Source organism: Strix aluco, chromosome 17 (assembly GCF_031877795.1).
Source record: "Strix aluco isolate bStrAlu1 chromosome 17, bStrAlu1.hap1, whole genome shotgun sequence".
NCBI lineage: Eukaryota > Metazoa > Chordata > Aves > Strigiformes > Strigidae > Strix > Strix aluco.
Window position 1 is genome coordinate 16,019,467 of NC_133947.1, and position 142,548 is coordinate 16,162,014.

The 142,548-nt window shown below is 44.2% G+C and overlaps 6 protein-coding genes across 15 annotated transcripts in view; 1 reads left to right on the forward strand and 5 right to left on the reverse strand.

The window, feature by feature from the left end:
- Positions 1–5,599, reverse strand: part of EIF6 (eukaryotic translation initiation factor 6) — a 6,141-nt gene extending 542 nt beyond the window's left edge. The window contains exons 1-6 of the mRNA XM_074843385.1: positions 5,409–5,599; positions 5,240–5,325; positions 4,198–4,373; positions 2,744–2,920; positions 1,941–2,122; positions 1–701 (exon numbers count right to left, since the gene is read on the reverse strand). The exon at positions 1–701 is cut by the window's left edge and continues 542 nt beyond it. Of these exons, the coding sequence (XP_074699486.1) occupies positions 692–701; positions 1,941–2,122; positions 2,744–2,920; positions 4,198–4,373; positions 5,240–5,325; positions 5,409–5,515 (738 nt within the window). The 5' untranslated portion in view covers positions 5,516–5,599 and the 3' untranslated portion in view covers positions 1–691. The remainder of the gene's footprint in view (positions 702–1,940; positions 2,123–2,743; positions 2,921–4,197; positions 4,374–5,239; positions 5,326–5,408) is intronic.
- Positions 5,600–7,766: 2,167 nt separating this feature from the next.
- FAM83C (family with sequence similarity 83 member C) lies at positions 7,767–33,923 on the reverse strand. Its single transcript, XM_074843395.1, has 4 exons — positions 33,239–33,923; positions 25,898–26,065; positions 21,345–21,469; positions 7,767–8,849 (listed from the first exon to the last, which is right to left on the reverse strand). The coding sequence occupies exons 1-4, from the start codon at positions 33,791–33,793 to the stop codon at positions 7,907–7,909; spliced, it is 1,791 nt and encodes a 596-aa protein (XP_074699496.1). The 5' UTR covers positions 33,794–33,923; the 3' UTR covers positions 7,767–7,906.
- A 7,866-nt stretch (positions 33,924–41,789) lies between these two features.
- UQCC1 (ubiquinol-cytochrome c reductase complex assembly factor 1) lies at positions 41,790–92,194 on the reverse strand. The gene is made up of 10 exons (XM_074842977.1): positions 92,123–92,194; positions 88,495–88,599; positions 86,790–86,894; positions 82,290–82,397; positions 79,370–79,442; positions 73,246–73,303; positions 66,691–66,799; positions 47,249–47,326; positions 45,706–45,819; positions 41,790–42,984 (listed from the first exon to the last, which is right to left on the reverse strand). Exons 1-10 carry the CDS (start codon positions 92,144–92,146, stop codon positions 42,850–42,852), a joined length of 909 nt encoding a protein of 302 aa, XP_074699078.1. The 5' UTR covers positions 92,147–92,194; the 3' UTR covers positions 41,790–42,849.
- A 19,272-nt stretch (positions 92,195–111,466) lies between these two features.
- GDF5 (growth differentiation factor 5) lies at positions 111,467–115,257 on the reverse strand. The gene is made up of 2 exons (XM_074842732.1): positions 114,624–115,257; positions 111,467–113,024 (listed from the first exon to the last, which is right to left on the reverse strand). Exons 1-2 carry the CDS (start codon positions 115,255–115,257, stop codon positions 112,156–112,158), a joined length of 1,503 nt encoding a protein of 500 aa, XP_074698833.1. The 3' UTR covers positions 111,467–112,155.
- Positions 115,258–119,905: 4,648 nt separating this feature from the next.
- Positions 119,906–142,548, forward strand: part of CEP250 (centrosomal protein 250) — a 41,937-nt gene continuing 19,294 nt past the window's right edge. For 6 of the 10 annotated variants that reach the window (XR_012625488.1, XR_012625489.1, XR_012625490.1 and 3 more), the window contains exons 1-18: positions 125,919–126,035; positions 127,110–127,166; positions 127,873–127,955; positions 128,523–128,688; positions 129,404–129,510; positions 130,536–130,763; positions 131,337–131,433; positions 131,875–131,973; positions 132,960–133,121; positions 133,426–133,604; positions 134,054–134,236; positions 135,146–135,290; positions 135,575–135,721; positions 135,902–136,132; positions 138,338–138,531; positions 140,740–140,867; positions 141,062–141,231; positions 142,096–142,275. Coding sequence is in view for 7 of the 10 variants with exons in the window: in XM_074842724.1 (XP_074698825.1) it covers positions 125,919–126,035; positions 127,110–127,166; positions 127,873–127,955; positions 128,523–128,688; positions 129,404–129,510; positions 130,536–130,763; positions 131,337–131,433; positions 131,875–131,973; positions 132,960–133,121; positions 133,426–133,604; positions 134,054–134,236; positions 135,146–135,290; positions 135,575–135,721; positions 135,902–136,132; positions 138,338–138,531; positions 140,740–140,867; positions 141,062–141,231; positions 142,096–142,275 (2,673 nt within the window). In the remaining 3 variants the exon portion in view is untranslated. Of the gene's footprint in view, positions 120,312–125,918; positions 126,036–127,109; positions 127,167–127,242; positions 127,290–127,872; positions 127,956–128,522; positions 128,689–129,403; positions 129,511–130,535; positions 130,764–131,336; positions 131,434–131,874; positions 131,974–132,959; positions 133,122–133,425; positions 133,605–134,053; positions 134,237–135,145; positions 135,291–135,574; positions 135,722–135,901; positions 136,133–138,337; positions 138,532–140,739; positions 140,868–141,061; positions 141,232–142,095; positions 142,276–142,548 lie in introns of those variants that run through there. The other 4 variants (XM_074842727.1, XM_074842728.1, XM_074842729.1 and 1 more) reach the window with 4 other exon arrangements.
- Positions 120,485–124,546, reverse strand: LOC141931440 (uncharacterized). The gene is made up of 5 exons (XM_074843571.1): positions 124,466–124,546; positions 122,245–124,383; positions 121,980–122,091; positions 120,817–120,889; positions 120,485–120,539 (listed from the first exon to the last, which is right to left on the reverse strand). The coding sequence occupies exons 1-5, from the start codon at positions 124,544–124,546 to the stop codon at positions 120,485–120,487; spliced, it is 2,460 nt and encodes an 819-aa protein (XP_074699672.1).

Here is a 142,548-nt window from a genome sequence, read left to right on the forward strand (position 1 = left end):
TTCTAAGCTCTCTCTTGCAGATGCCTCAGAAGCAGCACAAATACCACTGTTCCAGAGGCAGTCACACAATGTTGCTGTTAGAAGCCCCTGGACTGACTTTGAGAAACTCCAATTTTAATCAGAGAGAATTGCTTCAGAATCATGGGCCCTGTGGGAACAGCTGCAAGTCAGGGCCAGAGAGCAGGTGATGACTTCTGAATTATTTTGTGGCAAGTAAACTACTATATTTTTGGTATTGGACATACAAGGGGCTCTCAAGTCTTCCTGAAACACCACTCTTTAACAAGAGTGTGGAAAGGGCAGTGCCAAACAGACTGCTGTGCAGCAGAACACCAATGCATTATTTAAGGCAAAATAATCTCTAGTCATTAATATTCAAGAGCCAGAAGAGTAAATACTGTGAACTAATTTGAGGGGCTCAGTCACCATCACAAAACAAGAAAGCACAGCCGAAAAAACAGAAAATGTCAGCAAAGGGATAGAGAGCATTCCTTATTTGTAACTTGGGTATGTTATTTGTCAGTTTTTGTAATAGTACTTAGTTTACAAAACACAGAAAGTTGGTTTTGTAGCCTCTTCCTTGGGGCAGGCCTGCAGAAACAACATCAGAAGGTCTAGATGTCTGTAATCCAAAGTGCAGCTTGACACTTCACTCCTTAGGAGCTTTCTGGAAAGTAGGAACCAACACTGCTCATGTCAAGCTAAAAAGACAAAACAGAAAGGAGATTTAGCAGACGAGTGCCAGAGAGTGCAGAAGGTATTTCAAAACACCAGTACTGTCAGTTCTCAACCACCAATTACAAAGGCCCAGTAGAAATTTCCCTTCCTAGAATATACATGTCTATGAAAAGAGGGAAGCAGACCCGACAGCTGCCAACAGCCAGTCACGAGAACACACTTGTCAAGCTGGCAAAGGCAAAATGTACACTCAGCCTGGCCTGGGTAGTTATCAAAAGCTCAGAGCAAGTTTAATTATGGCTCTGTTACGCTCAGAGGCATCAAGCCTTTACACAGGAACTGAAAAAAGGCAGCAAAGAACTGTCTCAAAGGGTTCTTCATTCCAGAAATTGTTTCTCCCATGCCATAAACCATTCCCATACGAATGAGATAACTGAGAAGTCAGCCACTAAGTTACAATGGCCTAGGTAGCTCAACACACCCCTAGCACTGCAGCAACGATGCTGAGAGTTGTAATCAGATGAAAGCCCAAATGAAGTTTGCATAGGACGTTCATCTACGTGTATGCCTAAACCTTGTAAAGAAATGGGCATACATTAATGAATGGGGAAGGTCCTACATCACTGCCACTCCAGGCAGAGAACAAGAAAACCTGCCTCCCATTAAAAGTCAATTAGGACAAAGCCTTTGACAAAAAGGCTTAAAAAAAAAAAAAAAATAAAATAAGGCAGCAGCCTTAAATTAAAAAGATTTAAGGCAGCAGCTGACAAGCTCCAAAGTCTTTTTGGCTCCAGAAATGGTTGTAGCAGGCATTTGGAATAATAATTTTATGGGTTACAACAATCAAAATCCAAGATGTCAAGCAAAGTCATTGGCATTTTAACTTTTAAAACAAGATTTGTTTAAAAAAATCTATTCATGTCATAGCTAAGCACTGACCAGCTAGGGAAAAGAAGTATCTGAAAGCTGAAATGGATACTATTTCTCACAAAAAGTATTATAACAGCAACAAAACCCCTTACACTTTCCATACAGGACTAAGCAGGCTCATCGTCTACAAGGAAACAAACCCTTCTGCAACGAAGTAATCGCTGTCAGTAACCCAGCGAAAGGAAAGAGGAAGTAAAAAAAAAAAAAAACAAACAAAAAACCCACACCTAAAAATTTAAGAAAAAGATAAATCAACTGTGAAAACAGCTACTTTTATAGTAAAATCTTGCCTGGTTTGATCCTGACTGTACACAGACCTGGATCCTCCTTACCTGTCAATCAAGGAATCCCTCATGTTGGTAGCAATGGTACTTGGCTGAGCTTCGTTCAGCCTGAAGATGCTCTCGATGACGGAGAGCTCCGTGCTGGTTGTGTCCAGCCCACAGAAGGCACACCAGTCATTTACAACCATTCCTGCTGCAATCACCTCGCTGCCACGATTCACCGTTCCAGCCTAGCAAAAACAAAGTGGGAAGAGTTAACAGGGCACGCTGACAGCAACACATTTTGTTACGCATCCTTACTACAAGTCTTTAGTGGAGGGCCTCAACTCAACACTCCTGAAAAGATTAGAGCTTCTGCCATCAACAAAGGTGTAAAGACTTCAGATGAAAAGATAAAAAGGACAGACTTCAATCTCTGGAGAGAAAAGTGTGTGACACTCAGTGAAATGAAATCTAACAAGTAGGAAGCATAAAGGCACAGCAATTGTGAAATTCACAAATCCAATTAGGCAGGCACAGGATTTTATTACTTAATTTTTTTAAACACTGCCTTTGGCCAAATGACAGACAATTCACATTCTGTATGAATCAATCAGTACAACTTGTGTAGTCGCAGCAGAGCAATGTTTTAGAATCGAACTAGAAGCGCTAAGCAGCTTATTCAGACTCAGAAAAGACAGGGAAAATGTCTCATAAGATTTGTGCCATTCAAGGCTTCTCCTCATCTCCCACTTGGAACAGCTCTGCAGAAAAAACAGTGTCTAGGAGCCCACGAGATGCAGAAACATTAAAACTGAGAACTGGGTTGGAAAGGAGCGGCAAGAGAAAACAGAAACCCACAAATGCCTTACCACGAGTGGGACCTGAAGCAACGAAGACAGTTCATCCTGATCATCAATTGAAGTTTTGGGGTGGACAATTCCTCCTTGATTACTAAAAACACAGTAACTTCCTACCAGCACCTGATCTGCTACCGTTTGTCTGAAAACCTCGACCTTCAGTACATCCGCCAGGATCTCTTCCGTCTCCTGCAAACAGAATGAGAGGATGAAGTCCTCAGCAAAATGGTATCATAGAATTTGAAGTCAGGCTATTCCTGCACACAACCATCAGCTGGGATCCTCCCCTTTGAAAGCCTGCCCACGCTTTCACCATCCAGTGCAATCCAATCACTATACAACACTTACTCAACCTCTAGACTCCAGCTGTTCCCAGTTACCTGTGCATACTGAGCTGGGCACTCTGACTGAACACCCCACCCGGCCTTTCCTGAGGAATGCTCTTCCTCCTCCCCCGGAGGATGCTGGCAGTACATCGGCTGGGTCAGTGCCTGCTCCCTAGCACCCCCTGGGAACCCGTCCTCTTGTCCCAGACCACCGGGACAAAACTGCCTTATCCTCTGCAGAACTCTACAAACTTCCTTCCCCACCACGTTTCCACTGTGAATTATTTTGATTTCTCCCTCTCTGTCCATCTTGCCTTACTTCTTACACTATGCAAAACGTAATATGCTGCAAAGACCACTACCTTTCCCCATCTCCCTTTTTTTTTTTCTTTGCACACCAAGTCCCATTTCTTCATCACCTTTAGCACAAACTGAAAGCAAACACTGTAAGGACCTTCACTACCTGTAGCCACACAACACACCTCTCTCTCATACGAAGATATCAGTTCTCAAACATAAAGGAGAAGAAGCTCTGCCCTTATTTTAAAGTTTCATACAAGAATCTTCATTTTTCTTTCACCCCTCTGTAACCATGCACACCACCACCACATCCACGGCCTCTTTCAACTATTACAAATTCCAGCTAGCTCAGCAGTAGCTTGTAACTACTACTGTAGTCCTGACTAAACTCTTCTTTACGCTCTCTTTATTACACACATGCACACTCTCTTTAATTCATTCAATCTAACACATGCAAAGCAAATTGCACCCAACAATATACTTCTGTATTCCACTCCCTCCCTTCTACAAGAGCATTCACTACAGCATGCTGAACAAGAGGGCTCACGCTATATTGGGGCAGGGTCCACACCCACAAATAAAGACAAATACAGGAAAAGAGGCAGATCAACTGAAACCAAGTTAGAAGTCCAAAACCCAATTCTGAGACTTCTCTCTTCAGAAGAAAGGAAACATGAGGCAGCACAGCCTCCTACATGATGTTAGCTCAGCTGTTAGCATAGGTCTTCTGATCCCCATGCTACATACAGCAACCCTCAACAACTACAAACCCAAACTGCAGCTTGGCAATCATTTCACATGCATCCACCGGGAATTCAGAAGTATTATAGAGCCATGTACCCTGTCAAGATCTGGATGAACAAGAGCTACATAGTCATTGCAGGTAGTGACATTGCCCAGCGCCGAGAGACGCTCTTCTACTCGTTGAATTCGTACAGAATCTGGAAGACTATTGCGGATATGTTGAAGCTCCTGGTCTGTTGTACTGCTTGGGACCAACAATCCATGTCTGTTTCCTAAAGTGACATTAAAAAAAAAGATAAAAGACAAAAAAATGTTTCCACAGGGCTTCCTACTTTCCTGATGTTCATATAATAGCTTGAATTGTCCTTGCCCTGTCCACTCCTCCCAGGCCCAGAATTCAGCCCAAGAGAAAGAACGTTATGATTTAAAAATAACACAGCACCACAGGTAAGGGAAAACCAGGATGAAGCACACTTATCTCAGAGCAGAAATGGGTGAATGGCACTATCTTTAATCAATTTTCTTTATCAACAAAACTAAAGGAAGACCAAGGTTCTCAGTGAAACACTTTGACTAGGAATTTTCCCTATAGATGCCAATTACCCCACAAAACACACAGATGCTGCTTGTTTGTGTTATTTTACTGTGGTGAAGCTGTAAGACAGGATGGACAAAAACATTCTTTTCACAGAAACAAAACCCAAGGAAGAAGTTCGTCTGCCTGAATAGGGTCTCACTAGCCTGAGACAGATGAAAGACTTTTCTTTGACTTTCACATTTGTTAATGCCTCCCCCTCCCCAGGCTCTGCCCTCCACTGAACCATTAACCTTAAGAAAAACAGAATTCCTCCCAGTTTACCAGAAAGCCGACTTACACGTGTCTTTAGCCCATCTTCAGACCCCGAGAGGCAAACACTCCTCACTACCCCAGCTCTTTAAGCTTTAGTTTTTCTGCTTTCGTTCCTTCTCTTCACACACTTGAAGCGTTGAAATAAAAACTCTGAGGATGAGGGGTGCTGCCCGTTGGACTCCCCGCCACGGGATGTCACAGCGTGCACCAACCCATCACGGGATCCCTCCCGGGCTCCCCTCACCCCGGGGGTGCGCTCCGGGGGCGAAGGGCCGCCCCGACACCTACCCACACACATTCTGCCGATGATGCGGCAGCCGGCGATGGACGCGTGCACCACCGGGATGGTCCCGAAGAGCTCCCCCTCGAAGACGCTGCAAGGAGAAAGCGCCGTCAGGGCACTGCCGCGGGGCTCGCCGAGCGGCGGGGCCGGGCCGCGCCCTCGGGGCTCCCTCACCTGTAGAAGTTCTCGGAGCCGCCGATGGCCACGAGGCAGTAGGCGTTGGTGAGCTTGGCGAAGCAGCCCAACTCGTTGTTGTTCTCGAAGCTGGCGCGGACAGCCATGACCGGGCCGGGGACAGGCCGCACCGCGGGGCCGGGCCGGGCGGGCAACGGGCGCCGCAGTCTCTGCCCCACGCACGCGGCGCCGCCGCTTCCGCTTCCGGCGGGCGGGACGGGCGGGGCAGAGCGGCCCCGGCCGCGCCTGGGGGGGACAGCGCCCCCACCGCCCGGGAGGGCCGCTCGCCCCCGCCGCCGCCACCGCCGCCTTGAGGGGGCGCGCGGGAGCTGCCCCGGCGCCGGCCCCTCGTGACGGCAGCGCGTCACCGTGTCACCGTGTGCCGGGACCAGCACCGCAGGCTGAGGCCACCCGAGCGCCCGCACAGGCCGCCTGTACCTGAAGATGCCACCATGGGCCCAGGCCAGGCCGGCGCTGCCTGCGAGCACCTGGGGCCTGCAAATTGAGGCCTGTAACAAGTAGTGACAAGAGAAGCGTTCCATTGTACCTTCTGTGGGCATGCTGCATACACAGCTGAAGTCTCAAAGGGGGAAATATTAAGAAATTCGTTTACCAATATTTAACTTAGCGTTTAACTAAGCATGTCCAGCGAAGAGCAACGGAGCTGGTGCAGGGTCTGGAGCACAGGTCTGATGGGGAGCGGCTGAGGGAACTGGGGGGGTTTAGTCTGGAGAAGAGGAGGCTGAGGGGAGACCTCATGGCCCTCTACAACTGCCTGAAAGGAGGGTGCAGAGAGGGGGGATGAGTCTCTTTAACCAAGGAACCAGCGCCAGGACAAGAGGGAATGGCCTCAAGCTGCGCCAGGGCAGGGTCAGACTGGCTCTTAGGAAGGATTTCTTTGCAGAAGGGGCTGTTGGGCGTTGGAATGGGCTGCCCAGGGCAGGGGGGGAGTCCCCATCCCTGGAGGGGTTGAAGAGTTGGGTCGACCCAGCGCTGAGGGATCTGGTGTAGTTGGGATCTGTCAGTGCTGGGTTAACAGTTGGACTGGATGATCTTGGAGGTCCTTTCCAACCGAGATGATTCTGTGATTCTGTATTTAACAAGGCCTGAGTGATTAAAGCCTACAGAGAAGACATCCTAACCTTGAGAATAGACACATCCTGGCAGAAATGCTCAAATAAAGCGGGTAAGAGAGAACAGCCTGGCTGGACAACAGAGCTGGGAAACATCCAAGGAGAAGAAATTGTCCTCAAAAGACTCGTGACCATAAAAGGGAAAAAGGAGTAGGGGGTTAACTCCCCAAATAACCACCGACGACCACCCGAGACCCCCACGCATGTGCAGTGTAGTTTTGCAATGCCAGCGTTATGTAAATGTAGTAGACAGGCAGAAAGGTGGAGACTTCTTGGAAAATGTATGAATATTCGTGTCTTTAAGGTACACAAGGGATGAACTTTTGTTTTAGTGTGTGCACGTTAGGTGGAATGATCCCCCGTGCACCCAGCGCTGCAATAAAGAACGCCTGCTTTCTAAAACTTCAAACTAAGTCTTAGAGGGTTCTTTTGAGACCAAATTTACGGTAACAACGCTGCCGCGGGCCGCCGCCACCTGTGCGCAGACACAATCCACAGCCAGATGCTGCCCACCCACGTGCAGACACACCATCCCTGTTCAGCCTGCGTCCAAGCACCAGCTTTGCGCTGGCACCGTCTGTGTACAACAGCACGCGGCTGTACACCTGTGTGCAGGCACACCGCCCGGGATCCAGCTGCCACCCCAGTGCCTCAGCGTGCCACTCGTGTCCAGGGGCCACCCATGTCCAGGTGCCACGTGTTCAGATATGACCTTCGCGCCGACAGCACCCGCGTGGTGATCCCACCCCTGTGCAGACACCGCTTACGTGCCAATGTCAACCACAGGCAGATGCCAACCAGGTGCCCAGACACGCCACCCGTATCCCCTCCTGGCAGGGCACAGCTCAGCACAGAGGGGCCCTGGCCACGCCCAGGGAGCTCACCTCCCCACGAGGGACCCAACACAGCTCTTTCCAGCAAAACAGCTCCTTTATTTTTAACATTACCCTGCCTTTGACCATTTAATTTTCAGCACATGCACACAGGGAGAGGAATTGCACAGTACAAAGAGAACCTGGGTTCACCCTGAAGACCTCAGCAGCCAGTTTCCAGCTGTAGCCGTGGTTTTGCTGTATGTTCGGGGGGGAATGGTTCCTTCCCAAATGGGTAAAAAGAACATAGAAGTGTGGATTGTGTTTATGTCATTTTCTCTCTCCTGTCATGATCTTGTAATTGAAAATTTGAACAGTACTTGCTAATCTCATCTGAATCAATTATCTGCATATATTAGAAACAGCACAGACACCTTTTAATAGGAACAAGATTAATTTGCCACCCATATTTTGATTTCAAGTCCCAGATATGATGATTGGTGGGGAAAAGCAACCACTTGAAAATAAGACCAAAGGACACTTCGAGGCCCGGTCAGAGTTCAAACCGACTGTGTATATGTTTAGATTTTAACTTGTTGTACTTGGTGATCAGATCCAGCTTACTGTGCCCGAGAGTCATTCTCTTCTCAGCCCCGTATGCGCTGTTCTTTTCCATCAGCATGTCCTCAGGGAGTTTGTCATAGCAAGGAACTACAGGCTTTTTATCTCGTTTTAGCTGGTTGTATGGGGACAGCAGGTCCAATTTTCCTTGTCCAGGACTCCGTCTTTTTTCCATCCCATCAAAAGTGTTGTCATTTTCTGCTGTCGGTTCCCTGGAGGTAGCAGCAGGCCCTATCTGCTTCATGCTTGTCCCATTGCTACTGGCACCCTCAGAAAGGGACTGCAATGTCTGCTCCTGCTGTCTTAGTGGGGAGCAGTGGCTGCTGTTAGCCTTACTGTCCCCTTGATAACTAGGTTTATTGGAGCTCAGGGCAGGGGAAGGCTCTGGCTGCAAGAATGTCCTTGCTGTCATAAGATTTGATTTGTGATACAAGGCTGGGGTGGGTTTATTTGGAGGACTGTTCGCTGAGTCCGGTGGCTCTCCTGGCTGCTTAGGGCAAGTGGGCTTCAGAGATATGTCTTCCTTCCCCTTATTACCAGAATCAGAGCTTGAATCTTGCTTTTCCTGGTGTACGTTGCAGCTGGAGTTTTTCAGAAAGGGAGACACTTTTACGCTTCTGATGCTTAGATTGGAAAGGCTGCTGGAGGGGCTCAAGGTTTCAGCATCGTTCACCTGTGGGGGTTTTAAAAGGGAGTTGGCAGCTGTAGAGGTATTCTGAGAAGAGGAGCTCGGTCCAGGATCTGGCACACAGAAGCTGGTCACTGCTCTGGACTCTGCATACAGGTACCGAAATTCCTTTTCAAACTCCGCAACAATTTGACCACGGAAGTGGGTCACCAGGCTGGTGTGGACTTGGCTGCAAAGCCAGGTGAAACTGCAAAAAAAAGCAAAAAAAAGGCAAAAAAAGCACATGTAACTTTAGTTCACGGAGTGCCAAGACACCTAGCATTGATTTTAACATTTGAGTGATGTATTGCTACCCAATTTATGTCATTAAAACTTTCTCTGAAGTATGCAAGTCTGAGATTACTAGTAGAGATGAACGTACTCATTACATAATTACAGAACAACCCTAAAACGGTCATTTAATTTCAGCTCAGTGACATAGCAAACTGTATGAAGATATAAACAATGAACAAGAAATATCAGCTGGTTTTCTTCAGCCTTATGAAGGATGTAGAGCAGCAATTGGTCCCTGCCTAAAAAGCATAGCAGCATGTTTTCAGGCCTTTTCTTCTCCAGCTTCCTCTTGCCAGCGTGCTCTGCCCACAAGCAAGGAACCATTGTTTCCCGTTCCCTGTTAGGTCCGTGTGATGGAGAGGAGGAGCTCACCCTCTGTGGGCAGGCTTGTCAGTCCCTGCAGGGCAGGTACCGTGGTGTGCGTGGTTCCTATTAAGCAGGCAGGGGCAAGCAGAGCTCCGACTGCCTGGAGATGGTGTGGTTATGGGACAGTGAGAGACGAAGCACGGGGCACTGAAGGGCTCTTTCTGCCCAACTTGTATTGCAGACTTTCTAGCTCAGCATTGGCTAGCACAGTCCACTGCAACCACACCTTCCACAGAGGGCGAGGAGACTGTTTGGGGGCATCTCAAGGCATGCCTGCTCTCCTGCTCTCTTCCCTTGCCTTGGCAGGAGCTACCTTCTCATGTCTTTAACATCTGCAACATGGGATGGACTTGAAGGAGCCGCTTAGACAGACAGGAGGGTGAGGAATGGAGATCTTGGGCACTGCCTTGAGGAGCAGAGGTCTCCAGAGCCCCACAGGAATACCTCAGGACAGGAAGGGTGATGATGTTTTCCATAAGTATTGCTGTGAGATTGCCCAGCCTCTATCTTTTCCTTGCCATCCAGTTAAGAGATGCATGGTGTTAGAAGTTCACAAGTATATTGCTCAGCAAGTCCAGTCCCTGCTTGTGCAGTACTTTGTCTTGAGATCTTTTACGGGAGGATGTTATGTTCCACCTTAAAACAAATTAGGTTTTGCCCCAGCTGGGGAAGAACTTTCACTGATTGCCACTCTGCATATTTTCCTTATCTGTTTAACCCTACCTGTTGTTTGTGTCAAAACTATAACTTAATTAGCTCCCCCCCATATATCTACAGATAGTGGCCACATTTCTCCTCCTAATCTTCATTTTCCTAGATTAAACAGGGAAGCTCCTTTTACAGAGTTGGCTCCCCAGGCTCCTGGTCATCCTAGTCATCAGCTGCTTCTTTTATTCTTCCTATAGTCAATCCACATTAGCAGACTAATTGTGCTAAATAAAAGAGAACCTACAGCTTAGGGCTGTACTAGCAGCTGCTAAAGCAAGATACTGGCTTTTCAAGAGCAGGATGAAATCACAGAAACTACAGGACAGCAATTGTAATGGGAGATTCCAATTATTCTCAAGCAAATGTAATTTCAGGACAAGATACTGGCACTATGCTTTGGGACCTCATCAGTGTTTACTTCACAAGACAGCTCTTTGGGAACTTTTATCAGGAAAAACAGCTCTTGGCTTGTTCCTGAGCAGTATGCAGTTGTTATGGTTCACAATGTTGTTCTGAAGAAAGTAGTATACTTACACTCAGCATACACACGCCCCAAAGAGCAACATCAAATGAAAAGATCAATACTATTCTGCTTAATATCAAACCAGGTAAATTAAGTAAGAATGAAGAAGTAGTAAAAGAATGAAAGACCTTTGCAAGTGGCATGAAGACTGTTCAGAAATACCATATCAGAGGCTCAAAGTAAATGCATACAATTTCACAGAGAGACATGAGAAAGAGAACCAGAAAATAGCTGGGATGGCTAAGGGACAGAAGAGAAGCTATTAAGACCAGAAAGCTCATCTTTCAAAGAGGTTGGGTCACTCATTGCAAAAGGCATAAGAAATAATATTCAGAGCTCTGTGGGGCCAGCACATGGTCCCTGTGTAATAGGAGCGCTCAGATAATTCCTCTGCATCAGTGCTTATTGTACAGGAGCTTGGGATGATCCCTGCCCTGAACCCACCTTTATATAAAGCATAAGGGAGGATCAGTCTCATGTTGAAATCTCTGTAGAAGAGATTAGAAAACATATCAACAAAGCAGATAGTAACAAACTGGCAGGACCAGGTAATGTTAATTCACGAGTGCCAAAGGAATGCAAGGATGAAATAGCTCAACAACTAACCAGGATGTGTTATCTCTCACTTGAAAGTGCCTTGGTTATCAGAAGAGTGGAAGGTAGCTAATATGCTATAATTTTTTTAATGTTCCAGACCATTAATTCTCATAACTGCACAACACAAATTAGTAGAGACTCTTCTAAAGAATACAATTAATGGCCATATAGGTAAATATGATATAATAGGAAAGACAGCTTTTGCAAAGGGAAGTTATCTCTCACAAAGCTGTGAGAGTTCTTTGAAGAAATCCAAGAGTCCAGACAGGAGATTTTGGGTAGCCTGTATCGACACTTTCAGAGGCATCTATCCCAGGGGCACTGCCTGGCTCCCAGGAGTGCTGGTGTTCCCATCCACGTTCCTTACAGCTATTACCCTTCCACACAGGAGTGCTGCATCTGCACTGCACAGTGCTCAGACGTACCCCAACTCAGGACCTACTCCTGAGGACACTCACACATACGCTTGTGTTCACTTCAACTCCTCAAAACCACAAATGTGCTCAGAGGGCTGCGCACCCTCTCCTCTGGAGGGGCAGGCTTGCATCCCTCACACTGCCCACGTTGTCCCAGGAACTGTGAGAGGCCCCTGGGCAGCCGGGTGGAGGATGATGCCTGCCATCCCTTCACCCAGCCTGGCACTGCTGTTGCCAGCAGACCTGGAAACAGGCTGTGTGAATGGTCACGTTTGCCTCCTCGTTCTGGCTAGGAGGTCTCACGTCTCAGACTCTAATGGTCTAGCAGGAACATCACAACAGCTACCCATCAAGGCCTCTAGTAGGAAGTGAACAACAGGTTTTGCTCAGGTTTTCCTTCCTTCCCCAGACTTCCACCTTCTGCCTTCTCGCAGCACCCTCTGACCCCAGTACTGCCTCCTTAGGGAAACGCACGAGAGGTTTCCACAATAGGATGATGTGGCCTTGGCAACCGTGGCTATTCCCATCACTACAAACTGACAAAGGTCCATGAACGGCACGGAGGAAATAGCCAGGAAGTGATCATTCTTGGTCTTTTCTGGTATAAAAATCACAGAATCACCGAATCCTTCGGGTTGGAAAAGCCCCTCGGGATCATCGAGTCCAACCCTCAGCCCGACTCTACAAAGTTCTCCCCTACCCCACATCCCCCCACAGCTCATCCAAACGGCCCTTAAACACCCCCAGGGAGGGGGACTCCACCCCCTCCCTGGGCAGCCTGTTCCATGCAGCACTGAATGAAGTTAACAGGTTACAAATTCCATACAGACAAGAAGAGGGACTTCCTTGCACAACACAACACACAGGCGAGCTGGGCAGCTGCTCACCTCAGGCCACTGCGGACGCTGGAAGCTCACCCAAGTTTCTAAAAGCGGTAGGACTTTCCTGCCATTATTTTTTCCGTAACAAACTGCTGCACGCAGAGATCCCGCACCCAGTTCTGAATCACCCTGGGGCACAAATTCCAGGAGTAGCTGTAGGCTCGGAGCCCTGCCCTGCTTGCAGCCCCCGCGGGGGCAGCCCCTGCAGCTCAGCCTTTGGCCAGGAGATGGAGCCGCAGCACCCCCGCACAGGACTGGCAGTTCTTACACTCGGCTTCTCCGCTTCCCCTATTTCCAACTGAGGAGATACCAATTTGCAGCAGAATGTTTTTTGCTTCTTTCAGTAGTTTCTCTTACTCATTTTTATTGCTTTTCTGTCACTTTGGCTCAAAGCCTTTCTTTTCTTTCCGTATGCCAATACAAACCTCTGTGTACCATTTTTGTCCATTGCTAAATGTAGATATTACTAGACCTTTAACTTCAAGTGACATTTTCTTTGATAAGATGTCAATAATCTGACTTTATTATAGTAAGCTCTTTAAGCTTGCTTCCAATGCACTTGAAATCATTTCCACGCCTCATTTTTCATCTTCATCTTGATTACAAACAGTGCAATGTATTCAGTTAGTTTGGGCATCCCATCTCAGTTCTCTCTTATCTCTTATTCATCCTTACAGCAGCATGCCTTGTCTCTGTCTTCTGGATTCATTTTTTATTTATACACCTGAGGACTTCTTCCTCTCTGCTTTGGTGTGCTCTGCAACATTATATATAACTTTTCTTCTGGCAATGCTCACTTTATTGCTACACTTATCAGCCTGGGGTTTCCTTGCTGATACACTACGCTTTCCATTCCTTATGCATTCACTTTCTGCTTAATTATAATTTCTTTCTTGAGGTAACTGTTCATCGAGTTAGATCTGGAACTTTCTCTTAAAAGCTCTTTCCTCCTCCTTGGGACATGGATACCTGAGAGTATGAGCACTTTTCTTTTAAAGAAATTCCACGCCTCCTCCAGCTTCAAACCCATGTAGCTTTACCTGTCCATTACCAAATACTTATGTAGTTATTTTTTCTTCTGTACTGAGGCCAGGTGCAGAGCTTTTGTAACCCTCTCAACTTTCTTCTCTCATTTTTCAGTTGTGTCAGCTTCAACCCCAAGTCTTGAGTTTCTTTCACTACAATATAGCAATCAATGAGCTCCTTCCTCTCTGTGCCAGTGGCGGGACACATACTGATACTTTGGCCACCTTCCATTTTGAGCTGAGAAATTTAATCTCCTCTAAGGCAACTCAAACAGCCACGTAACACCTTTTCAGGCTGACAATACCACCTCTTCTCTCTAGTCCTAGCCTGGCAAATGTTTACTCTAGTTTTCCTGTTCAAGATCCTGTTTATCTCTAGCCTCATTTGCCCTTAGGCTCATCTGCTGCATTAGTAAATGCCTTGATATCCTTCACTCTGTTAACGTATGTTAAATAAGTGCTCAAAGAAACATACTATTTCTTTTGGTGCCCAGAATAATACTAAATAACTAGATATATCATGATATTTAGGATTTTAGATTATTGCTTTTCCTAGATATCTCCATAAACCCTGTTTTCTCCTTGTCTTCATTTAGAGGAAATATAAAGATGGAAAACACAGGGAAATACTTAATCAGTAAACACATAAGAGTTGAGGGGTCTAAAATAATTTGCCTACAGATGTTTAAGATAAGAGCAGTGAGCCTGGTTCCCATGTTTAGAAAACTCTCCAAAACCACATCTGATTCATAGCAATAGACAGTAATAAATCAGAATGAGTTCAGCTTGCCAAGAGTATTTTGGAAAATAAGAAGGGCTTTTGCAAAACTATCAAGGAAAATGTCAGCATAGAGAACAACAGTATCAACATATGGAGTTCAAGAAGAAAAGGTCAGTTCATATACTGCATGCGTGTAATACTGCATATAGGACTCACAGAAGAGAGAATCTGATGACTAGAGACTAAAAATGGATTTCACGCATAATTTGAGCATGCATTTGAGGAGAAAAGAGTCTCTTCTTACAGCTGAGAATTCAAAGACACTCACTGAATACCTGAATAGTCAAGGATAGAGGAGGACAATACCCCTCTGCAAGAGAGGATGCAGAGAGACTAGACATCTGTCAACACAGAAGGATGTGCTGAAACTCTAAAGGGATCTAGCATCTTGGCTCTGGTGCTATCTACTATCTTCACGAGCAGCCTAAATAACAGAAGACTGTACACTCATTAAATTCACAAATCATATCTAATGGACCAATGGAGAGGACTGCACAGAGTTTGATAAAGGTTCTGAAAAAAATGGATACAATGGATACAGTGGAAAATACTAAAAGAAAATACATTCCAGGCAGTCACAATCAGGTGCACAAATACAGGCTGGAGAATGAGGAGGCAGCAGCTCTTGGGATTAGAGTATGTCTTAAGGAAAACACACATCTGTAGTGTCACAGTGTTGGGAAAAAAAACCCAAACATCCTGGGGGTGTATGAACTATATTCTGGCCTACAAGATGTGTAATCCTTTCACTCGACTTGAATCCTCTGAGGAACAGGAGATGCTGAGTCTGGAAAAAGAGACAACTGACGGTCAGCGTGGTAACTGTCCCCAGGTTGTACAAACCAAGCTATACGGAAGGTGTCCGTGGGAGACAGCCAGCACACAGATGTAGTCCTCAGGCAGGATGACATCAAAGAACGAAGAGTGAGGTGCTCGCTGGGATGAAAGATAGGAGAGACATTTGGAGCACTACAGAGAAGCCACTGGTCAATGTCTGTATAGGTCCCATTAACATAAAAAGAGACAGGAGGAGTCTCAGGGGTAGAATAAAAGCACCTAAGTAGGAAGCTAAAAAAGATCACGATTTTATCGGTAGCCTTATAAAATGCTCCCTCTTTCATGCTTAGACTGGGGCAGAGAAGTAAAAGAGCATTTCAGGACATGGTTATGGAAATTATGTTTGCGGAAACGATGGTAGAATCATAAGAAAATGGAAAATTGTAGGAACATAGTAGCTCTATAAAGAAAGCTGGATTCCATCTTAACCTAAATGAAACCTGGCCGCTGCACAATCTATTGCAGTATAGGGAGGCTTTAAATGAGAATCTGGAGCAAAGCTGTGATGTGTAGAAGGCCACGCAGTTTGAGATTGCCCACTTTACCTTCGGAATAAAAGCAAGAAAACTGTATTCTGATATAAGGGCAGGATGGAAGTCATTGACACTTAGATAAGAAATTAGAATTGATTCTAAACTGTGTTTAGAAAAGTACATGGTGGTGAAAAAACAGATCAGATCGAAAGAAACAGACTGATGTTGTGAAATACCTGAGCTGAAAATGATGACTCTGACACAGGAAGCAGCTCAGAAACTTACTGGGTAGAAGAAAATCAAGGAAGAGTATAACAACAAGGGCAGGAATTATACATAAAGGACACATAGAGGATATATTGCTGGGACAGTGGCACAATACATTAAAAAAAAAAGTCAACTAAGGTAAATGATATATCAACAAATTCCTGTTGGATTAAAATTCCACTCCTAAATAGGAAAAACATTGTATTAGGGCTATACTGTAAACTTTCTGAGCAGAGTGCTGAGGGTAAATATGACATCCCAAGGAAGTGCTGAGAGGCTAAGAATGCAGAAAGAAAAGGAATAAAGGGAGATTCAATTATAGCCACGTTGAATGGAGGCCATTAGTAAGAGAGTTGCAGAAACTGCATTTTAGACACTATAAATGACTGCTTTTTGGAGAAACTAACCAGAAAACCAACAAAAGGAGAAATAACATTACTAGTTCAGAAAGTTTCTTTGGAAAGGCCACTCGGCAAAAAAATAACCATGACGTACCCATATAAAATATTCTTTCAGGACCGAAATAATCCACAACAGTAATAGTTAACTTAAAAGAGACACTGAGGAATGCTATTAAAAAGAAATTTAAAAGAGTAGCCAAAAAGGTTAAATGCTTGAGGCAGCATGAAGATTGTTTAAAGATGCTATATTAGAGTCTCAGAGAAAATATACCTATCAAAATAAAGACATTTTAAAACATCCAAAAAGTCACCATAGTTAAAAGGTGCTTTAAAGGAAAATATTAAAGTAAACAGCCTTCAAAAACTGGAAGTCAGCAATTTTCCAATTATTAACCAGTGAATAACCTATCATTTAAAATTGAACATAGTAGCAGAGGACTGGAAAGTAGTAAATGTGAAGCTTTTAAAGAGCTCCTGGAAAACTCCAAACCAGCCAGTCTTATTTCCATACTGAACAAACTGGTAGAAGCAAATAGAGAGTAAAATGATTAGATGCATAAATAACTATAATCATAATGCTGAAGACTCAGCATATTTTTGTGAAGGAAGCCATGCCTCAAAAGCCTTTTGCAGTTCTTTGAAGGAGGCAGCAAGCACACAGATGCATATGATCTGCTTGATGTTAGATACTTGAATTTTCAAAGCGATTTTGACAGGGTCATTAAGCAAGGACTCTTAGAAAAATTAAGTGATCATGGAGTACAAAGAAAGGTCTTCCCGAGCAGTAACAGTTGATTAAAGATGGGATGCAAATGCTAGCAATAGTTTTAATTTACCCACTGGAATCCCACAAGTTTTGTGCTGGGATTGCTGCTGTGCAACATACTCAGAAAATGGTAGAAACAGTCCATGTCAGAGCTCATGAGAAAATTATGGTGGGTGGTCAAAAGAAAACTGGATAATCAGAAGCTGGAAGAGGATCTTATGGTATGGGGTGAATAAGTGACAAAATGATAGACAAAATTAAACATCAACAAATTCCAACTGTTGCAAAAGCCCTGACGGTCTCTGTATATTGATGAGTTCTCAGATACTAACACTTAGGAAACAGGTCAGGGGTCCCATGGACAGTTCAGAAAAATGATCACTTAGCACTGGTCAAAAAGGAAAACAGCAGACTAGGAACTGCCACGCAGGAAAAGAGGAAAAGACAGAAGTTGCCATTATACTACAATACCAAAGTGGGGGTTATCCTGACCACTTCACGCAGTTCTGGTCAATTCGTCCCACAAAAGACAGACATTCCGATTAAAGGCCTGAAAGTTCTCCTGCACGAGAAATGACTGAAGAGCCGAGGATACTTCAGCTGGAGAGAGATGATTCATATGAGGGATTATAATGGAGGAGGACAAAATCATGGATGCAGTCAAGAAAATTAATAGGAAACTGATTTACTGTGCCCAGGTTATGGGAATTGGGGGGCATCAAATATAATTATCTAGCAGTAGGTCTAACGTAAATACAATGGATCACTTCTTCACACAAAACATAAATTAAACTGCATAACCTATTGCCAGAGGGTATTGTGGAGGCTAACCACGGTGGGAAAAAGTCTCCTATGGCAAACTGAACATAAAGAAGCACATATAACACATAACCCTGGAGGTTCTGAATCCTCTGATCCTTGCACACAAGATTGTTGAACTGTAAAACCTGCCACTGTATCATCCTGTATCTTCCCTGTATCATCCCAAGACACCCCTGGATCCATGCTGAATCGTTGGCTTTACTCAGTAACTATCCTCATCCTTTGAACCTAGCTTTCCCATCTGCAAGGAGAGTAACCTAAATACCTACTATACTAGGTCCAGTACCAGGCTGCAGTATACCCAGTAGCAGACTTCCTGCTTTTCTCCTGTGGAAGTGTTTCTGACCACTGTTGAACAAATTCCACAAGAAGAGACTGTTTCTTTTAGGCCAGAACATCATGTGCTTACTGGGACAGCAGAGAATTAGATATAAGACCCTATTCAACTGAATAATTATCTTCCAGAACTCAAGAAGTTTCAGCTATACAGAGATCTATAGAAAGAGAGCACATCACAGACCCAAATCCCTGTCCCAGATCAGCAGAGGGAGGAAGTGACCCAGAGAACTGAATCCATGTTTTCAGCAATACCCTGACTCTGGGCCACAGGGAAGTAAGATGCTCCTCCAGCTGTGGAGTTCAATCCAGCTGACACATGCTCAATTTTAGTCATTCATAAATGAGTGGTCTCAGTTATCTAATCCCCACCCCCTGCAGTCAGTGGAGATGGATAGATGTTTCCAGTGATTCACTCCATTGTTCCTAGAGACATGTCTTGGGATGCTCAGAATGCTGCCAGACACTGCTCTCCATATTGTTTACATAGAAACTCTACAAAACCAGTTTCAACTGGGTACTTGTATTTTTTACTGCCAGAGTTTGATAAGGTGAGACCTCCACACTTGGAGATGATGAAGTCAGAAGCAGAGGAGAAGGTGCAGCTTGGAGCTACAGCACTGATGAGGACACTGGTAGACTGAGGGTCCAGCACGTGCTGGGTGGGAGACGGAAAAGAGAGAGAAAGGGAGAGGGAGAGGGATGTTCAAGGAGACCTGGTGGAAGGAGAATAAAGTATTGCCAGGGCACCAAATTCACAGAAATATCAGAACAATCTGTCCTGGGGAGCTGTACTGTTTGTGAAGGGTAATATGATGTGCAACAGTGTGAAAATACTGTGGGAAAGATCTGTAGGTGGAAAACTCAGGTCTAAAAATAAAAATACAGTACAAGAACAGTACCCCTGCCCCTCTGATCAGAACAGTGATGGTGATCAGACAATGTTCACTGAGATTACAGAGGCTGCAAAATTAGAACAGGTAGTAATAGTGGGAGAGTTCATCCACTCATATACATACTAGGTTAATGCTTACTGGGATGAGCTGTGGATTTATTGGAAGCAATAAATGATTACTTGCCAGAATTAACTAGTCTAAATTGTTTGACCCACAAGAAAAGATGTTATTCAGGATGTGGTCTGGAATGATGCATAAGACTCAGTTCCAGAGGTAGAAGTGTAAGAGCCCATTTGTAATAATGCTCACAACACAATTTAACCCTGTAGTGGGAGAGAGCAATCTAAATAAATGCAGCATGTGGATATTAAATTTCAAGAAAGGTAACTATGTAAAAATGCAGCAATTAGTCAAAAAGAGCTGAAAAGCAGCTGTCCAAAACACCCAAGATGACTACAGCTTGTAGGTTGTTCAGAAATGCTGTTCTGGCAGTTAAGAAATGGTGGGCCCATTTGAGACCTATGGGTCAGAAGGGGCATTCAGTGATGACAAGACCACAGCAGAGAACCTCAATGAATTTTTTGCACCCATTGCTAATGGTGGTGACACTAGATGTGTTTCACTTCTGTGTTCCAGGGCCACTGCAAAGGCTGCTTTGCTGAGGACTGGGAGGTTTCCAATATGATCCCATCTACAGAGAGGGCTCTGGGCGTAATCTGGAGGCCCACATACCACTGGAGCTGACCCCCACCCTGGGACGTGGCAGACTGTGCTGTGAAGAACAAGATTATTGATGGCACGGCCTCTGGGAAAAAGGTCAACAGGACCAAAGGCAAGCCCTGCCTCACAGACCTGCTGGAGTTTGGTGAGGGAGCCAGTGAGCACAAGGATAAAGGGACCACTCAAACTACATATTTTTAGGTTTTCAAACAGCCTTTGACAAGGTTCTACACCAAAGCCTTTTAAGAAACTAAGTGGCCATGGGCATGGAGAGGTCTTGTTATGGACCAAGAGCTGGTGAAAGCACAGGATGCAAAGGGTAGGGCTTAATGGTCATTTTTCAGCGTGGGTAAGAGTCAGCAGTGAGGCCCCAGAGACTGGGGATGGGACTGGTTTTCATCCTGTTGGTGACCTCAGGCATGGAGGGGCACAGTGAAATCCCCAGGTTTGCAGAGGATCCTCAGTTCCTGCGGGTGGTTGTATACCTCACTGAAGGTGAGGAAATCCAGAAGAACTTCACAGAACTGAGCAAACAGACAAATATGTGGCAGATGAACTTCAGCATACGAAAATGTGGTGTACCCATAGGAAAAAAATTATCTGTATCAGGTCTGTGTGATGTTGAGCCTGGAACAGCTCAGAAAGGAGCTCAGAATCGTCGTCAGCAGTTCTCTGAAATCATCAGCTCAGTGTGCAATGGCAGCTAAAAAATTCAATGAATGTTGGCCACTGTCAGCAAGGGTGATAATCACACAGCATGGAGCATCATTTTGACCCTCTAGAACACCTTGGTGCAGACATGTCTTGGGGGCTGCGTGCAGTTCTGGTCCCTGCATCTCACAAAGGACATAGTGAGGTTACAGAGGGTGCGGAGAAAGATAATTAAAATGACTGAGGGATGAAGCAGCTGCCATATGAGGAGAGACTGAAAAGGCCAAGATCATCACTTTAGATAAGAAAAGGGCAGGGAGGGTGGATAAGATGAAGGCTTGGAAAATAGTGAAAGCAATGACTTAGCTGAATTTAGGACAGCTATTTTACCAATCTGCAGCAGTAGAGCTAGGGGCACTTCATGAAATTAGTAGGAGATTGGTTGAGAACAATGAGTTAGGGCAAAGTCACGGACAATAGGTAAAGAACAGGTACTGAGAATAAGTAGGGTTGTATGCAACGATTGTGCATGCTGGGGGATGGACCATGGACAGAAGTTTGTGCTGCTCTCCCCAAACAGCATCACCTGGAGACAGAATCTAGGCTAGGGGGAGCATCAGCTGACCTGGTAGAACATTTTTTACATTTTTAAGAAATGAAGTGATACTCATAGACAGATGTGTCCAGGAGGTGTCAATGTTGGCGGACAAGCAGTTAATGCTATCTGAAAGCTAAACAGCAAGGTAAGAGCAAGAGGATGGAGTAGAAGGTGGTAAAGCATCAAAATGAAACCTGAGCTTTATAAGAGGAAATGAAGAGGAAAACCAGTGTATCATCATGGAGGAAAAAACAAACAAAAAAAAGAGCTACATTATTCAGTATTTTGGCAATGAATATTTCTGTGTCACTAGTCTTTGTCACAGTAGTTGCTACTTTTTCTTACCTGTATGTACCAGCAAGAACTTGGTCACAATCAATCAGGATAAACTTCTCCAGAACCTGTCCTGCAAATTTCTTGCCTGCTTTGCTGTAGTATGTGTCTCCACTCAAACACCTTACGCGCATGTTCTGAAACCAAAGAAAGCAGAGTTGGTAAGGGGACAAGTATTGAACTAAACTGAAATGTTCCCTTATGCATCCCTGATGGACTCCCTCAAGCAGGATCTCTGCTCCCAGAGGCAGAACGCAGCAAGGCATTATGTATTTCTTGGCTTCTACGTACCAAATATTTTGTCACACAGTATGCTTCTATAAGATAAAAATACCTATTAACAAGTTGCACTTAGGTACAACTACTGGTTTGAAAAAAATTTGAAGAATCCTATGAGCCTACAGATCATTTCTGAAGTATGTACGACTATACAATTTTTTCCAGATTACTGATAATATTCAACTAACCACACTAGCTGATGGCTCTGCATTTAAACTAAATTTTGACCCATAACAAATAGCTGGTTTCTAATCAATTGAATATGCTGTTCTATTTTTATACAGTGACAGGCTTCTTAAAACCAAAATATCGCTCAGGAGAAAAGACTTACAGAAAGGTATATCTATATTTTAAGAATTGCCTTTTATCAGTATATTTTAAAATTATATTAAAATTTTCAGCTGCTGTACTCTAGTGAAACAGACCTGATCCTCACCTGTTTTAAAGACTGCAAAGAACTTCAGCCTGTAAAACCGTACAAAATAGGAAATAAGGCCCTCAGTATTTATCGGGAGCCTTTTTAATAATATGAGGGTTTTGCCCATAATAAAAATTATTTGCACCTCAGTTAAGGAAGCAGAAGAGGACAACAGTCACTGGAAACAGTTACTGGCATGGTCTGTATGATAGATACAGTGCCAAACAAAACATCTCGTTTGCAAATAGACATCCCTAAGGCTGCACCTGTGCTGGCCTGCCAGATCATCCCTTGGTGCCCCTCCAGACCAGCTCCCCGGCCACCAGCAGTGGCTTTAGCACACCAGGAGTTGTCACAAACTGTCACCACCTGCATTTGGCCTGTCAGATCCCTTTGTGGGCAGCTCATACCTGCCTAGCACCAGCCCCACAAAAGATGGAGACCCACGGCAGTTGGCATGGGCTGCACGCGCTGCCGGGGCCGCTTTGCCCCTTGGCAGAGGTGGGTGCTGCCCGTGGCCAGTGGGTGCTCCTGGTGTGGGTGGCAGCCACCCCTCCGCCACGCAGCACGGTTCAGTCTGGTCAGACACAGCAGTTTGTAACAGCCAGTGCTGCAGACAAACGACAAGCACGAGCAGTTGTGATTTGCCTACAGATGCTCTCCGCAGGGTGCAGACCCCTGCCCCTGCCACCCCTGCAGGAGCTGCTCCTGGGCATCGCTGCACCCCCTTCTCCCCCTCCTCCTCCTGGGCAGGTTGAGCACTCGTGGGCTCCCCAGGCCGCCCGTACGCAGCCTGGGACCGGCTCGCCCAGTCTCTGGCCTCACGTGGGGTTCACGGCAGGGAAGTTGTGCCTCGGGGGTGAGGAGCAGGAGGCAGTCACCCTGCGGCGGGTGACTCCACTCCTGACAGTTTTCCTCTTCCGCCAGAGTCCCTGCGGACAGGAGGTGGACTTCCCGGAAACATCTGCTGGGGAGCTCATGGCAGCAGGGCGGGAAAGGCTTGGCTCTCACGTCGCACTGAGGAAGTCTGCCCACCTACCCAAGGAGCACCACTGCCTTCAGGGCTTCAGAACAACAGCAAATCTCCTCCAGCCCGGGGAGCATCTGACCCAAAGGTCTATGTCTACAGTGGGCAATAGCAGCTGGAGAAGAGCAGGAAGAAGGCAATCATTTATGATGCTGCCCCCTAATAGTGCTGCTGACTCTGTTTTCTGCTCAGGGGATTTCCTTGGGGTTTGTCTTAGTGGGAAGCCCCCCTTGACCTCTTCTCCAAGTATTTGTCCAGTCTTCTCTTGAGTTCATGGAAACTTTTAGCAGGGACAGAGCTAAAGCTTCACAGTCTTTGCATTGCAGCTCTCACTTGTTGCCTTCTTGTGCCCAGAACATGTCCTCATCTCTCACCTATGAGAGGGGAGAAACTTCTTCCCCGTAAGGACACTTATGCACTGGAACAAGTTACCTAGAGATGTTGTGCAGTCTCCATGCTTGGAGATTTTCATGACTAGACTAGGTAGGGCCCTCAACAACTATGTCTGACCTCACAGGTGACGCTGCTTTGAGCAGGAGGTTGGCCTTGATGACTTCTTGAGGTCCCTGCTAACTTGCATTAACCCGTGATACTCTGAAATGCCACCGCAAGTTGATGATATAGTGCAAGATACGTTGGATGCTTGGGGAGGTGTTCACCTAATCCTCTTGCCAATCAACACAGGGATTTTTTTCTTCCAGTGCTGAGGTTTTAGTAATACTAGTTCTCACCGGGAGGAGCTTCCTCTCCCTGCCCCCAGGGAAGTTAAAACCACCTCAAGTAAGGGATATCCCATAGATTTGTCACCACGGTATTTCTTCATTCCCTCTATCCTTTCCAAGACTGGGTGAGTTTCTGATATCTGGCTCATTTTTTCCATCCTCTTCTTGGCAATCCAGGCCCTGAATTGTCCAAACAAGATGAGAATCCTGCAGTCTTGCACAAAAGCAAGACTGCCAGGTACCACTCTCATTCAATTTAGACAGTAATTTTAGGTTCAGCAGACAGTCATTTGAAAAAAATCTAACAGTTAAGTCCTCTGCTGTGACCGCTGCCAATGCTCGATGCACCACTACAGGATTTGCTGATGTTCAGCACCAGGATTTGACAGCCCTGGGCTCACACAATGTTCTTAGAAGTAAGGAGCTGGAGGGGCAATTGCCCCAAATTCCCCATTAAGCCCCAAATTGTCAGCAATTATTCCAAACGGAGATTGAGCATCACATCCTGTTGCAACTCAGAGCCAGGAATAAAATATGTACACTCATTCCACTTAGATGTGAATATCAAGCGTGTATGTTAATGTCCTGCTTGAGATGCATCAGCTTTAAGAGGTGCTTCACATTGAGACCTGCCGATGAGTCACTGAATGGGGGAGGCAAGTGTTAATTAGCCATTCAAGTACAAGACATGACGTCAGGCCTAACAAAGAAATGCAGACGTCACCATGGATGTAAACTCATTCTAATTTTAATTAAAAACGATAGCCAGGCTCTTGGATAAGAAGCAAATAAAATAAATTTTGGAGAAATGGAATTTATCTGGATCCACCAGGTGACTTCAGTGATGCAGTTGTTTATGAAAGCAAACACGCTCCAGCATGAAGCAGTTTTCCCTAACGGGTGCTGTCTCAAGAGGAGGCAGGATGAAATGGGTCTGGCTTGCGAGAAGCAAGAAAGGACAGAGCATCACCAACATGGGGGAAGAAGGAAGCCTCTCTAAATTAACCTTTTCGCAGAGAGGTGAAAAACTAGGGGAAATTAAGACATTTGTAACTGCATCTATTATGGATGCTGTAAAACATTATTTTTGCATTTTCCCTAGCCTGTTTTTTAGTTAAGACTGGTTTTGAGGGAACTGGATAACTTCCAAGCATTCCCCACTGAGATGAAGGGAAAACCTATGAAATTAGTGGCTGGAAGAAGATCAGTCCTCCAGGGAATCCAGTAAAGGAGCACAGCCAGGACTGCTGGCCTTGCAGGACTAACAAATGACAACAAAAAACCAACTTCCATTGATAGGTGGTAGCCAGAAAGGCTATATGGGGAGCAGCAAGATTCTGGGATGCAATTCTGAGTCTGCAAGCTCCCAAGAGAGCTTGTCGCACTGACACATTAATTTTTATTCTTTACCTGCTCTGGGCATCACACACCATTGCTGATGGGCACCCCACTGAGTGGCGAATCAGGCTCTTCACAAATCCCTCATGAACCCACAACTGAATTGCAAAGCCTAAAAGCAGATCTTAACATGAGATTTTTAACATGTGGTTTTACATTGAGGCAGCACAGCTAGGAGGAAATGGTGGGTTTTGCATCAGGACATCTGAGGGGACCCACTGCTTCCCTTCCCCACGCAGCTACTGCACTACAGCAGCTCTGGCCAGAACTAAACTGAGCTCAGGGATCTGAATTACGAGCAATTTAAGTATCACAATTCTATGTCCTAGAGCAAGGGCTGAGAGGGGACAAGGAAAGGAGATGATACAGGTCCACATGAACATAAGTTTTCTGGTCTAACTCCGCCTATCTGCACCAGCCCAGCAAAGTGTTCAGTAATGCACTGCATCTTATTGGCCTTGACTTTACACTTCTTGTGTGTAAAACTGAAATGAGGACCACAAAACATCAAGATATGGGCCTAGGAGGCTCCTCCACTTCTTCCCCTGTGCTTCCAGGCAGATCTTGATCTCCCAGATCAAACAGTCATGGTCTCTTAGCCTGGGACAGTGGGAGAAGTGGTAAGTCCTAGGGACCAGGCACATGGAACAGAACAAAAGGTACATGGTTTTTACCAATTCCAAGACTGTTTATCATGTCCAGTGTGTGACTGAAAACTTACTGGGAAGTTGTCCTGAGTAAGAGCCATTTTATTGCACATTTCCACAAAATGCTTCAAGTACTTTTCATCCAGGATCAGGTAAACGGGGACGTGCCGTCTGCTTGAGGCCTCCAGCAGGTCACACAGTATTTCCATGTCTGTAAACAGATCCATCACAATTGCTATCACCTAGCCAGGAGAAAAGAAGGGAGCGGGGGGGGGGAAAACCAAGAGACTGTTGAAATCTCGTGCCCAAGTGGACTGTGCTTTAAACTATGAATTAAGCATTCAAACCTCCTGAGTTACTGTCTGTGGCCACATGAGTGGAGATTGCTTCTGGACCTTTGTATTTAACAGCCCTTACCCCTCCATGGCAGATAAAATCACTTTTAATAACTATGAAGACATTCCCCATCCAGCTACTGTCTCATCTGTCATTTACAGAAAGAAACAGCTGAAAGGGTAATGCATATGCACAAACTCTGAATATCATTGATGAGACAAGTATGTATTGCCTTAAGCAAATTGCCAGAAATATAGTATATAAATGGATGAGCTGAGACTGACCAAAATCATTATTCAATCAGCATGAGTGATTCCATAGATGACTAGCATATTAATATAAAGAAATATCGTTTTTCACAGGAAGGACACACTGCCAGGTAAGGGATAAGGCATCTCAATCGAGTATGTACATGTCCTTGTTCCAAGATTACATCCTAGGGGTGACTAGACAAAATCATAGAATAACGTGTAGGAAGGATCCCTTCCCTTTCCCTGCTGGCAGCACTCCTGCTAACGCAGCCCAGGATGCCAGCGATAGTTATGAAACCTAACAGTAGGAAGAAGGAATAACATTATTTTAAAAAAAAAGAAAAATCAAGAAAATCTATCTCAATAAACTGAAGACTTGCAAGATAAGGTCTCCAAGGGAGGGGTTTTAAAAAGGAAAAGAATTTTAAGGAGAATTGCCAGTTCTTTAAAGAATGAAACTGAAGAAGGCCATGGCAACCCATCGCACTGTAGAAATGGAATTGGAGGCAGCAGACCATCTTGGCTAAAGGAATTCTCCAAAAACTGGGAGGAAAATACAGAAAATGGAAGGTAGGTCATGACAAGTACCTACTACAACTGAGGTGACCCAGAATTAGAAAATTCAAAATACAGTATGACCTGCAACCAGAACAATGGATCAAGGGAAGTCAACCATAAATAGATTAGGATGGAGAAGCTGTTCTACTGTTCCTCACAGAGTGAGGCTGCCAGCAGACAACATCAAGGCAGCCATTATTTGGATCAGGAAGGGACTGCTGGGATCCATCTGCTGGCCATCACCATTAGTGACAGGAATCAGGGGGACATCTTGGAGAAGGAAGGAACAGGCAAGAGAGCACTTGCTGAGCTTGATGATTTGTCAGGCCTGATGCACTTCATTTGAAGATGCTTGCAGATCAATCTAGTGACTTAGACCTTGAACCCTTAACAGTTAACACTGAGAACTCACGGAGGATGGCAACACACTGGGGGACTGAAAAAGGCAAAGTGGTGAAGGATTTACCGACAGCCCAGCTTCATTTCAAAAGCTGAAAAAATAATGGAACTACTGACCAGGTACTTCTGTCTCAGTCTTTACCATATCTTAGCCATAAATAAGTAACTGTTTGGGACTTTTAAGTTCTGTGCATAACTCTGATTTTGAGTTTCTGCACTTAGTAGAGGATGCCCAAATAAAGATGACCCAAAAAGCACTGAGTTTTGGAGTGAAGCTTCAATGGCCTACTTCACCCTTGCTACTCAGTTTTCATGCTCTGTGCTACACCTTGCACATGAGATGCATGACAGAGTTTGCTCTGCTGCTCATCCTGCACCCTGTGAGGAGGCAGGAATCATGTTTTCAAACACCTCCTCTGCCTGTGTTAGAGCAAGGCCATGAATGTAATTCTCCACAGTCCACATCACCCTGCGGAGCAGACCATGTAGGGTGAGCTTTCCTCTGCTGCTTCTGTTCAGCCGCTCCTCTTTAAACAGAGTTAAATGCAGAGGACAGCAGTGAGGTTGACTTTTACATGTGCAGTGGTTCAAGCTTCAAACAGGAACAAGCTGAATCACACAGATCTGACCTGGAATAGCTTCAGAAAAGAGTAGAGGAGCTCCATGGATCACTGTCCTTGGATGTGGGGACAGGCTCATGTCTGCTCCAGACTGACACGCTGGCCCCAGATCACTCACTACCCAGTAACTCTTCTGCTCTGTTTTCATTAATAAACTGCCTCTTTCCAGGCTCATACTCATGGCCTAGGTGCTGCGTGGAGGCCGCTGCCATGGGCAGAGTGGGGCCCCATTGGCCTCCCCATGCTCCCCTGCCCAGTCTTTTGCTTGGCAAGCTGGCTCCTCTCAGTCCCGCTCCGCCCGCAGGGAGAGACCCTCTGCACCAGAGCCATGGCAGAGGAGGGCAGCGATGCCATGAGGTTGTTTCCTGCTGTCTCGGGGATTTATCCCTTTTGCAGATGGACAAAATTTCTTGTCTCTGATTTGTCTCCAAAGGCCATCTCTGTGGTGATGCCTTACACACTGTCATTGGTCCTCAACATCTTGCAGAAGACCCCAGGCCTGGCCCACCAGAGCAGGGTTTGGGGAAGAACCTTCCTGGAGGCTGGTGTGATCCCAGGCATCCACATGGGATGCAAGGCAGCTGTCATCAAGAGCTAAAAATCATTCCTACTGTCCAGGCCAAAACCACATCTCCACCCTCTCACCCTGGCCCTGGGAGATAAGGCTTCAGAGCCTGACACCAAAGGGCACCTTTTTTGTAGCCCTTGTCGGGCTTTGGCAAACTCTCCTCCCCTCCTGAAATGCGCCCATCTGGCACAGACAGCAGAGTCAGCCCTGGAAGAGCTCTGAAAACAGTGAGAAGCATCTTCAACTTCTCAAATTAATGTTGCTGCTGGACTATCAGCATTAGGTACCGCTGAGACCCACCCAAAAAAGCAGGACTTCACCATGTCATTCCACATCAGCCTTCAGCCAAAGACCAAAGGCAATTTAGCCAAATGACTTTGATGGGCCACCCATCCTCTAATGATGAAGCACCAAGAAAAAACTATAGCCCAAACCTTGTGTAAGGCTTCAGGCAAGTCCCTCTCAGCCACACTTGCCTCATGATATCCCAGCTCATCTCAAGTTTAGGTCTGATGCAGGCTTGGCCCTGGAGACAATCTAAACTTGGCTTGGGAAGTCAATATGATGGAGTCAAGAGAGACCGATGCTCCTTCATCCCCAGACCCCACGTGCTCAGAGGCACTGCTTGTGCCTAGTGTGCACGGAAGGTCCACACCATCTCGCTTTTCTCTACCAGTGCTCACAGGCTCTGGCAGAGTCCAGGGCTGTTGCTTGCCCAAAAAGGGCACTGCCAGTCTGCAGCGCCCGCTGTGAGAGGGATGGGGCTGAGCAGGCAGGAGCAGAGCTGCGCAGGGCAGCGTGTGGCACAGAGTCACCCGTGGCACCCCGTGCCCTGGGCTGGATGCAGCTGGCTGCCAGGCAGACCTGCATCTCCTGGCAGCCTCGTGGCAGGGCTCTGGCGTCGGCGCGGGAGCGAGCGCCCCAGGCAGTGGGACACCAGCTTGTGCAACCTGGGTGGAGCCCGGTGTGATAGTCAGACTCATGTTTTCCAAAGCGGGTCTTCGCTTGGCATCAGGAGGTGGAACAGGCTATAGACCGATTCATGGCCTCCTCACAGGCAATGCCTTCACAGGAGGGATTTGGGTAGAGCTTCTCCTGGTGGTGCTGGCAGGCACCCACAGCTGATCTTGGGCAAGAAGCCTGGTAGCCCCATGTGCACTGCAGTCTGCAGAAAGGAGCGTTGCCATGGGGAAAGAGGGGAGGTTGTGCCCTGCCACAGCCTCGTGTGGTGGAGATCCAGGCACCCGTGGTGGGGCAGCTCATTCTAAGCACGGGTGCCACAGGACAACCGTAAGGGCCACTCAGGTCACCATATCCTCTCGGTAAACAAAGCAGACAGCTCTCATAATAACATCAGCTCAACCCCAAAGCCAAGAGGTTTTGGGGGAAGACCCTGGAAGCCTTCCCCTTGAAGCCTCCTAAGGACGTGTTGTCACAAAAGTGAGGTCTAAAGCCTCAAAGATAATTTCCAGCAGCTCTATAAAGCAGTGGAAGTCAGAGACCTAAGTACCGTCTGCAGTTCAGGCTCCCAACAACTCGTGTCTCACATTTAAAAGCCTTGGGCGATTAAGTCAATCTGTCCTTGCAAACTTAAGCAATGTATGTCCAGTGCCTCCAGCCCCTCGGTTTCAGTGGTGGGAGCTGCAAGGCTGGGGCTGGCTCAGAGCATCCCTGTTCCTCACCATGCTGATCACAGCCTCCAAGCCCATGGCACAGCCTTGTCGGATCAGGACATTGTAAAGACACGGCTGCCCCACAGGCTCTAGAAAATTCACACCTTGTCACTGTAGGGTTAAATCATGACATTTCTAAATCCACTTCTGGAAACTCGCAATTCAGCAATTACTGCAGTCATCACTTCGGGAATTACAGCACTTACCAGCACCCCACCGGGGTTGCCATCTGTCTGGTTTCTAACCAGCACAGCTGGTTTTACTGGTATTTGCCAATAGCAGTGTGGTTTTGGTCATTACTGTAGTGTTGCCATTTGAAGAGATACACTGCTTCTCTGCGGGACCATCAGGGACCCTTCTACCATCACACCTAAACGCAGATGCACAGCCAGTGTCAGAGTTGTACAAGAGAGGCAAAAGGAGAAGCATGGACAGTTCAAAATAGATTGGAGCTCATCCAACAAAAATAAAATTGTAATAGTATTATCAAATGAAGGCTAAGGTGTGGCTGCGCTGCATCTTCTTACGTCTGCAAAGAGAAAAGCTCAAATCTGAAAATACATCTTCAAAGACAGCTGGTTAAATACGGCAAAGTAGAAAGACAAACCGCACCAGCAAAAGGTACCAATAAAACAAGTGTCTTTTTTGCTGATTTGTCAGTACAAATATGCTGTTGCAAAATATGTCAGCTGATGTTGTTCTGTATGACTGTACAGGAGAAAACAGCAAACAACATTTCAAGACACACGCCTTCCTGTCTACAGGACCCAGGAAAAGCATTCAGGGATCTCAACATCTTTCCCACATCCCACTAGCACTGTGTCCCCCTTCTATGTTAGCTGTAAGCCCACAGGAGGAAAAACACTCTAAAGGAGGGATATATGACAAGGGCTTAAAGTCTAGTGGAGGCAACATCTGAAATGCAGAAACAGCAGTTGAAAAGCAAAAAAGCAAGTGGTTCTCCACGCCGTTGCTACTGGAACTTCAAGCAAAAGATATTTGTACCTCTGGTTGCTGTTTTGTCATTAAAAGACATACAGGTAACATCCTTTTGGATGGTCTGATGAGCAAAATGACTCAGTAACTACTTAAAGATGCGTAACTGGGGTTGTGAATGAGAACTGCCGTCAATCATAGAGTTAATCATGGGAAGCACTGGTCAGAGCTGCTAACCTAGAAGCCAGTAGAACACCAGTAATAAACCAGCAAGATGGTTGAAAACTCATTCTCACATTTCACACAACAATTAAAAACACTGTGTGAAGATCCCTAGCTTGAACATAAAGGGCTGAAGATTGTCAGTGCTTTTTCAAGCCAAGCAAAAAAAGTAAAAAGCTCAAAAAGTACAATAAAGCACCCACTGCCTGGGCAACCTCCCTGCAGCAATAAAGAAGTTCCTGTGAACTGAGAAAGCAGCAAGATGTTTGTCGTGTGGTTTAAAGGATCATAGTATCATCAGAGATCCGGGACACGTGCTAAGTGACAGGGGACATTTCTTGGTAGTCATTTACTTTGTGCATTCTGCCATGACTGTGTCTGAATCCACATTGCTGAAAAGGACTCAGTAAGTGTCACAGGACTTTTCAGATCATTTAAGATATCATAAATCAGCTGCCTGCAAGGACAAACAAAGCTTTTTGTCACTAACTTCCTGGACAAAACTTCCCGTATTTGCCTACAAAGGTGCAACAGAAGTTCAGGCATTAAGCAATGGCTGCTTACAACTGAGCAGTAGCTTACGTGGCAAAACGGTCTTCTTTTGGACAAAAGAAAAAAAGATCCTCATTTACCTCATATCATGCCCAAGTTTCAATGATACGTGGTTCTTTGATGATGTTATGATGCTGCACAGCAATGTGAGCTGCTGCATGGCCCCAGTTTCATCTGCTGGGGACAACATAACTTTGCTCAACTGTGCAGACAGTGACAGAAAATAACACTTCCGCTCAGACTGCCTTGTCTCTTGTGCTCTTGACACAGCTGAAGTCCAGGCTTAACAATGCTTTACCTCCCTCTTTCTGCACTAGGCAGTAATGAATTTAAGGAGTGACTGTAAAGTTAAATAAAAAACTACTGGAGTGATAAGAGAAATTGTCTAGAAGCTGACTGGTTAAAAGTGAACTTTGCACTAAAAGTTTACTCAATATCACCACACTATTGAAACAGAGTACTATAAAAGAAAATTAGCATAGAACAGATGAAAAGAATCATAAAGAGGACAAAGACAATAAAAGCTGAAAATATGTCTGAGATACAACTGTCCAAGCTGCTGCTTTAGTACACAGTCAGTGGCAAAGTAAAAAGAAACAAGGAGCATAATCTAGTGAGTAAATTCAGGCCAGGATTGTGCTTGGTAGGCAAGTATTGTAGTCATCCAGTTTTTATTACATCCAAGGGTTGGCAATCTCTACCAAGCAAAAACTATGTGACCGGGGCAAAATGGGCTGATTTCACTCATCCTCAAAGAGGCACAGACATCAAGTCTAGAAGATATGATGATGTATTCTAACCTACTTCAATACCACAGGCAGGGATTTTCAGTCCCACAAGTTTACTCAGGTCCCACGTTCTCCCACAGCAACTCACCGGTGGTACCCTCTTGTCCTGCTTAACATGATGTCCAGGGGTTGAGAAAAGCCCTGGCTGTGCAGACTCCCTGGCAGAGGGCAGCAGGGCTGGCCGGTGCACGATTGCCAGCTGAGGAGAGCTGGGCGTTAACGCTGCACGCCCTGCCACTCACTCGCTCCAGGCTTTGGTACTGCGCTCTGCACACCCACAAACACCGACACACAGTGCCTTAAAGGGCACTGCCTGTGTGACATGAAGTCCCAGGCAGAAAGAAATTACAGGAAAGGAAAGGAGCAGGAACAGTTACAGATCTGCTAGAGAAAAAGCAATCATATGCCAGACATCTAGAGAGCAGCAACAGCTGTCCAGTTGTGGGACCAGCCACCAGGACTGAGGTGCTGTGGCACAAGACCCCACTCTAGGGACACAGCTCTATACATACCGTCCGTGCCCGGCTGATCAGAGACCGTAGCAAATCCTTAATGCTGTTAGCTTTGTTTCTTTGGAAAATCACAGTGGCTTGAGTCAGGCCAGACACCGTGAGGAGCGGCATCCCTGGCCACCCCAGCTCCAGCTCTGGAGGGTGCACATCAGACATGAGCGGGAAGTAGGTGCCAGACGTTAGCTCAGAGTTGACGGAGGACCTGTCTCCAGTGTCCGCATCGCCAGGGTCAGCCTCTTTGTCTTTCATTGCATTGGGATCTGGAAAGCTTTGGTTTCTCTGATGGCTCATATATTCCATGTCCAGGGTGGACAGAAAAGGCAGCTCCCGTTCCTCAGTGATGGCGCTCAGGTAGCCGCGTTCCCCCTGCTCAAGAAAGGCGTCTATAGCAAGCCTGGCTGTTTCACTGTGCTGAAGCACCAGTGGCGTGGGCTCCCTCCACCACGGCTTCTTCAGCTGCTCTAGGCGGCTCTTCAGTGGCCCAGACACAGCTTGCTGGCCCCCATAGCTGCGGTGGAACTGGGGTCTCACCTCTACTGCTAGGTAGTTAAACATGACCAGAGCTGTTGATGCTCAGAAGTGCCTCTCCAGCTGGATTAGTCCTCTGCCCGACTCCAGGTCTTCTCTGGCCCTCTTGCACTCCTGAGCCCCTCCCAACAGGTTCCTTCAGGACTCGGCATGAGCTCCACTCCTCTGCTTGGGAGTTAATCACCAGGTACAGCCTCCCATTCTGGGGGAGGAGCTGGCTTTCCCCAGCTCCCTCACTTAGCTTCCTCAGACACACACCTGATACCTGGTGCTTAGAGTATCCCTTTTGCAAGGGGAGGAAGATCAGCTCTTCAAGCTGCTCCTTCCCCTTCCTTTAACTGATTCATGTACTGCCCTCCCCTTCCCTACCGAGAGGTCCCCACCCTTGGCCAAGCAGGCTCTAACCTGTTTTGTCCCTCATTGTGCTCACAGTGGAAATGCAGATGCTGAAACTTGTTCCTGCTTGAAATTTGTTCCAAATCAAACATGCTTCTCAGTGTCAGTTATAATGAAATACAAATATCCCAAGTGGGTAATCAGACTCGGCCAAGAAACTTATTCATCCCTGAATGATAGCTAATGCTCCTCCTTAGCATTTCCTAGGAGCCCTGGCTCTGCTAGGCTGGCACCCAGCAGAGAAGCCAAAACACCATCTTTTTGATATCACAGGATCACAGTGTTTGTACGAAGTACAGCAGGAATCTCAGCACAGCTCATGTCATGAGACTACACGTCATGCTACAAGAGCAATAGCTCATGTGGTCTTTTAGCATCTCACTGGAAATCCTTCAAGAAAGGGACATTCAAATTTAGGAGTCTGGTGCTCTGTGAATGACAATACTGTCCACATGCTGTGTATTTTGGGATTAGTTAACTCCAGTATCCCAAAAGCATCATGGCACTATTTTTTGAGAAACAATACAGGCGGACATTAATATGCGATCTAAAACGCCGTGTTGGGAACACACCACCCAGAACACAATGCAGTACATGAAAAATTGTGCACAGGAGGCACACAGGAGACGCCAGACTGCAACACAGACCTCCCCCACCCCATTCAGCTCCCTTACCCTGGAGCTACTAAACTCTGCGGAGGCTAACCAGAGAATGAAGAACTGGCTGGATAGTTGATCTAATCAGCTAGCCTTTTATCTACAAGTTACAAACCCCCTGTAGATTAAATTCATCCAGCCTAAATTAAGTCGTCTAAAAGCTAAATGTCTCCTCTCTAATAATCACTGAGCTATAGTCAATGGAGAGAGAAAGCCAGGCCTAAGTGTGAAGCAGCACATTCAGACACGAAATTCTGTATCAGCTGGGATGAATCATGTCCCCAAGGGACTGTCACTCTCCATGGGCTACAGCTGGAGTGGGATGATTAGTTTAGATTATCTGTCTAGTCTAGATCCCTGAAGTCAGAATCAACTCTTACCAGGACTGCGCAAACTGCAAGAACAGAAGCAAAGGTACGCTTAATCCAAAAATTTCAGTTGCCTGCCAAAGCTGTGCTGCAATGCAGCAAGCAGGTGTAGAGCTAGCAGCTGTGGACAATAGATATGGGACAAAATTATAAGAAAGCTGCTGGTATAGAAGTGTTACAGGTGTAAATAAGTGTTAAAGCATCTTAAAAAATAACATAAACTTAAAATGTGAGGTGAACAGCCAAACACAATGTAAGGAAGTTTGGGGAAAAAACAAAGGGAAGGAGCAATAACATGATGGGCCTTTTTCTGGAGCTGCTTTGCCAGGGTGGTAAGGTCACCTTGGTGATAACATAAAAAAGGGTAACATCACCCTACTTTTTGCCTTCCTAAAGAGGTGAAAAGAGTGTGAATTTTAAAAAAAGTCATCAAATGCATGTTTTCTGCCAGATAAATAACTGCTGCCGATTCTGTAAAGTAAAGGGATTTCCACTATCTCTGGCTAGTGTTTGGTAACGACCAACTCTCCTCCAGGAATTTCTCATGGACCTCAGCACATGAAAGCACATACCACGTAAAACATCTGCAGCTGAGCTTCTTCAGCTGAGCTGCAGGCTGGCCTTCTTCACTGCTGGTGGGGAGAGGCAGATTTCTAGAGAATCAGTTACCTCAGCCTGCAGCACAGCTGAAACAGGTCAGAAGAAATGCGCCTAGAAAGTGCTTATCTCTCCACTGAGCAGAAGGAGAACTCAGGCTGCCAGTCAGTGACAGAGGTTTACCATGCAGACATCTAAAATTAGATGAGAGGTATTCTGTCCCTGCTGTCTGGCAAAGAGATAAATGTCTATAATTGGCACACCACAGACTGATTGGCCAATGTAGGATGTGGGAATCACATCGGCCAATTTTTGCCAGCTAAAAGCAAGGACCTTATCTGGAAGTGTTGTCTATGCAGCTTCTGCAATCAGCAGAGGAAAAACAAGGGGAGAACTCCCTCTGGCTAAACACACACACACATCAAGTCCTACTTCCAAGTCAGTGTCCCTAGGCAGCTATACCCTGGCTGATACCTGAGCTCAGTCAGGATCCAAGCATTAGGCAATACTTCATTCTTGTGTCCCACTACAGATGTTTTTGGAGCTCACCAAACACAAACACATCGCCTGGGCTTTCCACAAAATGTACCTGCTGCTTCCTCTTCAAGCAAAAATGGAAGGAGCCTGCCAACTTGTTTCATGATAGTACAGTTCTTGGAGAGCATTCACCTCGGAACACAAGAAGCCAGATTTCCTTCTTTCGCCTTCTCTTTTATTTCAGGCTGAAATCCACATCTTCCACCATAAAACATCATGGTGTTCAAACACATTTATCTACAGGCATTTCTGGAAGGTATCCGCATGGCAATGTTCTACTGTGCAGAAATCCCTGGCCAGATGTAAACAACAGGCACAGACTTGAGAAAAGTCCAAATTTTAGTTACTGCACTGAAATCTGTGTCAGCACTGAACTCAACAGACAGAGCAGTGCAAAGTCAAGTCTCCCAGTTGCTTGTCCAAGGTTCCTGACCGTGGCATTGCAGGATCATTTTTCCAAATGCAGCAGCAGCACACAAATTCCTTGTTTCATTTTTTCCATTTGTATGTTAAGACTCTTCCAAATCAGGGGCGAGGCAGCTTTGTACCCACTCAGCTGAAGGAGGGCACTGCACACCAGTTGCCAGCTACAGGCCAAATGATCTAACCACTAGTGACGGCAGGGGAGGCAGACAACCCTACCTCCTCCGCTGGCTCCCTGCTCAGTGCCCAGCACACAGGTTCTTTCCAGTTGTCGCTCCAAGGTCCCTACAACCCACGTGCCATGTAGGGAAGCCAATGTGTGGCCATGGAGTCGCTCTGGTGGCCCTTCAAAGTCCAGCCCTGAGCTGCCCGGGGTGCCAATTCACAGCTGTCATGAGAAGGACCACAGTGTCCCTTCCCTAAGCTGCTGCCCTGTACTGAACACGCGAGAAAGCACTTTCAGACACCTCTTCCTTCTCTCCTTCCAAAGGAAATACATAGAAATAGAACTGGGCATTGTAACATCAGTGGGTTCAGTTACCAGCAGGAAGAGGGTATGAAGGGAAGGATGTGGGACAATGAGCAAATCCTCATACGATGCCTGGCTTTGACAGGATGTGGAGCAGCCCATGAGGCTGGCAGGTGGGATGAGGAATGAACGAGCCCAGCTCACTCTTTTAGTCAGTGACGTAATTGTTAATGAAGGCTTTGAATGTGCAAGACTCCTCGCTTCCTAAATAAGCATGAAGGAGCTCTTACCTCCTGGGAGAGCTGCAGTAGCACAGCAACACCAACAGGATCCAGTCTCAGCAACAAGTTGCAGGGTCCTCCTACATGAACATACCTGCACAAGACAGTAAGAACAGGACAGTAGGTATTTCTGGTTCCTGCACTTGTGCGCAGGAAATTGTTTACACTAGTGTGCCCCAGGTCCCTCCAAGCAGATCTACTGCCACAAGACCTAAACTCCCTGGCTGCTCCCAGCACATCACATCTGGAGCAGACATTGAAATGTAACAGCAGAAGGTGGAATCCTGCTCATGTGAGCTCCTGCTCTGCATTCCCAGTGGAAGGACGAGGCCCAAACATCTGTCCCACAAATGAGCAGAGCAAGCTGTTGAGCAGGTTGAATGACTGTAAGCAAAACAAGTACTCCCTCAACATGTTCAGCAACTTCAGGAAGAACACATGTAGAATGCACAGGACAGCCACAAACACCTGAAGAAGGGCCAGCGGTAAAGAAACCCTCACCAGAGGGGTCTGGGAAGGGTTGTGAGTCTATGGATATGTAATTGCCCCATGACAGTGCAGGAGGCCAGGCTGCCCACAGCACCAGTGGGTGATACTCCCTTTGCAGGCAGAGAAGAGAGGTGGATACTACACAAGCACAGCACAATTGCCTAAGCAGCAGAGCCTACCACTCACTCATGTTGAGCCTCAGGGTCTTTCCTATGTCCTTGCCAACTTTCCCAGGCTCCTGTGTAAGTTTCTGTCCTTTCCTTGACTTCTCAGAGCTTCAAGAAAAGACAGATAGCACTGAGGGCCAGGCTGTGCAGACACAGTATGTCCAAAAGATGGAGATATTGCTCCCTAAGGCATGCCGCAGAGTGGGAGAAGTACCATCACCCAGACTGCTGGAAGAGGTGTTAATCTAGCCTTAGGACACCAAAGGCCCAGTCAAGCCCGATACAGCACTGTTCAGCAGAAAGAACGCGGCACAGGTTTATCACAGTCTCTTGTAGAGAAAAGAGCAAAAAAGTCTTGATCAGCATTTGTTATGCAGGAAGAAAACAGAGATCAGAAAAGCATGGCAAATGTGAAGATGCAGTTGGGGAGGGGAGGGATCTACCAAGAAATTAGCTGCCACCAGCATCATCCAAAAAAACCCCATGTACTACGCTAAGACCACAACCAAGCATCTGCACTGGGGCCTGAGAAACCGTAGAGCTTCACACCAGATGACCACTGTATTTGTGGCACAACTCTATTAGCAGAAGAGTTAGAAAGACACTCGGTAATTCCTGGGTATTAATGTAAACATTTGCGACTCCCAACACTGGTATTTCCATCTTCCTGGAAGAAAGCATGCACAGTACAGTTTTGGAGCTCAAGATGGGCAATGAATTGTTCAGCATACCTGTAGAGGGGATCAACAAACTTCTCCAAAACACTTCTCAAGCAGTACTTCAGCACATCTCTGGGATGCAGACAACCTTTGCTACACACTCAGGATTAAACTGGTCCCACAGAAATGCTACAAGTAGACTGCACCAAGTCAATGTTGGTTTGATTTCTGAAGGAAGACCTCCTTTGGCAGGGTTTTGGAAGTAGGAGAGTGTGGAAAAATATGAGAGTGGATCACAGGGTATGGTACAGCTCTCACTGCTCCTCAAAGTGCTGTCATGCAGCAGCACACATCACAGGGACCACGCTTGCAGAACCCATCACCATCGCCTCCCAGCTGATGCTTTCCCTCCCATGGCCTTGCTATTCTTCATCTACTCTACATTCATCTAATTTAAAGCTCTGGTGGAAAAATTTGCCTTTACTCAGTCTCCAGCTTCTGCTTACCTTATCTCCAAGCCAAAGGCAGGGTAAGTGAGACAGGTCAGTAGTTAAGTCCAACTGCTATATCAGGAGCAGCAATTCTGACCCGGAGGCTTGGTGTGGCAGAAGCATGACTAAAAACTTCACTTTGTGGAAGGCGAGGATAGAGTCAGAAATCTGGGAAGTGGTAACTGCACTTTAACAGGGCTTAGGCACCTGGACAGTACAGGGAATGTGGAGATCACCAAGGATGCCTGTGCTCTTAGCACTTCAGCTGTTTAAAGAAGCAGGAGAAAACTGTTAGATATAAATACCAAAAGGCAGTGTGAACACAGAAGCTGACATGACACAGGAAACATTTAATCACCTAAAATACAGAGTCAGCATCGAAGGGTATCAGATGACTCCTCCCCCACTCCAAAATGTTTCAGAGTATCAGTCTGAAGCAAGAGACTTCCCAAGTTTGACCCTGTGGGCAAAACATGCACCTACTTTCCCACTGGTGCAAAACAGCAGAGAAGGAAGGGAAGACATTGAGCATTGGCCCTTCTTTTCTGCTTACAGAAAGAAGAAAGGCAAGATCTAGCTGAAATGATGAGTGCTTCCTACGGGCTCAGGTCTCTTGATTTGAAGACACCTGGGAAAGTTGGGGGAACAAGTCCTTTGGAATAATAAGCAATGTCCAAATTCCATATATGAGCTAGGAGATCAGGTTGGATGATAAAGTGCTCAACATAGCTCATTCCAGAAGAAATGTGCATACATACATTCACTTAAAATATAGTAAGTGTCCCCAAGCCCATGCTCTGAGACCACTGTCAAAAAACCCAGCAGCATAAACAAAGAACTGTCCATAAGCAAAACACCTTCAGTCATTCCCTCTGCAAAACCTCGAAGATGGGAAAAGATGGGCTTTACAATGTTTGGTGAAAAACCCTGCATTCTGCTGCACTTGAAGCAGTACTGTACATAGGCATCACTTTTAACTGCTAACCATTGCTGCTGCAATGCCTGCAAGGTGCAGATTTTGCTGCTGGAAATGTATTCTCAGGGACTCCAAATACTGGATGTAAAGATGTCTTTATGTAAGATACTGGCTACGGCAGCCACCTCTCAAGAGTAAGAGGGGTCATATTCTACATCCATATCCTGTCTCCAAGTAACTAATGGCTGGGAAGCAACGTCTTCTCTTGTCCTGTGTAGCCTCCAGTGTATTTTTCCTCTCTAACAGATTACCCTTTCAATTCATAGACAGTTTCTGCCTTATTCTCTTAACAGGCAACAAACTTCTGTCCAAAACACACCCTGACTGCTGGCTCAGCTCGGTAACAGCGGGGTGGTTGAAGGCATTTTATGGAACAAGCAGAGAGCCATGATTATAGGTCTTTATTCTCATATTAATAAAAAGTGCAAAAGCAGATGCCAATGACCACAATCTGGCACCAGCATGATTTCTGGAGCCTCCTGCCCATAAACATAGGAAAGGGTTCAATTTTGAACACATGGCTGCCCCATATTCAGAGTACAAAAGGCATTGTCATCTCCGGACTAGTGGTCCCATGAATTCTACTGGCTTCACAGCATCAGCACCACAGACACTACACGATCTCTGACCTGTACGCAGCACCAGGTTGGATGGTGGTGTACTCAGTCCTGTGTTCCCATGGCATGGATAACATGAGTCCAGGTTTAAATTACATAGCAGGAAAGGGGTTAAAGTTTAAATGACTGTTTTGTATATGAATTAATGTATGTAGCTTTGAGCCAAAATATCTACCATTAATTTTTCCACCTATTTCAGGAGCAGTAAGATACACAAAGTAAAGTTTATTTTGGTACTTGGTATACTTCACTCTCATTAAAAATAAATTAATCAGCAAATTCCTACACAGCTCAGCCTTCTTTTATGTAAATACAACCCAGCTGTAATGAATTACAAGGTGTTATTATCTCACACACACTGTATAATACTTCACACATAAGAGGTTTCTCTGCTTAGCTCAGCTTTCAACAAAAGCATCTTAAATAAACTGCAAGCAAGTTGTTTGGTCTGTAATGTTTTCACAGAGAAGGGATACACCTCACACATAGAGGGTTTCTTTACATGACTCATTTTATAACAAGTTAAACTGAGGAAGTTCGCCTTGGAAAAAAAATAACAAAATGCCTTTTTTATACACAGAAGGCTCCCTAAGAGAAGATTAAACAAAAAAAATGCAAGCCAGTGTTTGGGAGCCTATATTCTGCATCCCACTGCTCTTTACACAGAGAAGGGATGTCAAATACTCCTCAAAACACACAACGTGAAAAAAGCAACTTCAGAAGGAAGAATAGTCACAGCCAGGCAGTCACACTTTCACCAGATTAAGGATTAATTTCACAAATTAAGGGTTATCACCTTTGACTTTTGTTTAGTAGTTTTATTAGGAATAAATCCTGATATTATAGGGCTTATTCTTATCAAAAGCGCACATGGCACAGAAAACACACACACATCAGTTTTACCCAGACTGACATTTATTATTGACTAGGATTTTAGACAGGAGAAAAATGAAAACTGTTTTTGTCACTGACCTGGAAATAGCCTGGTGAACCATCCACCTACACAGTACACCTCAGCCTCTGCTTATTTAATCAGTGGAGCTCTTGCTTCTGTAATTACTATGTTGGCGTAATTTGCCTGCACAGCCATATAAAGTTTTCACTGGGGTTGATAGGTCTTATTAAAAAACCGTGGACCACTGCTTTGGGGGATGGAGGATAGCATAGTCCTGTTCCACTAAGAGCCATGGATAGAAACAGAGATGTTCTTTTCATAAATAAATTCTTAGACCACAACTCTAAAAAGAATATGGAAATATCAGCAAGGCAGACTGAAATACCAAGTACTCTGAGGCAGCTTTTAGTGACAGTCCAAACACATTTTTGAGTTTATTCTCATTAAGATGGCTAGAGTCATAGAGGATTACTGGGGACTGCACATTATTCTTTGCATCCTCCTATCCTGTGCAACAGAGCAGAGAGCTCCTAAAAAGGATTTTCACAGAAAACCCTTCAGAATCTGTTAAAGCAATTCTTAACTCCACTAAAGCAAAAATGGACCATTCCATCTTGGTATCAGGCTTTTAAAATACATTAACATCTAATATGCAAAGCTCAGATTTGCATTCACAACCATTCAGTGAGCGAGGAACACCGTTGTGTCTCTATGTAGCAGCTCTCCAAACAAGGCAAAGGACAGAAATGTCTTCTTGAGATAACTCTAAGTCACGGTAAAATATCTGCTTTTCTAAAGACAGAAGGCAGGTCTTTCAATTTGTCAGCAGGGATCACTCAGTGCCATAAAAAGGACAGAGGTTCTCAAACCAACTAGAATTTATTCAGAAGAGTATGGCTGTCCAGTTTGCTACTGAGGCGCCACAGATAGGATACCTCATTAAATATTTTCTTTTCAACAGCAGTTTCCTTCCTGACCTCACAGCCTCACCCCAGTTCAATTTCAGGCTTGCTTCCCCAAGCTGATCTGACAAATTGATAGAAATGTCAGGCGCTGGCACTCTCAGAGTCCTTCGTCATTGTAAACAGGGGAAAGGGGCTTGAGGATGCTGCGGGCGTTGCTCTCCACGAGCGGCCGCCAGCTCACCTCACCCGTCAGCAGTAGGTCCTCCCCGCTCAGCGCGTCCAGGTGCTGCACCTGCAAGGACAGGGCGTTAGTGCAAGGTGTCCCATCACCCGTTCAGGTTCCTCAAGAGCTACGCAAACATGTCACTGTCCAGAAAGCAAGCAGAACGGGGAGATTTTAGCGTACTTTGCCATTTGTGTGAGGTAGACCTAAAAAGATAATTTAGGACTGCTTAAGTGGCATGGAAAGGCCAGGAGATAAGTATCTGCAGATCCACTGGAGGTAACTGCGTAAGGTCTTCTACTGACACCTTAGCTAATGCTTCCTCAGAACGTGTGGCAACAGGACAAAGAAGAGCCACACAAAGCTAACATGAGTCAATTTATCTTCCCAGCAGTTAATTCAGATGACACACTGCTAGTATCATCATCTACATGGAGTGCTCTCATAGAAGTGGTTTCACGTAGACCAAGGCTTTTCACTACGGAAAAAAAGCCTGAGCAGCAGGGAACACCTGAGATTTATAATATAAAAGCACATGAGCTGGAGGGGGTGAATATGGAATGAATGCTCATTTTCACAATGCAAGAAACACTTGGGATCAAATGAAATTTTAAGGTGCAATGTAAGCAAAATAAAAACCTCTTGTCACACAACATCGGGTTAAGTTGCTGCCACAGGACACTGTAATGGTGGGGGGAGGTTGCGGTGGGGGAAGAAAAAAAAGAAAAAAAGTCCATCAAGGGTCAGTAAAAGACAAAACCACCATTTCTGACTCAGGAGGTCTGTGAATGCACATTGCTAGGAGTCTTGACCAGGGAAATAGTACACATGCTTGCCCTGTTTCTATATTCTTCTCTGGCATTCATTGTTAAAAGGCAGGATCAGCAAGAAATTGTGGGAAAGACCTGTACACAATGCTTACTGGAAACAAAAGATAATTGGACAAGGAATTTCTCAACAGGGGAAGGAATACACCAATGACCACGGAGGGTTAGACTGAAGAGCCACCTAAGCACAATATCCTGTTGCTGACAGTCACCATCAGCAGATTTCCCAGGAGGAGTTGCGTACAACGTGTGCATACAATGTTATCTTCCTTGTTTATTTTCCCTCCCTCTCAAAATCTGTTAGCTCAGGGATTTTGAACCCGAAGTGGTTGCTGTGGATTTCATAGCCCTGGACAGACTTCTCTTCCATAAACCTTGCCAGTGGCTTTGAAACCCATGTGCAGTTGTGGCATCCCAAACAACCTGCAGCAATGTTATGTCCCCACAGCCTTCTCTTGCTCACCTTTCATACGCCTTCAAGATTTTCCAGAGCTGTCTCATATTCTTTCTCAGCTGTTTTTCAGGCAGAGGATCCTACTCATTGCTAATAAAGGAGCTGTTTCATGTCACCCTTACCGCTCTTCTCTGAGGCTTCTTCAGTTCAGTTTTTAATCTTTCTTGAGGGTCGGAACCCAAACCATACACATTATTCAAGATCACAAGGGTAGCATGAATTTAAAAAGTGGCACGACAATGCTATTTTATTCTCTGTTTCCTTCCTTAGTAGTTCTAAGCATTTGTTTTACTTTTTTTAAACACCACAGAGTGCTGAGCTGACATTTTGATAATGCAATTATAATCTCAGGGACTCATTTCTGTATGGTAACAGACAGTTTAGAGCTCATCAATGTCTACGTAAAGCAGGACTGTTTTTTGCAAATGCACCACTGTAGAGTTGACTACAGGAATGACCTGTCTTCACAGAAGCTGTGATGATTCTTACCCAACGTGCCACATTTATCTGTGTGATCACTGTTTCCTATTCAACTGCCGATAGATTCTGTCCTATCCTTTGCTTGAATATACAGAAGTGCAACACTTGGCAGCAAATTGTCCCAAATTACATACTTTTTATACGTGTTTGCTCCCTGTCAATCTTCAGTTTTAAACTTTCCTTCAGCCTCACTTATGGTAAGCATCAGCAACCTTACACATTAAATTAAGTCTGTCCCTCCTGATAAGCCCTCTAGCATTCCAAAAGTGTCCTCGGCCCCTTAAAGTTCAGCCCTTTACTTCCCATACCATTTTCTCAGACACACACTGAAATACCATCTCTCCAAATCTCTATCTGGTCCTGAATACAGTATTGGAAACATTACATAAAATGCTCTTGAGGAGGTTCTGGTCTTCAACTCGCTGTCCAACAGCCTATACTCTTCCTCCAGAACCTCTCTCACCCCTCTTCTGTCTTTGGTACCCGCCTGGCGTATATCCTACCAACATTTCCTAGAAACCTGGTTCACAAACCTCCTAAGGGTTGAGAAGACAAACACTACTTAGTATTGTTTCCTCCAGGTAATAACTGAAAGAAACAGAAATAATTCTGGAAAACAAAACCTTTTACTTGTTTCCCACAAAGATCATCAGGAGACTTTCAAGCTCTGTGTGCTATTTCATTATGAAGAGGATCCCAACTCCCCAACATCAACTGTAATTCCACAACAAGTTGCAGCCCACTTCTGACACATTTTGTGAAGCCCCTCCACAGCATAGGTTCAGAAAAAGATGAGCAGGATTGCTTTCAATATTCTGTGAACTTCTCTGCAGCCATTTTTCATCAAACTGCATTAAATATCAGACAGTTTTTATATTTTTGCCTTTTCCCCCCTAAAAATAATCACTGAATATAAAAATCAGTTATATTTATGAGAACTGAGCTACATAGTATGCAAGCAATAAAAATAAATATTTAATATTCTAAACAAGAGAACGAAGAGAATTCACACCATGAGCTGTAGTGTACCTGTTTGCGTACGTATTCTACAAGTAACTCCAAATGTCGAGGGTCCTCACAGTTCTTGTTAAAAAGGTTTCTCCAAAGAGCTGCTGCCAGAACATGATCATCAGACAAGATTCCCTAAAGGAAGTACAGAAGGGATTAAAAATTGCACGTGAAGAGGGTCTGAACACAAGACAACATGTTACTCTACTTGGCAACTGACAATATCAGCTGTCTCAAAGCCCACAGCTGGTATGGACTGTACGTATGAAAAGGCATCAACATCACTCTTTCCCAAAACGGAAGAACAACCCTGGCCTTCATTTACAGAGCAGCCTGTAACAAATATTCTGGCAAGTTAATTTGGAGGAAAAAAAAACGCGTCAGGGTATTCCTAATATAGGAGTCGATAATTACATTTCTACGTTATGAAATATTTACTATAAAAATTCTGGCCTTACAGAGAAGACAGCATCACCTCACAGAACTGTGTGAAGCCCATGACACTTGGAAAAGAAAAATTAAAGGATGTTGAATACAATGTTGCAGAAACATAGTCAGGACTTTGCTATTTTGCTTTGCTTTTCTATTTTTCATTCTAAATGAGAAAGAGAGAACTCCTCCTCATCAAGAACTATCTAGATATTTCCAGTTAAATCTAATATTAAATTTGGCTTATACAAGAATCACATCCACGAGTGCTTTTTGTCTAAATTCTCTCCCACTTTTATTGTCTTTTCAGATTATGTGGTGTTATGACCATAGTCTCATAACTCTTGTCTTCTGCTGACACATTTGCCAAAGGCAAGAGAGATTTTAAAATATTCAGTTAAAAATAAAAAAGGTCAACATTTGTCTTTAATTTAACTAGTCATTTTGTTTCCAAAAAGAGCGTCAACAAAAAGAGAAAAGAAAAGAAGACAGACACAGGCAGACATAGCCTGGCTGTACTTAAAACTAGATTACAGACTTGCATGCGTAACATTGTCCACAACTCTATGAAGTTTACATTTACAAGATATTAATAATGCAAATCACCGTGCAAAAAATACTATCACCATGTGAAAGAGCAACACCCACTAGAGCAAAAAAATAACTACTAAAAGAGATGATGCAATTATATTTTCTTCTTGAAAGTCCTGCAGGCACTTGTGCACAGTGGTGCTTTTGCCTCCCCATATTATTAGATACTTCCTATAAATACCCTCTCACGTAGACTCCCTATAAATAAATACTCTCTTCGCTTTCAAACTATAGCTGAGCACAATGGGATTCAGAGGGACAAAATGATTTATTGATGGTCAAGTAGTGATGGTGAAGTAGTACAAAGAACATCCCTCCTTCCGTGTCTCATGGTTTAAATCAATATTCTGTGTGCTTGCTTTCTTCTTAAAAGCATGTTAATTCAAGGCATAACATGATTGCAATAACTAAGAAGTCTGCTTCCATAATGTAACATTTCTCCAAGGATATGTACGGCAAATGTTTTACCCATCTGGAGTATTCTGTGTTCATGAATTAGATCGTCTACTTGTTCTTGCACATCCTCTGAAAACATCCTTCTTACCTCATCATATCCAAATAGAGCTGCATAGAAATTTTCTACCATAGTTCTTAAATCTTCCTTTAGAACAACAGAATTAATCTGAAAAATAAACCAGAAAACCATCTGTACAGGCTCTGAAAGGAGGTGATGAGAAAATATTATCAGTTTCACTGAGTAGGCAAAGAAGAAACAGTGCCTTGGCCCACACAGCTTAGGATTTGGCTGTAAGAGATGATGTTAATGCAATCAAAGATTTTAGAACAACATGCAATACAGCTCTGTTAATTCTGTACACAAATGGAAGCCAGTGTTACTCAGAATATATGAATGGCAGAAAAATCCTCAGCCAACAGCACAGACATACAGGCATATAAGCAGAGAAAAAATGCAGCTGGGAAAAGAGTGAAGGCAAGGCTGTCCTTTCAGTGGCAGCATAGGCTAAGATAACGAAGACTCCTCTGTATTTTAATTAATAAGTAGGTTTTCCAGATTCATTCATACAGGTCTTTTAGACACTCGGAGGTTTTCAAGGTTTTTTTCTAAAGCATGGACTGTAGAGCTGGATGTGCTATTACAGTAAAAGCACTGCAATGCTAAAGATAGAGGCACCATCCCTACCACTACTCCTTACTTACTTATCAATATTGACCTTCTCCTTCAGGAATCACATGAATTCTGTTTCTACAGCATCTCACTAGAAGCTCAGACTTACTAGTTTTTGACTACAACTAAATTTCTTTCAGAGTTTGTGATGATCCAGCTACCTCCTCCTATGCTGTAAGCGTGACTCAGTCCAAGTTCCACACTGACTGTTAACTAAATGTAACAGTTACTTAAGTATTTGCTGGTTTGGCCTAAGCTACCTGTTGCTTGCAGAACTGACCCCATGTCAGCTTAAGACAGAACCAAAAGAGATCAACTGCTAGATCCAGAGTGATGGCTGAAATACCCTGCATGCATCTCCCTCATACAAAGGGTCTATTCCTTTCGCCTGTACTTTTTACTTCTACCAAACAAAATAATTCAATGACCAGTTCCTCTCCTGAGGGCTAAGCTACACTTCAATTGGTAAAGCTTTTTCTCTGGATTGACTCTCATGAGAGATCTAAGAGATACCAAGCATTTCTTTTCTACAGATCTCACATATGACATAAGTATATATGACAAGGATAATTGTCTTCGTACCCACATACTCGCAGAACACTTAGCTATGAGACTGTATCTTGGAGACAGGTTTTACAAAAAAGAAACTGCCAACAGGAATACAGGGCAGGACATCAGTTCTGCTACAGAATAACCACTGCTGTCTTTGATGTGCAGCTTATCACACTTATGACAGTGTGAACCACATGTCCTAAATACTTTCTTAGTATCCTTAGAAGTATTCACCTTGGCAATTATGCAACAGCTTTTCTAACAAAATATGAATTAGTTTTTGCTACACTAGCAAATCTCCAGTTCAAATATCCTTCCATTAAACCACTATCTTTTTTCATCTGTTGATTTTTATAGAAATGCATACAGTGCAAACACAAGGAAAATTCCTTTTATGTCAGTTACTCATATTTTCCCATTAATATAAACTATTAAAATTCATGCAGATATTTTATAGGCTATCAAGATTTGGAGACTGGTTATTACTGAATGTTTAAAAAAAGAACTAAACATAAGAAATCAGAGGGTTAAATGATGACTGCAACTTCTGTAATGACTTAATTAAATTTTTATTGAGTACATAAACTATGATGTCATTTCTACCCAACCATGCTCAAACTTTCTATGCATGTCAGAGATCGTGGTTTTTCTCAATAGAACATACTTCTAAATAAGCTGCACTTCTACAGCTCTAATAAGGGGGAGCAGGTCTCATGTAACACACTCAATAAATTATCCTTCCATTTTAAACAAACAAATTCCATGAGTTATTATATATTTGCCACGCACTTTTTATGACATAATAAAAATGTTACCTCAAGGATTACTTAACACATACTACAAATGTTACAGCAGGCAACTGCAAGGGGCAAAGAAAACAAATAGTCCCATTACAGAGACAAGTCCTGGACTATACATCCCTAGGGACACAGCTTTCTATACTAAAAACAAAGAGCAGCAGCTTTAAGTTAGCAAGAAATAGATTGATGAGGGAGATAACCAAGTTAAACAAACATGGCAATAAATACATCTTAAAAGACAAACAGTTTAAAATATAAAATATGACTTTGGGGATGGAGCAGTATCTCAGGCAATAAAATTACATTTAAAGCAATATTGCAGTTTCTGAAGAATACAACTGGCATTAGTTAAGTACAAATGTTGCAGGAAGAAAATCCTTCTTTATAAGACAAGAAAAATGAGTAAATCCAAATCAGCGTTTGTTGGAAACGCTTCCTCTTTTTATGCTTGTACATGTTCTTACCACTGGCAAGTTTCATGATCTAGTTGGTCATGATTCTGCTGACTCTTCCACAGTTTGTTATTAAGAAGAAAAACTGCTAGACAATTCCAAGTGAGTAATTGCTAATAACAAGAAAAAAATCAGTAACATCTGGAGCTCTTCTAGGGACTTAGCCCCTTTGCCTTCTTTGGAACAACCCATTGCAGAGCTGTCACCAGAATAAATTTATATACCACCGCCTAAAATGACACACAGAACTATCTTAGTTCAAAACAAGGAATAAACCTTTGGTGCATCTCTCACATTTACAAGACCTTTAAAAAAAAGAAACTTACAGCTAACATACCTTCCTGCTACATGTCACAGCTTCTCATTGAAACACTCCACGATCCCACATTCTGCCTGCAAGACAACTACAGCCTATGACTACTGCATTTTCATTATTATATTGCCATAAGAAACCTCATCTTCAGCCTCAACGAGTTCAATATGCATCATTCAACAGCCAACTGTGAGGCTTACTGCTATATCCAACAATTTACAATATCATGTTAAGGTTTTGTATTCTAACAAAATTTCTAGGAAAGTAAGAGCACACTACTTCATTGTATGTGCTAGACATGTATGAAAATATCTTATGTATGGGCAGTTTTTAAGTGAAAGCTGCTATAGGATTAATCCACATTAATGTCTTTTGTTGGAATGAGAGCATTCTTTTGTAACGGATCTCCTCCTGATCCCCACTCACCATGCTTTGGTTTACACTGCAGAGAAGTCTCAGCATGCACAACCTGGAAAATGTTCTCTCATGCCCTCTACCTGCTAAGAGACATTCAGCCCACGGGATCAGCCTAGAACCAGCACAAGGTAAAGATCATCCCCGTGGAACAGGGATGCTGGATCGTCAACTGTTTCACTCCACAAATGTGCTCCTGTCAGATCACACTACATGCTAGTGTAGACGTAGCTGTGATGTCCATGAGCTACACTATTTGAAAGCACTTTAACAGAAGTTTCTTTCTGTTACGGCTTTTGCCAGCATGTGCTGCACCCTTAAGCTACTTTAACACATGAATCCATCCATAGACTATAAAGCCAGAAGGGACACTTCTAGCTGCACCTTGTACAAGCGCTAGTCATTGAATTTCATGCAGCAATTCCTCTCTTTAGGCCATAAGTTATGGTTGAACTGGTTTTTTTTATGAAGAGATTTCAGCCAGAAGAAATGATTAGATCATAGAACTTGACCCTCTGCATATCACAGACCGTTACATTTCACTGGGTTCCCTCTGTACTAAGCTCTGTAAGTTGTGTTTGGCTAAAGCATATCACCCTCACAGTTGAACATGTGTATCCCATTTCATATTTGAATTTTCTGGCTTAAGTTTCCACCCCCTCATTCTCATTATACCATTCCTGCTAGAATGAAAAGCTTCTTCTATACAATGTATTTGCTCCTGTACCTGTACACAGTAGATGTGTCAGCACAGCCATTGTTTCAAACCAAGCCTAGGCTCTTTAAGGTAATGTTTACACTGACATACTACATCATCAGCGCACTCCTGGAGCAGTCAAAGTTGTAAGAGCAAAGTAGTGCTTTATGTTGATACAGTACAAATTAATCCATCTCTCGAGCAAAACAAGTTACGCAGGTATGAGTTCCCTTTGTTGTTATGAGTGAGCCTGTTCTGGGGACTTCTGTTAGCCACACTGCCATGAACATCAACCGACTCTTATTGACACTTCAATTACTGGAGCATTCAATATCAGCAGAAGTTCCTGAAGGAGGTACAGGACAAATCTTTCATGATAAAAAATGTCACCCCTCAAACATTTAGGCTTTTTTATGCACCTTCTCACAAGTTGCATTAATGCACAGTTTACATTAGTTATAAATAACATATAACCACATATAGTTATATATGGGCTTTTTAAGTGTTTGCTGCCCTTTTAACAAATGCACATGACATTAAATGGGAAAACCTGCATTCAACCCTTTTATTTCCTCCAATAACATGACTAATACTTGTAGGACAGTAATTTCGAAAATGACTGAGACTGTAGCTAGGATCAAAAAGATTAAATTAATAAAACAGATTAAAAATATCTCTGTAGCAAGGGGCCAAAATGCCCAGTTCCTTCAGGCAATCTCACATAGCTGTCAAATGACAAAGACATTGCAGAAATTATTTTTCCAATCTACAGTTTTTGAGTCTTTTATTAACCACTCTGTTACTTTGTCTGCAAACAAGCTTACTGGTTTGTAATTAGCTACAGCTGTGAGTCCCCATATACTTCAGATTATTAACTTTTCTGATAAATTCTCTAACTTTCTAATTAAAAGTAACTAATTTTGTAACGCACCTCAGTAGGTAATTAACTGCAGAGAATAGTCTTTAAAGCTTTCTTCAATGTTCAGTGACAACCTACTTCAATATTCTATTAACCTAGACAAAAGCTGAATGTTAGATTTTATCAGAACCAGTTCCTGCCAAAATCTTCAATCCATAAAAATATTAATGGAAAAAGACTTTTGCCTGCTCTGCTACCTTTACAACAATTGCATAATCATCAATAACACTCCTTAGAGCATTTTTATTTCAAGCAGACATAGAAAAGCAAGTTATACAACATCATCTACGTATTTCAGCAAAAACAGATGGTCATCCCCAGCTGTCTGGTATCAAGAAAACGAGGTACGTTTCTATCTTGTAGTTATTAATTTGGAAACTCTGCCATGGTAACAGTTAAAGATGCAGAGTAGATCACAGTACAACCCTAACTGCATTAAATATACGGGGGCTTATTCCAAGTTCCTTTTTCTCTGTAGTACGTGGCTGGCAGAGCTCACTGACCACCTCTCAAGAGAAAGGATCAGGGGAAAGAAGTCAAATCACTCTGCTCTCTGTCTAGTTAATGCCGAGTCTCTGGAAGGGCGAGCAGTTGTAGAGGGTTTTTCCTGTAATACCTCTTAAAAAACTATTTGCTACAAGACTAAAACTGATCATGAACGTGTTTCTGAACACACCAGAATCAAGAATTTAGTCTGATAAACTGAAAGGAAGTTACATAAGCAAGTTTAAAAGAGGCACTTGGAGAAGACAGTAGTAAAGGTAAATAAATTGCTGAGGTAGACACTTACCATGAGCACTTAGGAGATCCTGTAAAACTCAATCTCATTACTGAGACAAACCTCAGTAACTGTCAGAAAGAGTCATACAGAGAAAACACTGCACTGGATCAGTCCAAGGGTCCACCTAACATGGTATCTTGCCTTCAACAGTAGCCAATACATTGAGAAAAGTAGAAAGACTATATGCTTCCTCCAAGTATTCTCCCAGCCAGTTTCAGCTCTGGACAATTCTCAACCCTTGATATTTGTTTATGTAGTATGTTGGGTTTGTGTGTAGCGGGGTTTTTGTTAGTGGGGGAGGGGGCTCAGATGTAGCTCCTGAGAAGCTTCTTGAAGCTCCCCTGGCTCCAAGTCAGACCCTCCTCTGGCCAAGGCCGGGCCAATTAGCAATTAGCGATGGTGGCTGCACCTCTGTGATAACCTGTTTAAGAAGGGGAACCTGGGAGGAGGAGTTGGAGTTGTGAGGGAAATACCCCTGCAAACACCGAGGTCAGTGGAAGAAAGGAGGAGGGGGGGAGGTTTGCTGGTGCAGAGACCCCCCCCTGCAGCCCCTGGGGAGAGGGCAGGGCCGCCCCCCGCCACCCATGGAGGTCACCGGGGGAGCAGATGCCGACCTGCAGCCCGTGGAGGAGCCCACGCCGGAGCAGGGGGCTGCGGCCGAAGGAGGCCGGGACTCTGAGGGCAGCCCGTGCTGGAGCAGCCCGTTGCTGGGAGCCCTGCAGCCCATGGCAAGGACCCACGCCGGGGCAGTTTGGGAAGAGCTGCGGCCCGTGGGAAGGACTCACATGGGAGAAGTTCATGGAGGACTGTCTCCTGTGAGAGGGACCTCACGCTGGAGCAGGGGGAGAGTGTGGGGAGTCCTGCCCCTGCGGAGGAAGGAGCAGCAGAAATTACGGGTGATGAACTGACCACAACCCCCATCCCTGCCCCCTGCGCTGCTGGAGGGGAGGAGGGAGAGAAATGGGGAGCAAAACTGAGCCCGGGAAGAATGGAGGGGTGGGGGGAAGGTGTTTTTGAGAAGTATTTTCACTGTTCTACTCTGTTTGATTGGTAAATTAAGTGGTGGTGGTGTTCAAATTAAATTGATGTTCTTTTTCTTCTTCCCCAATCAAGTCTGTCTTTTGCCTGTGACCATAATTGGTGAGTCATCCCTTCCTGTCCTTGTCTCCATCCCAGAATCTTTTATTTTCTCCTCCCCATCCCTGAGGGGGAAGGAGTGAGCAAGTGACTTCTGGTGCTCAGTTGCCCTCTGGGCTTAAACCACAACAACAGTGACCTTCAAAAGGTCTATGTCAAGCAACTTGTCCAGTAAACTTTCTGCTTCAGCAAGAAGTACCCTGGTCTACTACCCATGACGAGAACCAGCACCTCCTGGTTTGTTTCTTCTGAAACTGGCTCCTGCTAGTTTCATCTGGTGGCCCAGTTTTTTCACTGGATGAGACAGTAAACATACAATGCTCCATCACCTTCTCCCGGCACTCAGGATTCTGAGTGTCCATCATATTCCATGTGATATGATCTGCCCATAGAAAAACACTTAAGATAACTTAATAAAAGTCAAGAGCAACAAAATCCCTGGGATCATAAAGTACTAAACTAAATGAAACCTATTAGGTGACATTTAACAGGACTGCAGAGCCATGAAAGGTGGCATCCATTTTGAAAAGTACTTCAGCAGAACTAGGTAAGTACAAATTAGTAGAAAATACAATAATAAATTAAAATAACATTCACAGATAATTATAACCAGTAATATTCAGTGCTGATAGAGTAGCGTTAAAACCCACCCCCCCCCAAAATCTATATAACAATGCACACACATTTAACAGCTACAATTCCAGAAATGGATCTTACAAGGGAATTTGTGGAGAAATTGAAAAAAAAAAAATTCAGTTCAAGAAAACAGTAGTGAAGAAAAAGACCAATAAATTTTAGGAATTATCATAAAAGGAATATAGAACAAAAGAGGAACCCTATTCTGCCAAACATCTATAGTGTACCCACATATAAAATGATGCACATGTTCATTACCTTTTCATCTCAGAACAGGCAGAAAAGAAATAGAAAACACACAGAAAAGACCAAGGTGATTAGCCATATGAGGAAACACTAGTTATATTCAGGGAGAAATGAGAAGGAAGATGATGAAGAGGTAAAATCATGAGTGGTATCAAGCAGGTAAACAAGGAATTACTCTTCACTGTTTCTCATAAAAAAGATTTAGAAAAAAAGCTGAATAAATGACCAAATAATACTTTAAAAATAAAATACAAGTACTTTCTCATTCAACACAATTAAGTGGCAGTAGTCATTGCCCCAGGACATTAAAGAGGAAAAAATACGAAAGGGGTAAAGAGGGACTGCACATTCATAGAGGATTTCTGTTAGTAGCTATTAAGTATGATGGTCCCCCTGCAACTCTCATATTACTTGTTAGTGCATGACGAGAGAATATACCAGAAGAAATACTGATATACAGTTCTGTTTCTTGCACTTTTTCCCAAATATCTCTGGTCATTCCTAGAAACAGTACCCTGGATCTTCATCTGATATTAGAAGAATGACTTCTGAGTATGTTCAGTTTTGTTCATTTTTTGCTGATCTTTGCAGATATCGACTGGTATCTCTTCTGTCTGTAATATCTCTTCCTGCCCTGACTTGCAGCAAGACAGCTACAGCTCAGCCACAGCTCATTAGATGATCCTGGATACCAGTCATCAGGCCACTTTGCTGACTTGATAGGAATTTCACCTGAAATATGCTAGTACAATTTTTTCAAAAAATGCTACCTTTACCATAGCTTTTACTAACCTCATGGGAAGAAAAATTTGGGACCAGAACAAGTTTCTATTGCATAGGAACAGCAAGTCACCCATCTCCTCTCCTAAAATACTCTCCATTAAAAAAAGAGTTTATTTCATTTTAAAATGAAGTGATAATTGCTAAAGTACATACAGTTGATAAGCAATTAACAAGCTTAATCCTTGATGCTAACGCCTAGTACTGCTACAACCTTTATCCAGTGATTAAGGCCAGGACAAATGCAAATACTCACTCTTACTATCTCACTTTCAAATTCATTTTTGTAGTGCCTAGCAGACTGGTGTATCTGTATTTGCTCCATCAGACTTCCCACTATTTCCTAGCACAGCCCTGTTCATACATGACCTGTTTGACATTCTCCCATCAGTTCCACATTTGGGTAAAATTCTAATTTGAAGTCACATTGCTTTCACCTTCTACCAATATTCTGCACCTTCTGGTTTCAATCATAAGCTGAGAAAAACCCGATTTCCCCAAGCACTCCTCCTCCCCAGGGCTTCAAACACACGCATGCCACAGAATAGTTAACAGTTAAATATTTTCTTGCCAATATTTTAAGAGTGCAGAAGGTTCCAAATTGCTGGTAAAATAAACAATGCCAGACTGTGAAAACTCCTGCCTGCCATATACTCTGATGTTAACAAGAGTTTCTTTATTACTGTAACCTTTCAGAAGCGAACAAAAATTATTTCTCTACCCTAGTTCTGCCCTCAAGTAAAAGGCAAAGGAGGAAAGCGAACCATGAAAAAGCTGCATGGTAAGATACTGTGAGTTTTCCATCCTACTTCTGTATTTCATTCAGACTTGATGCTGCTGTGAATAAACAAACTTCCAGAAGATCCTAAAAGCGTGGGCAAGGACTTTAAGCAGCCAAAAATTTCCTTACACACTGCTTCTTGAATAACACAGATTAAACCTACATATGGGGCATCTTCCCTCTTGCATAATAAAACAGGAAACAGAAAAGGGCAAATTTAGGATGCTCTCAATGGGACACATTACTTTCAAGCTTCTCAGCACATAGCTCTGTCATCTGGGCTTTAGTCATGGACTTCCATCAATTACATGGTCTCTGCCATTTCCTCACTTTTAAAAAAATGAAGTCTTCAAACAGCATCTACAAATAGAAGGAATTGGTAGCACTTTTAGCACAAACGAGACAAATGACTATATGGTTCAGGTGACACCCCCTAAAACCACTGGTCATTCACAGCCCTGCCAGCCTTCTGCTACCTCCCAAATATATTTGGAGTTATGGAATCCACACCCAAGCCATCTGAAGACCAACTCAGATCAGTGTTGCTCATTTCACATAAACCAAGATTGTACTGACCCCATCTTCCATCCACGATACCAAATACCACTAGCTGAATCTCCCCTTTTATGTGCATTCTTGTAGCCACAAGGCCATCTGACTAACTTGAAAATCAACATGATGTACATTTTGCTAGCAACAAACAGAGATCTCTAAGATCAGATACACTGGCACTTTGGTCAAATCTTTTAACCTTTTGCATAATTTCCTGCCCTTTGAATATGGAAACAACAACATTCAAGTTCTTACAGAAGTGTAGTGATAATTAACTTGTAGAGACACAGCAAGTGCTGTGTATGACCAGAAACAGAAGAGGAAGACAACAACTGAGGACAAAGGAATAGAAAGAATCTATTGAGATTCCTAAACCAGAATGGAAAACAGAACAAGACATCAGTTTGCCTAAATGTGCACAAAAGTGTCATATGCCATTGCTTATACTAAGGTAGTAAAAGAAACCAAAGAAGCTAGCAAGCATGAAAGCAAGCATTGGAATTATTGAATGCATTGCATTTGCACTTCCCAATCATTATCATTTATTCTACTGTGGGAGCTGTTAGCAAAAGCAGTCAAAAATAAGGGCTTTATAAACGGATAAAATGGGCCAGAGAAATCAGAAAATGAAGTAACTGAGTTCTAACAGGAAAATACAAACGTTTGCAACCCACTTACCTAGCCAGGCTACAAGGCACTGTAGTATGTGCATTATAAACATGAAGACAATTCTGTCTGCAGCAGAATTTAAGACTGGCCTTTGAAGGAGTTTGACAATTAAACTGGCACAGAGCTGCATGCAGGGGAAGCTGATTCAGACTGTCAGCACTGGCAGATTGCCCACCAACTCCCCAGTACATACTACAAGCAAAAAAACCCACTAGTGGAGACAGTCAGGACACATAATGTCAGTGAGCCACAAGCCAGAGCTGATCCTTGCAGCAGTTTTCAGAAGACATACGAGCGATGTCTAGGTCAGAGAGAGAGAAAAAGATGAGGCACGAGGATAATAGCAGAGGAAAGCACTGACGATGGCAAATATGCAAAGAGATTTAGGATGGGAAAGGAAGTGTTCAAATAAAGAAATAAAGGAATTGAAGAAGACAGATCTGGAGCTGAAAGAAGCAAAGTCACGAAGACGCTTCAACATGCAAGGGTGGGTTTGAAGCAAGCAGACAAGAGGACAGATCCTGAGCTTCCATTGTGGACCTTTGCAACAGGACGTTGCTGGATGAGCACGTTGAATAAAGGCAGCACGTGGCCACTGACTCAGTGAAGCAGCATGCCAGGGATGGAGAGCAGGCACAGCTGGCACTGATGGTTGTACAAGGATTCACTGAACACGAAGAAACACAAGGGAAGGGAGAGATGTGGTAGTGCCAGTCTGACATACAGAAAGGGGTCCTGCAAGGAAACAGAGACTTAACAAGAGGTAAGAAAAAGTAGAGAGAGAAACTAGTATCTCTGCAAGATAAAAAGTAGGAAGGGAGAAGTGTGTGATGTACTGACAGAAAGGAACTGTAAAAACAGGTGCACACCCTGAAAAGAGAATCAGATACAAGCTCCAATGAATTCAGGCATTAGGGTAACACAAGAACGACCAAGGACAAGGAGGGGAAAAAAAGCACTGAGAATGGGTGTGATTAATTAAGACCTTAAGTAGTTGCTTATGTACTGCAAGTAAATGCCAAAATTAGGCATACCTGAGAACAGTAATACAGTCAGTGTACCATAGAGCAAAGCAATCAGTGGGGAAGTAAACTTTCACTGTACCTGACAAAATGGAAGCGTCAAGCAAGGAAGGCAACTCAGAGTAACAGGACCATGCTCTTCTAACAGGATAGCAGGACCGAGAGAGAACAAGACTAATTACCACAGTTGTACAGATATAAGCTTGATGAAGATGGCATCAGCCTGAATGCATTGGCCGTCACAGAGAAAACAAAGAAAAGAAATTCTCTTGCAAGCTGTGCCTCTTTCTCTCCTGGAAACAATCACTCTAGTCTGTAAAGCTGCACTCATGTTTTGCTCTCAGAAACAAAGAAATAAAACGTCACTAATCTTTCCCCAAAATAAAGGTTAGAGAAGACATCCCAAGTACCAAACAGACCTCACTCGTGCTATCTGTGCCCTATGAAGACAAGTCCAGAATTTGTGTAAAATACAGCACTTCAACCACTCCTTAGTTTAGCCAGAATTAGCATTTGGAAGCATTCAGTGAAAGTTGGATGTGTAGAGAAAACCAACGAACCTCTCCTCGTCAGCAGCAGTTACCAAACACCACCTGGTACCATCTGGCAACTAGAACCTCCTGATCCAGGAGCAAGGGAATAGCCAGAGATGCTACAGAAGGTGGCAGTGGCAATCGGTGAGCTGCCAAGAGCAGCTGCATACTGTTTTAATCAAAGCCACAACACATGGGTGCTGCTGAGTCCGCCAGAGACATGAAAAGAAGTTGTGTGAGGGCAAGGGAATGAGCAGCCTCTCAAACCTCTGCAGCACCCCCAGACCATATCAGAACCTTAACTCATGCTTATGTTATTGTCTTTCAAGACAGGCAGGCACCAAAAACATAAGGAAAAGTTACCCATTCCTAAAGAGGAACCAGAAGATACCAGCGACATTCTACCAGCAGCGAAAAGTGCAAGCAACAGTAACCTCTTCATGGTTTGTTTGATTACTCTGATTTAGAAGAGACATTGGTCTTGGCATTTTTCTGTATTTACAAAGGAGCTTAAAAGTGCATTCATGTTTTCACTGCAGCAGCTTAGAGTTGTTAAAAAAGAATTACAACCACAACACAAGATACCTCGCTTCCAAGAGTCTCAACAGGCTTAGCCAAGCAGACCAGCTGATCTCAGTTGAGGAATTCTGGGGCAAACTCCAGAAGGATGGAAGCTGATAATGTATATGCTCAAAATACATAGTATAAGAGCATGTTACTTAACCCTGCGCTGACCGCAGGCAAATCCCAAACTGGATCGTGAGTGATACACAGAGCACTGGCAGGAGCCAAACAGTGACAATACAGGTGCTACCCATTCCGCTGAGCCTGGAGACTGCAGCAGGTCCTGTAAGGATCATTTTCCTGTTTCCACCATCATCTCTACACTGTCAAAATAAAAATTATGCAGTTGTAGTGAGCAGTATTTCATTGCTCAGCGTTTGAATTTTGGCAACTACACGATGTTCTGGAGAGTTTGAGAAACACGGGGCAGCACTTAACACCTACAAGCACTCCATGGTAAAATCGATTTTGGCATGTGAGCCTCACTGGCACAGAACATGGGGAATAAAGGTGCTACAAGGCACTTTCCAGTGTACTTCTTGCAGGCACCAGAAGGAGGCACAAAATAGACCAAGGACACTACCTTACAGTATCAGGATCCAACACATCTGGGAAATTTAAATTGATTTTTTTTATGCCAGACTCTATAGAAAACTGAGGCAGGCCAGTTGAAAAGAACCCAAGCATATATTATACCTGGATTTCAACACCAGGTATCCTTGGCACGCCCCAAACATGCCTATACTTAAGATAACCGGGTGTGCTAGTTCCATGGGCACTGGTTCTAGAACAACTACATTAAAAACAACATAAGAAAGAGACCCCTATTTCAAAACTCCATGACCTGGTAAAGTTAAATTTGCATCACCATGCATATTGTTTGTTCCAGACCTCATCACAGTCAAGATATTTGCAAGGTAACATTCCAGACACATGCATTTTCCTGCATATTTATTAAGATTTCCAGAATCAAATTTACTGAATTTACTCCAGAACAGTACCTGATACTATTATTCATTTATGAAATGCCAAAATACTGGAAATTTACTGTGAACTTTCAAGCTCTTTGAGAAAGGATCAAGGGTTGATGACCTATTTCTTTTGTGATATTCTTAAAACACTAAGTTCAGTTAAAACATATCACACAATGCCTAGTATCCTATTAAACAAAACAAGCACAAAACACACACATAGCAATGTTGATCTCAGTACTTTGGCAAGTAAGTTTGTTTTGTTTTTAAGAGGGAACACTAGAAACTGGTAAAGTGTTATATATTATGTTTTCTAAATAGTCATTAAAAAACTCATAACAACTTTCTCCTTAAAATGTACTAGTAAAGTCCATTTCAAAATATACACAGACCATTTGAAATGAAAACTTTTCCTCTTTAGTTTTATAGGTTTTAAAAAACCGTTCTCAACTGTACTGAACACTATCCTCTATCTCATATCCCAGTCCATTTCCTCAAACAAAATCACTACCTTCTCTGTAATACTTTGCTTCAGTACACTTCCTCCATCTCAACTCCCCCTCCACTGCACTGCCAGAACACTGCACACACTCCCCTTCTGCCCCAGCTCCGCCCCTGTTCTCCCATGATAATGTAGTTTCTCTTCTGTGCATCCCAAATTGACTCCCTGACTTCCCATCAGATTTTAGAGACAGGCCTGAAAAGGAGCCCCTGAGTATTCACGTACAGTAGCTTCCCACTGTAAGTGTATCAACTGCAATAGTTCAATTCACACACAGAGCAAGTTCTATTTTAAAATTCTATCCATTTCATGCCCTGTCCTCTCATCTTCTAAAGCCATTCTAGAATCTTACTTGTCTTGCTCTGACCATGATTTCTGAGTTTTTAGTTAGAAGTGTCAGACACTTTTTTTTCCACAGTAAGAATAACATAAACTGAACTCTATCAAGTTTAGGAAGTTTTCTAGCTACTGTAAGGTAAAATAGCATTTTTAATCATCTGAAGTCTTCTAACTGTGAGAAGAGTATTAAGACAGAAAATGGTGTTTAAGTTCACGAAGCTAAATTCTGCTCTCAGTTACGCTGATGTAAACTATGTTATTGATTCTGATGGCATTACTTCAGATGCACAGCAATGTAACTGAGAGCAAATTATGGGTCACTGTATATAAACAGCTCTAGCCGAAAGTATAACAAAGACTGTATTGTGCTATGCACAGCAGAGCCAATAAACGAATTCAAAAGACACCTAGATGTGTTCCTGGAAAAAAAAGGGGGCAGGGGTCTAAGTGGTCTGGTGGGAAAACAGGAAAGTGAGATTAAGATAAATTAAAACAGGCTTGGCACACTGGGCTTGACAGCCCCTCCCATGCTTATCTCTTTTGCAGCTTTTAGAACATGTATCGTTATAAAATGAAGTTATTTTGCACTGAAAAAAACCTTCTGCGTTTCAGAAGCAGAATGCCACCACAACACACAAGACTGACACTGTTAAAATGAGCCTACAACAATTTACAGGTATTCAAGTAAGTCTGATGTATCTTTCTTAGACAGCATGTGACTTGCACCCAGAAGTGTTAGTATGGGGTTCTTGAAGGAAGGGGACATGGGCGGGGAAGGGGTGTTGGGTTTTTTTTCATGGGTTTTTGGGGGGGTTTTGGGGCAGGGGAAGGGGACTTGTCTTTTTTTAACCTCATATCTATTGTCCGATTACCAGCTGAAATCCCATTCCAGGGAACTCCAGCATCTACAAGTCCTGATCAACTCTGCAGCTTCAGCTAAGGGTATTAAAAAACACTTAAACTTATAACAACTGCTTTTATATACACACAGTTACTAAAACACAATACTCAGGTCAGTAAGGTTAATATTGAGGGTGCTAAAGAACTCTGTTAGGAAGACAAATCGCAGCAACTTCTAGCACTGACTGAATTCCCCTTACAAACTGATTAGGCAGCTGCCAGTTTGCATAGTATAAATCTATTCACTGCAAGCCACAAGGTGGAGATCTCTGGCAAAGTAGGATCGAAAGGAAGTCTTTTACCCAGCCTAATGTTACTATTAACACTTTGAGCCATTGCATCAAGCCAATTTTTCTGTTTGTTTTTAAAGTTTGATAGAAATGTCACTAGTGGAAAAATTAAGTCAAGAGCACTGGTTAGCCACAGAACTGGACACACCTGGCTGCAAACCCACCAAAAGAAACTGACTTCATTAGTACTAGGGACAGCAGAGTAAAATTTATATCTGAAATATGCCTGCACCAGTAGAATTTGCTGAGGCCACAGGCTCTCTGTGTGTTTTTACAGCTGTGTCAAGTTTTGGTTTCTGACTCTTGCCGACATTCAGGAGTGCTGAAGGAGCTCAGGCTAACAGGTCCCAAAACTTTGTAGCTGAGATTTAGATCTCAGCAGTTTTAACAACCAGGTTTTGAAATAATACAAACTCCATTTGGAGTTGGAGCTGATGTAAATTAGTAGTTAAAATGCCTTACATTCTATCACTTTCAGCTCCAATGAACTTGTATATTTAAGAGCAGATGGCATATTTTAATAAACCATCAATATCAATTCAGGAATATAGTATCCATTTTCTGCATCAAGTGTTGGAATTGTTGCTAGATGTGGAAACAAGCTGAGGAACTACAGCTTTGTCTGTCAACAAGTTAAACTAATTGCATCCAACTAGCAATTTTACAGAGGTGCTCTGTCACTTATACCACAATAGAGGAATGTACCAATTGGAGTTAAATACTGACCTTTGATACCCTCCATGAGAGAAAAAGTAAGAAATGGAATATCCTAGGCACTGACTTAGTGCCGTAGAAGTATTCAGTAAAGTTTTTTTTCATTTAACTTATTTCTGAGAAAGGCTCAGATTCTGAAATTTGAAAGCATCAACAGAGGAACATTAAGGTTGTCTTCTTTTGGAGGTAGCATATATACTGATTGCAGGACTAAATTACTTGAAAATAAATAGCTGTTACACATATTCCTCAATCAGCTCACAAACCTTTTGTCATTATGTCAGCTTCATTTGAGAAGAACCATTAGGGACAAATATCAAGATTAGTAAGTAGATCCTAACACTCAGGCTAACTGCCCTTTACTTATTTCTCACTTAAAACTCCTTGCTGCTGCTAAAGATGAGATGAGAGAAAGAGTTCAATCAGGGCACATCTATGTGATGGGGAGGAAAGTAAGTGAAGAAGAGTGAACAAGCATGGAAGAAACAGGAACTGCCCATTCAGGGGCATGGGTGAAGTGGCATATTAAGCTGGGATCGCTAGCACCAAGGAAGGAAAATAAAGCAGTGATAAGAAGCAAGGGAACAGCTAACCTCTTCAAACATCAATGCATAAATTATTTTCATCTAACATATAATAAATACTACTAGAAGAGACAAAAAAGTTCATTCATCTTGACAAAATAATGAATGATTAGGAATAATTAAAAGATGAAAGGAAAAAAAAACCACTAGAAGATTATGAAAGCCCTATGCCTTCACAAACACTATGGGGAAGAGAACAGTTCTAACTTCCAAGTTTACAATCTATGCTTTCTTACACACCCTTAATGCCTGGTCGAGTAAGCTGTTACCTCAAGAGTTCACGTTCTCTCACAAGGAGTCTCATTAAAATCAATGGGCCTCTGTGCAGCTAAACTATATTAAATATACACACAGATGTAACTGTTTTTGAGATCAAGCCTTTAAATGTGTACATACTTCATTTAAGCATCAGCTATTGCCACATAAAAGCTATGTTAACACTAGGTTACAGTCAAAAGCATATTATAGGAATCATATTATTGCAAACTAAGCATGTTCATTATTACATTGCATGCTCATTACTACAAACAAAGATTGCGAAATTTAAATTCAAGGATAAACTGAAAAGATGCCTAACCTGCCAAGGCAGAGAATGAATGGCATTCAAACAACCTGAGCTCTCCTTGCAGTTGCATCATACAGCAACCATACCATTATAATATGCATGTAATAACATTTGAGGCTCCAGACTGGATGAAAACATAAGGATACTGGTGGGTTTTTTTACTCTTTGAGGAATTTTGGGGAGCAATGGAATAGTTTAGTTTGCAGAAATGGAAACCCTTTGCTTCCCTTTACAAAGGGCTGACTGTAAGCACTGTCTTTTTTTTTCTTAGAGTTTACTGAAAAAAAATCTTGATACAGGTCTAACTTAGACCATGCTTTATTTTTGAGTTCTGCATCCTTGTAAGGGTAGCAAATGACTAGCTCTGCTTCTCTTTGCTGCTGCTTCAGATCCTACAAGGAACACTACAAGATGGCATTTGAGGTTAGTTCATATAAGGCAAAATGAGGATGAAAAGGAACAGAGAAATAATTTCCTGTTTCAAAGCAGCATTCTCTCTGTGCACAGATGGAATCAAAAGATCTCTGAAGAGATTCTGGGGGGCTCTGGGAGGCGGGGTGTTTGGCTAGGTGGTGGTGGTGGTTTGTTTTTTTTTCTTTTCAAGAAGAGCACCCTTAAATTTATACCCAGAATGAAGATCTGAGCTGCCTCCGGTTCCTACAGAGAGCAGAATCAACCACTGATAGGACATTGAAGACATCGGATAAGGACAAAAATGCATAAGCTGTTTGATTCAAACTTCTCCTCTAGTACTATCATCTAATTTGTCTAGGCTCACTCACACTGCCTTATGGCATCTGACCAGGACAGTGAAGATTCCTATACTGGAATTTATGTAAACCCATTAATGTAGAAAGAAATTCTAAAATGCCTGAATTTAGATTTAATCCAAAAGAAGATTAAGAGTATGATTTATCTTTAAAAGCAAGCTGTAACATACTAAAGCTATGAAATTTCCAACAATTATGAAAAGAGAGCCATTGCTGATAGAATAACTCAAGTTGCACCAAAATCAACACTTTCTAAAACCACATACAAAATAAAAGATCAGAGAAGCTTCTTGAATTACTAGCAGGATCGCATACCAAATCCTAACTCACTGGTTAACTCCCTTGTTTGTCACCAATAGGGATACTGTAGCAGCCTCTCCAAATATGGCTGACAACTAAGACTTGACAATATGCCATTATTGCTCTATGAAAACTGTCACTTCTCTAACAGACCAATTTGTTTTAATCACAGACAAACCTCTATTTAATCACTGAACAGTTCTTTTTCCACAACACAGGAGATCTTTCCCAGCCCTATTCTCCCACTAGAAGTGCCCTGAATGTAGGCACCCTCAAATGTAGCGGGTCCCCTGTCACCACCGTGATACTGGGGTTATGAAAACCATCTCCTCCTCCGATCGCTTGGGCACTGCCTGCTCTGAAGACCAAGGCTGGAGAAACGCACTTACAGACTTTAAGGCCAGAAATGACCACTACAACTAACTAGCATCACCTTCCTCAGAACAGGCCAAAAAGATGCAATCTTGTTCTTCCTTCAAACTTGCAAATGAACTATCCTTGGAGCTACTCTCTCCTTACAATGTTTCTTTTGTGATAAAGACTAGGTATACTGGAGAATCCAAATGAAAAATAAACTAATGACTAGTTATAGTCATGTACAGGAACTTAACATAAAAACCTTGTCTCTTAACTTTCCTTTTACTCAACATCCTAGATACAGAGAAAACTAAAAGCTCTGCTGGAACTACTTAAGTTGCAGTTATACATTTGGCACCAGTCACGTTTCTCCCTAACTCATCTGCTTATTTCTATCCGCAAACGCCCATTCTGCTACAGCAGCATCCACTTCTACAATCACATGGCAAACCACATGGAAAATTAATCACTTTCAGACAAAGCAGTATCTTCACCCAGGCCATGGTGCAGTTTCAGAAACAAAGTCAGTGGCTCAATACAACAGGCAGTACAGCTGCGGGAGTGAATGGTCAGGAGTAAGGGCTACATACACCAGCTTACGCTAATAAATAAGCAAGCAGCTACAGGTTGATTCGTAGGCATTCTTCTAAGATATGCAAAGTTACAAAAGCATTGAAAGATGTGAAATCATCAAGATTATCACCACCAAAGATGACTTACCCCCATCACCTTACCACGCTGTTCAACATCCTCCCACATGCAGTGAACTATATAGCGACACATGTATTTTCCTGAGCGACCCTCCTGCTTCATTCGTAGCAGACACATCCTGCAAGAATATAAACACCAAATTCATCGCTTCTAGTTTTTCTTCATATGTAAAGAGTGAATTAAATATATTTAAGTTCATTTAAGATTCTCCTTACAGTTTTGTTTTTGTGATCAGGAAAAAAACCCCAAAGATTTCTATTTTTAAAAGAAGTAGACTATCACAAACTTTTCTGTTCTGTACTCAAGAGCTCTATCTGATGGATTTTGGCCAATTTAGCTATGGAAGAGTGACAGTGGACTCTATTCTGGCTGACAGTACTGTAATCTAGTTAAACAGTACTGCAACCTAAATTCCTCAGCCTTAAGAATATCACCCTTTGGAGCAGGAAAAAATGTCTTGTCTAATCCCATGCTACAAGCCAGCTGTAATTCAGCTTGGCATACTAAAGTGCTCTAAGAGTCCAAACTAGCCAAGCTGTGAAGATTTAAGCAAGTTACAGACTTCACCCAAGTTCACATTAGCATTGTCCTAAGTTATTCAACTAAAGGGGTCTTTGGATACATCTCCAACCACTTGGCAAGCCAAGTACATGCTAGAAGAACTCACAAGGTTGTAAATGCATTGTGGGATCTTAATGAGAATATCAGGTTGAGTTGGTTTACTTTTTTTTTAAGCACTAAAGCCACTTGAACTTCATTGCTGCTGTTCTGTCTAAAAAATAAATCATCAGAAAAAATTTTATTTTGCCTCTTTTACAACATCTGTAAACAGCATGAATTGAAATACAGGCTAATCCCTCACTAAACTAAGAGAACAATCCCATCACCATCCCACCTTCTCTACCTCGCTAATCAGCTCTACGCCCGTGTTATGAGTCAGAAGTGCCTGTCCAGGATAGACTGAGTTACTGGAGATGAGGTGATGCTCAAACACTGGAGCTAAAAGAGGTCACTGCTTTGCATAGAGACAAGCTATAGGTGGGAGGCTGCTCACAGGAAATTCTTCTCACAGCTTATGTAAAAACAACAGAGCAGAGCTGCTGGAGGCCACTTTGAAGCAGTTGCATACTAACAATAGTGAATGTGCCACAAGAGTTAAGAAGTGAAAATGATGATTTTTTTTTTTTAATCTGTTCTTCAGTGGACAGAAGTTCTGTAACTCCCTACAGGCATTAAAAGTATTTGGTGATCTGTGAATGCCAGCTCAACAGGGAGAGTCATAAACACTTGAAGCTAGTCTGTTGGGCTGACCTGTAAAAGGACAGATGCCAAACTTTATGATGGTTTCTATCTTGTCTACTGATTAGTAAAGGAAAGATATTTTTTAGCCTGTAAAGGAAGCAAAACTTATTGCCAGCCATGAGTCACAGAGACAAAACAAACTGAAGGTAACAAAAACTGCATTAATCCTATATTCTTTTTTCTGATTATAACCATACATCTAAGTCATATACAAGGGTCATTCAACTGAGACACCAAAATTGAAAGAAAAGCCCATGGACCAGAATCTGATTTCTAGATGGAGAGCTTCTGAAAATGACACTGGCCATACAAGGGGCCAGCTCGGGCTCCCAACACAAGCCAGGCGGAATGAGGTCAGAGATGGAGAGAGGGACTGAGAAGCAGACCGATGATCAAAGGGTGGAGTGACTGAGAGAAGATGGGTAGAGGCTTCTCTCAGAAGCTGGGTAGAAGCTGGATAGAGAAGGGGAAGGGCAGCAGGCAGCAAAGGGAACATTGGGAAGACTGGCAATTTCTGTCTCAGGAAACAGAGCTGTGTAAGGATTCCCAAGGTTTATAATGTGGCAGTGACAACTTGGTATCTGTCCAACAGCACCACTGTCCCAGCAAACAAATGCAATTAAGACAGTATCAAGAAATGAATCCTCATCTTGCTCACAGAAAGATGACAAAGCTTTCTGCTAAAACAGTGGTCCAGAACCCAGAGAACAGCTGTCCAGTTACCAGTCCTTCCACAAAACAAATGCACAAAGAGCTCAGAACTTTTGTGTCTTACTTCCACCAGTTTCAAAACCTTTGTTCCTCTTGTGCATTCACATAACTGAGCTGTATGAAAGTGTTACTGTATCCCAAATTTTTACCCACTCTTAACTAGCCAAAGAGAAAAAGACTCAGTTTAAAAGACTAATTTTGGGCTAAGAAAAGCATTTTTAAACTTCTTTTGCTGAATACACAAGCTCAGGGGGAAAAAGTAAGACTGGCTTGGCAAGAAAACCTCCTCCCGAGCATAAATACTGGTTCCTATCCAGTCTGCCTTCAGTGGTGGTGAAGCAGGAGAGAGCAGTGCACAGACCAACAGCTAACAATTGGTCACTGATGAGCAGGACTGGAGTGGTGTTCAGAGTAAAACCTGCTACCCACAAAGCCTAAAAGGCAGCTCTGTGTTTGGATGCATAGTGCTGTCACAGAGCTGTTCTGCAGCACCGTGAGTGAGATCATGGAATTTTGCAGTTTATTTGAAAATTTGGTAGTTTGTTACTACACCTGCCGTCTGAGGTTTAAAAGACACAGACTCTTTAAAGACTATAAACCTTCTAACTAGATCAACAGAGTGTGAAACATTTTATCGTTTCACTACAGAATCCGTTCTGTAGTTTAGTCAAATACTGACTCATCTTCATCAAACCATGAAAGAAAAATTATTCCAGACTATCTTTAGAAAGATGTCTACCTGACATTTGTTGCGTTGGATAATTTATGCTGTATTTAAGTTATGCAGAGAGATTATGTTAGAAGAAAATTATATGAAAGGCTGCCTGAAAAGGAACAGGAGCCTCTATAACTCCACCCATCTTAGATGAGATGTCGCAGTTTCCCACAACAGCCCCAGCTATAACTGCTTCTGTCAGTATTCCCACAGTGCCAACAGACTGGCTTAAACACCAGAAGCGGTAGTTGACACCACCCTGTCAACTGTTGTGAGGTGGCTCAGTGCCATGCAGTCAAGGTGTGATCACACATTACACTTCTAAGGCCAAAGCCCACTCAAGAGCTTCCTGCCATCCCCTGCAGCTGCCCACTCACTCCTGCTTCCTCGGTTGCTCCAGAGCAATTATTTCTGGGGCTATGTTATACTTGTTCAGAGAAGTTACTCTGGCTTAACACCACAAGTATCAACAGCGATTTTGAAAGGGTTTATTCTGTTTAACCCATTCATGAATGGCCAGCAACTTAGGGGATGGGAGAAGGAAGCTCCTGAATCTACTCTGTCATCAGCTATATGTTGTGACACACACTTCTATGAAAAATGGTAACAAGCAGAATTCTGAACATTTCATGATTAGGTCTACATGTTGTTCTGTGCCCCAGCCTAGCAAGTTCACCAACTACTGCATTTACAGCCACATACAGGTCTTTGCTGGGGCACAGACTAACAGAACCGAGCATGGCTGTGCAGTCTTCCCCTCCCCCGGTGCCTTTGCTCAAGCCATGCAGCCCATTCCTTCATGTTAAGGCAGGATCAACTAAATGCCTAAGACATCCCAGATAAACTTGTTCTTAAAACAAATCTCCAGCAAGATTCCTCTGATGTAATTTAAACACCTTTCTGCCTGCCCTCTCTACCATGAAACAGTTTATTCCCTTTCTTCTGAAGCAGTACATTTCAAAACAGTATGGTATCCCCAGTCTTCTCCATGCAAATCTGAGAAATCTTTTCCTGCAGCAACTGTTTTCTACATACTTGGTGGTTCTTATTCTCCTCTGGACTCTCTCAGACTATCAACACTTTCTCAAGTGCAGATTTCCTTATCAGAAACAATGCTCAGATGAATTCTTGCAACATATCTTTGAGTCTTTGGTAACAGGAATTGTACCACCTCTCTATTTTGATCCTAAATATTTTAGAGATGTCACCGTACTTGGTGTGCTAATAATACAAATGGAGCTCTAGGTATCTACATGATACATCCTGCACCAAAACATTTCTTAGTACAGTCACAAAAGTCATCTCTTTGGGCAGTTTCATAACAGCTCTGGACACAGCCAATATTCCATTTAGACTGCCACCGCATGGGAAAAGGCAAACCCAGCAGTGGAGATGAACAGCTTGATTTTCTGAAAGGTCTGGACTTCTAAATGTAAAAGAAAGAGTCCTCCTGACATCAAAGGTATGAAGTAGCAGAGACAGCCTATAAAACCATGACATTCAGGAAAGAATATTGATATGTAGATTTTCTAAAGTATCATTTTAGCACTGCACTGGAAGGCACTGGAGTGTACCTAAAGGAACATTATCTTGAAAGAAGTTAGCAAAAGCAGAGGCTAAACACGAGAGCCTGAATTTCTCCCCTTTCTGACTGGAGGCAAGTAGGAAAACTCTATTCACAGGCAAGAAAAAATAAGAGCCAGATTCAAACAGAGGACTTGTCAGAATCTGTAACACAAGAACGTATGCTCTGACAAGCATCTTAAGTCTACAAAAGTGGGATGCATAAAGCACAGAAACACAGCTGACTAGAACATGACGGGCAATGACAACAGTAAGGAGGCAGGGTTTGCCAAACTAGGAAAAATTCTCATCTTCTCCACCTCCAGAAGACACTCTGAATCAGCTGAAACTAAAACTCTGAAGGAGAGGGAAGAAGTACACCAGAAAGTGATCCAGACTGCACTGCAAGGTGGAACAGGAACACTTTAACAGATGGTGATCAGAATCTACATGTTCAGGTCGTTGGCCACCAGATCAGGAAGGTTTCCAGCCTCTTAGGCAAAAGGTCCAGCAGGAAAGACAGAGGTACTGCAGCCTTCAGACAGGGGTAGGATGTCCTTGGTCTTCCCAGAGCTAGCAGAATCAATAATGTTCCGCTCCCACTTTACTGAGGTCAAATGGATTAAAGAAAGAGAATCACAGAGAACATAGGTTTACAATAAACCTGATCGTGAAAGCAAAATTATGTCATGGCAAAATCCTGGTCACTAAGCTGATCGCAAGCAAAGCCTGCATCATTCCCCAATGACCCAGGCAGTGAGCAGGCCTATCACAGGCTTCTCTGTATCCTGGAATATCAAAATGGATCTCTCATTTGTGGTTCAGAATGACAGCACTCCTTAGGTCAAGCTGCCAGGAACACAGAGGACCCAGGCACACAGACCCTGGAAAAATTAACCTTTAGTGCTAACCTCCACACTCGACATTTCATTGCTGTTATACAAAGTAGAGGGATTTGGTTCCTTCCTGCTTGTGTAGTATATTGCTGTCAACCTGTCCACCGTATCTTAAACAGAAGTACTTCCATTTCCCTCATTGGCTCCTTAACATCACCAGCTCAAAGGGTGGCAACTCTTGGCCTTCTCCAATGATCTCAGACTTTTTGTGTCTATCCCATACCAGTTTCATCTCTATCATAGTCCCCTTGTTTATTTTTATGCCTGTCATGAAAGAAGACTACGTATGTTGAATATGATGCTGTGTATCACAGGGTACATTTTCCTGTCAATGTAAAATCAAGATGATGTGAAAAAACATGTGTTCTTTGCAGATTCATGTCACCCCTCTTTGTTTTTCCCCGGATACTTACTAACAGTTTGGTTTTGAATGTTTATTACAGTAGTTTTCCAAATATTGATATGAATGACTAGCTTATCAAGTAATTTTTTTAAGCCTTTTTTCCCCAAACTGCAAATCTCAAGGGTTTTCCTTATTTGATTCTACTGATTTCATTAACTGATTATAATTTCAATGGTTCTGCTGATTTATTCATTCTTTAGTGAATGAGTTGCCCCATCTTTCAATGTATTGAGGAGACAGGAAATTAAAAGGAGGGAAGGGGAAAAAAAGGAGGCAAGGAAATAAGGGGCCTATGCTTAAGTGCAGCTATTTCAGTACAAACTTCCTTTCAGCCTTTGGATAACTGAACGTTAAGTCTACGGACTTCAGTTTCCTGAAAGATCTGGCACTTAACAAAAATTACTGTACTCCCTTGTGCATCCCTCTGACCTTTACAAGTATGTAATGCTAGATGAAAACCTGATTTTTTTGGCTACTATTTTCACAAATGAAAAAAGGAAAAATCTTAATGTTTAAAGTGTTAAATATTTTTAGATGTAGCCAAGCTGGCATTCACCAACCTGTACGCACATTTCAGAGGTGCAAGAATAAATGCCAATGCTATAATTTGTTAAATGCTTCTGACGAGCAGCAACTTCAGTCACCACAAATTCTCCAATTTAAATGACTTTTACATAAATTTAAACTTTTCCTAAAACACCCCAGTAAGATTTTTCCACATAGGCTGAGCAAGGCTTTTAGAAAACTCATGGCAAAGATCATTCCACTACTGAGGAGTTTAGAGATGTAAAATATGTTAGCTTCTCTATGGGACTTTTTTGTTCTTTAGTAGAAAACTGCTAAAATTCAGTAATTAGTACATTGAACATAACCACTATTATCAATAACCATGGAGCCTACTTTTTCTCACATTAAGGTACATTATCACTCTATTTCCTGAAAATAGTTATATTACTATTTTACTTTGCACTTACCAGACATGAAGCTGGGCTACTAGAAACCATGAATTCAAAGTATCAGGCATTTGGCACCCTTGATGGGAGAGGGAAAAAAACACAAAAACAAAACTAAATATTAATTTAGTCACATTTTGCACCTAACAGAAATTCACTGAAAAATCTGGATACATTTTAGGAATTTAATTTCTGGCCCTAAACAGTAGATACATATCAGAAACAAACATCATCTACTGTCACATTTGTGCTTAAACTCTAGAACACGCAGCCACAGGACGCTGTAGATTCTGAAAGATTTCATGTGTTTAGAATTCACTTTTTACATTTATGGGGGGGAAAAAATTCCAAAATGGAGAATTAGACAAATGTGGCTTCTAGCTCAGGAAGTCCCAAGGCAGTAGAGTGTAACAGGGAAGCATCAACAGATGCTTTGCTCCATTCTTACACTCTTCCTTTAACGTGTGCTGTTGCCTCCTGCCAGGGACAGAATAGTGTGATAGCTGAGCATGCCTTGCCTCTAGCCGTTCTACGTTAGGATTAAAACCACCAACCAACCACAGAAACAACTTCCGTCTCCAGATTTACCTCTACTCTGATAGCCACTGGGTTTTCCAGAGGTGGTTTGTCCATATGCATGTTCACACTATGGATCTGCATGTGTCGTTAGGATGTGATGCTGGAGATTTAGGCTATGTGGCACAGAAACCATACTCCTCTTCCTCATGCTTGGAATGTGCACATTAAGTCCTTCAGTTCCTGTCATTCTTAAACTTTCATCCTAGGAAGTTACCTCTACATCTGTTTCCTGGAGAAGTTTTCAAGAGGGGTACTTCTAATGAGAAGGATCTGACACAGTCACCTTGGCCTACCCAGCACTTGGGTCTTGTCTTGTGGAGTGTTCAAACCTAGCTGTAAGAAGGCCAGAGAGCATTCAGAAATGGACTCTCCAGTCAGATGTGCCCCAAGGAAGTCAACCTTATTTTTTCTGTGTGGAATATATTCCTTCCTGACTCCTACACTTCTTGGCTCTCAAGTACTATCAAGGAGATTCACCTAGACCATGAAGCAATACTTTTCACAGATTCTTTGATTTTATATGCCAACTATGGTCAGGCAGCCACCAGAAGAACCAAGCAAATCATCACTATTCCTCCCTCCTTAGAGAGATGACTTCATCAGAGCCTAGGAGGTGCCAAGCTTCAGCATCAGTGCCCATACATCACCTATGCCACCTCTAAGACAGTATAAAGACACTAACAGTCTATGTTTGGAGATTAAACACAAGTTTCCCTCACCCTTCTCCCCTTTTGGCTCTCTCATTCCTATTAGAAATAGTTCATGTGCCTAGAAATAACTCCTTAGACCTGAAGGCATGCCAAGGCATCTCTAACTAGGACAAGAGTACACAATGCTTGCATTAATCAAACCTTTTAATTAAATGAAGGTTCCACAGACAAGATTCAACAGACAGAGGTTTCTGAAGTAGAAGTTACCATGTATCACTCTCCCACCACAGAAATCACTCTTCAGTGGAAAGTAAAGCTCGCACCTCTACTACCGGAAAGTTTTTAAAGACCTATTCAGTACCCAGGAGGGAAGAATTTTTTCTCTAACTTTCCAAGTGTTTCACTTCTATTTTTATAATTCATTTTTTAACTTCTATATTAGGACTGTCTACATTGTAAATTTAAAGGAGGGATGGCTCCTTTAAAGCAACAAGCTTGCCCCAGATACCAGCTCTTTAAAAAGAATGCAATTCTAAAATTTGGGATTTTAGAACACCTTATTCTGGGAAATTAATTGGGGAACAATTAATTAAACACAAAATTATTCCCTTCAGAATACAGTTAGATACAGATAAAATGTCTGATGGTAAAGCTACCTATGAAATTACTGTGATTATCATCAGCTGGGGAATAAATCCATTCTGCCCACAGAATACATCCTGCTTACACGTCTGCATATGATAACAGACATGAATGTTCAGCATTACGAGGACATACCTCCTCCTCCAGTCATATTCTGTAAAATTCATCAGGTAAGGGATGAAAAACTTGAACATGGACTTTCTTTCATGATAGATCATCTTTGCCACTACCACAATTTTAGGAAGGACACAATAGGATAATATCCCCACATCCTGAAAAAAACCCAGGCGTATTATGTCAGTGTTCCCCTGAGCATGACAGATAGCTGCCAACAAGCCACCTGATGGGCTAAGGGAGACAGAAGAATCCAGAATCCTGCAGGTAAACTCCAGCCCTTTCAAGCTGCTTGGTAGCCCCATGAGGAGCCATCTGAAAGGCTGTTTCGACAGGGCCAGCTCTTTACTACTGCAGTTGCACAACAGTGGAACAATTAACAGTATTAACAGTTCAAGATGAATTCAAGGTAACCCTACACTCCATGTTCATCAGACAAATTTCAGCTCAGCTCTCAGTATCACCTACCTGATCCTAAAAGACCTTTCAAGTATAAGGTTAGGCATGAAACATGTTCCTCACAGGTGGCTACCTCCTTCATTTTGTTAGAACTACCCTAGCTCTGGAAGCTTTGTGTACAGAAAGCTTGGCACCAGTAATCTTGCTATTCCCTCTACTACTTCTCTGTTCTCCTTTAAAGAAGAAACAGCTGGAGTCCTAAAACATCTCCACCTTCCATATAAGCAGCACAGCACAGACATCTGGGATGTAGGCTCTAAAGCAGAGTTCCCGAAGTTTTGTCCATGAATGATCACAAAACAGAGACAACAGAATGGCAGGTGTAATAAAATGAACTGCAGTATAATACTAGAGAGTGTCAACTAAAACACCTCCTTTATATACTACAGCAGCCTCATCGCTTGCATCTCTATGGTCTATATTTTGGGAACTGCAGTTCTAAGGCATTAATACAGAGAAAGGCAGTAGTTCACAGGGCTCATACTGCATAACAGAAAGTCTCAGAAATTTTGCTAGGTATCAGCAGAAATGCACTGAGGTAGCAAAACAGCCTTAAGGCATGAAACACTATCATTGTCCTAGTCCCCAACACCTTACTATCCACTCTTTACACTCTATGCTAGTTTCCAAAATGCAAGTTTCAACAGATTCTGTAGGATTAAGGGCACCTTTAAGAGTAATTCCCCATATTTTTAGGGTGCCAAATTAATGTTCTCTGTCAGAGAACTACCTGACAAAACCCACATCCCAATCCAAGTTCCATAAGGTCACATTGCAGTTGTTATTCATGCCACAACGTAACCACATCACAAAAGCATGTCCAGAAACACTGAGGAAGGCTCCATGAAGAACTGGTTCTGATCACACAGGGTTAACGAGCCCACAAGTGGTTTTACACATGCATGGATGTACAGTTCCCAAGGCCAGCTCAGTAGGATAACAACTCTCACAAACGGCAGAGAAAAAGCTAATAAGCTCTCCAGAGACCAGAGCTGACTCTATGCAGTTCACTTGGATATCGCAACACCATGCAACTAGAGCCAGAAGTGCTGGGGGCAGCAAAGCATAAATACACCGCTAGGTCTACAGACAGTCAGTATGGACACATACACTACATACAGCTCTAGCTCAGGCAGACCTGGGCCGGGTCCATGTAGCAGCTTTACTACTCTTAGGGTTCCTAAGCAGTGCAATTCATCATGTGGTGGCAGCACCCACATCAGCATAGTCTCAGGCACACCTCTGCTTGCTGCATCAGCAAGGGAAAGAGTTAACGAGTTAGTTGCTTCCTGTTCCTACTAGACCCTAAGGCTGCTCTTCTGGGACTGTGCTGTAGTCCTGGCTTAAGCAATGCCCATCTCTATTTGAAAAAGGAGTAATTCAGAACAGAAGAAAACAGCTCCTGACTGATGTAGTTTGATGAAGACATGGTGAACTGAACTGAAAGTTGGATACCTTGCTTCATGCCATGTTCCCCTCTCTGTGTACTCCTCACCACCTACTTTACGCCACAGCTGTTGTCCATCAGACCGTTCATGTGCCACTTCAATTCACTAACACAGCAAAACAGTAAGTCAGTAAAAAAACCAACCATTTTCTTTCAGTGACCTAAACAGTTCACCAGAGGACATGATAATTGTTGTGTCCACAACACAGGCAGAGGAAGATGGAGAAGAGAGCCTTTTCCCTTTGGCCACTACTTCAAGTCAGCTGCCCATGGAACCACAGCCTAAAGCTTCTTCATTGGCAAAACCGATTTAAAAGGTTCCTGCCCATTCCACACACAGTCTGTTTTAGGGGAACTACTTTTTAAGCATGGATCATGTGTCTGTCAAATTTTAGAGCTAATCCCACAAACAACTGAAACTGTAAGTAGACAGAAGTAACAGAAACTTCTTATATCTGTTTTTATATGAAAGCAATGATTTCTTTGGAACCACAACCATAGACCCCAACACCACAGGTGTTCTTATAACAGCAACAGGTGCATCACACACTCTGTCAATCTCAGCAAAACAAAATATCTTGTTCCTTACCTAACAACAGTCTCAAGTCAATGCAAACATAAGTTTCCCTGGGTGTAAATTCAGAGCTGGACTGGCTACAACTTGTACTATAGAGCAAAAAGACAAAAGGAGCAATGAGCACATTCTGGAGCAAATGGTGAAACTTCAAGGAGAGGCTGCCTGCTGTTTGAGATATGTTTGAAGTGAGGGGGAGCTCTGGGAATTCTCTCTTCAAAACAGTAAGACAATATCAAGAACACAACTGAAGTAATTTTACTCAGTATTGAACCTGAAAATCTGCGCCAGTATCATCTTCACAGACATGTTTTGAAATTCCTTTACAATTTAATCTAGGGCAACATTTATGTATCAACATTTATACAAAATTAACCTGTTAAGCAGAGACAGTGAAACACCAGCTCTCTATTTGAGAGGCCTCTATTCTGACAAACAGAAGAGATCTTATATGACAAAGCCTGAGAGGGCACACAGCTGGGGAGAGGTGTGTGCACAGGAAAAATGAGGTTCTAATTTTTTGATCACTAATGATGAATCCTGCTGCTCACAGAGTTCTCTCACTCCTGCAACTGCTGAAACCACATCACAGTTTTGGAAAACCTCCTGAAAACCACTGGAAAATCTTGCAGCAGCAACATGATGTACCAAACCACACTCAATAAGCTCTGCACTAGATGAACACACGAAGATGTCCCTTCAGCTGATCTCTCAAGAGGCAGCAGCAGCAGCCCCAGCCTGTGCTGGTGCACTGTAAAGTCCTAAGAAAGCATTTGGAAGCTCAGGAATTCAGGTGACAGGCCAGATCCAGGCAACGAGTTTACTACCAGCTAAATCACACTGACATAGGAAATAATCCACATAAGAATAAAATATTACTGAAGTTTATGTAAGTCTCAAGAACACATCTTCACCATTCACCAGCCAGATTAGATACTACTAAAGCAGCAACAGATTTTTTAGCTAATAGCTAAAAAACTGTGTGCCACATGGAAAAGCCATCCCATTTCAAGCCAATATTATTCCTATATACTTGAAGGAGGGACTTGTGTCTCTGTTCTAGTTGTACTTTCTACCCAGTCAAGAGATGTGTCCTTGTTTAATGAGGTTGTGGTCAGTAAAATGTAGAAAGTCTCTAAGTTCTAACCAAACCTTCCCCAGCCATAAGGAAGAGAGACAGGTAGGACCCTGTGATCAAGCTAACCCTGTATTGAAAAAAAAGTCGTGCATCAGTGGATGGGGATGGTTCTCATATCTGCATCCCAGTTATACTGGACTTTCTCACAAGTGGACATGAGACAGAGTTGAACAGAGACCATGTGACCACAGTAAAAAGGGAAGAGATATCTGGATCCTTACATTACACCACCCCTGGTAATAAAAAAGGCAATACCCTCCAAAGTCCAGGGCATTCTGGGTTTTACCTATCCCACCCTTGCTCTTGTTCTCCATTGCAGTGGGCAAAATGTAACAATCCCAGACTCCAGAGTCTGTACTTGAACCCTTGCCACTTGAGAGCATAAGGGAACACTGTAGTACAGTCAGCTTCTAGTTAACCACATGCTATTAGGGTCTGAAAAGTCTTTTTGCTGTCATATTTATTGGTATAATTATATCTAATGAAGTTTCATCAGAGGTTCTCTCACCAAGGCAGTAGTCCAAATACCATCAAGTACTTACTGTTAAAAAATTCCTCATAGTCAGTTTTCTCCACACAGCATGTGTACATGCGCAAAGCTGCTACCTTAATTTTCTAAAGAAAAAGAAAAGACAATACTTAAAATATTCATCATGAGAGCTAGTGAACACTACTGTTTTTATAAAATACATACACTATCCTTTTCTGAAAAGACTACTTCTGAGAATCACAATCACTTGAGATTTTCAGGAGCACATTAAACTATTGTATATCCCAGGAATGACACAAGTATAATCAATCTTGCCCTGAGGGTAAAAAATTATTAAATGGCTTCTTGAACACCCTTCCAAATCTAGTTTAATACAATACCATCATTACAGAAAAACAAATGAAATGGCTTTCCTTCCAGAGACTCCAAAGATGCCAATTCACAATTCCCGATTTCCTCCAATAACTTTAATTGATGTATACCACTCACAGTGTTTTGCATAATCTAAGTTTTAAATATTAAAGAATTGACATACCAGACATGTCCTAAAACTATCTTTTTTCCTACAAAACCAAAAATTGACCAACTAAGTTTCACAAGTGAGAAAGGAATCCCAAATGATGAATGACATGAAGCATACTTAGGTGCTTTGGCACTTCTAATTTTGTTCTTGGCCTGTCACTGTACCAGAAACACCTCCAGTGCATCATTTATAACAAAAATACATGTGCTGAAGCTTCAAAAAGCACGATAACTGACAGCGAAGACCTTAAAGAGAAGAGCTGCCAGCCATTCCTGTTTACCGACATCAAGGGGAGACAATACATTTTAAAACTCCAGAGCCCACTCCCCTACCTAAGCCAGGAAGCAGCACTGGGTTTGGATTGTGGTTTTTTGGTTTTTTTTCTTTTTTTTCTTTTTATTTTCAGGGACATATACTAAGGATCATCTCAGTGCTCCCTATACTACAGAGATAAGCACTATGCCTATCAAATGGCACTTCAAATTACCAAAGTAATTATTTGTGTCTCCTCCAACCAAAAGAAAAATAATGACGTTGTAACTGATCTCCTGCTGTGGAAACACAGGCACCATTATTTTTCTTATTCAATAACCTCAGGCTTCTGTCAAAAATCAAGTATACATCTAAACTTCTTGCAGCAAAATAATTTACACTACTTACTGGAGTTCTGAAGGTTTCTTTTTTAAAGGAAACGCTGCCTGGCCTGGGAGTAGAGATCTCCCCAGTGAAAGCCACTGCCCCAGACCAGGCATTACTAGACATTAAAAACATATTGTAAAGAACAGTCCCTGCAATCCAGCCCTTAAATAAGGCAGGTAACACAGGAGAAATTGGTGAAATTTAATCATGGAAGTTTTAGGGTGTAGAAGAGGTGTGGGGGAAGGGAAAGGAATATGGAAAAAAGAAGAAATATTAAGAAACTTCCCTAAGATCTCATAGAGAGCACTGGCAAGGCCAAAAATGAACTCAGGTCTCTTGGGCCTTAACCACAAAATAACTCTCTCCAAACCCAGGTTCCCTAGCCAAAAGCAGGCAGTAAAGAGCACCAATTAAGGAGAACTCTGAATCAACACTTAGAGCTAACAAGAATCTTTATTACAACAATATGTACACAAGCACATGGGAGAGAAACTACTCTTGCATGAGGTTTAGCATCACCTGATTAAAAGCAACTGATTCTAACCAAAATACCTAACCCCCTTAAGTGTCAGTGGTTGTATTTTATTTCGGAGGAGTGAGATGCAATCAGTAGCAGTTTCAGATCAGTCTTGGAGGAGGTCCACTCCGCCCTGCAGATACTCAAAGCACCTTCTAGGTTTTTAATTCCTGCACACTTGGGCTCAGCCCTTCCTTTAAGATGCCTTTTCCTCTCACTCCTTTATACTGTGTCCTAGTTCAGAGAAAAAAAATTATGAATTTCATCCCTTTTTCCTTCTGCATAAGGAACTGAAAGTGTCTCTTACAGAACTGCTCTCATTTAGTCAATTTAAAAACACAAAAGGACCTATCTGTGACTCTGCCCCAGTTACCTACTACCAAAGAGCAACTCCAACAGCAATCGTAACATATCTCACTACCCTCTGCTTGGGAGACCCCCCTGTCACAGAAATACAGAACACTGAAAGAGGTTCAGAGAAGGGCAACAAAAATCAAAACATGAAAGAGCCTCAATAACAGAAACAAGTTAGACTAAGTCTCCTCAGTCCAGAAAAAGACTAAGATATTATGGAATATATGAGTTTATAAAATCATCAGTGGAAGGGAAAGTGTGAACATACACTTCAAGGAAAGAATAATCACCATTATTTTAAGCACAAAATTAAAAGGCACCAACTGAAAACAACTGTACTTCTTCCCCCAGTGTGCATTCAAGCTATGGAACTCCCTGATACTGAATAGTATGGATGCTATGAACGTAAAAGAGTTCAAAGTGCTACTGGACAAATTTATAATAGAAAAATCCAACCATAGATATTACAGAAAAACGCCTAGTTTCATGCAGGAAGTCCTGAAACGGACAACTGTTGTAGGCTGGAGGAGCACACGAGACAAATATCATAATATGCTTTTCCTGTAATTAAATTCTGTCTAGATAACTGCAATTATTAGAGACAGGATGATGGTCTAAGTGGGTGTTTGACTTAGATAGTAAGGCTGTTATTGTGGTCTTTGGTGCACAAATGAAGTGTAAAATAAAATATCTGAAGAAATTCAGGAAGGCTTAAGACTCTACAGACTTATGGCAATGATGGCAATACATAGATCAAGGAAGGTTCAAGCTATGAGTTATTAATCCTCACATAACAAAACAGGAATTTACATGGGTAATAATTAGAACTTTTCCATTAAGTACTGCTCCTATCATAAGAAAAAAAGTGGGTTTTTTTTTTGTTTTTTATAACTCAGAAAGTATCAAACAACTGAAAGAATTCTTAAACAAATGCTTTACCCATCTGCTATACTTCAGTGGTCCTGTGAAACCCATTGCTTCTATTATCCTTGTGAAAGCCCCCACTTTCTCTTCAGACGGCTGCAAGGAATCTTTTGCAGAAAGATGCTGTAAAATTGAAATATCACATATTTAAGTCTTAGCAACTAAATCAGACAAATCATCTCAGAAAAGCTACAAGTTTAAGAGAAAATTATATGTTTTCTGTTTACTTTCTTTGTTCAACAAATCAAATAAATTTGTCTTCTCTGTAAAATATTACACTGTTTTTCCTATGTGACATTCTTCTGTTTATGAATGCAAACACGGCATAACCATTTAGATAAAAGTATCCCACTGGAAGCTCAGACTCAAATAGTTTGTACAGAAACCCGCTGTCCAAAATATGGCTCCCATTCTAGATTCCCATATTCTTTCTAGATATGTGTCTTTACTTGGGCTTAAATCTTTTGCAGATAAAACAAGCAAACAAATCACAGAAAAAGAGTAAATAAAGCTAACTTTTCACATTCCCTCTCTTACTCTCAGAGGCATATCATATTCTAATTATATAAACCAATCAGCTCCATCTTCAAACTAATGAAGCTACATAAACTCACTGTTCTTACTGAAAAGCTCCCCCAGATTGTTATTCCCTTTACAGTTAATCTAAATGGTACTTGCACAAAATCTAGATCAGGGAAGTATTTAGTCCCCAATGATTTGCAGTGCCTGCAAACATGAAGATAAATGTTCCCTTCCAGATTAACTACACACTTTAAACACCATTGGACTGATAAGAAATCTTCGTGGCATTCTGCCTCTAAGCGTTCCGGCAGTAGCAATCAGCCATCAGCAATTACCATTTATACTCCAGCAAATAGGAAATGTGTGTTTCGCAGTTTTTTCGCTGTTTTGCTTTTCCCACACTCCCAACAATTTTTAATGAATTAAGTATGTAATATAAACATTTTGTTATCAAGAAATTACTTTTAACTCATCTAACCAAAATCTAATGCACATGAATCTCCTACATATACTTGAGGAACACAGCTGAGAACCATTATAATCGGAGAAAGTTCCCTGACGAAAGCAATGTTAAATTGCTTTAAGTTGCTGGAATTTTACCTTAAACACTTCCTCCTAAGACATGAACATACTAAGAAAAGAATTTTCCTTGTAGGGAATCAGTTTAGCAACATAAGGACTGCCATACATGGCCAGAACAAACACTTCAACCAGCACACCATCTCCAGTAAGGACCAGTAGCAGACACTTGGACGAGACACAAAAGCAAATAAATATGGCACATCCCCCGCAGTTTCCTGGGGGGTACCTGCCCAGCTTTTGACAGTCATTCCTGCACTACAACATGCATCCACACATTCATTTTTGGCAGCTACAATTGGATGCACCTTCAGCACCCAGCGTTTAACCTCCATAACCCACAGAGTTGTGGTACATGGGTTTCACAGTTTAGTTATGTAAAAAAAATTCCCTTGAGCCTGTTTTAACTCTAACCTTGCCATTTCATTGGATGCTCCCAAATCTCCTATAAGAAGCCACAAATAACCATTTCCTATTTCCTTTTTCAGCATCTTGTATGACTTTTAGAGGGCAATATCATACATATGCCCATCAGTTATCTCTCCTTAGTTTAGAAGGGTCTTAAAATAGCCTCTTCTCATACTGAGAGTTTTTCACATTTCTGATCATTCTGGCTGTATTATCTATAGCTTCCCTAGCACTAGTATAGTAAATTTTGAAATGGCATGAATGATAAATAAATACATATTAAAATACAGATATATATCCTGCAGAAGTTGCTATACTTAATTAAAAACTAACTGTAAAGGTGACAAAAACTGTAGCTTTGAGACATAATCAATCCCTATGTATATCCACACACAAGCTTTAGCATTTGAGATAAAATGCTTTGCACTTGTGTACTACCCATAGATGGCTATTAATGCCTTGAACCTCATGTCTAGTCTTCAGGTAAATAGGAAGAAACATGCTCAGTGACATTTTAATATCTATCAGTCACCTAGTAAGACAGCATAACACTGTCCACGACCTCCTTTAATACTCAGATCCTTGTTTTATATGTAAAACCTGTTCACCAGTTCCCCTATGATCACCCAGAAGTCTTCAAAGGCACCTTCCCACCCTCTGCCACGTGATGGACCCAGTAAGTCTACCAACATATATGTGAATATTTAAATCAATTTTAAGTACTTTCTCTTCAAGATTATCCCATGCAACACTCTTCTTCTCTACACTAAAAATGACACCTAACCTCACATCATAACTCCATAAGCCCCCTCCAGCCAGGCAATGACAGGACATGCTCAATGCAGAACTTGTCTCCCAAAAGCCACTGCTGTACCAAACTCACAAAATCAACTTTCACCTCCTCCAAAGGAATTAAAATCAGAGTAAACCCCTAGAGAATCTAGGCAGATTAATTTTACTACATGCCTCTTATCCACACATGCATTATGAAGTCTACCTCAGTACAGATTTTTCATTATGCAGAAGAAGTTAAGTTAAAAACCAAAGCTATCTCAATTCAACTGTTGTTAGCTCATCATCAAAAGAATGACTGACTGGAAAACAGTCGTCTTCTAAGAAATGCCATGATTCTTGCTTCATTCTTCTGCAAGTCTGCCTGGACTAGCTCAAGAGATGGAGAGAGGATTTAAGCAGTGAGTGTTTGGTTCAACCTATGGATAGAGGTATGCAGTTCATCTGGCCAATGCTAGGAGCACAGCCAAACACAATTAAACAGCCCTATAAGCATATATAAAATCAGATCTAGAGGATCTGATACATATGGAGGAAACTTCAAAAATACATTTTTTAACTCACTCAAAACAAGCTCATCAATACACTGAAAGGGACATAAGCCCACTTCAGGCTGACTTTCTGGCTCAACACCTGAAATTCAGTGCTCAAAGCAAACAATCCTCTTAATTTTGACATCAAATATAAAAATTAAACAATTGGAGTTCACTATTAATTCTAAACCACTTTCCCATAAGGACTGCATAGTCAAGTTCACATTTCAAAGATTAATAAGTACTCCTCTATTCAAAATAATGAGGTTGCAGTCCAAAAACTTACCTCAAACCTTACCTACTGTTGGAAACGGTTTCCTCTCTGGTCATAAATCCTGCCTGGCTTCTTATACTATGGCTGTTTTAACCAGGAAGTTTCCCAATCCATCTTTCAACCTTTGAACCCCTCTCTTAGCCCTTTCCAATACATCAAAAGCAAGTCTCTGACCCATGCCTTGAAGATTTTCACGGCACTGCTGGCTTGTTAAATTTACCATCTTGTCATCTGTCGCTCTCCCAGATCTGCTCTGCAAATGATGCTTGTTCAGGTATAAGAGGGGTGGCTCAGGCAGGCACAGGGACTAGGGGCATGCACCATGTTTGAGAGGCTGGATTAGCTCTCTGGATTCTACTCTTAGCTCTGGCCATGGTAAATTGTGCAAGCCATTTCATATGCTTCAATCTCTTTGTCTGCAAAATGTTTGGTTTACCTCACCAGCTGAAAAACACTGGAAATTTGACTAAAAAAAACCCTCTAGTTAAGATCTAGATGCAAACAGCAGCCAGGGGCTCTCTCCTTCCACACATCTTGTTTTCTTTCATTTTGTCTATCCATGTCAAAATAACCAATTTAAAATACTTCTTAGTATTTACCTCTAACTCTACACCAGCAAAATACAGTTAGGCAGATAGCAAACTGGGATTGTTGCTTTTATACAAGATTTACCCATTAATCCCTAACTTTCTTTTTCCTTCTGTCCTCTTATTTCTCATGCACACACTCCCTTTTGCCATTTTCTTCACGCTATGTTAACAAGAGGAGGATCAGGATATTTATTAGCTGAGAGATGCTGACTCCCTTGGATGAAGTGCTAAACTAATGGAGATGATTCATGGTCCAGAAAACTTCTATTCCAAGACAAAAGACAATAAATACAAGAGGTGCAGAGACCACAAATTAACAAAATACTACAGATGAACAGTAAATAAATTATTAGTCATTATTAGTAGATTGTATGACAATTTTCAGTGCTTAGCAAATAGCAAAACTGTCGTTACACATTACTCACAAGCTAAAGAATCAGGAAACATCTTGTCCCTTCTAATATGTACAGGCAACTTCTGTGTTTCCCTTTTTAAAGGTAAGAAAGGAACACCTGCCCCTCACCCCAATAACTACTCTCCTTAACTTAGGTTCTTTCCTCACTGGAAAGAAGCCCTCAGGCTTATCATTGGAATCTCCACCCCAGATAACCCAACTGTCACTGCACCCCTATGCTAGCTTCATTTCCTGGAAAGGAACAGAGAGCACTTGGCAAATTATTGTTCACGCTATACTAAAACATGTTATATAAAAGTTGAATCGTCTCCTACATGTTTTGAAAAGTGTTGTGTTACCTGTATCTGTACAATCCCTGGCACAATGTACCCTCTGACAATAGAAACATCAAACTCTTCTAACCTGATTTGTATTGTAAAACGATCTGTTTTGCTGTGTAATGGCTCCATTGGCTTGAATCAATCCACCACAGGATTTAGACAGTCGGAGCTGGCCAGCCTTGCGTCTCTGGTAAAAATGGTAAAAGCAAAGAAAAAAATTAAGAGACCATTGACTAGTAAACGCTTAACTTTACACCAATTACCCTTAGTTTGCTTCCAAGTTAATTACAGTTCAGTCTAATGCTGAAAAACTTTATATTACAAAAAGCACAAATTTATTATCATAACTGTTACAAACAAAATGGTTGTCCATGCTTAATGCTCCTCACCACACATTTTCTAGCATACTCTAAATGTACTGATGGAATGGACTGGCAGAACACTCCACTCAAAAACCACAGGCTACATGCTTTGATTTTCTCACACGCTACTTCTAATTATGGGGTTTGCCTCTTAATAAAGAATAATTCTTTTTCCTGGCCTTGCAGAGAAAGAGAGTTTATGCTTTTTTTAATCTATAACTGTCCATTCAATTGTCTTTGTGGCCAGGACTTGAGAAAAACAAATTACAGGGTAAAAGCTAGCACTACAACCACTATAACTTCACAGCATGTGTTTTGTACTAGAGACCTAATGCTCAATAAAGAAAACTATCAAGTAGGAGTAAGTGGGATCTCCAGGTAAGAAGATGCACACTGAACTGAACAGCAAGCATAGCCTCCCAGCACACCCAGATTAGCAGTAAGCTGTTTATGAATAAATTCAGACAAAGTAACTATGCTGGTTTGTTCAGAGTAGTCAGCCCCAGAAGTCTACTGAATCTACTGGTGGCTCAGAGTAAGCCCCAGCTTTATCAATCAACTTCACAACTGCTCATTTCCCTCTCTACTTCCAACATTGTATGTTACTTGATATGGACTAGTGCTTTAATAGTATGGTTGTGTCACAAAACCATGGGCAATTTTCCAAGGCCTGGAAGGTCTTATCTGAGAAAAGATATCCAAGCCAAAGAGCTTACAGGTAAGTTTCCAATTCTGTAAGTCATGGCTCTATCATACAATTTCTAATATATAAGAGGACAAAGAAGAGGCTTAATCTCCTCCCATTTCACTGTACATGAGAAGGAAACACCAAGATATACTCTAATTCTGTTCAGATAGCCTGCATCTACCCATTTTCTACATGTTTTTCACTTCTATTATTAACTGCTATTACATGATGTTCTAGTTAATTTACAATGTATAGACACAATCTGACACTATGCATGCTATTACAGAACTGGAAGCAAAACTGCAAAGCAGTGCTTTCCACTGAAACAACACTACTTAATGTTATGCTGTGCTAGATAAACATACCATCAGTACAACAAAGTCCAAGGTTACTGTACAGTGGAGACATTATAAAGTGTTGGAAATTACATGCAGTTGGGACTAGCTGCTTTGAAAACATGACACCTACATTTGGACTTCTGCATTTAATCTACTCATGACAGATCATCTGGATCCCTGAAAAGACTGCATAGCTGGCATGAAGATAACTGTGTAATAAAGAGTGGGAGCTCACCCTTTTAGCAGCAGAAAGCTTTTAAGTTGCCTTCATATTTCAGCAATACACAGGCAGTGAAGACATCACGTTTGGAAGCCTCTTTATTTAAAAAACATTACTTTTTCTTACTAATTTAAGCTTATCCCATTTTTTACACACTTTAACATACTCTGATATCCTACCTGGAAAATACCATAGAGCACCCATCTACACTGGCCTTGGACTGGAGTTGTCTGTAATAATCCACTGCATGCGGTTATCCATTGAGGTACTCCAGTTTGGCAGCTCTGGAACAGAGAGACTAGCAATGAAGGACCCTAATACTCAGAAACAGTTTAACTCTCCTCCTGCTTCCACAGGTTTTATTAATTTATACAGCAATCCTCAGATTAAAGCCCCGACTTGCACTTGACAGAAGTATAAATTTTGATTTTAAAAACAATCTTGCCTTCCAGTAGAAGCATGCAACCCAAGTTTGATGGCAGAAACAGATCAGTCAAAGGAAATGGTGGGCTGTCTACATCATAAAACCACACATTTTTTAGATCTATACAATAAATTCAAATCCTTAAGAAGCATTCTTCATTTTACTGAGTGATCCCTAAAAAGCCCTCATCCAACTCTCTCAGCTTTTATGGATCTTTGTCTTACTCAGGCACAGCTAAGAATTTTAGTATTTCAAAAGCTTATATTGTCCCCATAAATTTCAGTGAAGATATTTTCTGTAATGAAAATGTCAGGTAATATGGAAAAGAGGTGGGGTTTTCTTTGCGTGCACTTTCTTTGCACTTTTCATTTCCTGCAATATTCAAGTTAGTACAATATTTGCCTCCTTCATACATGTTCTATATTAATACTGGAAATAACATGTTTATTATTCAAATGGATATGCTTTTTTCTAATAAAAATAGCTTCATTTTCAATTGGCCACAATGATCATTAAGAGATCGAAGCATCCAACATGAGGAGAGCTTTAGCTTTGAGAAAAGAGACTCCAGGGAAATCTTATCAATTTGTATAAATACCTGATGGGGTGGGCAGTCAAACTCTTCTTTGTGGTGCCCAGGGGAAGGACAACTATGAGACTAGCAGATCTGCCCCAAGGTTAGGAGGAACAGACACAAAACCAACTTCCCTGTAGCCGCCAGTTGCTGCTGTTCCTCAGGTGCAGTGTGCAGCCTCCTCAGGCTGTCCCTCCTCAACTCCTCAGAGCTGGAGGGAATTGGTTTGGGTTTTTAAAAACTGCAAGGGGAGAGGTGCACTACCATGACAAGTGTGACTAGTGTTCACTACTACTATAGCTTCCCACTTCTACTCTAGTGATACTACTTAGTTTCTGCTCTTTCTCTATAACATCATTACCCAGCAAGTAATATTATGAAAATGATACGTTTCTACCCAAAAAGACATTTCAGCTGAGTACCACAAAGTACTTCTTGAGGTAATCCAATGCTCTGCCATAAACAGTTTAAAAAACACTTAAGTGAGAAAGAAAATTCACCATTTTTTACAAGTAATTACTACAAGATTCCAAGGCATCCAACTTTTTTTTTTTGAGGTTTTTTCTTTATAAGAAGGAAAACATGCCTTAAGTTGTGATATGTCTTAGAGCTGGAGTTTATAGCTGTTGAAAAGCACTACTGCAACAAAACTGGACAGAGACATATGAAAACATAAAATAAGCATACACACTTAGAGGTGAGATGTGATAAACAATCAAGTAATAAAGAAAAAGACAACAGCAGAAAGTGGCAGAGCAACAGAAAGGGAACACCAAGAGCTAAGGAATTTTCCCTAAGCCAGCATCACTGTTTGCAGATCATAACCTTCCTTTCAAACTACAAGTGCTTCTTTTACTTCTCCATTTGCCTGAAAGAAAATGTACAAAGCATAAACTGAACAGTATTACTCAGGAATAGCCTGCAGACAGGGCAAGCACCTCCTGTGGCTAGCTGCCTTGTCAAGATACAGGTGAAAGAATATCACTGTGGTCTTCTAAATCCTCCTGGCAACCATTAGGTAAGCCTTAGGTAGCAGACAACTATTCCTCAGGATGTCTTCTTAGGTGAAGAACAGCTTTATCATAATGGCAGTATTAACTAGTGGAGCTGAAATGTACGGACAATAATCAGGGCAGTATCATAAGCTATGAGCTCCTGAGAAGGCTTGAAGACAGAAGAAAAAAAACATTTTCCTTATTTCCAGTACAGAGAAGACACACTGAAAGTTTGAAGGCAACTATTAAATTCTAAGGCAAAAGCAGATGCTGGGAGACGCCAAGGATCAGCAAAGCTTGATCTGAAGCATATTGACTGTCAGAAGTCCCCTGCCTCCCAACCGTGTACTCCCACCACTGGCTGCAGCTCATGTGCTTCTCTGATTACAAGGTCAGGTACTTCAGGTCACAAAAAAGGCAAACGGCTACACCTCCTCCACTCCAAAAAGAAATTTTCCTGGCCAGGCTGAAAAGTCAAATCAGCTTACTTTGCCAGCTGGCAAAGGAGTTGTGCAGAAACAGGTAAGCCTAGGAGACAAGTCCTTCGCCTTCTGCAGCAGGTTTTCATTGCAAACCACACCCTGGGGTACAGCTCCACGGACAGCTGAACCCACCTGGTGACTTACTGCTTCTCTGTCACTCGCCCTGCTCCCCTCCTCCCTTTTTGCTAGTGATTGCCTCTTTAACACATTAAAACTGCAGGAAACTTTTTATGTTGCCACAGTTCTGCTGTTCCAGCATTTAGAGCATAGGAGCCAAGAAAAGTGCTGGAGGAGGCAATGGCAGGCAACAGTGCGAAGACATGAGCGAGGTGTGGGAATGGGAGGAGAAGCAGGAACTCCAGCTCACTGCAGTTCAGCTGCTCTCGGGCAGGTTTGCTCAGTTGCTTTCAGCTTGAGAGCTGAAAGGACAGGGCTCACCATGCTTGTAAAAGCCACACCCTGAGACATCAGTTCCAAGAACTTAGTGGATTAATTTCGTAAGTGGTTATTGCCCTCTGACTAAAGGTCTTTCATGTTCTTGACAAATATGTCTCCACCATGCAGCGCTGGCCATCCATGCATTTGTGGTGTGACAGAATATCTGACCCAGGCACAAACTTCCTTTTTTTAGGTTATCTGGTAAAAAGTGCTCTGCTCCAAAGAAAGGCTAGTAGAAAGAAGAAAAAAAAAAAAAAACACACAAATGCATGAGACAGAAGAAAGGAGTTGCATGTTTAGTAACTCTCATTCACAGGAACCCAATCTCTTCCACTTAACACAGAAACTGGAATTTTTATATTACTCTTGCTATCAAACACCTCTAAAGTGATAAGGGAACCTCTAAAAATGGCAGTCCTCATCCCACAGGACACATACCCTGTGCCCAAAGCAACAAGCACCAGCCTGAAAAAATGATTTCTCAAGCCCCAAGCAGGAGCACTAAGCCCTTGCAGAATTCTTATGTAAATACAAACTCTGAAGGAAAAGCTCGACCGGCTCCTTCACCTGAGAGGGGCCGGGGGAGGGGACCACGGGGAGGCGGGAACAGTCCCGGGTGCCGCAACCCCCCGCAGACACCCCCACGGCTTCACAAACGCCGCCGAGCAGCCTCTTCCTCACACCCGCTGTCTGGGGAGAGGCCGCGCCGCAGACAAGCCGCGCACAGGGCAGCCCGCCGGGACCGCGGGGACAGCCCTGGCACCACAGCGGCAGCGGCGCCGTTCCCGGCCGCGCACGCCGCTCGTTTCCTCGGCGTCGCGTCGCGCCGCCCCAGAGGCGGAGAAGGCGGCCCCGGGGCGGAGAAGGTGGAACCCGGCCGCCGCCGCCACTCACCGCGGCTCGCGCCAGCGCCGCCATGGATCCTCGGCGCCGCTTCCGGCCGCGCGGCCAGCCCGGCCCCGCCCCTTCCGGCCCGGCGCTTGCGCATGCGCGCGGTGGGCGGGGCGCGCGGCCGGCGGGCTGTGCCGCGGCGGGGCGCGGAGGGGCGCGGGCCTGGGCCGGGCTGCGCTGTGGGAGGCGGGAAGGTGGTGAATCGGTGCTGCCCGTCATCGTCCGTCCCCTCCTCTGGAAGGCCCACCTGTAAGGCGCGTGGTGGCTGCGCTTTCGCTCCGAGCAGCCTGAAAGCAGCGATGGTTTCCTCTGGCTGAGGTTGAGCCAACCTCATTGGATCGGTGGCCAACGTCAACGGGATGAGCTTCAACAAGGCCGAGTGCCAGGTCCTGCACTTGGGCCACAACAGCCCCCTGCGTGGCTACAGGCTTGGGGAGGTGTGGCTGGAGCTGTCTGGAAGAGAAGGATCTGGGGGTTCTCACTGACAAGCAGCTGACCATGAGCCAGCAGTGTGCCCAGGTGGCCAAGAAAGCCAACGGCATCCTGGCTTGGATTAGAAATAGTGTGACCAGCAGAAGCAGGGAGGTGACAGTCCCCCTGTGCTCTGCACTGGTGAGGCCACACCTGGAGGGTTGTGTCCAGTTTTGGGCACCTCAATATGAGAGAGATCTCGAGGTGCTGGAGCGAGGGCAGAGGAGGGCAACGAGCTGGGGAAGGGCCTGGAGAATAAATCCTGTGAGGAGAGATTGAAGGAGCTGGGACTGTTCAGTGTGAGGAGGAGAAGGTGAGGGGAGACCTCATCACTCTCTACAGCTTCCTGAAAGGACGTTGTAGAGAGGTTGGTGCTGGTCTCTTCTCACAGGTGATTAGTGACAGAACAAGAGGGAACGGCTTTAACCTGCAACAGGGGAGGTTCAGGCTGGACATGAGGAAAAAATGTTTCCCAGCAAGAGTGGTCAGAGAGTGGAATAGGCTGCCCAGGGAGGGGGTGGAGTCACCATCCCTGGGTGTGTTTAAGGGTCGTTTGGATGAGCTGTGGGGGGATGTGGGGTAGGGGAGAACTTTGTAGAGTCGGGCTGAGGGTTGGACTCGATGATCCCGAGGGGCTTTTCCAACCTGAATGATTCTGTGATTCTGAGCTGGCCCTTCCTGCGGCCCCAAGCAGCAGCAGGCAGCATCTGTGTGAGCCTGCACAGGTGCCAGCACAGTGGTGGTCCCAGGAGAACATGGCAGAGCCCCTCATGCCAGTGTCCACACAGGCCCTGGAGCCAGCACCTTGCTGCCAGGAGCGATCCCACCTGTCCCTGGTGCGTATTCCCTGCTCCTTGCTTCTGCTGGCACCGGCTTTCACGAGGCCGCAGAGTGAACCCGAGCAGCAACCCAATGGGTTGAAAAGAGCTGGCTTGTTTTGTCAGGTTAGTCTTAAGCTGGATCACATCTGCATCACCTCACAAATGTTAGTCCTGGTACATGGGAGGCTGGTGCAGATGTGAGCAAGAGCAGCTGGGGAAGAGAGCGAGGCTGCTTGTTTCAGCAGCAGTGCTGGCTTAAAGGGCTTGGGGAACTATAATATTCTACTACTCTCTTTCCCAGCATATTTACTGGGATGTCAGCTTCTCAAGAGGGCAGTAGCAGCTGCTTTAATGACCCTGAAACTCCACAGTAGTCCTTAGAAATCTTTCATATGTTCTTAAATGTCAGGCCTCAGGGGGCCAATGGAATCACCTGCTTGGCCTTCCTTTCCACAGGCATCCCAGATCCCTGTGCCTGCAGTCGATCTTTTCCAAGATGTTCTGACTCACCACAGCTATCTGCTGAAATAGGTTTAACTGTATCTGACAACAGGGTTAGTGAACAAGGTGTTCTGATGCAGAGCTAGGTGTTGAACAACACAGGGAACTGTAGATCTCTGTCAGGGAAACGCTTCATTTCATTTCATTCTTGTGTCTGAGGCTAATTCTAGGGAGGAAGGTTAAAGCTAGCTCTGCTTCTTTCTATTTGCTTAGCTGTCCTCTGTGTATTAGACTCAAAGCAATATTAAATAATATTGTTAATAGCAAATTTTTTTGTGTGAAGGCAATGGAGGAGAATGTGCTTTCATGAATGTGCTAAAACATGCTGGGGAACATTAACAATGGCCTTAGGTGTGTTGGCAACCAGGTGACTCAACAGGAAAGAAGAATGAGAAAGGATATGATGATATTTATTTATATAATGAATTATGAAATAAGTTTCAGATTATTATAATAATTAATTTATTAAGAACATTCTATTTAAGGGGCATGTCTTCTCTCTTACTTGCAGGCCTGGAAGCTGGCTTCAAGTTTGCCATTCCAAATGGCTGGAGGGAGCAGCTGTTAGAGGGAGGAGATAAGGGGCCACAAATCATGGGCTGAGAGAAAGTAGTCTAGAGGAGTTTAAGTGAAGGAGAAATGGAAAACAAAGAGGGATAGAGGAACTTCCTTCCCTGAATGTGCTAAAATGTGCTGGAGAACAGCAGTGGTTGGGCTGGATGTATGTGTTCGTGGAGAATGAGAGAGGATACTAATCGGGCACCGGTGCATGGAGACAGCAATGAGCACAGACTCAGAGGCCGGGGGAGGGAAAAGGCACAGGAGGGAGAGAGTGAGGAATTGCAGAATCCTCCAAATAGGTGATGTTTGCCATTTTTTAAGTGTGCCCGAGAAGGGATATGGGACTGCTGCATGCTTAAGGCAGAGAAGCAGGGTGCAAAAAGCAAGTGAATGCCAGGTGGAGAGATGACTCTCTGCTATCTACCCACAAAGTCCTCTCTTTAGGACACTGGTGGAGGAGGAAAAGCCTGATGACAGCAGGAATGGTTGCTTTGGGTGGCTGGGGCCGTGCTGTGCAGTCCTACATGCTGTGTCCCTACAAATGTGTGCAGTGATGATCCACACATGTCAGGATGGTGGGAGAGGCCTCCCTTTGCTCCTGCATGTCCGCTTAGATGGAGCTGGCGGGTGAATTAAGGATATAGTTTGACAATACAACTAAGCAGATAAAATTACTAATTGCTGAAAGGAGAGGTCCTGCACTTTGCTGTGGTAGGACTAGCATTGGTGTAATGAATGCTGAGCCAGTGAGCTAGTTGAAGGAGCTAGACCAGCAGAAAATTGTCTTCTGGTTGTGTTTAGTTGGATTTATTTTCTGTGAGCTTAGCTACATGAACCAGCTCTCCTCAGGATCAGAGGAATGCCAGGAATGTGTATCTAGGGACAAGATGGGGAGAGCAGATCAGCTGTTTTGGCAGCAGCCAGCTCTTCGGTCAGCTTAGCTGTATTGTCAAACTGCCATCCTGACTGTGGCTGCTGTCAGCAGTAGTCCTCGTGATGGTAGTGATTCCTTTCCCGCAGGTGATAGAAGGGGTAAGGAGAGAAGTAGTAACAATCACCCTGAAGCCCTGTCCCCAAACAGGCAAGCACAGGCAAAAACCTTTTTCCCCAGGTGGCCATTTTGACACCAGGATGCTTGAACTGCTCTTGATGAGGTCCTGTGCTGGCATTTCCCAGCAGAATCCAGGCAGGCCCCAAATGCCTTCTCAGGCCCTTTTGGGATAGTTCTAGCCTAGATGTGGAGAATGATTAACACTTTCCTGAAGCTGTGCAAGAACAGACACTCTGTTGGGGCCTGCCTTGGGTTCAGTTTGAGTTTCACTTTGGCTCTGTAGAGCATAAGCTTTTCTAGAGCACGCTGGTTCTAGGATAAGGCTGTTGGGGTGGTTGGCAAGGCTTCGTTTTGTCAAGTCAATTACTGTGCAGAACAGCAAGGGAGACATAATTCTAGCCTATTAGTTAAAGCCTATTGTTCAGTCCAGTGAGCATCCAAACACAAAGGGCGAGTGTGAAGCTTATCCAAACTTAAAAAAACTCATGGAGGAAAAATTCCACATCCACCTGTTATCCAGATATGTGAAGACAGGGTAAGAGTCCAAATCCCCTCATTACCAAGAACAGAGATGACAAGGGGCTGTGATTTTTTTAGCCCAAAAGCAGGAGGGAACTGGCAGTGAAGGGCTGCATAGGCATTTCTTCAGTGTTAAAATACTACACCAAAATGAAGTGGATTGACAGAACTGAGCCCTTTGAAACAACTGACAGATCCAAATTGTCTGTAACATTTATTTTTAAAAATTTTGATTTGGTTTAGCACATGCAAACCAGCATAGGAATTTTTATCTTATTCTTACTGCTATTTTGCTCCAGTCTCAGGTGGCTTTCTACTGACTTAACTGTTTTTGAGGACCACAGCCCCATTCAATTACAGGCAGCCTATTTGCAGAGTACGTAAGGAAAGAAGAGTTTCAACAGAAGAGTTAAGTATTATCAGCTGGGAGACTGGGACACCTGATAATGAAACATTCATCGGAACAGAAACTGACTTTCTGATTCAGTGAATTGCTAATTAATGATATAAAGTGCCACAAGAATGGAAGAGAGGCAGAGGCCTCTCTAACATAATTGCAATGACCACCCTCAGCGTGAAAAATTCTTATTAATATCCCTTAATCAAGGCAAAGCTTGAAGATTGATAGTATTGCGCAGACATACCTCAGCTTATGTCACCAGCTGCTCTCCATCGGGAGAGTGGGCCAGAGGGTCTGTATTTTGTCCAACAATTCTATGCTGGTTTCAGAATGCCACCTTGTCAAAACTGGGTATTTATCCACCCTCAAAACTTCAGTTTTGAGAAACTGTCATTTTTACATGAAGAAGTATTGTCAAAATGTTCCAGGCTGGCTGTGATGCTTAGATGATTTGCTAGTTTTAAAATGTTTGTCCTCACTTGGGTGTTCTAGGCTATGGTAGAGACTGAGACTTTGATTCTGGGTTGTTATATTATTCCTTGATTGGCATAATTAATTACAGACATTTGCAAATCCTGTAGGTATGTAGCTAAAAAGATCATCTAGACCATCCTCACTTCCAGAACTAAATGTACTTAGACCTCTCTGGTGCATGTTTCTCTGACCACCTAAAAATTTCAGCAAGGGGATTGCCAATTTCCATATGAAGCTCCTTCCAGTCTTTCTCTGTGAAAGTTTTCTCATACCTAACATAAAGATGCTCAGTATGAGCCCCATTCTTCCCCCTTTGATGTCAAGTTCCTAAAGGTATTAGCCAAGAGCAAAGTTGACTAATACTTTAAGAAATCAGCCTCAGGCTATTTGCTGTGAGAAGCATTGTAGAGATGTGTAGGAACTCTTGGCTGCCTATTCTGGAGATGAGGCTTCATATCACATCTCTGCAAGCTTTTCCTTACATAACCATTATCATATTTCACCCTGTTAACAGATATACATATATTTCCTCATAATAAAAGAGAATGAAACAGGTTTGATTTTTTTTTTTAAAGTAGCTTTTTGTAGTGCCATCAGAAATAAGAAGCACAAAGAGGCATGTGGAGACTATTGTCAAAAATATGAGACACAGTGTGGTGAGCCAGTAATCCAGGTCCAGTGTGGCCTCTGCTTATCTCTGCCTTGAGGAATGCTTCTGTCTTTCAGAGTGAGCAATACAGTACTGAAAAGACAAAAGGGTTTCACCCAAGAATTTTGCACAGTGAGAACTGCCTGATCTGCCAAGCTGGAATCTCCCGGTTAAATCTTTCCTGAATTTTCCACTTTTTGGACTTCAGAGACAGGCACCTCTATGACCTCTGGTATTTTTTACTTGCCACATTTCCTCCTCTCCAGCAGCGATGATGTTTCATGCAGACCACTCTGCAGTCAGACTTTCTGTGTGTAACTTGCCAGGAAACAGATTTTCTCTGTTTTTTTAATCTGTGTATTTCTGTCCACTTTCAAAAGACTCTCCATAGACTGCAAAGAGGTTCTTGAGCTATTGCAGTCCTGAGATTACTTATGCATTTAACCTCTCCCAAACTGGTTCAGTGGTCATTACTACAATTCTATTTCTTTTTTGACTTAATTAACAAGGAATGATAAATAACTTATAAACAAAGACATTTAAAAATATATGATGTTCCTGTCCTCCTAATTTCCTATCAGCACATAATTTTATTTCAAGTGTTATCACAGAACATGCTTTTTCTGTTTCACACAGAAAAGCAGACTGACCATTTTTATGTAGGCCTGTGTTCTTGTATTTTAAAGTGTAGCTATGCAAGTTAATCAACCATTTTGAAATATTCTAAATATATAAAGTCCCATGACAACTTCTTGTATTTTTCTCTTCTCAGTCACATGAAGAATCAAAATCAACTTGATAAGGCAATTTTTAGCCCAACATTTGCTAGGGAGAGCTCCCTCCTTCTGAAAAACAAACATACTTTAGACTAGGGCAAAAGTACAGGTCTTTCAACTTCAATCTTTCCTCTGCTCAGTCTAGAATTCCTGTCTAAGTGCAGATTTAAAATTATATTCATTTTCCTTCTTAACCACCTGCTCCGGCTTCTGCAGAAGAAAAGTCAAAGGAAATCTCATGATCATATGGGGAAACAGGATCTCTTCACATTACCTGGGGTAAGCAGGGCCGGGGCACTCCAGATAACAAGGAGAATAGTCCATATGGGTATTCCAGGACGCTCTGGAGATCATGATAAAGAGAAACCCAATTGCAAAAACTCAGTTCAGGTCCAGCAGGTCTTATTAACTCTGGTTCAGTGCCAATACTGCAAGACTGCCAGCTGGCCCCTGCACTATTTGAGTGTCTTTGCAGCATACTTTCCCAGTGCTCCAGGTTCTGAAAGGGCCTTGTATGTACCAACAGAGCCAGTGCAGGTCTGGCACTACGTTCTGTCTCATGCACTCTTTTAGGACCTGAAGTGTAGATCAGTGATATCAGGCCCTTGGAGCCCTGGTGTATGTGGATTGACTTCTTCCAGAGCTTACTTGGATGTCTCTGCACTGCTCTTACCAGAACTGCAAGTTCCAGAAATGCAGTGAGGGGCCATCTGACCGCATGGGGAAACCCAAGTTCTGCTGGATTTCTAGCTCTGGCTGTGTGCTGAAGGGAAATGGCATTTCTAAGGTTGAACTGGTAGTTTATAACAAATTTGTCATACTTCATCTTCGCAAAATTTTTCTCCCTTGCATACAGAGTAAATCTGGACATTTTGAGACCAGGTCTGCCCTTAGTATGACATCACAAGCTGGAAAAGGACTTTTAATGGAAGCTAATTATATTTTTATCAACTTAAAGATGCTTAGTCCTCTCCGTAAGACTGAATACTGTTTGGGGTGTCAGTGTGCATACATTCAGTACCGCCGTTTCCCAGGATAAATGCTGTTTAAAAATATGAAAATAAGATAATTTTTTGATAAAAGTACAATCCTTACAATGCATTATGGACCTTGAAAGGTTTGGCAAGTATGGAGATCGATTCCCTGATCTGGAATTCCTTGGCTAGGGGTGCAAAGTGGTCCTTGCTCTGGTCTCCGGGAGGGAGAGTGCTGTGGGAGGAAAAGCAGATGTGAAACAGAACAGGCTCCTCAGTGCTGCACCTCACTGAGTTTGGTGAAGCCTACCAAGCAAAACCTGAACTCCATGGCTGAACTGTTCAGGGGAAGTAGAAATAGAACCTGATTACTTTTTCCAAGCTTCTATATCCTAGTGGCTGCTGCTACTGTTAAATATGATAAACTCCTATTTGTTCACTTTAGCTTGCCATCAGTACTCACTGTTTGCTGGGGCAAGCCCAGGACGTTTCCCTCCCCACCTGTCAAACCTGGAGTGTGCTTTGGCACCCTGCCACTGCAGAGTCTCAACGACTTGAGCAGACTGCTTCAGAAACAAGACATCCCAGTACTACGCCGCCTCTACTTCATGAGCTTTTCTTCCCATCTGTATGCCTTCTGAAGAAGAAAGTGTTTGCTGGTCAGAGAGGTTTTCCACTTGCGCCTTCTTCAGCTTTCCATTACCGCTCAGAGGTTATATGGGGTGCAGTGCTATACACTGTACTGTACTATATGCAGAGGTGTTCAGACTTAATTTATTCCCTTCTCCTGGATAAAGATTATTGCAGCTGTGTGTTTTGGAAAACTATCAATGAAGGGAGTTCAGCTCATACAACACACTTTCAATAGGGTACTGTACTCTATATTTCCAGGTTCTGTTTTAATTACACTTGCATATTACCTTGGAGGAAGCTGAAATCTGGAAAATGTTTTCTCATATACCATGTCTTAAACCTTCCTGACCTTCTGTTTTATACCAAGTACATTTATGTTTGTGATGAAAGCCATATAATATGGGGCAAGGTTTGGCTATCCGGGATAATCTATCAGAGGCATGCTGTCAGTCCCTCCTAGCAAAGACTGAGCAATTTTCACCAAGAAATGTCCCCATCATCCCTCACCCCACCACCTTCCCAGCAGTCAGTCCCTCTTCCCTTCACGTGGCTCTCAACAAGAGCCAGAGGAGTTGGCCACGTGTTGTGAATAGGGCAGAATAGTGGCCCTCTCCTGGGGCAGCGAGAGGCTCCTGCTGCTCTGAAGAATCCTTGAGGGCCTGAGCAACAGGATGGCTCATGCAGTGGCAATATATTGCCCATATCCCCAAAAAAACAAGCACAATCCTCATTTAGAGAGGCTGTGTCCAGCAGTGCACCCCCAGAGCTTCGCAGAGGCTGGTGAGCAGGAGCAGCACCGGAGTCCTCAGTGTGCCACGCACCACTCCTGCCGGGCCAGGGACGTGAGCACTGCTGGTGAGCTTCTTTATTGTCCGTGCTGGAGACCACTGGAAAAAAACAGCCCAATGTCCAGAATTAAACCCTCCTCAAGACAGCTGGCACTGTGCAGGGAGAGCAGGGCACCAGGGGGAACTTCTGCATGCCACATACCCTCTAGCCAGGAATAAGCGGTTACAAGCAGGTTACAGAAGTGCCCTATGAACTCGCAGCAAGAGGTACAAACCTTCTTCAGCGATCGGAAAGTGTGTGCTTCTCAGGGCTGACAGCAGAACAAAATCTGTATGAATCAGGCATCTGCTCCAGAGCATCTTTCAAGTAAGCTTTAAATCCATGCCAAAGAGAACACATCTTGATCTTCACATCCTTAGGATGTCTGGAGAATGTCCTGAGAGAAAGGGTTTTAGTGAATATGTGTGAGCACCAGAGAGTCTGTCAGTCCTCTGCCCAGCTCTTGGAGCTCAGCACGTCAACATTCAAGAAGTGCAGATTGCTGTCAGCATCTTTCTTCTGTTACTTCTGGAAGAGTTCACTCCTCCTGGAGGCAGAGGTACGTGGTGAGCCCTCCAGCCTGGGACACAGGTCTCTGCTCCTGAGTCTAGCACTGACAGAGCTTGTGAGGTTGTGCCTTTACTTGTCTCAATGCCTCACCCTAAAAAGCAAAGTAACTTTTACTTCATAATGAGTAAAGGGAATTATATAAATCTTGTCAAGCAGGAACCTTTTAGTGGGACTAAGCTGCTTTTTCACTTGGCTGTAAACAAGGATTTTCAACTATGGGGCAAGAACTTATAAAATGGAAAGTTTTTCATTAGAAAGCAGTGATTATGGAAAACCAGCGTTGGTCATATAGAAGGCTGAGTTTGAACTCCTAATGTGATGGTGTAGATGAGAGGGAAAGCTGAACCCTGAACTGTAATGAAGGTCAAAATCCAGTAAAAGTACAGAGTTACTAGTGTCTCTGTGGTACTGATGAGACTGTTACTGCAACATTAAAGGAGTTCTGGTGTTCACACTACAGAAAGTATTTGGAGTGGGAGTCTAAAGAAAAACGCACAAGAAGAAGAAAAAAATCTGGTAAGGAAGGTGCACAGCAAAAGCATAACCAAGCTGATCTACCTCTTCCATAGAAAATAAAAGAAAAAAATTCATCATAGTCCGCCTAGGTAGAACAATGCCCGTGGGAGTAAGTTTTTTCACGTAGCAGACAAAGAAGCCAATTCACTGATTCAAAGTGGAAACTGGACAGTAGGTAGAAATAGCTACTTATTAAAAAATGAAGTGCTAATATTCACAAAATTAGCTTAGAGCTGAATGTGGTGAGCTTTTTAAAACTTTCGGTCTTTAAATCAATCCTGGATCTCTCTTTCCAAATACTTCCAAATACCCAACTATTACGTAGCGTCATTTAATTCCAAGGAACTTTAAAAATAGTCTTCCTTTAAAAATAATGGTGGGTAAAGAGACACCACATCAGAAAGCCATGCTTCTCTAACAGGACAGTGGCCAAAGCCCTGGTAAGCCCTACTCAACTGATTAAGCCAGGAGGTCCCAGTGTACTAGTTCACTGCAAGTTTTGGGCTGCATACAGAACATAAGAATGGTTTTACCAAGTCAGACCATGGATCTGTCTAGTCCATCTCCTATAGACAACAGCAGACCCCTGAAAAGAAAATAAGGACAGGACAAATGTGCAGCTAGGTTTTCCTGGCACAGCTTCTCAGCTTCCATCTACCAGTGGCTCAGAAAGTCCCATGGACTTATGTTCAGCAGCTTTTCATGGATTTTTCTTCCATGAACTTATTCAGTTTTTTAAACATATGTAGACTTTTAGCATCCAAAACAGGGTATGCTCAGGAGTTCTGCAGCTGGGCTACACTGTAGGAATCAGTATCTTCCTGCTTGTTTCAAACCTGTCCTGAACTGGTTTCATTTGGCACATTGTGGTTCTTGTGTGGGAGAAAACTTGCTCCCAGTTCACATTCTTAGCCCTCATCACTTTTCCTTCTTGCTCCAGTCACCTCTCACTGAAGGGCTCCAGTCTATCTAATTACTCCTCTCGCAGAAGCTGTTTCATACTTCCAGTCATTCTTATTGCCCTTCTCCAGCTCTACTGTATCACAGAGTGTTCAAGAGTCATGTAAACCCCTGGAGTGCCTGCATATTGTTTTCTCATTTGTTCTCTATTTCTCTCCCAGTCATTCCTAAAGTTGCATTTGCTGCCTTGGTTGCTATAAAAACTGAACTGACATTTCAAGGACTCAGAGGTAAAATTTTTTACCTCGGGTAAGCAGGGCTCATCGGGCTAAATCTTAATTGTTCTTCCTGCCCTTATCGCCTATGAATTAAACTACCATTCTTCAATCACATTATAAGATTCAGTCAGTATCAACAGTCCCATAATTTGCTCATAATTGCCAGGTCAGCACAGTGACCCTTTATAGAACTGAATTAAATTCCTTTTCTCCTGAGTCTCCCAAACCTCTGGAATTTCCCCAGAATTCCAAGATTTATTAAAAATCAGTAGGCTTATTGGTGCGGGTTAAATGTTTTAAAACTGACAACGCCAGCACATGCTCCTCATCACTTTCTTATCTTACTGGCATGGGGGATATTTCATTACTGTTGCAAGAAGTGAATTATTTCTTATGGCTTTTTCTCTTACCAAAAACATTATAATGTTTTGGGAGACAGATAGCTCCACTGTGTTTACATTTTGAGATAAATAGCAAATTATTTTGCCTAGAACTCCAAAGAATCAATCTGTTTCTAAAGTTTCTATGCCTCAGAAAGATTCCAGCTTACATTTTCTGAAACTTATTGAACAAATATTCACACAATGTTATTCTATAGGAAAAAAAATGAAGTCATCAATAAACTTGTCCCATTCCTGTAATATTTCTGCATACATCTGAGATTCATCTTCCATCACCGACCCACACCAAGTGGGTTTAAATTCCAGTACAGACGCTATGAAGTGAAGATGTGTGGACTGCAGGCACTAGATGTTCAAATATGTCAGCCTTGACCAAGCCTGGGCACCATGCTATAGCTCAGGGATCTGTAAAAATACTGTGACATGTATCATCACTGGTGTCAGTGACACCTTCTCGCAAACGCCTTCATGTGCTAGAGTAGCTGCCTGGATGCATGCCCAGAGCCTGAGTATCAGCTATGCTGCTGCCAATCGCTCAAGTCCTTTCTTTCTCTCCTCTCTCCCGCCTCACACTCGGTATTTCTTGCCTGTAGGACTCATACAGCAGCTGTTCTCACAATGTACCTAAAGTATCAGGCTGTCTGTAATACAGCTGTTTACCTAAGGGCCCAGCAGTAAGAGGAATCAGTTGAATGTGGAAGCATTTAGTACAAGGCCTTCCTCTGTGTGATTCATATCAGAAATCTAGGTCAGATCACCTGTTCCCCAAAGGGCGCACTCCCTACAAGGGGTACCAGGGTAGATGTCTATCTCAGCCCTCCTTTGCAAGCTCTCCAGCTTCATACTGCAGGGTGCAGGCAGGAATGTGACTTTCCCAAGTAGCAGTCCGCATGCAGCTGCGCAGTGGGAGACATGAAGAGTTCCCACCTCCTGGTGCCTCCAGCCAGGTAGAAGTGCAGCAGGGAGAAGGAACTGAGCCCAAGCCCTCTGCACTCTGGGCGAGTAAAAAGAAAAAACAAAACCAGAGACTATTATGTTTATCGGGACCCTCTTCACTGTTTTTTCTTTCTTAGACAGTAAGATGCTCTCATGCCTGCAGCTGAATCCCAAAGGGACAGAGGGACCCAATCTGCAGGTACATTGCCCTCTACAACTCCCTGAAAGGAGGGTGCAGAGAGCTGGGGATGCGTCTCTTTAACCAAGTAATAAGCAATAGGACAAGAGGGAATGGCCTCAAGCTGCGCCAGGGCAGGGTCAGACTGGCTCTTAGGAAGGATTTCTTTGCAGAAGGGGTTGTTGGGCGTTGGAATGGGCTGCCCAGGGCAGGGGGGGAGTCCCCATCCCTGGAGGGGTTGACGAGTCGGGTTGACCCAGCGCTGAGGGATCTGGTGGAGTTGGGAACGGTCAGTGTGAGGTGAATGGTTGGACTGGGTGATCTTCAAAGTCTTTTCCAACCTAGACGATTCTGTGATTCTGTGTACCTGTGCCCAGAGAGGAAACTTGTTTGGGGCACTGTGCCTGGTGTTGCCCATCAGCTCCCTGCTCAGCACACAGATGCTTCAGTTTGCTCTCCCAGGGCCTGGTCTTCCCTCTAACTGTCTGTGAAGCTGCTTACTTTAGTGCTCTGAATCAGCCTGCTGCAGCCAAGGGCTGTTGCAAAAAGCACAAAAATGCCAAAGTTAGGCACCTGAGGTAACTGTCCAGGGCTGCACGATCAGTCTTTTTAACCTCAGGTTGCACATGGCCTGGAGAAGACAGACTGTGTGGCCAGCAGTGAAATTCGTGATCCATCTGAAAATCTCGTAACCAAAAGTGCCTCATCATCCAGACTCAGGTGTCTCAGTTCTGTTGCTTTGGACCTCCCACAACAGCACACACGGCCACAGTCAGTATTGTGCTAAAGCTACCGCTGTTTCTGGCTGTTCAATGCCACTGTCAGAAGCTATTTGCCTTTGCTGGGCTTCAGCAGCCTGCTCTTGCTCTAAACCCTCAGCAGCTTCTGGGCCAGAGGTCTGAGTAAAGCCCTGAAAGCCACTACCATGAGAAGGACAGGCAAGTGTAAAGGAGAAGAGTTGCTCACACCAACCTCTCAGGAAAAGGTTTTTTTTTCCTGGTAGGAATGTAGACACGTCTATTCCCACCAGCAGCACTGCCAGCCAACCCATCTCATGTTCTGTTTGGGTGTACATTCACTCTACAGTCGCTCCTGCATTCAGTCCATCTTGTTATTCAATCTTTCACCCAGTCCCCAGCCCCTGCTGTCCTCTGCTGCTGTGGGACTGCCTATCTGCCTCCCCCCGAAAGCCGCTTCTCCCTGAGTCCTTTCTCCCAAGCCACATTCCCTCGAGTATTTCTTTAGAGCACCTCTTCCTGTGGCATGTGCTGCTCCATGCACTACCATTAGCCTTTTACCCTCTCTAGCTGGGTCCCTGTAATCTGATCACTAACCATATGAGTTAATGACTTCTTTGACATCTAGATGTTATGAGTCCTATTGCGTCTTTGCGGAAAAGAGAGCTCCCGTGAAGATATACAGCCCCTTCTCTAAGCCCGTGGAGGACCCAAGTTGTGTTTCTCTTTCAACATTTCTGGAGGAAGATTAATGTTTTGAAGCCATTTGCATGAGCAAAATGAAATGTGTCTGGTTTTATCAATAAAAAGCTTATTTCTGACTTTTTGCCATCATAAATGGCACCTTGTGAAAAACAGACAGACAGTAACTGAACGTGCAGAAGGAATTCCCTCATTTTAATGGCATTTCTCTGGCAGTACAATGGGCAGAGTCTGCTCAGCCTGGATTCCTGGATGGCAAAGCCTGGCACAAGATATTATAGCAAAGAGACCCTCAGAGAAAAACCAGTGAAAAGAGCATTTTCTGTCCCCTAGCAGAAGGTCAGCCAATTAATCACTATTATTATTAACAAAGTCATTTTTTCTTGACAGCTGTGCCCTTCAAAATGACATCAGGGAAAACTGAACCCATTTGCATTACTTCAGCTAGCCAAATCATTGCAGAAAGTTGAAACTAGTTCTGAAAAAAAAAACCCCAGCAAAATAGGGACATCAGTGAACTTGGGCTGACAGAATAAATAGACTATTCTGAGCAGTCAGCAAAGTGTATTTACTGCACCGTGTTTACTATTTTTCCAAAAATGTTAAGATTTCCTTGTTTATTAAATTTGTTGAGAAGCAATGAAATCTCATGCAATTTTATTTTTAAATATCATTTTACTACCCAACAGCAACAGTAAATTCATAAAATAACACGCGACTGACCAGGACTATGGAGTAAAAAAAAATTGTTTGCTTTGTACATTCTTATTAGTCTTGGCTAAGATGTTATAAAAGCAGTATCTTTTAACACCTTTTATTATACAAGGGTCAAGGGGTTTTTATGTTTCTTAAAGAAAGCTTCAAATAGCCCACATAGTGGGTTACTGCATCTTTCATATGGCTGCTGTATAAACAAGCACATTTTACACAGGAAATGACATAACCATGTAAAAGTGTACATGGAGTTTAGGCACATATTCAAACACTAATGGGAATGCATTGTTTTAAATGGCATACTTTTATGTTTACCTATTGAGCTTAGTACCCATATTTTAGCCAAATACAACAAAAATTATCCACACATACCTGTCTTATAGTGTACTGTTTATTTGAAATTTGGACCTTCACAAAGACTCTCATGGGACAGATAATGACCCTAAAAAGTAAATACAAATGAGGCATTCTCAGTGAGAGAGTGAAACCTGCCATCATAAAGGTGGAAAGCTGAACTTTTAACCTGTATTGCTTTACAGCTCAGGTTTCTGTGCGTTTCTACCATCCAGTTGCTAACACCAACTCACCCATGGGAAGAAAGCTGTAACAATAATTTAGGGTGTCTATCTTTGCACTTTATATAATGACCAGGGTAAAGAAAGTAGTGCCAAACTCCTGCAATTTCAAGGTCCTCTGTTTCTTTCCAGTTTCTTTGCTGTGTGTCAGCCCCAGCCTGTGCCCTATCCCTAAACCTCTGTTTGCAGAGAGCAATGAGGGTTGAGTGAAGTCCACCTGGGTTGTGCTTTTGTGCTTATTGGTGATAATGAATGTTTGTAGTGGCCACCATTTACATATCTTAAGAAGTTTCGATACATGTTTCTGTTCTCACACCAGATAACTGAAATTGCAGATTTCCATGGAAAGTCTTGACAAGATTTGCAATGGTTTGTGAGTAGAAATGGAATGGATATGTGGAATTCAGAGAAAAAAAAAAAAAAGCTCACTGTGGCAGCATCTTTTTGTTGCTACTGAAATTTTGGGTGAACTAAGAAACTGCTTTGAGAAGAGCAGTGAAAGAGGTCGCTCCCTTCGATACTGTAGATTGAAGTGATCATAACCATTCATTAAGTATCTTATAACTAATTACAGAGGCAGAAGGTTGTGCCAGATGATCCCAATGGCTCAAACAATACACCAATAAAGCACCTATCGGCTGGTGGACATTTACACCATGGTGAAAGTCAGTAAGCCACTCCAGCATAAAATAGCATTGAACTGGAATTCCTTGAGTTATCAAACAATCTCAGTAACTGAAATGCAAAAGCATACTTTGGACATCACCAAGAAAATTCAATTTGAGAGTTAAAAGTGAAAAAACTACCTTAATCCTGCCATCTACTAAGGCCACCATTATAAACTCCTCGCTTTCAGCTGGACCAAGCTTGAGTAGTGCCAGGACCATCCCTTCTGGATGTCACCACATCTGAGCTACCACCTAAGCAAAGTGAATGTCATGTTACCTCCTAACCTGAATGCTTGGGCTGAAATTGCTTCTGTTTAGGCCAAACCCAATATCTGGCAATTTTGATGCAGTAATAATCCATTATAATTCTAGCATTTTAGTGTCTGTAGTTTCAAATTTGTTTAAATTGATTTTAAAGACCTACGAGTGTTTTGGTTTTTTTTCCCCTTCAAGGTATAACTACAACCCAGCAGAATTTTGGTTTTTGAACCATTACCAAAGGGTGTTTTTTAAAACTTTAGTATGTCAGTATTTCTTTTAATTTTTCCTCAGTTCATACTGTTTGCTTTGGGATAATTGCAAAATCTTAGCAATTTTTTTCCATTTTGATGCTGATACATATTTAATTTCATTTTACCATTTACCTGAATCTTTATCATGCTTTATTCATGTATTGTGAAATTCATATGAGGTCAGGAAACAAGAACTGCAGAGAGATACCTACTAAGTTTTAAAAACTTTTTATCATGACCAGCGTCACCAGGACCCTCAGGCTGATCAACAGCTCTGCAGTGTGAAGTGTATAGCAATTTTCCTCCTCAGATTTCCAAACTATCATGCATTGCATGTAGTATCAATGCTACCTTCCTCCAAAGCTGTTGCAGCATCTCACGAATCCAGCTGGCACTGAAGAAAACTGCTCTTTTCAGGCAGTTACAATCCCAGGAGTTAACTTGTCTGTTAAGACAACTTAGGTTTGCTTCAAGTGAATTTAAACAGGCGATTTTAAACTGATCACGCTTAGCCATTGAGGAATGTGCCTGTCATTAATAAATGGCATGTCACAGCTGTATCTGTCATACTTGAGAACAGGGATTTCACTGGGAATGTGCAGACAGGCATGTGCATGGGGAGCAGCACTCTCATGCAAGGAAGAAAGGAGATGGCCCTTTCTCATGGTCATCTAGCCAAGCTCTCCAGAAGGTAGCTGAGGTCAGTGCTAGAGCATCCTTAACAGCTGCAGGACAGTCACCTAGAAAACAGCCAGGAGCAAGAAAAGAACTGCTTGAACAGAATGGGCAAAAAAAGTCTGAGATGCCCTCTTGGCTGTGGACTTGGCAGGAGAATGTTTGTAGCGATGGTAAATCATATCTAAATAAGCTTGTAGTAGTCCTTGTTGTTTTGGAAGTCATATGAGACCGGCTGGTGATAAGCAGTCAGTGCAGGGGACAGTGACTGCTGGTCCTGGCCCAAGACTTCACTGGGATGAGGAAGAGCAGGACCTGGGAAGCACACACGCTTAGAGTCCAGGAGGGAGACAGAGGAGCCCTGGGAACAGCCCTGGCCCACAAAATAGATCCCTAAGATGCCAGAATTTCACAGAATCACAGAATCATAGAATCGTCTAGGTTGGAAAAGACCTTGAAGATCATCCAGTCCAACCATCAGCCTAACATTGACAGTTCTCAACTACACCATATCCCTAAGTGATATGTCAACCCGACTCTTAAATACCTCCAGGGATGGGGACTCCCTGGGCAGCCCATTCCAATGCCTGACTACCCGTTCTGTAAAGAAATGCTTCCTAATATCCAGTCTAAACCTTCCCTGGCGCAGCTTGAGGCCATTACCTCTTGTCCTATCACCTATTACTTGATTAAAGAGACTCATCCCCCCTCTCTGCACCCTCCTTTCAGGTAGCTGTAGAGGGCGACGAGGTCTCCCCTCAGCCTCCTCTTCTCCAGACTAAACCCCCCCAGTTCCCTCAGCCGCTCCCCATCAGACCTGAGCTCCAGACCCTGCACCAGCTCCGTTGCCCTTCTCTGGACACGCTCGAGTCATTCAGTGGCCTTTTTGTAGTGAAGGGCCCAAAACTGGACCCAGTAATTGAGGTGCGGCCTCACCAGTGCTGAGTACAGGGGTAAGATCCCTTCCCTGTCCCTGCTGGCCACACTATTGCTGATATAAGCCAGGATGCCATTGGCCTTCTTGGCCACCTGGGCACACTGCTGGCTCCTGTTCAGCTGGCTGTCAATCAACACCCCCAGGTCCCTCTCTGACTGGCAGCTCATCTGACTCATCTGACCGACTTCTCATGCACATGTTACAAAGTAGCTTCAAGTGCTCCTCATTCTACACGCCTGTTAACCTGTTAGTTAGTGATTCGCCTTCCTGTCAAGTAACAGCATTCTGACCCACCTTCTTTTGTGTCATCACATGGCCTGCACCAAGCAGGATCAATTCCTGCAGGCAGAGACCGTGGCGCTGAGCTATTATGAAGAGATCGTACATACGAAAGCTCCCTGCAGTGCTTTTTCTGTATCACCACGCTATAGGTTATGGTACCGGGCAGGTCTGCCCACACAGGGGAACTCCATGTGTCTGGCAGCAAGGCCACTTAACCAGGTATTTTAAGCTGATTAAAGGCTCAGCTGCCTAGAGAGTGCAGGAGGAAGGGCAGAGCTCTTGGTCACTGTTTCACTACAGCTGTTGACCAGGAATTGAGGATGGTTTGTCACTAGTGTGAGCTAGAGCATGTCCAGTCTGGGGTACCGACCAGGAGGACCTCAGGGGCCATATTCGGCTCCCTGCCACTACCCACACCAGCGATGCTGTGCAGAGTTCAAATCCAGGAAATTATGTGACTTGATGGTTTAAACTGTGATGAAACAACATAAAACCTTAGCATTTATATTTTATACTATTCATAAGCTACTTCAACAATTTCTGATGGTTCTTATGGCCTTTCTGATCTGTCTACAGTTGAACATCTGGTAACCAGTTTTGTAGGTGGAAACATACACAGAATAATCGCACAATAAATTTATAATCCATGTCTAGAATAGATAAAGCAGATATGCAAACACACAGCCCTTGGAGGTTGGAATGGAAGGATACCAGAGCTCTTTTGCAATCATCTGCATAACTCATTTTTGCCCCAGATACATCAAGTGATAGTGTCATTCCCCAGCAGATCAAACCATGCCATATTTTCAGATCTTTCTTCCAATGTTTCCACAGTTTCTCCCTGTGGCAGCAGAGTTAGAGGCAAGCAAAATACATGGACGTGTTTTGCATACCACTGGTATTCTGCTGCACTGAAAAATCCCTTTCACTTGTATTTATTGTACAAAACCATTAAAAAACAATTTCTTAATAGCATTGTAATTATGCAGAGTTGGACAGCTAGACACAATGTAGCACTGTGTCAATAATTTATTACATCTTATGCCATAATTGAACACTTTTACTATGAGCATTTGAGAACAACTTGGACCTTATACAGAGTAATATATCTTGCTACATAATAATGGAAGGGTGGATACTTAAGAAAGATATGTAGCTCGGAGGAAAACATACATGGAAGCAAATACCTCCTGCATCATCTATCTCCATGTAAAACTTAAAACTAAATCAACATATTATATTTAATGACTCCTTTTTTATATATGCATAGTTTCAAGAGCTAATCAGAAAGAAATCATATTACAGTGTAACTATTTACACCAAGATGGGAGCACACCAGAACACAACCTTCTCTTCTAGACATCAGGACTCTTTTCTTACATTTCTTAATGGACAAAGCACATGGGACTCAGACATAAATTCAGTGTCAAGAACATTGTTCAAAGGATCGAAGAGGTCATATCCACAGCTCACTGATACCATCTTTACCCACTGCCTCGAGGCTAAAAGCAGGTGATCTAGAGGTGTGGAGGTATAATCTTCTCTGTCATGGACTTCAGATAGAGCCAGTCTCATGTCGCTGACACAAGGCCTTATATCAGGTTGCACGACAGCATCCCAATGCTACTGAAATATGCCCATGGTGGAGAGACATACAGAAGCACTGGATTTATTGCTACATCCTTGTAAACATACTTACCCTAGAGGTAAGAAATCTAGTTAACCTTGTTTGAGGAGAGGTTATGTTCAGTGTGTCATATTACCTTTCATAACATATTCATGTGAGCAACTGTTCTGCTACCTACAACCACATGACTCCACCACCATGTCCTCATATTGCTTGTACACCACGTTGTTTGCAGAGTCAATGAAAAGAATGCTAATAGGACTCAGCCTAGTTGGGACACAGCAAGTCGGGGGTGTTGATTCTGGGTCCATTGAGTTCATTAATGTTTGGATAACTGCATGATTGGTGGGCTCCAGATGGGATCGAAGGGGGAATTCACAGAGCCCTTCGCAGTGATAGGCTTCATACTCTAGAGGGGCTATGATCCAGTCATCCCAGCCCATATCCTTAAAGTTCACATGGAGGGCTTTTCTGCTACACCTTGCCTTCAGATTCTTAGTGGGCCTCTTCCCTTGCCGTGTTGCTAGAGGAGCTCTTCTCTTCCGCCTCTGATTGAATAAGTACTCATAAACAGTCTTGTCATCTTGGCCAGATCTAGCTTTGATTTCATTGAAGAATAAGTCTCTTTTTTTTGTCCTCCCAAATACCAAGAAGAGAGCCTTTTCATTGACCTGTCTTCCCGTTCTATTAAATCCCACACTCCTGAGATCAACAGCTCTCCCCCTGTCAAAAGTTTCCAGTTCAAAACACAAGTTAACCAAGTTCTTAAAGTTCCTGAAAAGTTTCCAGATGTCAAACACTTCCCACTTTGGTGTATCTGTGATACTGACAGGACGAGAGTCCAGGAGTGTTGCTGCTTGTCTGTTTGTAGAGCAACTAAATAATTTCACTTGGGAAGTTTTTCCAGAAGAATGAGACTTCCATGTATCAGAAGGCTTCTTCCTCAATATTCGAAGCTCTGCTCCCAGCAAACCATCTTTTTCTAATGCACTGATGTCAAAAATATATTTTTGTTTTCTTATAGTTGGCGCTCGCTCATCTAAAAAAAGCACACACATTTTTAAATGTATATCAGCACAGATCAAGATCAGTTATTCAATTCTTAATGGTTTTCCTGAAGTTTGCTCATAAGTCTGGAAGTTTCCTTAATTAGCCCACCAAACAGAAAGAGCAATTTTTGTCTAAGGGATCAGTTCTGTGCAGGGACCCAGAAGAACCCAGTGACTCAACAGGGAAATGAGTTTCTGAGTTTGCCTTGTAGAAATCTCATTTCTTTCACTGGCGGGCATTTTCTAGCTTCAAAGCAGCAATTAACCAATTGAAAAATAGTCCTTTTTCAGGGCTGAGCACTCACAGGGCCTATTCACCACTTATATCCTACTTAAATTACTGAAACAGAGCTTCAGTGGTGCCCAGGCCTCATGCTGGCTCCAAACATGAGCAAATTTACCCTTAGACGATACAATAGTGAATTAGTCCTTTAAAACCAACATCCCCCAGGAACTGCCAGACACAAGGATAATTGCCTTATTAACTTAACTCCACATGATTCACAACTTTTTCAAATTGGGCAGAAAAACATACCTCCCTTTAACCTGAAGTTACATTTGCTTGGTTAAGCTCATAAGCAACGCTAACAAGGAATATGGCTGAGCCAACGTTTTAGCGACATTACATTAACAATGCCTTCCACTGGCTAGCTGAGAACCTGAATGCAGCGCTTGTGAGCAGCGTGCCATCCCTTCCCAGAAGCCAAGCTATTCATAATTAATTGGCAAACAAATCCAGTCCTGGCTGAGTCTTCCATCACTATTACTTTATCAGCTGTAGCCTGTGTTGCTTCCCTAAGTACATGACAAATCACTGGAAGCAACATGGGGCTCTCCAACCAGAGCGGTGAGGTGAACATCATTCTTCAGGAGCCTGGTTATTTCTTGTGTGAAAGCAGACACTAGTCCAAATTTCAAAAAAAGTTTGCAACCAGAATGTTGAACAGCAAGTTCTGGAATCCCAGAAGTTATTACTCTTGTTCATCTGTGCTTAGCTGTGGGGCTTCTGTGGACAGAAGTTTGGTGGAACCTGGAAGCGTGAGCTCCGAGCTAGCACAGATACACCCACCCTACGCTGTAATGACTCTGGGTCTGCAGTGTAGTTCCTCATGATTCTACCTTGAACAAATCAAGCTGACCCTTTGATTACTGAAACTTGTGGGTTTTTCACAGAATAGCCCCGTTCTTAGCGTATCATGTGTTTTTAGACATACTTTACAATACAATCTAATGTCAACAGCTTCCAGGAGCTAGTTATGGAAAGAAAATAAGGCAAAAATTTAAAAGATTTTTAAACGCCTAAGCATGCAAAGATTGATTGACTTTCAACAATATGCATCTAAAATATTTTCTAAATGTTTTGTTTGGCTGCCACACAACCATCAAGTGCTGCCTCTAAATGAATTTTCTAAGATAAGGCAGGAGGACAAAATCTGCAGCAAAGATGTACGATTTAATTTACATTAAAAAAAGCGATTTGACTTTAACAAAGTATGATTATTTTCTGATACTCTCTACGTGTATAAACACTCAGACATCTCTCTGTCCACACACACACACACACACACACACACGAGCTCCTTTCTTACCTTGTCCTTTGTCTATAAAGCTGGTTATTGTATTGGCAAGTCCAGCCTCCAGTTTTACACTTCCATTAACACCTTTTCTTTCTGCATCTGAGAGAGTCCTGTACAAAGAGAGCATGTATTCATGTGGCGTTATAGGGGGATGTCTGAAAGTTTCCTTAGTTTCCCTCTGGGTTACAGGCTCTTTAGTCTTTTTGGTTTTGAAAGAATCAGTGTCAGTACTGCTTGTGCCAGTTTTTTTCAAAGCCACCTTGCTGCTAAGATTTTGAACCTTTGGAGTCACTGTCCTTACTCCAGAAGGTCTGCTGGGGAGTTGTCCTACCTTGCCCTCCGTGGCTGCTGTTCTTGAGAGAACCTTCTTTGATTCATCGTTCTTGGCCAGCAGAGCTCCAGCCTGAACAGCACTGCTTTTAGTCCTAGCCTTTGAGGTCCCAGTACTATATCCATGGCTTGCAGTCCTCAGTGTACCTGCCCGTGCTGAGGGATTCCTCTCTTTTCCTTCTGCTTTTAAAAAACCTAGTTTAGATCCTGGATTACTTTGACCTGCTTCAGAATTACTCAGCGCTCCAGGAACGAGATCCAGAGACAGCCAAGTCAAATGCCAAAGCAGTAAAGTGAGAAAATGCAGGATTTTCATCCTCTGGTCTTCCTCTGAATGCCACTAAAGAAAAAATCAGAAAAGGTTCCTCCAGTTTGGCAGAAGAAAACATGAAAGAAATTAAAAACCAAAGTCATCAAAAAGGGTTTTCGTTTGAGATTAAAACATTTCAAATCTCGTTGTTCAATACTTGTATCCAGTCCCATAGTGGAAATGCTCATGTACTCAGATACGAGCTCCCCTGACTTCAGTCAGCAGCTATAAAGAACTTGTTCTTGAAAAGAGAAAGTTTACCACCTCGTTTTCTTCTGTAAAACTGACTGAAAACTTGAAGGAGTCCTGTTTAAATCCAAGGGGTTTTTTTTCCAAGAAGGAAGAATGGCGTAATGCTGCCTCTGTGTTAAAAGGTTTTTTTAAAGTTTTGAATCCTTTCCAGTGAAAATATTTCACACACAGAGACCTGCAGGTGCTCAGAAATCTTTTACAAACCTGAACTCAGGAATTGGAAACGGAATTCCAACAAACCTATTTAATTACTCTCTGATGTCATGCTGTCTAAACTAATTTAACTGCGATATATTTCTTTAAAAAAATCTTCTTTACCCTTTTCATTAGCATGAGTCATACTCTGCCTCATGTGAAACAGCTCCACAGGCTCAACACTCCAGAGGATGCCTTTTCAAGTGGCAATACGACCTCTACCTTAGCCTTCAATGAACTTCACATTTAAACGGGACAAACTGCAAGATCAACAACTGAGACCTGTCATACAGTCCACTGGACACATACATTAAAATATTTAAGTATAATTAATTTAGCTCTTTTCCAGAGAACTGTAACAGTGGCTTCACTTTGTACTCCAGTGACTGAAGGGCTGAGCTGGTAACGCAGGCGCTTAACAAGGGTAAAGTTTAATTTTTCACAAACACAACTCGGCCATGCCCACAGTCAGTGTATTTTGGCATATTTATTGCTATGCTTTAAAAAAATGCATGTAAGCCCAGTTGGAGAAGAAGCTTCTGCGGGTGGGGATGCCCGCAGGGTGGGCGGCGGAGCAGTGCGGGGCAGCAGTGCACCCTGCAGGCAGGCAGCCTCCTCCTCCGGCCAGAGCCACTCTGGAGACACCCCGAAACCCCAGTCCTTCCTCCAGAGGCTGCTGAACACCAGACTTTGTTTTAAAATTAGATGCACAACTTCCAAGAGCCGCCTACCTCATGGCCACAAGGCTGGTAGTTAGAAATCAGCGTTACTTACGTGACAAGGCTATCCTGCTGCTTTCAGCGGTACAAAAGAGCGTGTGGAGCAAGCGAGTCTTTCATAAGCTGCAAAAAATGAGCTGTTGTTGTTCTAAATGAGCCTTCGGGAAATGAGGCACTGGGCTGGATTGAACAGGGATTAACGGGACCCTTCTCTCATCTTGCACTGATGCTAAACCCAGTCCTCCTCCTTCAGTTGTTTTTATTTCTGAGGCAAGCAGAAAGGGGAAAGATACACCACTTTTTAGCTTGATTTGTGCGTGCTGTAGCATTTCCTACCCTGACTGGTATCAGAAACACCAAACTACTTTCATGAATAACAACCTGCAGCCCTTTCTACATGAGGAGCTCTGAATGCTTTACCTTGTTTTGATGGCGGATAGAGGAATTTACAGATGTCACAAATAATGTAGATCCAAAAACTCACCCTCCTTAACGGGCCTTCCTCTGATGTCAGTTGTAGTTTTGATATTCCCCATCAAAATAAAGCAGCTTTTTGCTGAGTAAGTTCTGACAAAACCATTCTCCAGCAGTTGCTCCACGCCATCGCCATGGCTGTCCCAACCATGCCATCCTTTTACCCCTCCCATACTCCTGGGCAGGAGGCGGTGTGCCGTGTCAAGTTCTGTGCTATTGGAGCATTGATTAGCTCGCCAGTAGGCCACAAAACCAGCTAAATTTTGAGCTCCCACTTTTAACCAAGCGGGAGACCTGAGATTTTCCTGAGAAGGACCCTGCTGCTGCCTGCTGCAACACTGGGTAGGACTTTGGTTGGCCAGAGTTCAGTGGCAGTGCTGCATCCAAATGACAAACATCTATGGGTGCCAATGTGATCACAAGGTGTGTGCTTCAGGTGTTAGTGTGTGTCTGTGGCCAAGCATTAAAGAAGAGTATAAGCAGAAGTGCACGTTGCTGGCTCACAGTCAGTTTTCCACCCACTAATCCCCCCAAGTCCTTCTCCTCGGGGCTGCTCTCCATCCACTCATCCCCCAGCCTGTATTTGTGCTGGGGATTGCCCCAACCCATGGGCAGGACCTTGCCCTTGGCCTTGTTGAACTCCATGAGGTTTGCACAGACCCACCTCTCCAGCCTGTCCAGGTCCCTCTGGATGGCACATCCCTTCCCTCCAGCGTGGCTGCTGCAATGATGCATATCTGGTAGGTCCAGAAAGCCAGGCACAGCATGAAAAAGGAAACAGCATTTTTGGATGTCGCTTGGAATCAATGGAAAGCCAGTTGTCTTGGGATCTGAGTAGTCTCAAAACAGTGAAGATCTGGAACAAGAGTCTCAGGAGACCTTATGCAAGAAGTTCACCTGAAACACTACAGGTAAGAATGAAGCTGGGACACTGGGAATCAAGCCCGATGATGACAGCCCAGCTGAGGCTGCAGCATTTTGCTAGCAAGGCTGGAGAATTCTTGTTTCTGCTGTAGATCTAAGGATACAGAAGCCTTAGAGTGCTCCGAGCTGCCCCCACCATGTCCCACACCCCAGGCACAGCAGGCCTGGAGAGGTGTGAGAGAACATGGTTGGAGCCATCCAGCTGTTTGCTGTGACTCTGACAGCCAGTCCCTTTGGAGACTGAGTCTGACATGGTGCTTACACACAAGTAGAAGCTCTGAGCTCTTACAGAGCAGCAGTTTAGTTCAGGAAGATATGAAAAGTCGAGACAGCAGCAGTGCTGTATATGGAAGGGCATCATATTTATAGGTTGAACTTGTCTAGCTGCAGTTTCAGAAATTTCTTTTCTATCTTTGTCTCATTTGAAAGGAATTTATAGCTTTAAATTAACCTCTCTCTTCATCTTCTGATCAATAAGCTAGAGCTCCTACAGCCACTTCATATAAAGTAGGTTTTCAGAGCTCATTCCTGAAATGCCTTTTTGTAATCACTGCTTTGTAAGATGCTACCCCCAGTTCTGAGTATTTTCGGTTTTGCATAGATTTGTAATGATGCTTTAGCTATGTTAGAATACATCGAGCTGAATCCATCTCAATTATATTTAGGCTTCCACTGTGTTGGAGATGATTATCTGGACAGCCTTAACAGTCAAGAGAGAAAAATAAGATACGAACTAGAACTGTAGGAAGTCCCCCATCTGGTAACTGGTTCACCACCTTGTGCCATCCGCACGCTGCCACACTTGTGACTGGCTGCGAGGTGCCAGTGAAACGGCTTCCACCACCCCCTGGGAGGGCAGCAGCAGCTGTGCCTACCTGTGCTGCTCTTTACTGGACTGGCTTTGCTGGGAAAGCCCTGAGAGCTCTTGGCTTAGCAAAGCCTTCGGCAGCTCAAGTACATTTGTCCTTCTCCCAGGAATTGCTACTGGCGCTCGTCCTATCACTGGGTGAGCGGAGGGTGCGCAGGTATCTGTGTATTCAGCGCGCTTCACAGAATCACAGAATCATCTCAGTTGGAAAGGACCTTGAAGATCATCTAATCCAACCGTTAACCCAGCACTGACAGTTCCCAACTACACCAGATCCCTCAGCGCTATGTCGACCTGACTCTTAAACACCTCCAGGGATGGGGACTCCACCACCTCCCTGGGCAGCCCATTCCAACGCCCAACAACCCCTTCTGCAAAGAAATCCTTCCTAAGAGCCAGTCTAAACCTTTCCTGGCGCAGCTTGAGGCCATCACCTCTTGTCCTATCGCTTATTACTTGGTTAAAGAGGCTCATCCCCCCTCTCTGCACCCTCTTTTGAGGTAGCTGTAGAGGGCCATGAGGTCCCCCCTCGGTCTCCTCCAGACTAAACCCCCCCAGTTCCCTCAGCCGCTCCCCATCAGACCTGTGCTCCAGACCCTGCACCAGCTCCGTTGCCCTTCTGTGGACACGCTCGAGTCATTCAATGGCCTTTTTGGAGTGAGGGGCAGCTGAGCTTGCCCTCCTGCCCAGCCGAAGCCCTGCTGCAATGGGCAACCGCCCCCCCCGCTGTGCTGGTCCGACTCATGGTGGGCAGGCTGGGGCGGCTCACGGGTCCCACTGCTGCCGGGGTGGCCTCTCCCTGCTGAGGTTGTGCCTGTCTGGGGGAGAAGAGCTCTCTGCCAGGCAGGACTCTATCAGTTTCCTGCTGCACCAGCACAGGCAGCAGGAAGAGAAGTGCCAGAAGCTGCAGCAAAGCCTCGAGCAACTGGAGCAGGAATGCCAGACGGCCAGCAGCCACCAGCAGCACCTGCAGTCGCTGGTGGAAGCACTCAGAAGGTGAGTGTTCCCTCCTCCTCCTGCGGTCTGGAGGCAATCTGCTTCCAGTGCTGGGAGTTCAGAGGTGTTATGGGCAAAGAACTCGCCTGCCCTCCCCATGTATGCCCCTGTTTGGCACTTCAGCATCCTCCTGTCACTGCTGTTCCTGCTCTAGTGTGAATCCTAAGGCTGTCCTGGAGACTCAGAGCGATGTTGGAATACAAGACGCCTCCCTCTCGGCATGCTGCTTCTCTGAATTCTGTTCTTTGGGGCCCTTTCCTAGCCACGGCTTCTCAGTGAATGAAGGCAAAAGCCTGCCTGCCTTCCTCTGTCCCTCTCCAGTGACCTTGTGAGGGGAAGGGCAAGTTCTTCCTTACCGTGCTGCCCACAGCGCCAGCCTGGAGTGGCTGGAATGGCATCCGTGACTCTTCAGGCCTGTTCATTCTTCTGACTGAGCCTTGTCTCTGCAGTGACTGTGCAAACCTCGAGAAAACCAGGGCAGAGCTACAGCAACAGCTTGAAGAGACGGAGCAAGACGCCTCGCGTCTGCGTCAGAGTAACACTGAGCTGCAGCTGAGGGAAGATGCAGCCCAGGGGGAGAGGGTGGAGCAGCAGCAGAGGATGGAGAGAGCGCGTCGTGACCAGGAGCTCCTGTGAGCATTAAAGCTTCCTCTGGGCAGGGGTGGGCGCTGCCGGACGGTGGGAGGCCCCCCTAAAAGAATGGATTTTGTCTGCTCAGCATGTGTAGCACAGACTGGTGAAGGGAGCCCGTGGGCAGGGCTGGCTCCCTGCTGACACACAGCAGAGGTGCCTCCTTGTACTTTCTTTATGGCCCTTGAAAAAAATCATTCCAAAGCTGACCAGAGTAGTTGATGACAGGCCTAAGGCGAAACAAGGAGGTTCAGGCTGGCTTTAAGGAGAACAAAAAATGGAACCATGAAGGCAATCCTGCAGCAGAACAGGTTGCTCAGAAAGGTTGTGCAGATTCCATCCCTGGGAATTTGGAAGGTCCAAGTGGATCGAGCCTTGAGCAACCTGGACTGATCCCATAGCTGACCCCAGGTGCTTTGAGCTGAAGATTGGGCTAGAGGCCTCCTGGGGTCCCTGCCAGCCTGAATCATCCTGTCATCTTATGGTTATTGGATTGGAAATTCATACAGATCTTTGTGTTTGTTCTGGACATGCTTCCTGCTAGTTTTGTCATTATCCCCCATTCTGGTTTTGAGACAGACTGGAAACATTCAGCCACTTAATGGTTTTACAAATGTCTTTAGTATTTCCAGGTCCCTCTCTCTTAACCATTTCTTGTCCATCATGAAGACTTCCACATCTACATGTTCCTCTCAGGGAAGCTATTTAACATCTTTGGTCATCCTCTTTGACCTTCACTGTATATTCTCATTTCTATAGTTCTACTTTCCTTGGATAACCAGACAATATACAAGATGTGGGTGAAGCATGTATTTCTGCAGTGATAAAATACTACGGTTTTGTTCTCCATTCTTTTTACCTGTTATATCATGATTTCAGAGCTGCTCTTTGAAAGAAACCACATTATCAGCTAACCCCTGTGCATTGTTCTGAACCTAGTCATGAGCCACCTTCCCTGTCATGGGATTCTTGATGAATTGATCCTTGAAGCAACCTCTGACAGCATTTATAAATATAGTCTGGATATCAGCACTGTACCGATCTATACGGATGTAACTGCATTACCTGAAATAATGCTGTGGCATACCTGATCTATATGGATCCAACTGAAATCTCCCATTGTTTCTATTTTTTTTGCCCTTGTCACTTCTCTGCTTCCCATCAACACATCACAATCCCTGTCATCATCCTGATCAGGCTGGTAGTAACATTTCTCAAGTAATGTATCAATGTATAATACATAAATATAGTATATTATTAGTAGCCTTTTTTATGTGCCTGTATACTAAAGTAATGCTAAAAGTATTGGCAGAATCCCAGGCAAGTTTGCAGCTGCTCCACTAGCAGTACCCGAGTCAGATCACCATCTGCCTTAGTGCTTTTTGGAAAGTGGCACAGGTACATCCTGAATGCGAAATGAAGCCTTTAACCAGATCAGGCAATGGGACAAATTCCATTCTTTTCAATACAATGGAAAAGCTGGACCTCAGAAATCTACATCTCTGAAAGCAGCCTCTAAGCACCATCAGTGTTGCTGCTGTTCAGCCATCGTGATACAATTCTACTGAGTTTAGTACGTTACTCTGGTCACTGGTGCCCCTTCCTTTCCATGCCAAATCCTAACCACAACATGTTGGCCAGGCTCGCCCAGACAGGAGAGAACCAATTACCCATCCCCAGCTTTTGCACCTGAGGTAATTTTAACAGCAAGCTCCGTAGTTCCTTCAGTAGCTCTGGGCTTGACTGAAAACATTCCAGCAGGTGAATGGTCTCCGGCTGGAGCTATACAGACAGGCAAACCTGCTGGCTGCAAGCATGGCTTCTCTGGCCAAGCAGGTCATGTATTTATGGGAATATTCCCATATCTTTATGGGAAACATCTTTAGAATCCTTCACAGACATTTTAGTTGACAGATGATCAATCCCACTGCCTACCTGATGATGAAACTGGTCTGTGTCCCTCTCTGAAACCATACTCTGCAGGATGGCTATTTCTTCCCTCAGAGTCCCACCGGCCGTTTCACTCTTGGTAAGGGCAAGAGTCAGTGCTTGTGCCTTCTCTTTCCATTCCATTTCTCTGCTTTTGCTCTGCTTCAAAATAGCCATCACACGCTCCAATTCTTCCCCCTTTGCTTTAGACTCATCCTTCAGTTGTTGGGTTAGCTCCTTCTGCCTTTGCAAGAGGTGGTCTCTCTCCTGGAGAATCTTCCTCTTCTCTGCTTCCTCTTCCTCCCATTTTTGGAGTTTCTGGATTTGTTTTTTTAGGGTCTCCCCTTCATCCTTCCACCGCAAAGCTGATGTTAGTTGTTTCAGGAGTTTACTCTGCCTCCCAAGCTCTTGTTCCCTCCCCGTCAGAGTCTTCTCTAAATACCTGACTCGGTCTCTCTGGCACTTGATCTCTTCCTCCTTCTTTGTCAGAGTCTGCTGAACGTGCTGGAGATCTTCCCGAAGAGCTCTTATTTCCTCTTCTGACTCTTTCTGATCACTGTGAGCCTTGGTCTCTCGTTCCCTCTCAGGCAAGGCTTCTTCCAGGAGATTCTCTTGCTCTCTGGGATGTCTAACCTCGTCATTCTTCTCGGTTAGCCTAAGCTGGAGATTCTGCAGGGTCTTCAGTTCTTCTTCTTGGCGCTGGAGTTTTTGCCTAAGAGTTTCATTCTCTTCACCTCTCTTCCTCACCACTTCCTCAAGCAGATTCACTTGCTTCTGGCATGATGTCAGTGCTACTTTCATGCTTTCTTCACGAAGCTGGAACATGTTCATTTGCTCCGTCTGCCTGAGAAACTCCACATGCTTCTCCTTCACTCTTTGGCTCATTTTGTCTAGATCCTGCTCTAGACTCTTGGCCTGCTTGCCTTCTAAATCCCTCTGCTCTCGAAGGCCCTGGACGTGCTCTTGCAAAGACTCTATCTCTTGGTCTCTAGCTTCTAGAGAAGATTCAGCATATTCTAGTTTTTGCAGTATAGCTTTAGTCTGCATCGCTGCCTCCTCCTTTTGCTGTTGAAGCCTAGAGACAGCCTCTTCCAGAGCCTCTATCTTTTTTTCTCCTTCTTTCAGAGTCTGTTTTGTTGCTTGAAAATTGTTTTGCTCAGCTTCGTGCTTTTTCTCCTTTTCCTTGCATGCCTCACATTGCTTTCTAAGGGATAGAATTTCTTGCTCTTGTTCCTTTAGCGTCACTTGAAGACGTTGCAGAATCTCCTTCTGCTGTTCAGAGTCTCGTTTGTGTTTTTGCAAGGTCTCGATCAGTTCCTTCTGAGATTCAACCACGACATCCTTCTCTTTCAGTATTGCCTTAGTGCATTCTAAGTCTCTGTGTAAGACATTCACCTGTTCTTCTGTTTTTTCCTCGTAGTTCTGTGTTTGTTGCTTTTGGATATCTATGAGTCTGTCCTTTTCTCTTAAGGTTTCTAAGGCCTGCTCCAGTTGGTCACGGACAGTCCTTAACTGCATCTCCATGACTTCTTCACCTTCCTGGATTTGCTTCTGTTGCGACTCAAGCTCTCGATCTTTTTGAGATAAAGAAAGTGTCATCTTTTCTACTCTACCATGAAGCTCTTGCAGGTGCCCCTCTTGCTGCTCCTTGTACTGCTGCAAGAGTCTTAACTGATCCCTTTGAGAATGGCACTCGCTCTCTCTGTCCTTAAGAGCTGCCCTCAGGTGTTCAAGGCTTGTGTGCAGAGACTTCACCTCTTCTCTCTCCTTTTCCAGTTCTTGGATCTGCTGAGTCAGAGACATAAGCTCTATGTTTTTCTCCTTCAAGTTTTCTTTCATATGATCCAGATCCACAAGCAGATTTCTCACTTGTGATGCACCGTGTTGTTCTAGAATCATTATTTTCCCCTCCTGGCATTTGATCTCCTGGTCTCTCTCCTCCAGCTCTTTGCTCATCTTGCTGACAGCAGTGCTCTGCATCTCTCGCTGCTTCTCCAGCTCCTGTATCTGTTCTTGTTGGGATCTGATCTCTTGGTCTCTCTCCTCCAGCTCTTTGCTCATCTTGCTCACCACAGTCCTCTGCATCTCTCCCTGCATCTCCAGCTCCCGTATCTGTTCTTGCTGGGATCTGATCTCCTGGTTCTTCTAGGTACCTGTTGATAGACTCAGTGTACTCTCAAATTGAAGAACTAGAGTCCTTAATTACCAGCTATGAAAAAGCTATTACATAGCAAAAACTATTTCTGTTGAGCACAATGGTGGCTGCATTCGTAGAATCACAACAGAAATCGAACAAACTGTTGGACATAACTGGTATGACATTGTTATGGAATACGCACCATCTGTAAGTGGCATATGCACCTTATGATATTGTATTGTGTTATATTTTATAAGTTTTGTTATTAGTATTCTTGTATGTCTGTGTTTATTGCTTATCTTGCTGTGTTGAAAACACACACCATCAATTGTTCTCTGATTATGAACCATGAAGCCAGACTTCAGTGAAAGGGTTCAGAACTTTCCCCTGTGCTCACCCCCTGCAAGGCAAGAGGAGTAACTACCCCCACTTGCCGAAGCAAGATGTTTGACCATGTCAAGGGGTGCAGCGTCAGTATTCACTCAACTCCCGCTCAGGTTTTGGCTAACCTGGCTCATGCCGAGGCCTGACATATGCTGGGAGCCCTTAGGCTGAAGCGAGAGCAGCCCGCAGGCAGCGCAGGTGGCCAGCAAGGGCTGAGGGGCCATGATGCGGCCACCATTTCCTGCAGCTGCCTGTCTCCTGCAGCCACCAGCTCGGTCTGGCAGTATTGTCAGAATCTGCCGACTTTTGGAAACGGTACAGACCAGACTTCCAAGCTGGAAGGTACGAAACATCAGCTTACCCAAAAAGCCTTTGAGGCAGATCCAACAGCCGCTGGACTGCTGAGGCTTTTGTGCCTCGCAGTGGGATACAGGGGATGCCCGCACCATGACAGAGGAGGAAGGATGAGCACTCTCACTAGGGAACTAGTTTATTTTTTCTTTCTTTGCTCGTAAGTGCACGACTTAAATGTTACCAGTTGGAAGTTATGAAACCTCATGGCTTGAGTGGTGAACAAGTGAATTCATGCAATAGTCCCCTTTGCCCAGACTAGTCTGAGCCCTATTTGTCATGTTGGATTGTTGTATTTCTTCATGCGCTCATGAAATACAGCTTAATTCACAGAGTACATTGTCCTGTGAATTTGAAGTTTTCTCTCCCATAGTGGTTTCTCTCTAGCTGCTTGCAGTCTGTCCCGTTCTTGCTGCAAAACAGGGAGAAAAAGATTCAGCAATTCCATCTATGTCGGCTGGGGTTTGGTGCTAGACTGGAACTCCTGCTCCAGCGGCAGCCAAGGGCTGAAGTTGCAGCTTGGAGCAGCAAGTGGCAGCTTCCCTGTGGGTCTCTTCTCTGTCCCTTCTTGCCCCCGTGTCCCCACACCCCCCCTGTTTCCTCCCGCTCCCTCTCTCCCAGACTCTGCCACAGCGCCTTTTGCCGCCGCCGCTCCCCGGGACCGTTAACGCGGCCCCGTCAGCGAGGAGCGCCCAGGGCAGCGCTGCCGCCAGCGGCCCCGAGCGAGCCCGGCTCTGCCCCCCGCGGCCCCGGGGCCTGGCAGGCGGCGGAGCCCAGCGGGCGGCGGGCCCGGCGGGCGAGCGGGGCCATGGCGGCGGGGCCCGGGGAGGCGGCGCGGGGCCGGGCCTCTCTGCGGCGCCGGCTGCAGAGCTCGCAGGAGGCGCAGCAGCGGCAGGCGGGGCTGGTGCGGCAGCTGCAGGCGAAGGTGAGAGCGGGGCCGCCGGCCGGGGGGACCTGCCCGGGGCGGGGGGGGGGGCCGGGCCGCGCTGAGCGGGGCCTCGGCGGCGGCCATTTGGGGGACGCGACCGCGCGGCCTCAACCGGGCCCTCCGCGGGGCCGTCCCCGGCGCTGCCGCGGGCGGGAGGACGCCGAGCCCGGAGGAGGCGCCGGGAGCCGCCCGGCCCGACCCGACCCGGTGTGCTGGGCCCTGCCGCTGCGCCCCCACGAGCCTCCCGTGAGGGCTCTGGCGGGAGGAGGGTGCCCGAGCTGGGCGCAGGGTCGGGGCAGGCCCAGAGCCCGACGGTGGGCCCGGCGCTGCTGCCAGGTCATCCTGCTTCTGCCCCTGCTGTCTGCTGCAGCCGCCAGGGATCTGCAGGGGCTGGGCAGGGCTGGCTCGGAACTAACTGCACTTGCTAAATATTGAAAAGTGATTCTGAAAACTCATTTCTCCAACTTCGAGGGCCCGCTGGACTTCCCGCCCATTGGGAATACTAGTTTGGGGTCCACAGGGGCCATGGGCCGGGCACGGCTGGCTGGGCCCGTCTCCTCATTCTGCTGCCATCGCTGAGCAGGGAGCGCCACGGGGAAAAGAGACAAGTGATAGGACAAGAGGGAACGGCCTCAGGCTGCGCCAGGGCAGGGTCAGACTGGCTCTTAGGAAGGATTTCTTTGCAGAAGGGGTTGTTGGGCGTTGGAATGGGCTGCCCAGGGCAGGGGGGGAGTCCCCATCCCTGGAGGGGTTGAAGAGTCGGGTTGACCCAGTGCTGAGGGATCTGGTGGAGTTGGGAACAGTCAGTGTGAGGTTCATGGTTGGACTGGAGGAGCTTCAAGGGCTTTTCCAACCTTGATGATTCTGTGACTCTGAAACCCTGTCTTAAGTTCTTTAATAATAGACAAGGTGAAGCTTCCCTGTATCATAACGGCTTCTTGCTGGCTGTATCGGCAGCACTGGGGAATGTGCTGTGCTGGGGCTGTGAAGATTCAGAGAAAAGCTGGTGCGGGAGGAGCTGAGTCTGTTACAAGCTGCATTTCCTCATCTTCGTTCTCTTTATTCCCCCAGGTGCTGCAGTACCGGACTCGGTGTCAAGAGCTGGAGCAGCAGCTGGGAGCAGGAGGGGTGAGTGTGGAGGTTGCTAACTACAGATAGCGTGCGTAGCATTCATTCACACAGACAAAAAGCTCCTGAAAACAATGACAGAGGAAACCAAGATTTTGCTACCTGGGGATTTAAAGAAGCGCTGTAAGTTTGCCCATCAGTGTTTTGTCCAGTTGCCATTCTTACAGCAGCCAGTAGTCCCAGAAATGCCAGTCCAGAAAACCCATTGAAGAAGGATTTTAATTTTGTGGAAGAGTGCTTTATTGCTGGAGTGACATTTGTCCTAGGTCTCAGGAGAGGGCTGTACTGCCTGTTACATTATATGTCTGCCTCTGAAAAAGAGTCAGCTGAAACATAGCATTTTGGAAGGCAGGAATGGTGGCGTTCAGCACACAGAGCCGGCCCTCTGCTTTTTCTGCTTGACAGCTAAAGTAAACCGAGGAAACAAAGGACAGGAGAGTATTCCCAGGCTTCAAGTCTAAGTGAGCACTCACAGTCATGAGTTAAGGATACCCAGCTGTGAGAGTGCAACAGTGGGAGGCTGAGGAGAGCCACTCCCACTGAGTAACACCTTTCCCCTGCCTTCCCCTCCATGGTCACGACACTGTTATGCCTGAAAGAAGCCACGAGCTCCTGAGGTGCCAAAGAAATGGAGGGGAAAGCAGTGGATGCTGACACTAGTGAAGGGAACACAAGAATTTGACTAAACCTTTGCTTTCTTCTTAAGGGATCCCTTCCAGGCAGGTGGGAAGCCACAGAAGACCACAGCCTGGAGAAAGCACTGCTTCAGTTGGAAGAGGAGCAGCAAAGGTAAAGAGAAGAAGTGTTACCTTACACTTGGTATCCTGGATGCTTATGAAAGTGAGGGAAAACCTGTCAGTGCTACCTAGTCTCCTTGAGAGAAGCGGCTGGGCAAGTTGTTTAGAAAGGAGAAAAGTCCACAATCTGTTCTATGGTGCAGTAATAGTGTTGCGTGCTGAATGGCTCTGTTTTGAGCAGGGGGTTGCTCTGGGTGACCTCCAAAGGTCCCTTTCCAGCCTAAATTAATCTGTGGTTCAGTAGGTGAGTGATTTAGGACAATGCTAGAGAAAGGTGATGCATCCAGTGATCAGACAGCACGAAGGGGAGACAAGACGTTAACTGTGGGCATCATCAAAGTTGAAGATGAAACCAAAATTGTAGGTGGAAATTGAAGGCTCAAAGTAAGGAGAAGCAAATGAGTGTGCCATCACAGAGAGATCTTAGTTAATCCTAGAAGGCACTTTTGCTTCCTCTCAGTTTGACAACAGTCGGCGTTGAGGAGTTGGAAAGTCACGGGGGTGCTGCCTGTGGACAGCAGTTGTTCCGTGACCTCGTTGCTGTTTTTCCCTTTCCAAGGTGTGAGAATCTGGCAGACGTGAACACTCTCCTGCGGGAGCACCTCGATAAAGCCAGAGAGGTTAATTCAGCCCTTAAAGAAGATGTTGGAAAACTGACGGCAGATTGGATGAGGGCCCGGGAGGAGCTGGAATTGAAGGAGAGCGAATGGCGCAGTGAACGTGAGGTAGGGATAAGGCTGCGGGAATGTCAGACGTGATGCCAGAGTGGAATGCGTTTTATTTTTTGGTGTAGGTGACTTGCTGTGTGAAAGTTGTGGCTCCATCGAGGCTGTGTTGGTGCTGACTGCAGGAGGCAGGGGCGTGAGATGGAGGAGTGTCAGCAGACTGTGGGGATGGGAGATACCCCCTGCTGTGACTACACTGCTCGGTCTGAAAGGCAAACACTTGCTGTTGCTGGATGTTGTAGGGCAGTCCCACATGAACAGTCGTTGTTTTAACGGTTCCTAAATCTATCTACAGCAGTGCAGAGCAGAGAGGTCTGTGTGTTTTCAGACTCAGAGTAGCCAACAGCAGAACAGGACAGGCCTCCCTTACCAGTAGCCTGTTGTAAGCAAACAGGCACTGGCCTTGGAGGGGCTTGTTTTTGTCTTCTTCCACCAAGACTGTTCGACACCTCTGTGAGGTGAGGTGATGAATCATGATCAGTTTGCTTTGCTGATCCCCACTCCTGCAGGAGAAGTGTGGATGTTCCCTTCTCTGAAGTCAGGTGGCAGGTCCACCGAGGATGCTTCTGTGGAACCTCTTCAGTCCTTGATGCCCCTGTTGGAATTGTTATTAAAGGAGACCTGGTGATGATGGTTGTACTCTCTCCTATGTGGAAGACTCGTACAGTGACAGCAGAGGCTGAATTGGCATTTCTTGTTGTCTTTGCATGTTTAGCTTTCTGATAACTACTTAAGGGGTGAACGTAACCGTCTGCTCAGCCTGTGGCGCCAGGTGGTGACCTTCCGCCGTCATTTCCTGGAAATGAAGACTGCCACTGACCGGTGAGTAAAGTTCAGGCTGGATCTCGTGCAGAAAAAATGTAGCTTCCCTTCACAGCTGCTTTTTCAGCCTTGATGTTACTTTAGTTGCAGCTAAAGATAGGATTTCTTCTTTGGTAGTCTGAAGCAATGCCATTAAGCGTGCTTTTGGCTATTTTCAGAATATTTTTTGATGCTGGTTTTCCGAGCACACTGCGGGGCTCAGGCTATAAGCAGTGCAGAGGCCCTGAACAGATGAACTTGACTCTGTTGATGTTTGGGTGCATTAACACAGACAGGGGCACGTGAGGACACCTTGGAAGAGACTCAGCAGAGCTGTGCGTGCAGCACGTAGAGCCGTCCCCTTCACTGCCTTAAATCTCACTGGCTTTCTTCTCCCACTGCTCCTGATGGAAAGGTCATTAATTTATTTTTTTTTTTCCTTCTCATTTCCAGTTTACATTTATTCTGGTCAGTTTGCATCCGTTTATTCCTGTACCAACATTGTTGAGAGAAAGAATAGCTTCTTGACCCTGTTATTGCATTTATCCAATGTATTTTGCTTAGTTTGATACCTTCTTTTTATGATTGTTTTCTTGTTCTTGGTCTCTCTGAGGTTCCTTTCTCACAGTTGCCGTCTATGCAAACAAAACCAGTGTAGCCATAATAGTACATTCTTCTGCTGTCAGCATGCAATTTCAAACTCTGCGTTACCGTCAGCCATTTACCTTGCTTGACTGTAAGCTTTCCTCAATGTGCAGGGTATGCCCTGACCTACTAGTTAATTCTTGAAGCCTTCTGACTGTTCCAATACATTTCTTCTTATCTCTGAGGAGAAAATAGCCTCACTCCTCAAACCGTCAAATCGACCCATTGCTCAGCTATCAGGATGTGTCCTGATCCCAAAGTGTCAGATGGATGATTTGTCCCCAGCAAAGATGTCATCTCTCCTGCCAGCTTTTACTGCTGCACCATGAACGTGCTTTGAAAGTGGGTCAGCTGATAAAGATGGTGGTGTGAGTATGATCTCTTTCTTGATCCTTCTGCAGAGATTTGTCCGAGCTGAAGGCAGAGCAGATGAGGCTTTCTGGATCTATACTTGTAAACTGCTCCCGCCTGCACTCTGGCGTGCAGCTCTGGGAGCCCGTCAGTCTGGGCAGACCTGTCCTAAAGGGTCAGGCACAGCAGCAAGCGGAACAGGAAACAAGCCAGAAGACTTGGGAAGTGATGCACTTACAAGTCAAGGGGGACCTGGAGAAGAAGGAGCTTCAGGACAGGTAAATGTGTTTTAAACTTTGCTATTACCAACATTACCTTTTGTGGCTGCTTCTTGGATTCGTAGCTGGGCTGTGTTCACGTTTAAAACCCACCCGTTCCGCACAGCTTTGTTTCTGTCCCTAGCCAAGCTATGGCCTTCAACAGCACGGGTAGAAAAACACGTCTGACCCACAGAAGCTTTTGTGAGACAAGGCTGGAAAAGAGATTGTGTATAACAATGTTTTTGCTGTTACCTGATTCTTGGTGAGAAGTTGAGACCAGCATAAAGAGAGCTGTGTCTCTTGTACAGCCCTTTTGCTACCCAGGGCTGTGCAGAGGAGTTGGGAGGAATTTGCCCAGGGACATCTGTGCCTCTGTACTGACAATTCCTTGCAAGACTGAGTGCAGAAGTCCTTTGGGGCAGGAAGTGCCATTTTGCAACATCAGGCATACTAACCTGTAGAGATGAACGCTGCCTTTGCTGTATTTTCTGGGCTGAACTTTCTCTGCTGTGCTTCTGGGAGCTGCTTAGCTCTTCAGCGGGTGCTGGTGTGCGATGCTTTTGGAATGGCACGTGGACCTTCTCTTCCCAGGGTGACGGAGCTCTCAGCCTTGCTCGTACAGTCTCAGAAGCAGAATGAGGAGAAGGAGAAGACAGTGAAAACACTTAACGACACTGTGGAGATTCTAGTATGTTTTACCTTTATTTGGGAGATGGCCCAATGGTTGTTCTCCAGCTTTAGCACAAAGGGGTGTGGTTTCCTCAAGAGAAAGAGCGGTGAGGACGCTGACTGTGTGGGAGCATCAGGCACGTGTGAGTCAGCCCAGGGGCAGGCAGTGGCGGGGAGCTGCAGACAGTTCCAGGGGTTGCACCGGTGCTATTCTGCCTGTGACTAAATCTCTAGGGATCAAAGTTCCTTGGAATTGACAGCTTCATAGCAGCCTGTGAAAACCAGCTGTTGGTCTTTCTTGTCTTAAGTTTTAGCAAAGAAGGAATTCAATAGATGTGGGAAGGAACATACTGGAATCACTAGGGCTGAGGCTTGTCAGCACGATGATCCTGCTGAGGCTGGGAATGCTGCAGAGGGGAGCAGCTCTTCCCTGCCCACCCTTTGCTTATTCTATTCTCAGGAAGCAAGTCGGTTAGAGAAAGAATATGAAGCTTCATTGACTAAAAGTGTCAAAGAAGAGAATCTTTCCCTGCAAAAGCTGATAAAAGATATAACAGAGGTGAGTACAGAGTTGGGACATCCCTGTAATTTGATTTAAAAGTACTTGAGGAAGGCAAACGACTGGCCCAGGGAATAGATAGATGTGTTTTATACTGTCTGTGTTAACTGCTACTGGCTGTTTAATTGTTATACCACTTTTCTGCCATCAAACCTGCTATAACTTCTGAGTTGGCTGTCCTGTGACACTTGAGCTAAGTCACTAGAAGTTTCCGTACCTTTGCCTTTCCTGTAAGGTCTCTATTTGACTTTGCTTTCTGAGTTGGCTACTTGACATTCGTATTCTAGTCTTGCCTGGAGGCTTCTCCCACCCTCCTTGAGCAATGACTCTGTTGTTCTTTAGATTTTTATAAAAGGTCACTGACGGAATCAATGCACTTGCCAACTCTGCTCCTTTGCTCTGCATTCACTGACCATTATTATCTCCCCAGAATTACAACTGATCTAACTGTTTAGGGCTAACTTTAGCTTAGTCCTAAACCTCACTCTAGGGAGGGGGGTTTAATCATCAGATGTTTTACACAGCTTCTCACAAAGTCAGTTCTTTCCCCTTATGTAGTCATTTTTATCCTCTTGTGCTACTGCTCAGAATAATTATAAACATTAGCTTTTTCATTGCTGTTTTCCAGTATTCATCAGCTTCCTTCTTCCCTGGGTAGCATTAATATTTCCTTTCATTGCTATTTCCAGTGTTGATCTGGTGCTCCTAGTGTCTGTGGCTCTAAGAAGCTGAAGGAGACTAAAATCATTCAAGAAACTGATCATTCAGGCAGCCTCCAGCCACTTCACACTTGTTTTTTCTTGTTTGTAGTAGCTGTATTCAGAAACCCCTGGAGCACTTGTGACCGCAGGGACAAAACTTCTTTGTTGACTGAAGAAATGAGAGAATTGAGTTTTTAATGACTCTAGGGTGAAGTGGGGGAAAAGGAGAAATAGACAAAATCAAGTAGAATGAGCAGAGAGTAACAGCTTGATGTGGGATTTCAGGTGGTGTTAGATGAATGTGACAGCATGGTCAGCATTATCTGCACTGACAGCTCCCAGCAGGCAGAGTCTGGCAACGTCCTCTCTTGTCTGAGCTCCGTTGATGCAGAACGTGCCTTTGTATTGGTTCAAGAAGCACTGGCAAGGAGGAGAGGAGCAACACAGGTGAGAATTTCTCCTTGCCTTCACCACTGGCCACAGGCTCAGCTGCTGATGCCTTGCTTATCTTGAAACCTTTCCATTCACTTAGCCAGTTTCTTTCTAGCCATCCCACTCTTGGTACTATATCACCTCACCAGTCTCACCAGATCTGTGTTCTGCTGCTTTTCTCTCTTTGATCTCCACCCCCTCATCACAACTTTTGCCTTCAGGTGAGCTGTCTTGCTGCTTGCTTCTCTCACAGCTATCAGGAGCCATCTTCCCTGCTCCTTATTGCTTGTTTGTGCTTTTCCCTGCCCATTCCTTGCAGGCCCTAAAAGAAGAGCTCTCTGCCAGGCAGGACTCTATCAGTTTCCTGCTGCACCAGCACAGGCAGCAGGAAGAGAAGTGCCAGAAGCTGCAGCAAAGCCTCGAGCAACTGGAGCAGGAATGCCAGACGGCCAGCAGCCACCAGCAGCACCTGCAGTCGCTGGTGGAAGCACTCAGAAGGTGAGTGTTCCCTCCTCCTCCTGCGGTCTGGAGGCAATCTGCTTCCAGTGCTGGGAGTTCAGAGGTGTTATGGGCAAAGAACTCGCCTGCCCTCCCCATGTATGCCCCTGTTTGGCACTTCAGCATCCTCCTGTCACTGCTGTTCCTGCTCTAGTGTGAATCCTAAGGCTGTCCTGGAGACTCAGAGCGATGTTGGAATACGAGACGCCTCCCTCTCGGCATGCTGCTTCTCTGAATTCTGTTCTTTGGGGCCCTTTCCTAGCCACGGCTTCTCAGTGAATGAAGGCAAAAGCCTGCCTGCCTTCCTCTGTCCCTCTCCAGTGACCTTGTGAGGGGAAGGGCAAGTTCTTCCTTACCGTGCTGCCCACAGCGCCAGCCTGGAGTGGCTGGAATGGCATCCGTGACTCTTCAGGCCTGTTCATTCTTCTGACTGAGCCTTGTCTCTGCAGTGACTGTGCAAACCTCAAGAAAACCAGGGCAGAGCTACAGCAACAGCTTGAAGAGACGGAGCAAGACGCCTCGCGTCTGCGTCAGAGTAACACTGAGCTGCAGCTGAGGGAAGATGCAGCCCAGGGGGAGAGGGTGGAGCAGCAGCAGAGGATGGAGAGAGCGTGTCGTGACCAGGAGCTCCTGTGAGCATTAAAGCTTCCTCTGGGCAGGGGTGGGCGCTGCCGGACGGTGGGAGGCCCCCCTAAAAGAATGGATTTTGTCTGCTCAGCATGTGTAGCACAGACTGGTGAAGGGAGCCCGTGGGCAGGGCTGGCTCCCTGCTGACACACAGCAGAGGTGCCTCCTTGTACTTTCTTTATGGCCCTTGAAAAAAATCATTCCAAAGCTGACCAGAGTAGTTGATGACAGGCCTAAGGCGAAACAAGGAGGTTCAGGCTGGCTTTAAGGAGAACAAAAAATGGAACCATGAAGGCAATCCTGCAGCAGAACAGGTTGCTCAGAAAGGTTGTGCAGATTCCATCCCTGGGAATTTGGAAGGTCCAAGTGGATCGAGCCTTGAGCAACCTGGACTGATCCCATAGCTGACCCCAGGTGCTTTGAGCTGAAGGCCTCCTGGGGTCCCTGCCAGCCTGAAGCATCATGTGATTTTATGATTATTGGATTGGAAATTCATACAGATCTCCCCAAATAGATTGCAGGGTCTTTCATCGTTTAATTGTCACAGGCAAGAATAATGGAGAGAGTTTAAAAGTCTGTCTTATGGAAAGAAGAACTTTGGAAAGTCTGGTGTCTGATGTATCAAAAAGGAGAGAGAGAGCTAACAGGCAGGAAGCTGTTGGGAGCATCTGAACTTTTTGGAAACCTGTGATTTCTGGAAGCTTGTTTTACTTTCTCAGTGATGAATGTTTCACCTGGGTCAATGACAAAGACTGATGCAGGGCTAGGCAGGAAATTACAGCATTCTTTAGGGTAAATAGAAAGCTGTTGCAAATCATTCAAACTGCCATATCTTGGAAATAGTATGTAATCTTGGTTTTGGAAATGAGAATGTTTTTAAATTAAAAACTTGTTTGTCTTTCCCCTTCTCATAGGCTGAAGGACTTAGCTGCACTTGAAGAAAAACATTCTTTATTACAGAGCGAGCTGGTAGTTGCAAGAGAGAAACTGGAGGAATCGCACCTTCAGAGGGATCTGCTGAAGCAAGAGAAACATGAGCTTACCATGGCCCTGGAGAAGGTGTGATCACCTTATTCCTAGGCAGCACTGGTGGGAGAGGGAGTTGTGATAGCAAGACCAGCACAGGTGCCGTTTCTGTCAGTAGAAGACAGTGACAGGGTTGTTCTCCTTCTTGGAAAAGGGAGATCAGACCACACAGGCTCCTTGGTGCAGTCAGTCCCCACGTGGTTATTGGGAGCGCTGGGCTGGGGGTGTGTCAGAGACACCAAAGGGGATCTGGAGTCGCTGCTTAAAGTCAGGGATTTTCTTGTCTTTGCTTTCATGTTGTTCTTTTGTCTCTTCAGGCAGAGCAGTCAGTAGCAGAGTTGAGAGGGGCTCAGAATAAGCTGAGTGCTGAAGTAGCTGATCTACACATTGCAGCAGCGAAGATGAGCGGCATCAATGAAGCTCTTGCACTGGATAAAGTGCAGCTGAACAAACTTGTGTTACAGGTGAGCAGTTGCCAAAGATCTTGCCAAGTGTTCGTCTGCAGCTGCTGCTTCTTTTCAGACTTCTTGCCTTCAGACGTATGACTGCCTGAATATGGAAATGTTCCTTTTTCTGTCCAAGCCAAACCTTCTACATGGTACATCTTACTGTATTTTCTTTCATCTGTGCTTCTGTGACTGCAGCTGGAGCAAGAGAATGAAGTTCTGTCAGGTAACGTGGATGAGCTGGAGAGAGTAAGGAACTCTGACCAGGAGAAGCTGAGCTTGTGTGAAAGAACAAATGAAGAGCTCAGTGCAGAGAAAGCCCACCTGGAGCAGCTGCTGAAGAAAGTGGAGGAGCAACAGGAGGGGCTGCAGGTAGAGCTGAGGATACTGGCAGAGGAGAAGGCAGAAACCCAAGAGCAGCTCAGTCAGGTGAGACCAAACACCTGGTGCTTTCGGGGTGGGCTTTTGGCTGCTCGGCTCAGTGAAGCTCAGTCTGTTGGATCCTGCGGTGGTTTTGTCAAGGAGACACTTGGTAGTGCTGGAGGTCAGCAGCTTTGTTTACTGCCTTTTGGAAATGTGTTGGTGGCTGGCAGAGCTGTTCTGCAGTTCTCTCGGTTGTCCTCTGCTGCTACAGATGACTTCAATCCACCTGCCTGTGGTGGCCTCTCTTTTGGCTTTTGATAAGCTGCAGAGAGATGATTTGTCTTGCCCATGAATCTGAGTGAGGCTGCTACTCTCCCAATGTGGCAAAAGAAGCAAACAGCGTAGCTCCTCACCCTTTTTCTGAGTCAAAAAAACCCGGGGCTGCATGTTTCTATTCATGCTTTTTGTTGTGAATCTGCACCTTTCAAAACTCCATTTGTTCGAGCCTGGAGAGTGGGACAAAGCTGCAAGTCAATGTCTGCTGTCTTGTACTGCTAAGAACGGGAATAAGATCTTGAAATTGTTGAAATTGTATTTTAAGACATACATGCAACTTTGTGCCTGGAAATTTGACTGGGGGAAAAGTACCTGGGGGTGCTGGTCAGCAGCTGGCTGATTATGAGCTGGCAGTGTGTCCAGGTGGCCAAGAAGGCCAATGGCATCCTGGCTTCTGTCAGAACTAGTGTGGCCAGCAGGGACAGGGAAGTGATTGTCCCCCTGTACTCATCTCTGGTGAGGCCGCACCTCGATTACTGTGCTCAGTTTTGGGCCCCTCACCACAAGAAAGACATTGAGATGCTGGAGCGTGTCCAGAGAAGGGCAACGGAGCTGGTGCAGGGTCTGGAGCACAGGTCTGATGGGGAGTGGCTGAGGGAACTGGGGGGGTTTAGTCTGGAGAAAAGGAGGCTGAGGGGAGACCTCATGGCCCTCTACAACTACCCAAGAGGTTGTAACAAGGTGGGTGTCGGTCTCTTTTCCCAAGTTACAAGCGATAGAATGAGAGGAAATGGCCTCAAGTTGCACCAGGGGATGTTTAGATTGGATGTTAGGAAAAATTTCTTCACGGAAAGGGTTGTCAAGCCTTGGAACAGGCTCCCCAGGGAATTGGTTGAGTCACCATCCCTCGAGATATTTAAAAGCCATGTACATGTGGTGCTTAGGGACATGGCTTAGTGGTGGGCTTGGCAGTGTTGGGTTAACAGTTGGGCTTGATGATCTTAGAGGTCTTTTCCAACCTAAATGGTTCTATGATTCTGTGAGTTGTTGGAGCCTCTTCAGGCTTTGAGGAAGATGAGAAAGAGGTGATCACACAAGACTCTTCACTCTGGACTAACTGATTTTGGTACCCTGGAAAAAGAGCTTGGGAGAATCATGTCACTGAAGGAGACCAGGGAGTTTGTCATCATTTAAATGTCAGTTTCATAACGTACAACCTTGGATATTATGGGATAACTTTGACAGAATTGTTTGTTTCTGATGGTCTGTTCTCTGTTAGATAGTCAGTCTTGGAGTCCACAGTATGTTTGGCAAATACCCAGCAGAGGTGTTATATTGAAGAAAAAAGCTAAAGAATCATGGTTAATCTCAAGTTTGAATACCAGCAAGGTATATTAGACAACTTCTTTGTGTGAAACAAGCAGACAGTGTTGTTGACATGAACTACTGTAGGAATAGAGTCTACCATCTCTTTGGCTGCATCAGCCAGACATTCATAAATCACCCCAAGGACTGTTTCCCTGCCCAGCATCACCTCATTGCAGCCAATGCACTTTGATCTTTTTCTTTTTTTCTAGAAGGAGAAACCATGTGTATTTTCACTTTCTTCAGCCAGCAAATTTACTTTTGCTCAAACTTTTCTGAAAATTGCCAGCACTGGGATAGATTCTGATAGAACTCCAGTTTGCAAGGTGGCAGTTCTGGAAGACGCCGTATTTTTGCGTGCAAACACGTAGTCTGGCGTATTTATGTTTGCTGTGAAGGAGCTGTGTGGTCCCAGGCAGCCCAGCGTGGCCTTACTCATCACTTTCAAGTTAACAGTCCCAGTGCCTTTTGGCAGCCCAGGGTATTAGCGTGGTATGGAGCAGATGCTCTTAAACTTCCAGCCCGCAGTACAGGAGCTCTTTCTCCTCCAGCTGAGGCAGAAGTGGCACTGGCTGGCTCTGCACAGAACTCCAGAGAAAGGGCTCTAACTGCCTTTTGTCCTGCTTTCAGGTTTACCGCCAGCAAGAGTCAGCTCGCAGCGGTCTGGAGCAGCTGCGCCAGGAGTCCTCTCGCCAGGGGCATGCACTGGCCACGGTGTCCAAAGAGAAGGAGTTCCTGGTGCACGAGAAGGCTGCCCTAGAGGTGCGCCTGGCAGCCCTGCAGCGGGACAGACAAGGCCTGTCAGAGCAGCTGGCAGAGGCCAGGTAAGGGCGGGGAGGAAACCCTAGGCAGGACATTATATAATGGCTGTAATTATAAAGGTGGTAATCATGCCATGAGGATTTATGGCATCCTGTGTGCTTTTCAAATGTTTTCACCTTCCACGGGCAGAAAATGAAAGAATCTTGAGCAAAATGAAAAAAAGTATACTATGATTTTAATGTTGTTTTCCTGACAGCTAAAACTAGCAAACATCTCCTGGGCCTCAGGCTCATGTTTATGCCCTCTTGCCCATTCCTGTGTAAAGTCCAAAGCAAGGCAGCTTGGCTCTGAATTGAGTAATAATTAAACCCTGCAGACGTTTACTGAAACTGAAGTTTCTCTCTGGTTTTGGTTTCTTGTTCTATGCATTTGGAAATAGATCTGTCCTTATCAAGTAGTTTGACTATCGATGGCTGTTCCATGCAGACGTTGTGAGTAGGACACTGCCATCTAGGGTGGAGCCAGAGGCTGGTGCTGCAAATCTTGAGGGTCTTCTGGTTGGAAGCTAACTCTTGTTACTGTGGTGCAGGACCCAGGGCTGGTTACACCAGCAGCTGGGAAACCTCTTTTGAATCCTCACGTCTCTGAGGATTCTTGCCCATCACTGATGTCTGTGTCCTGTACTCCTCACCACCTGCTGTTTAGAGACAGATATGGTGGAGAGGTTACACAGGGAAGGAACAAGATTCTGTCCTGCCTTTCTAAGGTCATATGTGACAAGTTCTGCTCAGAAAAAAAATAATAATGGAGTTGTTTCTCCTCCTTGTAGGTGTTTTTTAGAAGACTCCTGAACTTGCAGAGCTGTACAAATGATGTTTTAGGCATTGTTTCTCATGTTTCTTGACTTTTGCACTTTATTACTCCAGAGTATGTCGTTAGGATGGCTGATAAACACCCATTTTGACTCAGTGTGTTTCTTGAGAGCTGCTGCTTCTTCTGAGCTCCAGCTTCTCTTATTTGATCCAGCTGAGTTATGTTTGGTCAATTATTGGGCTGTTACTAAACTATTAAATGTTTAGCTCCCTTTTAAAATTTTTTTTTAAAAGGATACATTTTTTTAAAAAGAGATAAATTAGTTGTGAAGAACCTTTGACAATAGATAAAAATTCAGCAACTGTTCTTGCCAGATGTTGTTCTCAAGAGCCTTTTGTTGCACAGTTTTGGACTCTATCTTTTCTGTTCTATTTTAGAGACTGATTCTATTTATCCTAAAATGGAGCATATTTACTTTGGACTGCCAGAGATTGGCATAATCAGAAATATGTGCTTGTTCTCCTTCTTGAAGATACACCCTCCATTGTCCATCCAAGTAGTGAAATTCTACTGTTGCGGTTTTTATTGCATCCCTGTCCTAGTGAGGCAGTGCTGTGTGTTGTGGGAACCTGGCACACAGGGCGCTGTGTTAGATCAGGGAGGTCACTTCAGCTCCTGGTTCCAGAACCCTGCGTGTCATACGCAGCAGTTGGTTGAAGTCTGTGGCTGTAAGAATTTGGCTCTGCAGTACTACAGCTTCCATTTTAAAGAGCAACAAGTCACTTGGGCTGCTACCTACTTAGTTAGCAACACTTAGAGAAAAGTAGCAAACTTTTCTCTTGAACTTTCAACAGTTGAAACTGAAGGCTGCCATCTCTCCTTTCAGGTGGTCCTTGTTCAGAGAAAATCTAGTTCAGGTTTCTTACGAATGCTGCTCCAAGCGAGAGATCTTACTATATCATCTGATGTATTTCTTGAGTCCCTTTTAAAATACAGGGAGTCTGGAAAGTTACTTACCTATAGCTACACTGTGAACAGCATTCAAAAAGTCATGAGTCATCCAGGGAAATACTCTTATTCTGTCCCCCTGCAGAGCAACTTGGAAGCGCTGATGAGCTGAGGGCTGTGAGCAGAGACCGGGCTTTTGCTTGTTGGCACAGACTTTGTGGGCACAGCTACCCGTGTGTCAGCCAACAGCAATTTCAGATTTGGCCATTGAGATCAAATTCGGCTGGGCTTTCTGTGTTATGCTGGGTCATAAGCAAAGCCTGGGCATTCCCCCGGAGGGGCCTGCATTGCTATTTTAAATGGCAGAAACATGCTTTCTGTACACAAGTTTCCTTGCAACCCATTTTCCGTACTCAGGGGTAGGGATCTCGAATGACTTCTTACTGGAATAACTCTCAGTGGGTGTCAGGAGCAACAAACTCATTTCTCTCTGTATTCACAACTCACAGGTCAGTGAAGGAGACGCTGGAATCCAGCCTGTTTGAAGCTCAGCAGCACTTATCTCAGCTGGAGATCACCAGGAGTCAGCTTGAAATCCAACTTCACACAGTCACGCAGGCCAAGGAGGTGATACAAGGTGAGAGCCTCCTGTCTCTGGTGATCCCCCTGCCTAAGGAAGATGGTATAAAAATAGCTCTGTGTCCGCAGTGCTTCTGAGGAGTGAAGGAGATGGAGGCAGATCTCTCCTGCACTGGAGTTCAGAAGGCGTAAGGTCAGTGAAGTCAGAACCATTGTGTAGACTCTGAATCTTGCCGTTTGTCCTGTTTGCAGGGGAAGTGAAGTGCCTTCAGTGTGAGCTGGAAGCAGAGCGATCTCTAATGAGGCAGGAACGGGAAAACATGGCACAACAGCTCCTGCAGACAGAACAGCAGTATAACAATACCCTCAAACTGCAGCAAACTGATCATGAAGTGGAAATAAACCAGCTCCTGCAAGACCTGGTAGGAAACAATATGCTTCTGAATTCTTCAAGCGAGCTTTGTGGGCTGGCTTTAGAAGTGTAATAGCCTGAGTGTGTGAAATGGCAGCAACCATCTGTCGTAGGTCACACCTTGCTAGGCCAGGCAGCAGAGCCAGTGGCTCATACTTGAAGGCATGTGAAGACCCCCGGGACTCTGCCAGGACAGTAAAGGCAGCCACAGATTCAGTGTGGGCCTAAGGCGAGTTTAGCTGGAGGTTGGGTGCTCCCCACCCAAAGCCTGGCAGGAAAGGGGTAGGATCTTACCAGACTCCTGTCTGCCATGAAGTAGACCCCTCACATTGCTGCCAATTGCAGTCACGGGAACTTTCTTCCTTTCTTTCTGTCCTTTCACTGTCATCAGAGGTGTTATCTCTGGGCTTGACGCATGTGGAACAGGCCCCTTGTTCCTGGTACTTCAGTTCGTGGCCTGTCTTGTAACTAGGGCATCAGGGTACCGGTCTCTTTCTCACCCTGCAGTCCATCTACATCTTTTCACTGATGGAAAGGGATGTGAGCTTTGAAAGCAGGCTCTTAAGAATAGAGAGAAATCCTGAGGAGACGGGTGCTAGGAAACAGGCAGCCATTGGAGAGAGGAAGGTAACATCTCCTTTTCATAATGGTTGGACTCAATGATCTTAAAGGTCTTTTCCAACCTAAATGATTCTATGATTCTTCCACCTGCTGACCCGCCTTTTAAGCTCCTTGACAGGACGTGATTTATGGAGAGCACAAAGCCATTGTTGTGCACTGTTGAGGTGGGGGGTTGTGGGAGGGATGAAGCTTCACATCTGTTTGAGGAGCATGGCTGGGACTTCACCTTGAAGTCTTTCCCTCCACTCATCAGGCAAGCGAGCAGGAAGGGCATCATTCAGAGCTGCAGAAGATACTGGAGCAATGGGAAAAAGAGAAGGCGGAGACAGAAGGGGAACACGAAAAGAAGCTGTTTGATATGAAGCAGAAAGTTGCTACCATGCAAGCTCAACAAGAGGAGGAACGAACCAGAGTTGAAAATGCCAAGCAAGAGGTAAAGACTGTGAAAGGAGAATTTGTGTAGCTTTTTTGCAAGGCTAGAGCCATGGGAGATGTCTGGATGTCGGGCTGTGTGGAGCATGCCCTACATGTTTTCTACATTGAATTTGGTGAGGTGAAAGACAAGCAGGGTTATCTTTGGGACTAGGAATGAGACCTGTCAGAGGAAGCCGGGCAGAAGCATCACCTTTCAGTTGAGATTTTTGTGCTGCTACTGTTTGGCTTTTTTAAGACATACCTCAGAGTATCTTCACAGTTCTCTTAACGG

Excerpts from the sequence above, each read along its gene's own strand:
- FAM83C (XM_074843395.1), bottom strand. The coding sequence starts at position 33,793 with ATGTTTAACTACCTAGCAGTAGAGGTGAGACCCCAGTTCCACCGCAGC. Across the intron at positions 26,066-33,238 it reads TGATCAGCCGGGCACGGACG|GTGATAGCAATTGTGATGGA; the intron begins GTATGTATAGAG and ends TCTCCTGGCTAG. Across the intron at positions 8,850-21,344 it reads GTTCTTGCTGGTACATACAG|TTTCACCTGGCTTTGCAGCC; the intron begins GTAAGAAAAAGT and ends TTTTTTTTGCAG.
- UQCC1 (XM_074842977.1), bottom strand. The coding sequence starts at position 92,146 with ATGGCGGCGCTGGCGCGAGCCGCG. Across the intron at positions 79,443-82,289 it reads CACTGAAGTATAGCAGATGG|AAAATTAAGGTAGCAGCTTT; the intron begins GTAAAGCATTTG and ends CTTTTTCTTTAG. Across the intron at positions 45,820-47,248 it reads CTCTATTTGGATATGATGAG|GGAATCTTGTCTGATGATCA; the intron begins GTAAGAAGGATG and ends TACTTCCTTTAG.
- GDF5 (XM_074842732.1), bottom strand. The coding sequence starts at position 115,257 with ATGAAAATCCTGCATTTTCTCACTTTACTGCTTTGGCATTTGACTTGG. Across the intron at positions 113,025-114,623 it reads CTTTATAGACAAAGGACAAG|ATGAGCGAGCGCCAACTATA; the intron begins GTAAGAAAGGAG and ends TGCTTTTTTTAG.
- LOC141931440 (XM_074843571.1), bottom strand. The coding sequence starts at position 124,546 with ATGTCCAACAGTTTGTTCGATTTCTGTTGTGATTCTACGAATGCAGCC. Across the intron at positions 124,384-124,465 it reads ACAGAAATAGTTTTTGCTAT|AAGAACCAGGAGATCAGATC; the intron begins GTAATAGCTTTT and ends ACAGGTACCTAG. Across the intron at positions 122,092-122,244 it reads CAGACCAGTTTCATCATCAG|CTCCAGCCGGAGACCATTCA; the intron begins GTAGGCAGTGGG and ends CTGTCTGTATAG.